This window comes from Anabrus simplex, chromosome X (genome assembly GCF_040414725.1).
Source record: "Anabrus simplex isolate iqAnaSimp1 chromosome X, ASM4041472v1, whole genome shotgun sequence".
Classification (NCBI taxonomy): domain Eukaryota; kingdom Metazoa; phylum Arthropoda; class Insecta; order Orthoptera; family Tettigoniidae; genus Anabrus; species Anabrus simplex.
This window is the reverse complement of record NC_090279.1, coordinates 6,627,016-6,771,194: the sequence shown is the minus strand read 5'-3', so window position 1 is coordinate 6,771,194 and position 144,179 is coordinate 6,627,016.

Here is a 144,179-nt window from a genome sequence, read left to right as displayed (position 1 = left end):
ATTACTCCTTGAGATATTCAGACAAAAAATAAACATGTGAAATGATTGCGCTGCTCAACGTTACGTCATACACTATTGTCAATGAAGGGTTGCCAGAGATGTCTTATTAAAAGTTCAAGATCATAGCTTAGTTACTCCCTTTTTACAACAGACGGCGCTAGTGCTCTACTCGAGTGTTGCATGCATAGATCTCTTTGGAATGGAAGCCATTACGGATATTTTGACATAGGTGGGGTTATATTTCTTGTTACGAGTAATATTGAAATTCCTTCGAACTTCTATGCATTAAATGTTCAGAAAAAAATACCAATCTACGGTCAACACTACGTATACTGTAATTGTGTTTCGTCTTATCTGTTGGTTTGAAGTTGTAGCTAGTTCTGCGTTGGTGATCCTTTCTTCTCCTCAGAGATGCGTAGATATGTCGAGATTTAAGTCGCTCAGCATCCGTGTCCGTGGTGTGAAAATCCTCTTCTGTTCTCTCGTGTCGCGTTGAACTCGTAATATTCCCGGAGGTTTCGGCACCAAGATTTGTGTTATAAATCGTAACTACTGAATTATAAGAGAACTTCACCGTCGTGTTCACAATATCACGGTTATTATTATCAACAACACACATACGTCACGGAGTAAAGAAGGCAACTATACATACACAAAGAATACATAGATATTTCGATGTTGACGTAACCAATGTCAATCCGCGACAGTATTCCTCATATAGCGGTACCAATCACAAGTAACGTAGACTTACGGTGTTCCACACATAAAGGCGCCACCCATACCCAACACAAACCCTTGGTGTTCCTCACGTATGGGTACATACCTCAGCGACCCGTACTATAGCGTGGTGTTCCTCACATAAGGGTACAAATCTCAAGGACCCGTAAAACCTCGCGGTGTTCCTCACATAGTGGCTACTAATCACAGTGACCTGTACTATCCCGCGGTCTTCCTCACATAGTGGATACTAATTACAGTGACCCGTACTATCCCGCGGTGTTCCTCACATAGTGGATACTAATTACAGTGACCCGTACTATCCCGTGATATTCCTCACATAGTAGGTACTAATTGTACCGGAGGTACACCCACGCTGTACGTTTAAATGAAGCGCCTTGGAGAATGCTATCTGTAATATAAAACTTGCAACAACTTGCGCAAGAAGTTTAAACTTTTCTTAACAGATGTCTCTACTATAAACTTAAAGTATGCCCTCTGTTGTGAAGATGAACTATTTAAATTGTAGAGTAACTTGTATGTTAAGTTTTACTAAACTGAAGTGTTTATTCTTTGTCTTCAGCCTGTTAAAGTTTACAGTACTACCATCTCTTCCCGCCAACTGAAGATGTGGGCCAATGAAACATTTTGTACATGTATTTTTCTACTAATCAGAGATTTCCTGGTATTTATTTGATTATGCAATTAGAATTCGGGGTGTGTAGGGCCTTAATCAAGATTTTTCTGGAACTTTCACGTCGGGCATAAATGCTGGTATATTTTCGGACCAGGTTGTCCTATTCAACGCTCCAGTCTAGAGTGTGTGTTGATAAAGGAGGCGAGGGTGCGAGAGGTCCACCAGCAGTTCAAGCTTTACTATGTGATTGTCTTTGAAAGCCAGTTCGAGGGGAAGGTTTCCAATCTTTAGTAATGCAACTTAAATTTTCTAAAATGTAGATTTCAAACTTAAATGTAAATTTCAATCAAACCAAAAGAACTTTGATGAAATCAGGGAACAGAGAGTGAGATACTATCTCGTGTTACCTCTCAACTTGATCTTGAGGTGACTATGATTTTGTAACCTTTAAAATCTATCTTGTAATCTCGGTAACTTAAATATTTTTCTCCATCTCGTCACTTCCGTAGTATAGACTTAGCCTCTGTAACGTACAGCCATAAGCCCAAGTAGGGCATTTAACGTAATGTCTAAGGAGTGCAAGAGTTCGCCTCCTAACCGTTTTGGTTTTTGGGCCAGTAACTTTAAACTTATGTTTTTACCCAAAGGTCTCGTAGTATGGGTACGTGTTACCTTTGCTGAACTTAGTAATTATCATATTAAAGATATTAGACTGTTGAGCTTTTACGACAGTGAATACTGTGGGACTTTTTTACATGTAGGTTGTGCCATTGATAGGCCTGGAAGATGTGAAATTTTGGAAATAGATTCCTAAGGTTAATTTTTTGAGAAACGATGCTCTCCCTTCTGATGTAAAAATTGGGAAATCCGTCGCCTTGACTGTTTGCTGATGTAAAACTTGTAAATAAGGAGCTTCTGGCTCATGATGTACGCAAGCTCTCTATCTATTGTTAATTACTTGGCAAATTATAAAGTTTTAAAAAAGAAATTGAACTACAAAATTTTATGTGGTGTTCCTCACAGAGTGGGTACTAATCTTAGGGACCCCTACTATATCGTGGTGTTCCTCACATAGTGGGTACTAATCTCAGGGACCCCTACTATATCGTAGTGTTCCTCACATAGTGGGTACTAATCTCAGGGACCCCTACTATATCGTGGTGTTCCTCACAGAGTGGGTACCAATCTCAGAGACCCGTACTATCCCGTGGTGTTCCTCACAGAGTGGGTACTAATCTCAGGGACCAGTACTATCCCGTGGTATTCCTCACAGAGTGGGTATAAATCTCAGGGACCCGTACTATCCCGTGGTGTTCCTCACAGAGTGGGTACTAATCTCAGGGACACGTACTACCCCATGGTGTTCCTCCCACAGTGGATACTAATCTCAGGAACCCGTACTATCCCGTGGTGTTCCTCACACAGTGCGTACTAAACTCAGTGACCCGTACTATCCCGTGGTGTTCCTCACACGGTGGGTACAAATCTCAGGGCCTGCACTATGCCGTGGTGTTCCTCACATGGTGAGTACTAATCACAGGGACTCGTACTATCCAGTGGTATTCCTCGGAACGCAAGCCCATGGTATTACTATCATAGCTGTACAAATCTCATGGCCCCGTATTATCCAGTAGTATTCCTCGGAACGCAGACCTATGATGTCCACAACCAGATGCTGAAACACCCGAGCGAGGTTAGCCTCTTTGTTTCTCCCTGGGATCCTCCAAGCGAATCGGGGCAAAGGGTTAGCCTCTGTTATAGTGGTGGGTACTATACATGGGTACTGTAAACACATTGCGATCCTCCAACAGACACACTGTATTCCTCAGTTTGTGGCACTAATCACAAGGATAATGGAACTAAACACATGCAATTTGTTTCTAATTCAGTATCCCTTGGCCTCGTCCCCCAGCCACAGAGGATTGTGTGATTGGTCCGCGAGAGCTATTTTATCTCACTCATGTCGGCCGGCAAATCTGGTAGAGCCCACCTACCCCCCACCTGGGAAGCAGCACCTGGGAGTAACACCTCTCCCCCTGCTACGACAGCGTAGTTGGTTCGTGGTTAATCTGTTGTAATCTGATGTCGTCTATCCCTCCTGGCTTACCGCTCTTCAGCAGTCAATTGCTGCCATGCAGAAGAGCCCCATAAGATGACTAGACTCTAATTCTTCTGACTGTAAAAATTTGAAGTCTGATGGCAAGGTTTACCATTTTCCACGAGCTCGCGGGCAATCTGTTCAGCTGTTACATTCGCATGACCCTCTCTAGCTGTAGGGTCATAACTCAGACGGTTAAGAAACCTCCAGCCTTGCTAGCTACACTTCCTTAGATCAGTCTCCCCAATCGTCCTGTTATTGGATATTGCTTTGAAGATATCTTCACCAGCCTTGATGGCACTGGAGCTCAAAGAATCGTTGTCAAAGAGATTACGATAGTTTCACAATATTTCCCTACTTTCTGTATATTGTGTGCAGCCTCGGGGAATTCAGATACGAGAACAATGCTTCACGATATTTACATAATCATATTATGATTCAGGAAAAAGGCTCTATTTCAGAAAGTTCTTGTCAAGTGAAGCGGTACATTTCTCACAATCAGCTTTCTTAAAATAATACCTTATTCGAATAGGAACTCAGATTTTAACGATTTAAGGATAAGACGTATAGAACTAAGACGAGGCCACAGAACTAGTTGCAAATAGAAGATTGTTGTGGTGTTTAGTAAATTCCCAGTGGGTCGCAGACTGAACGCTGAAAGGAATAACAGTCTGTAATGAAGATATATGAAAAGTAACTCTCTCTGGTCAGATCGTAGCATATATCTGGCATATAGCAGGACGATGCGGGATTGCTTGTCCCACTGATTTCGCTGGTAACTGAGGTATGTGTTTGCTTACGCAAATACTGTAAGTTAATATCTGGATTATATGCATGCCTCCATCTCGCACTGTTGAATGATGCTGGAAGTTTTTTATCATGCAGCAGAATTAGATCACACGTATCTGCCCATTCTACCCCAGCCTCTCCGCTTTTGTCGCTAGTGGGTAGCCCCATGGTGTATTATGATTGTTGAAATCACCAACCACACACATCAGATATAGATGCTGGAAGGCTCCACTAGTCTAAATACAGTACCTGGTGACTAATTAATTGAGATCTACTGTGAGAGTTCCAATGTCATCAGGGGAGAGGGTCTCGATGTTGGATAGCACTGATGATGTTCAACCACTAAAAGGATGCCCTTGATTTTTGGACAGCGAAGATTCTAGTTTCGGTGAATTTCCTGAATGCATATTATTAGCGCGTGGAGAAAATTGCGAGGGTATATATTTTTGTTGTCCTTCAGATTCTTAGAATTAAGCCAATAATAGAAGTAAACAAAATGCAAAATATTATTATGCAAACTTGCGTAAAATAAACCAATAAAACCATACATACAGAAGACGACACTGAGCAGAAAATGGGTGCTGATAAGAGCTTAAGAAGTCTGCGTATTCCAGTAACTTCTACAACGTATTCCGGTGTATTTTGCTATGTGTAGGGCTGATTTGACCGTGTATGATTTTAGGGGAAGTTTATCACAGTTTCAACTATTAATTTTTGTGCTGAAAAGATACGAGGAGAAATCAGTTGTGTATGCAAATTGGAGAGTTTTTGTCAACTTGTAATATGTAAATGTCAATTATTATAATAGTTATTATTTACTTATTTGGCACATGGCTACATCACTAAAGACAATTAATATTTAAATAATTATCTCATACCGATAACAATAACAATTGATTCCATCCGGTTAGTAAGTTGAGGACAGGGGAGAATATGATTTTAAACTATCTCAGCAGTATAACTAAGGTATTTAGCATTAGAGGTTGCCTCAAAACTTTTTCTGGCATGCTAGTTAATCATAAAATTCATACCAAATGATTGGCCTTCACAGACAGTCTAGTTATTTTATCCAACAATAGGAAAGAATGAATTCAGTCCCTGGAAAACATAATCCTATTATGATTCAGGAAAAGGCTCTATATTCAGAAGGTTCCCGTCAAGTGAAGCGGTACATTTCTCACAATCAGCCATCTTAAAAGGATATCGTATTCGAATAGGAATAAGATTGCATCTAAAACGAATTCATATCTCATACAAGATAACCTGATACATGGAAAGATCCCCCTCGATATTTACACAGACAAAATCTTGTAACTCAGTTTGGTAAAATTACTCAGGTAAATAATTTTAAATACATGGGGAAATCATCTAACCATCTGTATTAAATCATGAGGCAAACAGGGAAAGATATCTATATTACAAGTAGGCCATAGAATCACATGGAAAATGTACAACAAAAAGTCTATATCCTGGAATGCTAAATTAAAAATTTATAACACCATAATTAAGCCTGAAGCATTACAAACATCAGAAACTTTCATCAATGGAGAAAGATATCTAAAATTATTCAAAAAGAAGAAAGAGGAGTCCTCAGGGAAGTTTTTGACCCTGTTTGCATAGAAGGAGTGTGGATGAATAGGAGGTCTCCGGAATTATACCAACATACTGAGAAAATATCAGACACAATTGGAAAGAGGCGACTGAAATTTGATGGCCATATTCATAGAATGGACGATGAAAGACTCACTAGAAAGATATTTAATAATGCCTCCTCAATAATAGTCGAGGATAACTGGAAAATCAAAATATAGAAAAGGCCTTTCAAGAAATCAGCATACCAGATGAAATTATATGGGGGCACGCCTATCTCTAGAATGTTGGTGAACAAACATCATTTTGCTAAAAAGCCAAGATGAGAACACCACTGCATGGACTGAAGAACAGATGAAAAACACAGCAAGGAAAGTAACCCCACTCCTGTGCAAAATAAGTAGAGTCATGCTCCTTAGTTAGGCACATTTTGAAATAATAATAATAATAATAATATTAAGCAATGGAATGATTAATAGTTACTATCTGCGTGGTATGCTTTGTTTCGCGAAAGGTCAGTCCGCGATAAATTTGACAGGAGATGATAACACGTGGTTCGGTCTAATGAGGTTTGAGGTCGATGTCTGGAGTCTGGAGTACTGTATTTCCAAGTAAAGTGAGATACTTCGTAACTGTCTATAACTGTCGGTGGTAGATACGTTCCATTTTTCCATGTAGTTATGAAACCATGTGATTCAGTTAGTGAGATATGTTCCTAGTAGATATTCCAGAGGTAACAGTGAAGAATGCGCGAGGGAAAATCGTCAGGACAGAATGTTCTGAAATATGGTAAAGTCCATGGTTTGAACACTGAATTGGATCCTATATCCAGAGAGATCATTTGTTCATCTAATAACACTATGAATACCAGTGACACTCATGTCATATTCTACAGATCCCATTAGACTCGAGTTCATTCGTGATGGCAATGATGTTGACCGATAAATTGTCTGATAATACAAGGATTTGGATGTAGATTTATGCTGTAGTGGCGAGATTTGTTTGCTCACTTGTAAGCCAGTCGAACGCGGCAGGTATAAACCTCTTTGATGAGATAATAGGTGTTCACATTTATATGAGGCGGACCCTGTTTGGAAAAAGGGCGTGCTACCAGATGATTGATGTTAAAATAAAGAGGGAGTTACTTGAATTTCAGTTCTATTGCATAGGAAAATGATAAACTGGATTCTCAGTAAGAGTTCTGAACATTTGACCTTTTATTCCAGTTTTGATGTTACCATAACACAGTCATAGTTCATATTCCCACTGAGCATTTAAATAATTATTTTGGTGTCAGAAGGACGTCCTTAAATATTTAGGGTTTCCACTTCTTCATATGTTCTTAGTGCAGATAAGGGGATACGGAACGGTTAAAATGGTCAAAAACGTCAGTTTTTATTTTATGAATCTCTGTAGTCTGCTCTTTAAAATGATGTATAATACATTATAGTTTAACAATTAAAAGTTGCCACAATTTAAATTTAAACTTGCGCTAACAACGGGAAGATCATGTGTGTGGAAAGCTTTAACTGTAGTTTTCTCAGTTTCCAATTTTTTCAAATGTATGTTCCTTTTTCTACGTGACTATTTATCACAGAGCTGTGTAATTTTCATCATTAATTTGCCCTGATTTATATAAATACTGCTTGAGATTTGGCCGTTTTTAGCAAAAAAATATTATTCTATTTATTGACTGTTTAAGAAAAATATGTATCTGAGTCCCCGTAAGTCCAATTACAAAAAGCTCCGTCAGTATGTCAAATAAGGTTTGAATAAAATGTGACATAAATTTCATTTTCATAACTTTATTAGATCCTGAGAAAAAGGAACATGAATAAAACAAATTTAACATTGGTAAGATAGGCAGCTCCGTATCCCTTTAAGGATTGTCGTTGGTATGTCCTCCTGTGGAAACATAGAATGGAGGTTGAAGTGCACAGAATGGATTCTCGGGATTGCTCGGCCATGCTAGGACTGTAAAGTAACGTAGCTAGCCAACTGCCCTTAGATGAGAGGTGAGTATTCTAGTTTGACACAAAGAGTACAGTATTCCATCAGATGTAGTAGCACTGTGCAATTAATCTATGGGACACCCATGATTTATGGCCACGTTGTTCATAGAGACTTTGAAATACTTTGCATGTTTATATTTTAGCAGGACTATATAAGTGGATATAGTTTACCTCCGTGACCAATAATGTTTAAGGGTCACCCACGAGTTGAGTTTATTTTGGGGTTTGATTGAACATTATAACAAAATTATAGCATGGGTAAAATTGTAGTAGTATAGAATTTCTTTTTACAGGTTTTCATAGATTTATTCAAATCACAGACTTCAACCATTTGTTTTGGTCTTTTATATAACTTCATACATTTAATATAAATAATACTATTTTATGTTGTGTAATATTACACCATTGATTCACCGGCACTTGAAGTACTCGAATTTTTGAGGTTCACTTTGGTCATCAGGCACATTCAATTAACTTCTGTGAAGGGTCACTTTGGTCATCAGCCATATGCAATTAATTTCAATGTGGGGTCAGTTTGGCCATCAAGCACATTTCCTTCACCTTAAACATTTACTTTATTGGATGACAGGTAACTTATCCTATGCTGATGGTCAGTTAGTGGACAGCCTAAATTAGAAATGGTCTGGAGATCACTTTCTGATATTTAGGCCATTGAGAAATCGGAAGAATATTGCACAGGTTTTTTTATGGAGCTGAGCAAATTGAATCTCATGCTGTTATTTTCTATTTATCCACAAAGTAGTTTTCTGTAAATAGCCCTTCAGGTTTTATTTGTGGTGGATTAATTTCATCCTGAAATCACCAAGCTGCATTGTTATATTAATGTCATTGTCTACTGTTTATGGCCATATTTATAAATACACCCGCCATCATATTTCACTATTTTTGATTGAATAAACATAGTCAGATTATGTAAGCTTTTAATTTAAGTAAGTAGGCCTTTCTTGATACCGGATAATCATGTCTGGAAGTGACCAAATTTCATTAACATCTCCTGAGACATAAGAGTTAACGATTCATTCTGAAGACCAGGAACAGGCAAATAACAGTTTGATATGACTCGCTATGTCTCTTCAACACTTGCAACGTTTAGTTGTAAGAGATTTTTAGTGACTTATTTGAGGTTTGATTACAGAAAATTGAGTGGCCATTTCTCTGCCACCCAGTAAATGAAAATGGAGAAACTTTTGCGAGAGTATACAGCAGCTGTCGACATATGAGTCCTTACTTACAGACGCCTCCTGGAAAACTACATGATCTTCATGAACAGGTACGGGCACTGAAGTTGAACTTTCAATTTGCATTCAGAACAGGTTGACAGACACAATATCGTTCAAGTGCCGAGGGGGCAAGTACAGTATTGAGCTAATGGTCTACTCATAATTAAAGTAACGCACCAGTGACGTATGTAAAGGGGAGCAAAGGTGTGCTCAGCCTTCAGCAACAATTCTTTAACTGCATACAATATCTGACATGATTTGGTACTTATTTATTCCCTTGAATTTTTTATTCAACGTTTTAATTTTTTATCCTGCGCCTCTGGTCTTTTACCACTTGCCTTTGTCATATGATTCCTCTCTGTTCACCCGGATTACTCCTTATCCGCGCATTTGGACGGCTCCTCAATGTGTATTACTGAGTATTCTTCCAGTGATATATGAAAACAGAAAAAGTGTTGTCAATTGCTTAGAACAAGCGGGTGTCATATATCTGTGACTGATGAGGAGATAACTCATGAAACATCCTCTGCTCCTTTTGCACAAGGAACAGGGATTGTATTTCCTGAGAATTACATCTCAGAGAAAATGGCAAAATGGGAAGGGCCACTCTCCGGTGTACATCAAAAGTTGTGCTGAAAAGGTGCCGTTCTGGCTGAAGAACTTCTTACTCCTTTGCTGTGTGCGATCACATATGCCTAACTACATTTCCAGAATAGGAGAAAGTCTTGTGGAACTCCGCACACTCGTACAGTGTTAATGGTACGTAAAGCAAAATAACATTATTATTTAATCCCGTGCGGCTTCATTCCGGCGGATCGTGACGCTCGTGCGCCGTGTGCACCGACAGCTTGGTACTCCGTGCGAACGATTTGCCACAGAACACGGAGCAGTGCGCCATTTCTCCAGTGAGGTTGACATGTGCACGCTAAGTTACATGATTCTTTGAATATTTTATCGCATTAATGATCAGCTCTGTGTCTCGACAATCGTGAGCATTCGGATGTGAAATGAAGGATAGACCCTGGCTGAAGATTCGTTACAGACATTTTAACAGTATGGCTACTCGTCACTGTGTTGCGGGAATGCAATTCTCCCGGTGAGCAGCTTATTGTAGCAGCGTGGCTACTAGCCCATGTGACCTGCAAGGTTGCATTTCTGGATGAAGGATATCGAACAGACATTGAAACAGTGAGGCTTATCGTCCATGTGAGATGCTAGGGTGCCTTTTTGGATGAAGGATTTGCCACAGATTTTGCATTAGTATGTCATGTCGCCCGTATGACTCTCAAATGACGTTGAAAGCGATATTTTCTGGTGAACGACTTTCCACAGACATTGCAACAGTACGACTTCTCACAAATGAGATTGCGCTCGTGAAAAGCTAATTGGCCTTTCTGGTTGAAGGATTTGCCACAGAGATGGCATAAATGCTGCTTGTCGCCTGTGTGAGTGCCCATGTGACAAACAAGAATAGCTCTCTGGGTGAATAATTTGCCACAGACATTGCAAAAGTGTTGCATACAGCCTGTCTGAAATCGTAATTGCAATGTTAGGTGAGATTTGCTTCTGAATGACTTTTCACATATCTTGCACAAATACGGCTTCTCTCCTGTGTGTGTTCGCATGTGACATGCAAGATGAGATTTCGTTGTGAGTGACTTTTCACAGATGTTGCATAAAAACGGCTTCTCACCTCTGTGTGTCGCATCCGCAATATTAACTCCGATTTCCTTGAGAACGACTTTCCACAGATATTGCAGAAGTAACAATCCTCGCCTGTATGACTGCTCATATGAGACAAACTAGGTCATATTTCCGCCTGAAGGATTTGACACAAACATTGCATCTAAAACAAGTTGTTCCGCCAAGCCGAGGATGATGATCTGTGTTGCTCACATCGGGTCTCGACCTACAACGACAAAATACAAACCACGTGGCCAATAGTTCAACAGCCAACTCCACTACAACTCTCAAACAAAGGAATTGCTACTGAACATTCCTCTCACTGATATCCCATGAAGGGAGCTCGTTACTCATAAACATCACATTCCTCAGAGAAAACCATATCAGAGGTCAAATTCAGAGTGTAGTCTTAAATTTCAAAAGCTCCCAGACGTTACAAGGATGTGGTATATTTTTTCTCTCGAATCAGGATATCACGCGCAAGAAACTTCCGACGATTTACGAACGTGCGAGCTCATTGACAACATCAATTAGAGAATGCATGAGAAGTGGTCCAGCCTAAAAGCAAGAAATGCAAGCTCTATAATCTACATATTCTCCTACATAAATTACGGCATGGTTTGGAGTTTTCATCTTCTTCAACCACTGTGTGCTTTGTGGCAAGCAAGTAATAATGTTTGTAAATACCCTTGTTGCTGGGGTAGTTTTAGAGAATCAGTATTGTAGATATTAATAAAATTGAGAACATTGTTAGCCGAATCAGCCAGATCTGCTGAACCATGGCTAATCTTTTATGAATGTTACTTTCAGTCATGCAAACATACATATTTCTTTGTACATTGTTGTAATATCGGTGTAGCATTCTATTAAATCACACTGTGGTTATATCTGATTACATAGCTTTGGCGTGCAATCAACAGACCGCACCTACAAATAGAATGGCTTTGGTAGTAGTGTTTTATTACAATGTTCTGATATCCTGAATTTGAACCCAAATGCAAGATATCATGTCATTGAATATTCTAATAGTGTTCCTTTAACACTACAGCTAGAAGGAGCATAAAAAAAATCAAGGCTTGAACGAAAATTCAAGAATATAGGACACTGAATTTCACCGCAATTGATATTGGTGCAATGTGAAAGAAGGAAAGAGATTCCTTTTATTTGAAAAGTTCACAGACAGTGATTATTTTCAGTGGAATGATAACATCGTTGGATAGCATCCAAGCTTGTGCCTGTCTCCTCACCACAGATTGGTTATGTATATTTTACGAAGGAAGAGCAAGAAATACAAATTTCTTGGTGAAAGGTGAGATCAGGAACATGGGAAAAGTCGATCGCGCAGGCGAAAATACATTGTAACATTAAGTGGCACTTTCCAATTCATGCTGTATGCACTGAATTCACATGGCCCAGTCAAATGCAAGGCTTCCTCACAACCAAAGTAGTGGGAGCTTCAACCATGTGGTGTTACAGCACTCTTAGGAGAAAATAAGTGGAGAAATAAAAGTGGGACGTTGATTCGAGGTACGACTGGCTAGACCTCCTTATCATCTAACAAGATATTGATGTTGACACCAAGAGACAACAGGGGGAAGAAAACATGACACTGGATTGTATTGGCATATCACGCCAAGCAATAGGTTCAAATGTCTGCGGCCATTGTTCTTTATGTGATTTTTGTCAGAATTGACTTATCAGGTTCACAATTAGTTTTTCAATAAAATGGTACTTCACTTTGACCTAATAATTATTCTGCACGAACCAGCTACATTCCTAAACACGTGGAGCATCCCAGGTTGCGGATACGGGTTCCCACCGGCCTGCCGGCAGAATTGAGCGAAATATAATAGCTCTCGCGGACCAAACACGCACAAGGTCCTTAATGGCAACTTTGGCGGACATCGAGACGTTTGGCACGAAGCAGTTGGCAGAAAGGTACTCTAGTTTTGTGGAATTTAATGCAGAATAAAGGTAGTGTTTCTTCTCTAGAAGAGTGGCTACAAAAGGCGCCTGTTCCCCATGTCCGGAATAGCGTAACTACCTGCTGTCAAGAGCTCTAAAATGCTTCAAGACAAGCCGGCCGTAAAATAATACTGACACATGATTACAGAAATATGTCTCATGGAATCAGAACCATGGTTAGGGCATACTCTTGAAGGGATGCGCATTGGCAGTGCCCAGTCAGAATGAAAAGTATGCAAGGGTTACCGTCCCACGGGCCGTGACGGCTAAGCAAGCAAGTACCCCATTCCGTATGGCATCACTGAACTATGTCTGGATGAAGTAACATATTACAGTAGCCACAGCACTTGAAAGAAGGCATATAGGCATCTGTGAGGTGCAGGAAAAAGATGGAGTGGTGAAAGTCATGCGAAATCGTGTGCGGATACTAATTGATGTAAAACGGAAGTCGAAGAACAAATAACGGCGTTGGCATAGTTATATCAGCAAAATTTGACGGTTCAGTCGCCGAGATGAAAAAGTATGACAATCGCTTGATGTAACTTGTCTACATTGGGGACAGAAGGAAATCCTAATTTTTCAGTGATACGCTCCAAAACTGGCCAGGGCACGGGAACCAAAGATGCCTTCTGGGCACTGCCTTACAAGAAGACCGCTGACTATCTTATCGTTGCTGGTGATATGACTGGACGTGTCGGACGGAGGAAAGAACACACAGTCCATGGCGCACATAGATATGGACAGAGGAACGACAATGGCGAACAAATTCCCGATTATGCAGAAAATGATCATCGCGTCACGTACTACAGTGGCTCCCATCCAACTCACATTGACTACATCCTTGTGAGACGAAGGAATCTCAGGAATGTTCTAGAGACAACATTTGTTCCTTATGAAACGTATGCGATGCAACCACGACCAGTCACCTGCAAGCTGCGGATAACGTCACTAACAGCCCTATACTTCACTGGAAATGGACGAAACGGGATTAAATGGTTGCGCCTGACGAAGGAGGCCAACGTTGTTGCAAGTTACATTGCCTCAAATCACCACAGATGAAATGAGCCAGAATAAAGTTAAAGACGCCGCACGCTCTATTCCTGGAAAACTAAGCCAGGGCGACGACAACGAAGGATTAACTGTGACGCGTGTCTTCGGAATAACGATGTGCTGTACGGTTGAAGGAACAGCTGTACCACGAGTTTATAGCTCGCTGGAATGCCTACAACGAAGCCGCTAGTAAAGTGAAGGAGATCGTTGCTGTAAAAAAAGCAAACCGGTAAGCAGGTCTACATGTGAAACTTGACACGCACGAAATCGAGCGGAATATTTAACAGCTAGTCAAATCGAGGCATCGCAAAACGGAAGAAGTCCAACGTTCCTACCTCATCAATGAGGAAGCAGACGATTTGCTATTCGACTGGTGGTAAGCGCGAGTACACCCGCGGAACTATTTTGAGGAAATTTCAATACGGGCGTTTCCATATCTACCAATCCCCATCACCTCCGCTCTTAAGGGGGCAATGTAGGAATTTGACGTCACCGAATTTCAGGCCATGCTGAAAGAAACGAAACCAGGGAAAGCCATCTGTCCCGATTATCAACGGCAGAGTTTTGTTTCTCTAAATGGGGGGAAGCAGCAGAGTGGTTAAAGCAAGCTTTTCAACCAGATCATCAAAGAAGGTCCAAAAACCAACAGTCTGGCGACGGAGTAGCCATTCAAAGTAAGGAAAGCACTGCCGATTTTGCTAATAACAAGCCGATCATAATGACCGTACCCTGGGGTAATAACCCTCTAGGACGATGCCTCCATTCCTGATTAAATATCCGACTAACTCAGTATTGGGCAGAGAAGTGGGTTGATTGTCGAGGGTAAGTCTAAGTGTCGAAGTTTATCACTTAACTATAAGTATATAACAGGAATAATGAAGGTTTATTTCGAATAAGAAACAATAATTTGGGGTAAGATGAGTCTGTTTCATGAAATAACCCAGAATCATACTAAAACAAAATATAAATTCAAATAATAAAACGATCAATGAAAATTATCAAAGAAACAAAATTGAAATAAATATGGACAACAATCATAGATCACGCAAAGCAAGTAAATAATAAACTGAAAATGCAAAATCATAACATTTGAAACATTTGTGAGCTTCGAAATATCTTCATATCATTGTCCAATATTCATGTTCGTATTCGTATGGAGTAGCACGATTTTAAGTATCACCATAATACGGATTAAAATTCAGGGAGGTTGCCGCAAAATTTACCATTAAACGAAAATTAAGACGCAATGGGACATGATATGAACTACGAAAAATACTAGTGGCATTTCCCTACGCTATATTTACAATAATCATAACATAATTAAAATATCTCAAATATTTACATTGGATTATGAAGGTGAAAACTTATATACTACTGTTATGAAGAGACTTTTAATTTTTGCAAATGTATTTCATTAATTGAAGTTGGCAATTTCCAAGCAATTTCCAATCATCTGACCGATAGGTCAGATGATTTTGTATTGTTGTAAATGGTTACGCATGCAACAGTCATGTTCGTCATCAAGTTGTGATGTCGCATCATTAAGACATATCAAATGCAATAAAGTATAGAAGGCACCAAGTTCCATTACTTCAAAATCAAAAGCAAACATTGGCGCCCAACACCACGGCTCTAAATAACCTGAGATGTTCAATACAAGCAAGATCATGAAATGTGAAATGCAGAAGTGAAAACAATGCGTCGCAATTGAGGTTAAGCACCGGAGTAAAAATATAATACATCTCGAATTCGTGGAATCATTCACGGATATTGCATTCTCGTTCATAACGAAAATCAGACCGCTGAGGCCAACAACTGCAACGGAGTGCAGCATAAATCAGTAATCAGGCAAGTACGATTCGATGTTACGTACATACAAAGAAGTAAAGACAAGATTTCAAGTTTTACATTCTCCTCGCCGCTCACTGCAAGAATCTCCGTGAGAGCGCGAGTCTCTTTGACATATTCACCATCCTTGCTATACATACGGTACTCTTAGATTCTAGCCTCTTTCTCTTAGCGCACGTTTTCGTAACATAAACATGCACTGATCAACATAATAATAATCATTGAAGTCCATTGATCCTCCTGTTGTCATAAATATAAAAGATCCAATTTCCTTTGTCATATAACCTCAAATCAGCAACACGATTTCCTTGAACTTATACATAACCTTCACGCAATCCATTCGAACTTTCACAGCATAACCTTAATTTCAATATGTCGCAAGTAATGAAATTGAAATAATCGCGTGGCCAAGTAAAGGGCACGTTAACAAGAATAATAAAGTCGATTACAGCTGACACGTCAAAATCAGAGGCGAAGGTTAGAATTAAAATATGTGAAGAGCTATGGAATTCTTTTGTAGAAGTACAAATTAAAATTGAGGAAACAGAGATTACTGATGAAACACCTGCACTACAGTTTCAAGAGGAATGTGAGGGAGAATCTGTTTACTTCAGCGCAGTTACACAACTGCAAACTATAATAGATGAAGCAAAGGATGTTCAAAATAATTTACTAGCTCAAATGAACACAGCAGTAAACAACGCCGTTCATCAACAGGAAGTTCCACAACATCATAACAGAAGAATGCAGAAATTACCAGAAATTAAATTACCGGAATTTAACGGCGAATTCACAAAATGGTTGATTTTTAAGAACAGTTTTGAGTCAACCATTCATAATGATACTCAAGTAACAAATATCAAAAAATATCAGTATCTGATCGGTCTTCTGCAGGGCGAGGCACGCAAAGTCATTCAAGGTTTTACCATTTCAGAAGAAAACTACACAAGTGCGTGGAACTTGCTTGTAGATACATATGATAATCAAATGATGATAATTGAGACACATCTAGATGAACTTTTCAAGTTTCCTACAGTTTTTAAAGAGAACAAATCTGAATCACTCAGGCAATTACAATTTCATATTCAAACTCACATGGCTTCATTAAAGGCAATGAAGCAACCAGTACAATATTGGAATATATTGGTTATTCATCTAGCAAAGAAGCAGCTGGATTTCATTGAGCAAAGAGACTGGCAGGAAAGGGTGAAAGGCAACACTCCAGAGAAGATGCCAACATTGGATGATTTCTTGAAATTTTTAACTGAGCATTCCCAATCATATATGCTGTTAAATCACAACAAAACTAAGGCATTGAACACGAAGGCAAATCCGAAGGACAGACAACCTAGCAAGAAACTTGTTACGACGACGTCTCAGGCAAGCTGTAATCTGTGTGGTGGAAGTTACCCCATTTTTACTTGTGAAGAATTAATTAAACGAGCAGTTGAAGACAGAAGAAAGCTGCTTCGAGAAAAAGGACAGTGTCATAACTGTTTGAAACCAGAACATATTGCAAAAAATTGCAGAGGATCAAAATGCAAGAAATGTGGACTTCCTCACAACACACTTTTACATGCTGAGGAAGATGACAAACGAAAACAAAATGATAAAGAAGATCAAGTGCCCATAAAGCTGTGTGTCGAATCTCAGCATTCACGTGCTTCACTCAGTGTGAGCTTGGCGAAAGGAATAACATCACAAATACTTTTGTCAACAGCTTTAATTGATGTGAAAGATGTTCACGGAAGAAGAATGACACGCTGAGCCTTATTGGATGCGGGATCTCCGTCGCATCTAATAAAGGAAGGTCTGTATAAGAAACTTGGTTTACCGAATGTCAAGACAAACACACAGATCATTGGAGTTGATTGTTCCAAAGTGGAAACAAAAAGGATTACGAGAGTACAACTCGCTTCGAGGAATGACGGATTTGAGGTGGAAGCAGAATTTCTAGTTCTGCCAACTATAACAGGACGATTGCCACAGCTGGAGATCAAGAAGGACAAAATTATTATTCCAAAATACATTCGCTTGGCAGATCCCATATTCAACAAGCCTGGAGACATAGACATGTTACTTGGTGCATGACTTTATTGGAAAATAATCATAGGTCCACCCAAGAATGAAGCTGAAGGACAACCAGCTCTGCAAAACACCCGATTAGGCTGGATTATAGGCGGTGAAGTCTTTGAGAACAAACAAGGATCAGCAACAACATGCATGAAAATTAGCAATCAACAATTATCAGATCAGATGGAAAAATTTTGGAAACAAGAAGCTATTCCAGAGATTCAACATTACACGTCAGAAGAAAGAATATGCGAAAGACAGTTCACGGACACCGTTTTGAGAGATACAACAGGTAGATTCATCGCAAGGCTCCATATTAAGCCAGATGTCATCCTTGGGGAATCAAGAATACACGCACTAAACAGACTAGAATCATTAGTCAAGAGGTTAAGCAGACACCCCGAACTCAAGACAGCTTATGCAGATTTCATGGATGAATATGAAAAACTAGGGCATATGAGCTTGAGTGAAACAAACCAAAATCAAGATGTACCAAATACATACTTCAAACCCCATCAACCAGTGGTACGTCCAGATAGTGACACCACAAATGTCAGAGTGGTATTTGATGCCTCGGCAAAAACATCAGTCGGGACATCACTCAATGACAAGCTCATGACAGGACCTAATTTACAGCGAGATCTTTTTCACATTGTACTTAGATTTCGCAGCCATAAGTATGTCATGACGGCAGATGTGGAAAAGATGTTTCGGCAAATACTCATCCATCCTGAAGATCGAGCATTCCAGCAGATTTTGTGGAAAGAGGAATCTTCAGCCCCTGTGAGGATTTATCAGTTGAATACAGTAACATACGGAACAGCATCAGCACCTTACCATGCCATGAGATGCCTAAATGAATTGGCTACTCTTCATGAACACGAATTTACAGCAGCAGCAAAGGCTATTCACGATGATTTTTATATGGATGACTGCTTAAGTGGAGGAGACATTCTAGAAGGCGTGATCGGGCTACGGCGGCAAATACAAAATATACTCAAGAGTGGTGGAATGCATTTGAGGAAATGGGAGTTCCAACAGCAACGAGATCTTGCAGGATTTGGAGAGCAAAAGCGACGAAGGGACTTTACTGGTTTTAGACAAAGGTGAAGCTAGTAAGACTCTTGGACTCCTCTGGGACTCAGCACAAGATTGCCTTCAGTTTCGAGTTGAGCTGGCAAAGCAGTCACCAAGATCCAAAAGAGAAGTCGCCTCCAAAATCACACAGATTTTCGATCCACTAGGACTCGTGGGTCCAGTACTGATCAAAGGGAAGTTGTTGATGCAACACTTATGGGTAGATGAATTTGAATGGGATCAGCCATTGTCTCGAGAGCACCTTCAGATTTGGAACGAGTATTATACTATGTGCATTTATTTATGAACAACACGGGCGATTAGCCCCAATACATGTTCACAATAGAGCATAATACTAACTAACTACTACTACTACTGTCCGGACATGTCATCACCCTTGGTGAGAGAAAGGCCACCCTCCCGTCGATGACATGGCCGGCCCTCTCCCTGGGGTCTAACTATGGACCCCCATAATCCTCACAGATGACAATGTGATTCCCTCTCACCAATCCAATGCGGCCCATCCACTTAACTGGCGCCGCTCCTTTCTCTTATTCCTCTATTCCCATCTTAACTCTAACCTGCGTTGGCCCCTCCCACCCCTTCTTCATTTGGAATGGGCCCACCCCCACTCCGTCTGTATACATAACTAGGGAGAGAAAACCACATGCCATCCTGCACTCCTTTGGGCGCGGCATGGAGTCCATCGGATGCTCCGGAAACGTGCCTTCAAATATAGGTCACCACGGCAACCATCCTTTTTCCCCATCGCACGTCCATGCTTCCCTCCTAAAAAATACTCAATTCCTAAGCCACCCTACACTATCACGTCAAATAAATAATTAGATGAATAAATAAATAAATAACGACTGTGATGAGAAAAAGGAGACTGACGTTTTATGGACATATCAAAAGAATGAACCCTGAGAGATTGACCAACAGAATACTTCTTCTGCAGGAAAGGTGGAAAAAACAACCGGGATGGCTTACACACGTGCACAATGACTTGGCAGAAATAGGTATCAAGGAGGAGGATATAAAAGAAAGGACATCATTTAGGAAGAAGGTTGCGGGATTGAGGGATGCGTCTGAAGAGCAACATGCGAAGCCACGGAACATCTCGGTGGAAGAACGAGCAAGAAGAAGTCAAAGACTCAAGAATCTTTGGCGAGAGTGTAAAGAGAAGGGTATCAGTCTGCGTGACAGAAGGAAGGTTGTGTAAACGTGGCCCACAGGTGGCTGTATCGATTAATAATAATAATAATAATAAAATACCCCCTATCCACATATAAAATAATAATAGTGATATCAATCATAATAATAATAATAAAATAATGGTAATAATCATAATAATAAAGTAATGATAATAATATTAATAATCAACTGGCCAACGGTAGATTCCCTCTATGAACCGTTTGCCTTACTTAAATAATAAACTTAGAATATCACATATGCGATCCCGGCGCAAGACTACACCTTCTACCAACTGTCCTTGTTTACTCAGCACATTCCAACACCGCCATTGTTTTTCTGCTTGACCTACTCTGCTTTGGTGTGCTCAGGCCAACCATGACTATGTTTACCTTACACCTCACCTGTCGCAACTTATTCTTGCTTAACCATGCTTGGTCCACTTCAGGACCGCAAAACCACAATTTGCTTACTCTCACACATACGCATAGACCCCTATGCACTACTTCTCTAATTACAATCTAATTAACAGACATACTTCTACTCTCTCCACATTTTAACAATGATTACCCCATAATACCTATTCCACTCTCACATATACATATAGGCCCCTATGCACTACTTCTCTGAAATACACTATAATTAAAAGACGTACCTCTACCATCATTTCTCCCTCTCCACATTTTAGCAATAAATACCTCATACACCCCTCCGTCTCCACAATTTCGCCACAAATAGATTTATATATTACAACAATACATATTCAGCACTTACGTCTCCTACAATGTAATCTAAACCAAAACAGACAAAATATCACTACTTCTCAACATTGAATACTCCTCATACCCTACTCAAATGCTACATCAAAAATAACTAAAGTTAACTACCCAGCCAAATTTTCTTACCCTACACAAGTACTCTATATTCCGATGTCCAAACCCTACCAACCATTCTCGCTTCTCACCTCTACTTTCAGTAACCAAACCACCTACTACTGTTTTTTACTTCTAGTAACTACCCCCTCTCATATCCACTTGTACCCCACATTTCTGTCAGATCTCTGTTCCTGTATCTGGCCCTACTCTGGTCGAGACTCCCCAAGTTTAACCTTGCCGTTACCTTTTTACCTTACGCTTCCCTTACTTCACTGCATACACTTCCCTTACTTCCCTCCTCACTGTAAATAGCCACATTCTCACTTCGCCTCTCTACCCGCACTTCTTCACTCCGAACACTGTTATTGGTCACTTTAGCACTTATCCCTGCCTCTCTTCACACGGTACACTGTTACTTCTGGTATTTTGCCTATCATCTCCACTAATCGCCGCACTACACTCTTTTTCTTCGGCCTGCTTTGACTTCATCCCTAAGTCCATCCTCAGCACACTGTTATTTGTATTTCGCCTCACTTGCCTACAGTTTATTGCACTACTCTCCTTTTCCTCATCTTGTTTTAACTTCAATTCTAAATCCATCAATCTATCCACAGACCAGATCCTCTTCAAGCTTCTGTCTGACACCACTACATTTTGACCTTTAATAGTTGCCCTCAGCCCCTGTTTTACAGCCAGTATCTTGTGTTTTCTGAGTATCCTCTCATTTCTGATCGCGTCACTTCCCACGTCTCTCTTTATCCATATTTTCTCCCTCTGGACGTTTCCCGCATTTGTTAACACAACATCCGCCATCAACGTTGAAAACAATTGTAGCTTTATAGGCCTGGTGCCTCTAGTTCTCCCCACTCTCTGCACATCGTCAATATCTACTTCACTAAAATTTATTTTCATTTTCCCCTGTATTAGGTCCACTACTTTATAAGTTGTAAGTACTTTGCCTTCTCTCGACTCCTCAGGCACTCCATAAATAAACAAGCACTTCTTCCTTCTGTATAAAGTATTTGCTTCCACTTCTGCTTTCAGCTTGCAATTCTCCTCTTCAAGTCGTCCTACTTTTCCCCTTAATGCTACCACTTCCTCGGTGTTATTTCTCGCCTGTGCAGCTATGTCGTCCGTTTTTTCTCTTATCCATACTTCCATTTTTTCAATCTTACTGGTTTGTTCTTCAATCATCTCCTTTATTTGCCCGAAAGGGCAAACTTCTGTCAACACCTCTCTTACAGCTCTTTTGATTGCGTCCATAGTTTCCCTATCCTCATTTCTACTAGATGACGGGCCTGGGTTCAACTCGACCCCCCCAATACATAATAAGATTATAATCACTGCTGCCGATAACAATAGTTCTCCTTTCATCTCCATATCCATTTTACACCCACCTGGCTTCTTTTCTTCTTTCTTCATTTTCCTCTGCCATCTTCCTATCGTCACTCTGTACTGCTCTATACCAATCATTGTCGGCCCACTTCTCGGCGACCTTCCAGCACTCCACACTCTCGAACTCCACTCCTCCTCCCGGGACCCACAGCTCACTGCAACCTCCTTCGTCCGTGGCTTAGGCAAGACTGGGACGAGTATTATACGTCATTAGAAAGACTGAACAACATCAGAATTATGAGAAACATAAATCCTGGGAATTGCTCTTGCTCTTTTGATTTCTTTGGATTTAGTGATGCTTCAGAGAAGGCGTTTGGAGCATGCATTTATGCAGTTTGTCAAACGCAAAGTGGTCTCTACATTTCAAATTTACTTTGTGCGAAGACGAAAGTATCTCCTTTAAAAACCATTTCGTTGCCAAGACTCGAATTTGAGGCAGCCCTTCTTCTTGCACAACTTGTCAAAACAACAGTGAGTGCTGAAACATGCTCGTTTAGCATGTTCATAACATGTAGGTTTATCTGTGATTGCTAAGAGCTTGCATTAGCTCTCGTTTGACTTCAGTAAACTGACTATTAACTATTTCCCAAACTGTACCGCAGAGGGCAGCGCCCCTGCTTTGTAAACGGATGGTCCTTCCTGCCGCGAGTCTTTGACTTTTATCTCCTTGACATGATGTCTTTGTTGTTGTTATGACCTGAAGGAAAGAAAGAAAGATGGAGTCGCCTCTACTCGGAGTAGCATTTTTGAATTATCGATGGGTTTTTATCAGGTTTAAACTCTGCCTGTATTCATATTCTGATTTTTAATTGATCAGCTTCAACCTCAGGTAATGTGAGCTGTGTTTTCACTTTTATTTTATGTTTATCTTGTGGCTGTTTCAAGTGCCTTGTAATCGCGACTGACTGATATACGTCTTTGCCCCGCGATATGAATGGGTGTGTGTTTGCGGGCATTATTGTGGTGGTGGTGACGAGGTAACTGGGTCTCTACTAGAATTGTCATTATGTGCACGACATTATACTTCTTTATTGCCACCAAATATTAGTAGGCTCTGGGTGTCGACACGGAGATACGTCGTACCCAGCGCCTGTGTTGGTGGGCTTGTATGTGGGCCGTGGGTCCATGTCGTCCTGCTTATAACATATTTGCAGTGTGCACAATGTCGCGTGTGGGAACTTACTTATGGCCAGGTGAGTCATACTACATGTGTTTACGATCTGTTTTGAAAAGAGGTTATTGACCCTATTGTTGCCCGATATCGACAATGCCTGAATGTTTGTGTGTATGTGTGAGAGCGAGCGAGGGGCTAAAAGGATGTCGTATCGGTCAGTTAATTTATGTTTCCTTTTTATTTATTCCTCGTACTCTTGTTTTTTCACTTCGAGTGCGGCGTTTATTATTTTTGTCTTGGTCTATTTTATGACCGTTTCGCTCGTTCTTATGGCCACCATTTTTTGTTTCATTTTCATTCGGGTGATGCGCACACCCGCTTTATTTTCTTTGCCTTTTGTGTGCTCTTTGGTACAGAGATGCTGCACCCGTGGCCATCTCGATACCTTCATTGCCTTCATGTAACTGTTGTTCGCTCTACTCCGAGAGGCTGCGTGATCTTTTATCCTTGTGATGGTCATTGTTGATGCTGTAATAATGATGGAGGCTTGAGTAATGTTTAGTAAATAAAATGTGAACTACTTCGCGGGAAGAAAGGACCAATATAAGTCCGTGAGGATCTTTTCTGTTAATGACTTTTTTAATATGTTGTGAATATATTAATAATAATAATGTTATTTGTTTTACGTCCCACTAACTACTTTTTAAGGTCTCCGGAGACGCCATGAATTTATTAATCAAGCAGTGAGCACATCGTAAGGTATTGTTTATCCATATGTTTACGGTATGTTGTGCTCGAACGGTTATGATGCTAGCTTCTACTAACCTGAAGGACAAAAGCACGTATGTAAAAATGTTTCATTTTTTCTTGGGTGGCTTCCTTTCTTGCATTTACATTTTTATCTTAATAAAACCTCATTTAATTTTATTTGATTTTAATTGCTGGTAGTTAATTTCTTTTTCCTTGTCATGAATTATTATTATTAATCAACGTCTTCAGTTCGAGGCTGTTATCTGCCTCTCCTGATCGGAGTCCACGTCCTCGAATCTCCCGTCGTGTTTTTACGTATTGGGTTCGGTGCAGTGCTTTGAAAGAAAAAAAATGGTCAGATCAGATTATGGAGTGACAGTACAATTGTTTTGGGATGGATCAACACTGAGCCAAGGCGGCTGAAGACATTTGTGGCAAACAGGATTGCCAAGATTCAAGAAGCCACTGATGCAACCACCTGGAAGCATGTTCCTTCGACTGCAAATCCAGCTGATCTTCTCTCAAGAGGAATTACTTCAGCAGAACATGAAGATAAAAAGCTGTGGTGGAGTGGACCTTCTTGGCTTCGCACACAACGTCAACAACCAGAGCATTCAGAATAATTTGAAACAGAACTACCAGAGCTGAAGGTCACAGCAGTTATGTTGACAGCAACATCAACCAGCATTATACTGAATGAATTCTCGTCATTTCCGAAATTATGCCGTATCGTAGCATATGTCAAAGATTCATTTATAATTGCAAACTCAAACCGCCAGAAAGGAAAAAGGGTTCACTAGAAATACAAGAAACTTGTAAAGCAGAGAAACAGGTAGTCAAATGGACACAATTAGAAGCATTCCCTCAAGTACTAAATTGCTTAATTAATAATAAAGACCTCCCAAAGAAGAGTTCTCTAAAGTCAATCAGTCCGTTTCTGGATAGTGACGGATTGATTAGGGTTGGAGGAAGGCTTCGTTTTTCGGAGCTAACATCAGAACAGAGACATCCTGTGCTTCTACCAGCAAATCATCACATCACCAGAATGATCATGGAAAATGAAAATCATCGTCTGAAGCATTGTCCCCCAGAGCAACTGCTACATGCAACTCGACAACGATATTGGCCTATCAGCGGCAGAAGAGAAGCGAAAAGAATTGTCAAGAGGTGTCTGAAGTGCTTTTGTTACCATCCTACAGTTACAGAGCTACGCATGGCAGATTTACCAAAAGAAAGGGTTACGTTAGTTTGTTCGACCCTTTGTTAGCACAGGAGTGGACTATGCAGGTCCAATATCTGTAAGAGAAGGCCACAGAAGGGGCCGCATTCATACTTACAAGAGTTACGTAGCTGTATTTACATGCTTGAGTACCAAGGCAGTGCATTTGGAGTTGGTGTCGGAGCTAACGACCGAAGCTTTCTTAGCTGCATTGCAACGATTTACGGCGAGAAGAGGTTTGTGCGAGCAGCTTTTCTCTGATAACGGGAAGAATTTCGTTGGAGCAGCCAACGCACTACAAGATATCCAGTCCTTTTTGGAAAAGGGGTCAACGACCATTACCTCCTCACTCGCTCAGCAGCAGATACAGTGGAGTTTCATTCCTCCCCGGTCACCCCACTTTGGGAGATTGTGGGAAGCAGCTGTAAAGATGATGAAAAGACATTTGCTGACTGAAACACAGGGACGCGTGCTAACTTTCGAAGGAACCTACACTGTTCTTTGCGATATAGAGGCTGTATTAAATTCACGTCCCCTTACTCCCTTGCTAAAAGATCCAAATGATTTAAAAGTCTTAACACCAGCACATTTTCTTCTAAGTGACTCGATCGTGCAATCTGTGCAAAGGGGTTTGTTGAGAGAACCCGATAACCGCTTGTCACGTTGGCAGCACTTGCAGGGAAATCGGCAGCGATTGTGGCAGTGATGGCAGCGAGAATACCTGCAGGAATTGCAAAAACGCGTAAAGTGGCATGATACCAATCGACATATTGATGTTGATTCTTTGGTGCTATTACTTGAGGACAACATCCCTCCTCTAGAGTGGCCCAGAGGTAGGATAGTTCAAGTTCACCCTGGACGACATGGTGAGGTGAGGGTTGTCACCGTTTGGACGGCTGGTAGAACTTTCACCCGAAGCATCAAGAAAATATGCCCTCTTTCCATTGAAGGGGATGACAAGGAGAACTGAATTCAAGATTTCCTGTGATATTTCTAACTTTGTGTTATTTTTCATCCAAGATATAATTTGAATATTATTTTCTTTTAATCATAAAAATATGATGTATGGAGTTTTGTATTAACGCATATGTTAAGAATAAGTATTTTTACTATAGGTATAAGATTACAATAGTTAGTTGAAAGAACTCACCTACTTGCGGGGGAATTGAATGATTGATTAGAATCATGGCTACTCTTCAACGGAACCTACGACTGTTTTGTATAATTTGAGAGTTTAATGAGATGTTTTACCCTGAGAACCGAATGTATACCTCCGACCATCGTACTTATACATGCGAGAGACCCCCGCGTACATGATGGTTATCTTAGTTTTGGGTCATTTGCAGCCGAGGCATGATATTATGATCGCCCAACGAGAGTTATATGAGTAGATAGGTGCCGATGACAGGAGAGAAGATGGTAGGAAAGGTGTAATACGTAAGTAAGGATATGACGCTGAAGCGAACTCACGACTATAGCAAAATACTACACTGTAAGTGTTTTTCCAACTCATCTTTAACTTGTTCCAACTGGTGAACTGAATATTTCAAAATGTGAAGTGCGTACCGCGACAGGATGCAACTTTGCATCAACTAAACTCTACGTTTTAGCCCTGCGGTGTTTGAACACTTTTCGAGTCAAAAACTTATATATAAACTACTTTTGTTTACCAGGGACTTGTACCTGCTGTGAATTAATATTAATTCTTATTCTTGGAAATTGTAAATTTAATACTCAATGATTGGTAGCGGCTTTCTAGCCCTAATAAGTACGGGTTAATGCAATGTTTTGGCAGGGTTATTAACCAAGCGAGTTGCTGCAAGGATGTGGAACAAACGTTCGTTTTCCATGTTAATTTTCCTACTTCTGGGTTATATTATTAAATTAATTTGTTTGGTATTTTCGTGATTTTTCGACGTCCTGTTTTTCTTTTGTCTCTTAATATGTGCATGCCTATTGTTGTTTGGTGGCGTATGATTGGCCATTTTCCTTAACTACCTAGCGTATTTCATTCCCATGGGAATATTATGTTGATTGATGGTGATGCTGATTGTTGATGGATGTGGGTGGAAATGAATTGATTTCCCTGTTATGAATTTAGTATTGTGGGTTGTTTAACCTGTTTTCTTTTAATTAATTTTGGCATTTTTCTCTCCCTGCTGGCATATTTTCCTACCCTGTGTCGCGGACCTTATTATTATTATTTTGGGGTAAACTAATTCTTGGAAAATTGATCGTAATATTTCACCCTTCCTTGTGGGAGCTCTTTGGAATATATCCCAAATAACGTTTCAGTATCAAGAAAATCACTATTTAAGTACAACTATATAACCATTCTCTAAAAGAGGGAGTGTTTCACTGACATGGACATGACACATATGAAAAAGATTTCAAAGTTTTTTAAGACTTACTGGAATCAAAAATGATAACCTCCCTAAAACCAGTAGCTAATTATAATGAAACTGAAGCAAATATTTATTTAAATCAAGAGAACTGGTCAAACAGACAAAGGTCTGCCTTCCAAAAATTAAAATTACCAAGTTTCGACAGAGACATAATGTTGTGACTATACTTCAAGGGCAATTTTTAAATAAGATCACTAGAAATTAAGACCTAACTGGAATCAAAAGTTTCAAAATATCACCTTGTCCCTGAAAGTTTAGACAAAGAAAACCCTAGTAAAACATTGCCATGATTGAACCAAATATAACCATACTGTAGAACTTAATTCATAACCACTACCACTGCCCTAAGCTGATTGCATTGGAGTATGCGAAGCACATCCTTGAATGTACAAATAAGCTCTGCCCCACTTGTAGCATTATAATGAAGTTAGACGTTATTATCAGCATCTCGACATGTTCATTAAGGCTCGTCTCTACCCCATTTAATCCTTCTAATCTGAATGGGTTGCATCAACCCAGATTTAATACTCAATTGCTTGTAACTGACAAAATATGAACTGTATATGAGAAAAAACTTGTGTATTTGTTCATCTCCTTTAGTAGGTATTGACATGATTTATAAATATTTTTCAGTTGCTGACTACTCTACCAGTTCAAAAAATTACATATATGATGAATGGATCAAATGGACATATCCATTAATATCAATGCTGCCCTACATGCTGGTCACTACACAAACCATGTTGGACTACCTCCACGACTAGGGAGTGCTGCATTGTTTCTGTGATCAAATATGGCTGGTCACCAGCGGTTAATGAGAAATCTATATGAAATTAGTGAGAGTAAACATGAAGAGGAAGCTGATGATGCATTGGCTGATCCTGAATTTGTGTTTTCCAAAAAACTGATGACGTTCACGTTTCTCTGGAGGGAGAAAAAATGACGAGCTCCAGGTATCTGGTTATAAACTACAAGATGAGATTGACTCTGTACAAAAAGAAGTGTACATATCTCGAAATGAGACGGAATGGAGAAAACAACCATATTGACAATCAGGTGTAAGGTACGTTCCACATTCAGCAGAACCCCTATTTAACGTTTTTACAGGAGCCTGAATTTTTATTGTTAAATGGGGGTTAACATACATTGTGCCATCATACGTTATTTACACAATGACAGCAATAAAAGGAGATATCTACATTATACACTGTACCTTGTTTTTCTTAAAATCTACATAAATTTAAAATTTGAAATAAATTAAAATCAATGTGGAGGGTTGAATGGGGTGGTAAAATGAGAGGGAAATGGATCTGTTTATGGTTAGCCGATTAAACAAAATCTGTTCACTTGAACAGATGTTGTAAAAAATGTTTCCAGCACTTATCACCAAAATATTCTGCTTGTTTTCTAATAAAAAGTTTTTTTGAAAATATAACTCTCCTTTGTCACTGTTCTGAATATTACAAGGTGTTCTCTTTGTTTGCTCCTTCAAACGTGATTGCTATTTGTTTTAAATTTACAAAAATATCTCTTGAATTCAGTTAGTTCAGGATCCCTGAAGCTGATTGCTGTTTTACTATTAATAAAAGAGCTTCCCCATAATCTTGTTGCTAAAATCTACTATGTCCATGGAGGAGCGCAGCTAATGTAGCCTTTGACCCCATTCAACCATCCACATTCATTTTAATTTATTGCAAATTTTAAATTTACGTCGATTTTAAGAAAAACAAGTTACCTGTTTGAGATATTCTTAAAAATATAAATACTTAGTGTTTTCACCTAAGCAATGCAATACAGCTGAAGATGTTCCAAAATGGAATGAAACATGTACTGTGTATGATTAATTGATTTGCTTAATGCAAATATAAGTATCAAATAGGTGGAAATTTTTACTGTTATTCTTTCTTTGTAACATAGGTTTACTGCGCACATTTTATAAAAATAAATTTCAAGCTCCCTGTAGAATAATAACAATTTTACTATAAATATACATGGGAACAGCCATTCTGAAATTTAACAAGATGTAAAAGTACATAACCTAACCTCTGAAATTAGTTATGCACACCACTGTATCTTGAGAAGTATCACATTCTTATTTTATTTCAGAACATAGTAAATTAAGCAATCTTTTACTTCAGCTTTTATGTCTAAGAGTTAACAAGTGCTGTCATTGCACTTATTGCAAAAATATGTTATCCCGATGTTTAATACAGCAGTCTGTGTTGTGAGAAGACCTCAGACTCACTCAAGATCCATTCACTCACGCGTAGCAATGAATCAACACAGAAGACGATTGATCACATTCAATATAAACCCTGGAGTAGAGTGTATGAATATTGGTAATGGATGAAAATTAACATGCCTGAATTTGCCTGTGATAATGTATGAAACGGTAAAAGGATTCTCATTGTATTGTAACTAAAGGATATTGCACAGATTAATACAGGAATTTTCATCGATTATAATAACATTTAATAAATAATATTTTTGGTCCATATTGATGATATTTGATTGAAATAATAACATTAAGTTATTTATTAGACCACCTAATCAATACAAAATCGTCTTGGATGATTTACATAGATTTGTTAGCTAATAGTGGAACATGTTATAACACACGTAACAAGAAGTCTACTGATGCAAATACTTCTAACTCATAATGTTACAAGCTATCTTTGTCACCATCAAATGATTCCACTTTTATATATTTTTTCAACTAGAATATCTACAAACTCACAATTTACAACATTTGAACATCACTTCAAATTTTGAGATGGTCCACAGTGATCCTATTTGAAACTGCTCTTCAACTTCTATTCACCAACTTCATAACCTCAACGTGTTCTACAACTTCACCATATGCATCTGACTTTCGTCTTTTATCTTCAAGATCATGATTAACTCCGGATCTCTCGACTAACTTTGACTTTTATTCTCTCTTCTTTACTTTGATTATATACGATTTTTCGCCATCGTCTAATTATAACCGCCAGACTATCAACTTTACTTTTATGCAATCTTACTACTTGTTGTATAACAATCTGTTGTTTTATCCATTGTACTTATTTTAGCAGCCTTCTAAATTAATTTTGTCAATACTTCCACTAATATATCTCATCACATTGTATTTTCAATCCATCATTGTTATTTTTAATGTTATTTTACTTCAAATCTCTTCAAGATTTTAAAATTCATTTCATTACTACATTTTATTTAGACGCTTACTTTTAATTTAAGGTTAAGACTATGGCTGATGATGCCTTCAGGGAAGGCGAAACATGTACCACTATTAGCTAACAAATCTATGTAAATCATCCAAGACGATTTTGTATTGATTAGGTGGTCTAATAAATAACTTAATGTTATTATTTCAATACAATAACATTGTCATTAAAACGGGGGTTCTGTTCTACTACATCGGCTGCGAACAGATGTCAATCAGAGTCAGACATCTCACTTTAGCTCTAAGTGCCCATGCTCCAAATTCCTCTTCTGCCTTGAATCATTCTTAGCAAGCTTACAACGTCTTTTGCAGTGGTTCTTAATGTCCCATAACCAAAATGAATAGAAATATAGAAAAATTTTAACATTTCCTTAACGCTAAATGCGAGTTTTGTGCTACAGTATTTTGAATTATGTAAAATTGAATATAAAATTGCATTGCTCTTATGGAATAATTTTCAGGGCCTGAAATTTCTTCCATTAAATGCGGGTTTATGCTAAATCGAGGTCACACAAAACTGGCGTTGCACTGTAGTATGAACAATGCTATTGCTTCATTTACATCATGGACCTATAACTATAGGCCTATATGCTCTTAAATATTTTAGTTGTTTATATTAATAATACTTCAGAGAAACGTAAATTTCAATTATGCGTATTCCAAATTGAGTAACATAATGAGAATTGCACCTGGACCCACGAGATATGCTCTTCAGAGGACAGGTGATCTTAGATGTTGGCAATGAAGTTATTCATTATTGGTAAAATGCTGGAAACCACTTTATGGGAAACAGATTTTGAAATGAAGAGGGTTTTGGAAAAAAAAAAAAAAAAAGGGAAAGCTACAAGCCCATTTCTTTGATAGAGTTTGAAGCATTTCTAGATATGTACGATTTACACAATTTGGAAACAATAGCAGTTTCTGTTTTTTGTTAACTGCTAATAATCACAATCAACAATAACATGCTGTTATCTATATTTGCAGGCTTGATTTTGCTGGAGTCTACAAATAAGTGGGCAAATCACTTCGAGAAGTATGGAATGAAGCAGACGGTTACCCTATCCTTCGAGCTATAATATCTCTTCAACGGTCCTAAATGATAACCCAGTTTTGAGCTTCGATAACAAGGAAGAGAGACCAGCTCACACATGTAATGGCAAATTAACAGCAATAAGAGAAGTTCATGACATGTTCGTTTCACAACTAACAAAAGTGTTTGTTTCATATGAAAATCATACTGTGGATGCACAGCTGGCTTCCTTTAGGGAAAATGCCTCTTTAAGCAGTATTTATCTACCAAACCAAGAGGAAAATATGGAACAAAATTATGGCTCCTCTCGGATTTGGACACGGTTTATGAATGTGCCTCTACAGTTGACAACGCTACACCAGTAAACAGAGAGAGAGAAGTGAACAATGGAAGGAATGTGGTATTGAGACTTGTCAAAGATATTGAGGGAACAGGGAGAAATGTCACTACAGACAATTTCATCACCGACTTTACCCTGGCTAGTGAGCTTCTGAAACAGAACCACAATTTCAACAATGACAAATTCCTACTGGAACATTTCTAGAGAATTAACACTTGCTGATCCCATTTTGCATATTCCTCAAACGGACCTATTCCCAAAAACTCAAATTTTCATACACCATTTTATAATGTATCAGCAAACTCCTAAAAACTAACCAGATCTCCAAAACACAAAATTGAGATGAATCTTTGATGGACAGGTTAGTACAATTACTTACGAAAGATAAAAGGTGAACATCAAAGAGACATATGCACGTGCTGGCCAAGAAAGGTCATACTATGGATTGTACACAGGGGTAAGATATACACTGACTGACAGAGCAAATGCAACACCAAGAAGGGGTGGTCAGAACTTTATGCCAATTGCAGGGTAGACTGACGTCACTGAGGTATGCTCATGATGTGAAATGCGCCGCTTTGCTGCGCACGTAGCGAACGATAAATGGGACACGGCGTTGGCAAATGGCCCACTTCGTACCGTGATTTCTCAGCTGACAGTCATTGTAGAACGTGTTGTCGTGTGCCACAGGACACGTGTATAGCTAAGAATGCCAGGCCGCCGTCAACGGAGGCATTTCCAGCAGACAGACGACTTTACGAGGGGTATGGTGATCGTGCTGAGAAGGGCAGGTTGGTCGCTTCGTCAAATCGCAGCCGATACCCATAGGGATGTGTCCACGGTGCAGCGCCTGTGGCGAAGATGGTTGGCGCAGGGACATGTGGCACGTGCGAGGGGTCCAGTTGCAGCCCGAGTGACGTCAGCGGTGGCAGCCCCGCACGCCACGTCAACCGCCATTCTTCAGCATGTGCAAGACACTCTGGCTGTTCCAATATCGACCAGAACAACTTCCCGTCGATTGGCTGAAGGAGGCCTGCACTCCCGGCGTCCGCTCAGAAGACTACCATTGACTCCACAGCATAGACGTGCACGCCTGGCATGGTGCCGGGCTAGAGCGACTTGGATGAGGAACGTCGTGTTCTGCGATGAGTCTCGCTTCGGTTCTGTCAGTGATAGTCACCGCAGACGAGTGTGGCGTCGGCGTGGAGAAAGGTCAAATCCGGCAGTAACTGTGAAGCGCCCTACCGCTAGACAACGCGGCATCATGGTTTGGGGCGCTATTGCGTATGATTCCACGTCACCTCTACTGCGTATTCAAGGCACGTTAAATGCCCACCGCTACGTGCAGCATGTGCTGCGGCCGGTGGCACTCCCGTACCTTCAGGGGCTGCCCAATGCTCTGTTTCAGCAAGATAATGCCCGCCCAATACATGATGACAGACACGTCAGTTAGATACACTGTATAACTCCCTGTGAAGAAATGCTTTAAAACTTGGTTGATCTAAACAAATGGCAATTAAGCATGTCCTGTCCCTGGAAAAAAACGTCTGAAAAATAAGAAGTTTTGCCAGGAATATATTAAATTCATGTTAGAATTCAAATCACTTGATAACATGAGAGGAATGTGAAAACCTGCAGGAAGAAAATCACTATTAAATTCCACATTACCCTGTCATAAATCATTCAAGTAAAACACTTGTTAAAATCAACGCTTCAGTCAAGACTGACAATGGCATTAGTCTCAACTACATACACCATGAAGGGTCATCCACTCAAGAACATCTCTTCTCTATAATCATCTGACTGCGGGCTCAACAAATAGCATTTACGTGTGTATGTCAGATTGTTTAGCAATAAAATGTTGCTCTGTGTAAAATGCAAGGCAGCAAAGCTTTAAAAAAATTGTTTTTTTATAACTCTCCCTTCAAAGTCTGAGATTTGCGGAGCCTTTCTCTTGACAAGACTACTCAAAGAAAACATTAAAGGCTCCCAGTTTGAAGTTGCTAAAGATACAAATGAGTGGCACCATGTGCCTTCCAAAGAAAAACCCGCTGACTTAGTGTCCAGACGACCACAAATGAACACAATTGTCAACAATACAGTTTGTTGGCATAGTTCTGGATGGTTGAATCAAGATCCTTTGAGTAGGAATAAATGAAAACGTGATGTTCGAATTAATCTCCCAGTTCAAAAACTCAAGATTAAAAGTTTCAAGATTAAAAAAGGTACAGAGAGTAGCTGCATATTGTTTTTGATTTATCTCAGATTGTTATAAACAAGAGTGAAATTCAAGTCCACTGTTCATATCAGAGTTGAACGCTCCACTCAAATGTTGCATTAATGTTCTGTAGAAAATATTAAATCATATTTATTATAACCATAATCATAGATAAAAAATCCATCTCCTTGTCGGCAGAAGACTGCACAATACCTTAATTCTAGTGGGGAGGAAATATTAGATCATTCTGTATATATATCATCATCTCACTAATCTAATTATCATTGCGGAACAACTTAGACTACTTCATCATGGCACTCAACCCTTAATCACATCTCTGAGAGGCAAGTTTCGGATCCCTTCAGCAAGGGGGGCGGTAAAGAAGCAACATTTATGCACGTCTCAAGGGTCGTAAGTTGAATGCAGATACTTCTGAACAATTAACGCGAAATACACAAAGTGTGCGTGTACCCATTCCTTAACACTAGAATAGACTATGCTGGCTCAATTCTCATAAATATTGGCGTGAGATGGAACAAGACCAGACTGCCTAGCTACCAAGTCTCTCTACATAGACATGATACCTGATCTCACAACAACTTCATTGCTCGCCTCTCTTTGTTCACTTATTTTCACAGATGTCACCCCCTGAACATTTACAGTGATAATGGCACAAACTTCTTCAGAGCAGCTAAGGAAATCAAGGCCTTTCTGAAAAACAATCCTGAGAAAAACCAGCTCTTCCCTGCAACTGCAGGCATGGGACTGATACAGCATTCCATCCCTCCTGCAGCACTACACTTTGATAGAAAACGAGAAGCAGCTGTCAACAGTCTGATATATCACCTTAGAAGAGTGATGAATTCTTATTTCTTGACCAACAAAGAATGGACCACTCTTACAACACATACTCACATCTCCTCACTAAAGTTAAATGACGACACTTTTGATACTTCTTACCTAACTACATCCAATTTCCTTGTAGGAGAGAAAAATACTACACTCCCTGATCATGATTATACTTCCTCTCTCATTATCCAGATGGCTGTATATTCAGCAGCCAACCCAGAATTCCTGAAAGAGATTGTCAATTAAATATCCCAATAAATAGCCCATAACAACATAGTCACACTGAAAGAAACACATGCTATGCAGTGGACGATGGCAGTGATCCTAATTCATGTAACAAATGTTCAGGTGAGTAATGGGGAACATACAAAGCCTGTCCTTTACCACATATGAAACAGAAAGGCAAGATCACTCTTGAAGGGCTCATTTATTTATTGAAAGTTTAAGTAATATTATAAGTCACCATAGACTAGTATCAACACAGACCACATTAGGAAGGATAAGAATGTTTTCTACTTGTAAGTGAATTCTGACAGTAAGCAAGCAATCACCTGCAACTTGTATCTACAAATAATTGTATTATCTAGAAGTCAATAATTAATATAATCAACAAGATTACAATGGTGTTTCATTTGGAACAACTAGCAAAATACCCAGGAACAGTAACAAAAAAGTGCTCCTTATAGCAACTCCGTGTTTGAAAATATTCACTAAGTCAAAAATATTAGTAGCAATGATACCACCTCCCAAATGATATACAGTAGAGGTCTTTGGATCTACCCCAACTGCTGCGTGATACATAACGCAAGATCTTAAAGAACATGAAGGAAACATGAAAATTAGGTAAGTAAACAGACAATCTCATAAAAAAGTGTATCAATCATATGTACTGAAATGAAGGGTCAACCACTGATATCTGTTCAGCAATTTTCTATTTTCAGTACCTAACAATGGCTTATCAAATTATGTACATTACCTCAAGTGAGTTTTCCTGCATTGGCCCTGGCTCTGTTAACTCTGATTTGGCTTCATTTTTCAGTGCTGATACATTTTCAATATTTTCCTGTGGAAAATAAGATACATAAGTTATGCACGTAACACACATTTACAAATACTGTCACCAACAAATGAGCGTGATAATTTACTACTTACAAGTATTACAGTTACTTTCAAAATTTTACTGCTGTTTAAGAGAGATTTCTACCAGCAGAGGATTTCAAAACCAAAGGCTGCACTGAGAATGGTGTTATCATCCTTGTTCAAACCTAATGTCAGAGAAAGCATGAGACTGAGAACCAAATATAAAGTGAGAAGCATTTTCTAGCCATATCAGAAGATATCCTACTAGAGATGGAATTGGGACCATCTCGCACAAAATTTTGGAAGGAATCTGCCACAGACATAAACACTAAATTATATTAATTGACTTTATGTATCCAATTACGTCTATCAAATCATTGAGGTTGTTTGAATCACATCCAAGTATTAAAACTGTCCTAAATCTTTTGCCATACAGTGAGAAATATTAATACTATGCTCTTAACATACATTTTGTTTAGACAGACAGATCAAAATCCCTTGAAACATTTTAATCACTTTCTATAATCTGGTTTTGCCAAGCTCACAGGGGATAAACACTGCACTGAGACAGTTCTGTTCATCCAAGTGTAAAAATAAAAAACGAACATGAAAGAAGCAGGCTTATCACAGTCATAGACCAGGAAAAGATGTGATGCAGGTCAAACATAAAGCAACTACAAATGAGATGTTTTACTACTACAAGGATGTTATGCAGTGTTCTGTGAAGAACTGTGGGGATGAGAACACCATCAGTGTTGGAGTGTACATCTGCAGTTTCAGAAGCTCTTTCATGATGTACGAAGGTCATCCAATAAATAAGTTTCCCTATTTTTTCTCTGCAAACCACATGTTTTAGAATTAAGTTGGTACTGTAGGAACTTCCACTGGCGTATGGCTGCGGTAAGGTGATCTTCAACCGCACGTGCTTGCTCTGTGTTCACCAGTACGGCGCTACCTGCCATGGACCTACCAAATGAAAGCATGCCCACTTGTGAACTCTGTCCTGTTATTCACTTTTCCACGGCAAAAAATGAACTGGCTACCAATATTCATTGTCATTTGGTGTGAATTTATAGTGAAAAATGCATGCTGGCATTCATGGTTCCTGGAACGACAGCACGATGTACATGATGACAAGCGCAGCGCCAGCCCCAATATAGCCACTGTTGCAGGTCGGAATGTGGTGGACGAAGATTAACGCGTCAGCACTGATGAGATAATGAATCTACTGCCTCCCGGCACGGAAACTGGGCAGTCCTTCATTGTAATGATATTGTTGAATGTCTTGCAGTATTGAAAAGTCTGTGCTCACAAGCAATAACAGAACGAGGTAGCCTGAGCTTTCCTGCAAATGCTTCAAAGAGAGGGAGATCAAATGTCTTCCCGCATTGTTACTGCAGATAAAAGCAGGGCGCATTATTCAACTCTAAAAACAAAACCACAAAGCATGCTATGGAAGAAACTTGGCGAACATGCTCATAAAAAGGGCCAAGACCTCAGACTCTTTTTTACAATTTACTTTACATCGCACCGACACAAATAGGTCTTATGTTGACGAGTGGAGAGGAAGAGCCTAGGAGTGGGAAGGAAGCAGCTGTGGCGTTAATTAAGGTACATCCCCAATACTTACCTGGTATGAAAATAGGAAACCACGGAAATCCATCTTCAGGGCTGCCGACAGTGGGGTTCGAACGCACTATCTCCCAGATGCAAGCTCACAGCTGCGCGGCCTTAACCGCATGGCCAACTTGCCCGGTTAGACCACACCCTCTGTAGGCATAGTTTTGGCTACTGCCTTTTGGGACTGTAATGATGTTGTATTGGTTGACTGACCGCCCCAATGTACTGTCGTCACACATGAGAGGTCCTGCACGGTCCTTACGAAGCTCAGAGTTGAAATCTAACGAAAACGTTCTGGTCTTGTCTCAGAAAATATTGCCCATTCAGCTCAAAGGACGCAGGATTTGCTGCAGAACTTCAAAAGGGACCTTTTTCCCCATCCACCTTACTCTGCGGAACTTGCCCCGAGTGATTTCCATCTCTATCCACAACTCAAGTTGCACCTTGGAGGTAAGCGGTTTGCAACTGATGAAGAGGTGGAAGAGGAAGTGCACCGCTGTCTACAGAGATGGGACCCGACCCGGTATGATGAAGGTATCAAGAAACTGCTGCCAAGATAACAAAATATTTGGACTGAAAAAGTGACTATGTGGAAAAGTAGTGTACGAGTTGTAGAATGAAAATTAAATATTTCTCAAATGTAAATAAAACCAAGCACCATGGGGCAACAGCCCCCATAGTGCCATGGCTTACCAAGTGATCACTGCTCAGCCCAAAGGCCTACAGATTATGAGGTGTCATGTGGTGAGTACGGACAATCCTCTCCGTCGTTATTCTAGACTTCCTAGACCAGGGCCACCATCTCACTGACAGATAGCTCCTCAATTTTAATCACATAGGCTGAGTAGATCTCCAACCAGCCCACAGATGCAGGTAAAAATCCCTGACCTGGCCAGGAATTGAACCCGGGGCGTCTGGGTAAGAGGCAGGCATGCTACCCCGACACTGCAGGGCCAGCACAAGTGTAAATAGCCTGCTTGTATTTTTTGTAAAATAGGGAAACCTATTTATCGGATGGCCCTCGTATACTGCGAGACCATTAAATTTTTCACTTGGATTCATGAAACATTTTGACACTACAGGGGTGCAGGAGGGACTGTGATCAAAAGCTTACATTCTATTACAAGTTAGTTTACTAATAACAGCGAATTAAAGTATAAAATTCCAGAATATACTCACTTATCCCATTTAATACAGAAGAAATCGAACAGTAGCTGAACTAAGGAAGGGAAGATAAAATGACGCACAAAATGGAGAGTTTTTTAAAGATGAAGCCATACTTTCCATTGTAGACTTAGTTAAATGTAACAAAAAACTTTCTAGTTTGTCAAACATACAATTTTAACATAAATTATTACACTATAAACATACCCGTAAAAAATAAACACTCTATTATACAAAGAATGACATGTTTCATTCTACAAGAACATCCTCAGATTCTATGAAATCACACAAAATATGCATATATGTACAGCATTGTTTACGTTGCATAAACTTGTCAGTGATAGAGAGTTCAGTGATAATATGAGCCAGTACTGACAAATAAGAAATTTACAAGTATTAATATATCGAGAAAACTCCTGAACTTATCTAGACTGCCAATGCCAACTTTGTTGTCACCAAATACTATTTCGGGACTGTGGTCATGGAGAGGTAAATGGAAAGTTTTGAGTATAGCACAAACCTTACGGAGAGGGGAAGGGAAGCATGAGAGGGGAGTGCCGAACATTGTGGATCCCTCCTACTGGATGTTAAAATCTAGTACACTGTACCATGGAGAGGAGAGGGGGAAGTAGGATGGAACGAGTGAAGCACTGTGGAATACTCTTTCCACACTGGAGAGGGGAACCTACTTCATGTTATAATGTACTTTTATGTAAGATGGTTGAATGCAACTGAATGATTTTAGATGAATAATATATGGAATTGAAATAGAGAATATCTATAGGATATTATTGTGATAAATGCCAATTTAATGAGTAAGTATGGTCCAGATATTATGTGAGTAGAGCGATGTGCGGGGAATTTTTTAAGTGTGTATGGTCATTTAAGTTGGTTACGTTAGCACTTTTTTTAGATCTCGATTGCTTCCCTCATATTCGAAGATTTGATTTTATTTTCAATGTGTAAAATTTTTAGATCTGTGTTGATGTCTGTGAAATAGTGTGAACTGTCGTACATGTGCTCCCCAAAGGCTGAATGCTGATTATATCTGATCGTTTATTGTGTTCATTGAATCTTGTGTGGAAATTTTGTTTTGTCTGTCCTATATAGGTGGCAATGCAGTTAACTTCTTGGCACTTGAGTTCATAGAATCGTGACTTTGAGAAAGGGTCTTTTTTGTTTAGGTGCACTTGTTGATGTGTCTCTGCAGTGTGTTGTTCATCCTAAAGGTTAATTAAAACCCTGTTTCCTAAAGATATAACCTACTTTTTATGTGTTATTATTAATGTAGTTGAGAACCAAGTGTGGTGGTTTTCCAGGGACTTTTCTTTTGTTTGTTTAATGTTTTATCTACTCTGCCTGGAGGGTGGTTGTCTTCTTTCATGATTTGTTTAACAATTCGTTCCTCTTCATTGAAATCCATTGTGCTCATTGGTATGGAAACAGCTCTGTGTATCATTGTATTCAATCCTGCTATTTTTAGTGTGTATGCATGGTTAGACTCGTCAGTAGCATGCAACACCTGAGTGGGCTTGCTGTACACTTTGTAAGACAGGTTGCCATTATTCCTGCTGATTGTGGTGTTATTTTCTTATTAGATTCTTGCTCCATTGTGAAGCTGGTGGAATTCTGTAAATAATTTAGTGTGTTTAATAACTGGTGTGCATTAGTGAAGTCATTATCATATGCACATGATGTCACCTACATACCTGCTCCAGTATAATATTCCTTTTGAATGCTGATACGTTCAGTAGATGTTTTCAAAGTTATTCAAAAGAATGTTTGCTATTATACCTTATAATGGTGAGCCCATGGCTAACCCTTCTTTGTGGCAATACATCTTGTCAGTGAATGCAAAGATATTTTGGTGTAGCATTGTTCTAATAAGGCTAATTATTTCTTTGGTTTCCTGCAGTAAAGTATTTTCTTTATGAAGATTTCGATAATTTTAATGGATTCATCTATTGTTACGTTGGTGTGCATGTTAGTGATGTCAAAGGGTATCTTTAACCCTTTACCACCCACATTTTTTCTCCGCTTATCCCCAGGTTTCAACCCATTAGTTAGGAAACATTCAAACAGAGCACACCGTTTCAGAAAAGGTTAAATATTATAAAAAATATTGATCACAATGTATTCACATTTTCAATAATATTAGAAAATATGCCATCATTTACAACATTTAACATACCATCATCTCCATTTCTCTATTCATTGAGTCATAAGTTTGTCGGTTCAAACCCCCACCCGTGCTGGAGATACTCAACACTGAGGTAGGCTGTATTTGTCACATTCTCATGTTGTCTAAATCCCCCGAAGCCAATAAAGATGAGATTCTGGAAGTGTAATGGTGACCTTGTATATCAACTTTCATTTCCTCTAGCAAGTGTCTTCCCATTCTGTTTGTATTTTACTGAAATGCGCCTGTTTGATTGCTGCATTGATATATACGCAATCGGTGATGTAACTGAATAGATTGTCCCCACCTAACATATGTAAAAATATAACCTATTTCTCATAATACTCTTTTGAAATTATTGATAGGTTCAACATCATCCGTATAATCATTGAATAATGAAACAAAATGTTTGTGTTATCTGAATTGCAGCGGCGGGTGATTTAAATCGTTTAGCGCGCGGAGGGTCCCCAGGTTCTCGTCCCCCCTCCACTCTTAAATATTATATTAAATATATTTTTTCTTTTTTTATTTCTCTTATATTTTTCTTTCATTTCCTTCTTTCTGTTACCTTTTTCTGAAATACTGCATTCTGAACAACAATACACCTGGAGGTTGGCCTGTGCATTATTATTATTAATAAGTTTTTGCTGGAGAAAAGAAGTTTACCACTTGTGCTGCTTATTATAAATATTTCAATTATGGAGCTATATTTTATTTTTACTAATTCACAAAGCCTTGTAGGATCGGAGTGACTGGCCTTGCCTGTGCTGCTTTTGTTTGTTTCTGCTGAGGAAAAAGGAAGCTAACTCACAAAGGGAGGAAGGAAGTGACCTGAAGGTGAGTGGGATTGGCAATCCTTATCTCAGATTAAGACCTATGACAGAAAGAGACACTAACATCCCCTCGTGCATCAGTCCTCTTTAACACTACTTAAGCCAACTGTAACAGTCAACAGTATCAAGATATGCCACTTATGCAGGAAATACAATATAAATACAATGTAAGAAAGAAAACCATGCACAGGAACCAAAATGATGAAAGGAAACTCATATGCTAAGGAGGGAGTTTGTAGGATTCAAAGGTAAATTGAAATGAAACATGATCTTTTGATTTATGGAGCTATATTCTACCTACTATCCACAGTGTTACAGGTATAAAATTGTGTAGAAATTTGAACAAAAGTTTTAGTGATCATAGTATATCATAATCTCATGACATTACATTCAGCAGTGTTAATCATCAATTAATATTCATCAGCCATAAAACTATTTAATACAACACAAATACAAGATCATTCATTTATGAAAGAAAGACTGGAACTGACAAGGTACAACATAATACTTTTCTCTCTTATTGCAGTTTAACGTTGCACTGACATTGCAAAAGTTTTCAGCAACACCATTTGTATTTTCCCCAAGAACATACTATATGATACATCTTTCAGTCTGTCAAAAGAGGCACCTAGGGCCACACACTGAAAAATATTGAGATTTGTACTTCTTTTTCATCTACTAGAGGATGCCAAATCTCTGGCAGAGTAGTGTTTGAAGAAACCAAGACATGATAGCACATACTCTGTTCCTACATACTGCACCAAAACACAACACATCATTCAATCAGTCATCTGCATTTAGATGGTAAACAATGTCAAGCTACAAAATTGTATGAATCCCTTGTATTCATTAACCTACACTATTTACAATAAAAATGTTCTATTTTATGTGATAGTAGGATATATCAATTTTTTTCTGCTACATGGAAAAGGATGGAATCATGAATATATTTGAGGGTTTAAAAGACAAGAGAGAGCTTACATATTCTGTGATTGCTCCCTCTTACAACATGCAGGAGGTACAAATAATGCTTCCTTTCAGTCCATCCGCAGGAGAGGATTTCTAATAAATTCACAGAAATATGCAGCATCAGGATCTACATACAATAATATGGCAGCTGATCCAGCACAAAACATTCCCATGCCAAGTCACAACATAGCTCCACCTATTAAGAGCTATGTCCAAGGAATTGCTTGCTAATTTAGTACAGTATTATGAACAATATGCTGCTACTTCCACAACATTACGCTGTGCAAGGGACTTTGCTGTTACCTAGACGAAATGCCAGTTGAAGACAGTGGAAACTCACTTCCGACAGTGCCATTTGTACCTACTGTATATCGAATGCAGAAATCTATGTTGGTGGTTGCAGAGTAGGCTGATCTGTGGTCTGACAGCATGCACTCCAACCGGCCAACCAAGCAGAGGAGGGGTGACTATGGTTCCACCGCGTTTCTACACCTCTGCATTACGGACACATAAACGGGCTGTTCCCCTACCACTGGCTGTTCTGAGAATGGTTTTTCCTTTCGCCTGCAGTAAGGCGAATGATGGGACAGTTCCTAGTATGTCATGGCCACCAAACATCTTGCCCTCACCACCAATCTCCTTGCTTAAGATGATGATGCTTGTTGATTAAAAGGGCCTAAAATCTAGTTCATTGTTTTAAGAGAAAGTACAACTAGGCAACCATCCCCTATATATATTAGTAATCGGAGAGAAGAAATGGAAGGGGGCTGACACTAGGAAAAATGATGGTATCAGCTAAGGAGGACCAGGGCCATGGAAGGAAAACAAGACTCCCTAGGCCTCCATACATAATACAATCGGGGGCAGAAAAGAACAGGTCGTGATCGAGGTAGATCAGATAGGATAGATGAAAGTGGGGAGCCTGGCGCAAGTAAGCGGAAGCAGTGCCAAAATTCAATTAAGGGCTCCGTGGTCGCCTACCCAAGCTCCCAAGTGCAGAGCCCACATGGGACCCCTTTTAGTCGTCTCTTACAGCAGGCAGAGGATGCTGTGGCTGTTATTCTACTGGCCCTATCCACAGGGGGACAACTATGATAAGGCTAGTTGCTTTACGTTGCACCGACACAGATAGGTCTAATGGCAATGATGGGACAGGAAAAGCCTAGGAATGGGAAGGAAGCAGCCATGGCCTTAATTAAGGTACAGCCCCAGCATTTGCCTGGTGTGAAAATGGGAAACCACAGAAAACCATTTTCCGGGCTGCCGATAGCGGGGTTCGAACCTATCTTCCGAATACTAGATACTGGCCGCACTTATGTTTCAAATTATCCGAAATTCATTTGCCTTGGTGTGGTATGTTTTCATGTTCTGGCCTCAGGAGATTAGTAAAACAAGAACAGTAAGGATGCTTACATCAAATATCTTGTACTTTTCCTTCAAGCACGCAAACGAAGATAACAGATATGCGCATACAAATCAAAGTAAAGCAAAATGTCACAAACGTCAAAAACGTGGTCGTCCCACGTGGTCCAAGTTGTCAAACTCAAATCAACCAATAGCAATCGGGAGATGTTTCTACCAATAGGAGCTGCCGTATTCGTCACGTGGGCTTAGGGTGAGTGACGTAATGTACAACAGCACGCCCACGCGGGTAGAGGGCAAAAGTATTCAGTCTGAGCCGGGCCCTCGGAAGGGTAGGACCTATGCCGCTGTCAAACCCTTTCACGTGGTAGTTGTGGGGGTAAGGTTCGGCAGTACGGTTCACTGCCGTCTCAATCCTACATATATAGATTGAGACGGCGGTGGTTCGGTTATTGATGTTGGGGAGGAAGGGGCGTTATCGTTGAAGGAGGGATTGGATATGGGTGGGGTATAGTAGCCATTACTGAATGAAAACAGCTCATTTGCGAGCTTTGATCTGAAAATGCAACAACCCGACAACATTATAGAGATCATTTTGCAGTTGATCACAATCTTCAAACTTATTTATTACTCTGTACAGAATAACATCATCTGCGAAAAGCCTTATCTCTGATTCCACTTCTTTACACATATCATTGATATATATAAGAAAATATAAAGGTCCAGTAACACTGCCTTGAGAAATTCCCCTCTTAATTTTTACAGGGCAGGGTAAAGCTTCACCTACTCTAATTCTCTGAGTTCTATTTTCTAAAAACAGAGCCACCCATTCAGTCACTCTTTTATCTAGTCCAATTGCACTCATTTTTGCCAGTAGTCTCCCATGATCTACCCTATCAAATGCCTTAGACAGGTCCATCGCGATACAGACCAATTGACCTCTTGAATCCAGGATATCTGTTATATCTTGCTGGAATCCAACAAGTTGAGCTTCAGTGGAATAAACTTTGCAACAGTATGGCTTCTCTTCTGTGTCCGCATATGAACAGGTAGATCAGACTACCTCTCTTTGTGAATGATTTGCCACAGACATTGCAGCTGTAAGGTTTCTCGCCTGTATCGGTCGACATATGTTCGGTTAGTTTACCTCTCTCTTTATGACTCGCCTGTAAGTCTCCGCATATGTTCGGCAAGTGTGCCTCTCTTTATGAATGATTTGCCACAGACACTGCACATGTATGGCTTCTCGCCTGTATGGGTCCACATATGATCGGTCAGACTGCCTTTACTTGTGAATGATTTGCCACAGACATTGCACCTGTACGGCTACTTGCCTGTATGGGTCCGCATATGTCCGGTTAGGATGCCTTTCTGTACGAATGATTTGCCACAGACATTGCAACTGCATGACTTCTCTCCTGTATGGGTCCGCTTATGACCGGTTAGAATGCCTTTCTGTATGAATGATTTGCCACAGACATTGCAACTGTATCGCTTCTCGCCTGTATGGGTCGGCATATGACCGGTTAGAATGCCTTTGTTTGAATGATTTGCTTCAGACTTTGCAGCTTCATGGCATCTCGCCTGTATGGGTCCGCAAATGATCGGTCAGACTACCTTTCTTTGTGAATGATTTGCCACAGATATTGCAACTGTAAGACTTCTCGCCTGTTCGGGTCGGCATATGTTCGGTTAGTTTCAATCTCTTTATGGATGATTTGCCAGACATTGCAGCCGTATGGCTTCACATATGAGCGGTCAGACTGCTTTTGGTTGTGAATGATTTGCCACAGACATTGCACATGTAAGGCTTCTCACCTGTATGGGTCCGCATATGATCGATCGACTGCCTTTCGTTGTGAATGATTTGCTACAGACATTGCAGCTGTAAGGTTTCTCGCCTGTATGGGTCCGCATATGTTCGGTTAGTTTACCTCTCTCTATGAATGATTTGCCACAGATATTGCAACTGTATGGCTTCTCCCCTGTATGGGTCCGCATATGACGGGTTAGAATGCCTTTGTGTATGAATGATTTGCTACAGACATTGCAGATGTAATTCTTTTCGCCTGTATGGGTCCGCATATGATCGGTCAGATTGCCTTTCTTTGCGAATGATTTGTCACAGATATTGTAACTGTTCGTCTTCTCGCCAGTATGGCTAAGAGTATGATCGGTCAAACTACTTTTCCATGTGAATGATTTGTCACAAACATTGCAGCTGTAAGGCCTCTCGCCTGTATGGGTCCACATATGATCGGTCAGATTGCCTTTCTTTGCGAATGACTTGTCACAGACATTGCATCTGTTTGGCTTCTCGCCAGTATGGCTAAGCATATGATCGGTCAGACTTACTTTCCATGTGAATGATTTGTCACAGACAGTGCAACTGTATGGCTGCTCGCCTGTATGGGACCGCATATGTTCGGTTAGTTTACCTCTCGTTATGAATGATTTGCCACAGACATTGCAACTGTAAGGCTTCTCGCCTGTATGGGTACGCATATGAACGGTCAGACTGCCTTTCTGTATGAATGATTTGCCACAGACATTGCAGCTGTATGGCTTCACGCCTGTATGGGTCCGCATATGACCGGTTAGACTGCTTTTCTGTATGAATGACTTGCTACAGACATTGCACCTGTATGGCTTCTCTCCTGTTTTAGTCAGCTTGTGATAAGATAAACTGCTTTTCTTGACAAATGATTTGAAACATACAGTGCAGAAGGGTGGCTTCTTGCCTGTGTGACTACCCACATGACCTGCTAGTTTTTTCCAGCTGAAGGATTTTCTACAGACGTTGCAACAGTATCGGTTATCGCTTGTGTGAGACCGCATAACATCCGGCCTTTTCCTGAAATTTTTATGAAATACTGAGCATTCGTTTATAATCCCACATTTATGCAATCGCGTGTCCCCTGTCAGCATTTTCCTCTTTGTAAAGCATTTATCAGAAAATTCGCACACTTGGAGCGGGTGGATCCTGAGGTATTTCGACAACTTGCGTCGGCTACATAACACCTTTCTGCAGTGATCGCAATTGAGGGGTCGATTTTCCTTGTGACTCTTCAGATGTCTCAATAGGTCCAACTTCCTAGCCAGGACTTCACTGCACACACTACACCTAAAACTAGATGATCCGCTGTCCGGAGGTTGATGATCTCTATAGCTCACCTCGGGTCTCGATCTAGAGTGACAAATTAAAACCATGTGACCAATAGTTCAACAGCCAAATCCACTACAACTCTCACACAGGGGATTTGCTACTGGGCATACCAATCACTGATATCCAGTGCAGAGAGCTCGTTACTCATAAACATTACATTCCTGAGAGTAAACATCATCTGAGGTTAAATTTCAAAAGCTCTCACTTGTTACGAGAATATGTTGCGTCTTTTCGTAATCACGATATCACGCGCAAGAAACTTGTCACGGTTTAGAAATGTACGAGTTAATTTTGAAGAAAGCATGAAAAGTGGTCCAGCCTAAAATGGTAAATGCTCGTACAAGCTCTTTAATCCAGCACATATAATTCTATCGAAATCCGTAGTCTGTTCTCCTACATAAAGAACGGCATATGCTTTGGAGTTTTGATCTTGTGGAACCACTCTGCGCTATGTCGCAGGCAAGTAATAATTTTTGTAAAGGACCTTGTTCTTGAGGTTGTTTGAGAGAATGTCTGTGTTGTAGATATTAATAAAGTTGAGAACGTTTGTCGACATTCAGCAAGATCTGTTGAAACATGGCTAATATTTTATGAATGTTATTTTGTCACACAAATATACATATTGTATTTGTGCATTGTTATCATATCACTATTCTATTTTATTATGTCACTGTGTCGCTTTTCCGAAATATGTATCTTTGATGTGCAATCAAACATAGCCAATCTATATATAGGACGGTAGGTTTATACTAGGACGTTCATACTTACTACCATGTACTACATCAGTCTACGTCTTAATTCCTGTATTTAACACGGAAGCCACTAATCCTGATGAAATCCTGGAAAAGCTGAAATATAACAAGTATACGACGGCTCTCTCGCTGACATTGATACTGTCTTTTCTCCTCAAGACACTGCTGTTAAAGACATTATGAAGGCAACACAGAATATGGCATTGGTGGTAGCGTTTTATTACAATGTTCTAATATTCTGATTTTGAAACCTAACGCAACCTATCATGCCCCTGATTATTCTTACACATATTACTTTAACAATACGGATAGAAGGAGCATGAAAATCAAGGCTTGAGCCAAAATTCGAGATGACAAGACGTTGAATTGCACCGTAGTGGATATTGCTGCTATGCAAAAGAAGGAATATTATTCTATTTATTTCAAAAGATCACGGGCAACGTGATTTTTTTTAGTGGATTCATAACATAGTTGGATAGTATTTAATTCTGAACCTGTCTCCCCACCACAGAGTAGTTCTACATATTCTACGAAACAAGGGCGGGAAATGCAAATTTCTTGGTTAAAGGCGAGATCCGCTTACAACTGCCACATGGGAAAATCGATCACGCAGGCTAAAATATATCGTAACATGAACTGGTACTTTCCAATTCATGCTGTATGAACTGAATTCACATGGCCCAGTCGAATGCATGACTGGCTCACAAGCAAAGTAATGGGAGGCTCGACCATGCATTGTTACTGCACTCTCTGGAGAAAATAAATGGACAAATGAAAGGGGGGCATTGATTCCAGATATGACAGACTAAATCTCTTGATCATCAAACAAGATATTGATGTTGACACCACTAGACAACAGGGGGCAGAAAATACGACACTGGATAGTATGTCATGCGTTCTGTGGCATATCACACCAACCAAAGGTGCAAAAGCCTGTAACCCTTCTTCTTTACGCGAATACGTGATTCCTGTGACAAGTAATTTATCAGGTTCACAATTCGTTTTCAATAAAATGATGTTTCATTTTGCATTGATAAATATTCTACACGAATCAGCTATATTGCTGTAACACGTGGCGCTTCTCAGGTGACAGATACGGGTTCCCCGCTGGCCTGCCGATGAACATGAGCAAAATATAAAAGCTCTCGCGTACCAAACATGTACAAAGTCTTTAATGGCAACTTTGGCGGAGATGGAGACGTTCACTAGGGACCAGATTGCGGAAGAGGTACACTAAATTTCTGGAAGATAATGCAGAAAAGAGGGTAGCGTTTCTTCTCTAGAGCAGTGGGTGAAAAAGGCATCTGTTCTCCATGTCCGCAGCTGCGTTACTACCTTCCGTCATGAGCCCTTAAATGCTTCAAGACAAGCCGGCCATAAAATATACCGTTACATCATTACAGAAATATGTCTCATGGTATCGGAGCCAAAGTTAGTGCAGCCCCTGGAAGGGACGCGCATTGCCAGTGCCCAATCAGCATGGAAAGTATGCTAGGGTTACCGTCGCATGGGCTGTGACGGCTAACCATGCTAGTACCCCCATTTTGTATCCCATCATTGAATTATGCCTGGGTGAAGCAGTGAATAAGCCACTGTGCTTGAGAGAAGGCTTGTGGGCATCTGAGAGGTGCGGGAAAAAGATGGAATAGAGAAAAATCATGTGAAAAGAGGTGTGGTTACTAACTGGTGTACAACAGAAACCGAAGAACAGCTCATGGTGTTGATATTGTCATATCAGCTAAATTTGACGGTTCAGTCTCCGAGGTGCAAAAGTTTGACAATCGCTTGATGTAACTAGTCCGCATTGGGGAGAGAAGGAAATTCCAATTATTCAGCGCAACGCTCCACAAACTGACGTGCGCATGAAAACCAAAGATGCGTTCTGGGCACTGCCTGACAAGAAGTCCGCTGCCGCTGATCTGAATGGACGTGTCGGACCGAGGAAAGAAGAACAAACAGTCCATGGCGTTCATGGACATGGAGAAAAGAACGACGATGGCCAACAAATTCGCGATTATGCAGAAACTGATCATCGCAAACACACGGTTCAAAAAGAGTGATATTCATCTACTCTGTACTACAGTGGCTCCCATCCAATTCGCATTGACTACATCCTTGTGAGGGGGTGAAATCTCGAAGATGTTCTAGAGATAACAGTTGTCCCTTATTAAATCCTTGCGATGCAACAACGACCAGTCATCTAAGCTGTGGATAAAGTCACAAAGAGCCCAATACTTCACAGGAAATAGACAAATTGGGATCAAATGGTTGCCCCTGAAGAAGGAGACTAACGTCGTTGCAAAAGTTACAGAGTCACAAATCACCATAGTTAAAGTGAGCCGGACTAAACTGAAAGACACCTTTCGCTCTATTCCTGGAACAATTAAGTCAGGGCGACGTCAACGAAATATTAAACATGACATATGGCTAAGGAATGAAGATGTTAAATATGCAGTACGGTTGAAGAAGCAGCTGTACCACGAGTTTCTTGCTCGTCGGAATGCCTACAAGGCAGCCACTCGTAAAATGAAGGAGGTATTTGCCGTAACAAAATCAAACCGGTAGGCAGGTCTTTATGTGAAACATGACATGCGCGAATTCGAGCGGAATTTTTAACGGCTAGTCAATCGAGCCATCACAAAACGTCAGAAGTCCAACGTTTCTACGGCATCAATGAGGAAACAGAAGATTTGCTACTGGACAGGCGGGAAGCGCGAGTACACTGGCGGAACTATTTTGACAACATCTCAATCATGGAATTTCCGTATCTACCAATCCTAATCACCTCCGCTGTTGAAGGTCCAACGTAGGAAAATGACGTCACTAAAGTCCAGACGATGCTGAAGGAAATTAAACCAGGGAAAGCCATCTGTCCCGATTATCTTCCAGCAGAGTTTTGTTTCTCCCAATGGAGGGATGCAGCAGTGTGGCTAAAGCAAGCTTTTCAACCATATCATCAAAGAAGGTCAAAAACAAACAGACTAGCGACGGAGTATCAATTCAAGAAATAAGGGAAGCCCTGCCGATTTTTCTAATTACGGCCCGAACATACTTCTGAGCCTCGCAATGAGAGACTTAGAACAAATCTTCGACAAAAGGATTAGCGATTTAGACAAACATACAACAAGCCAAGCTGGATTTGTGTAAAATTGTGGCGCAATAAGAGAAACCCATGCTGCCGGACTATTACTTGAGAAACACTGTGGAAAGAATAAGAGGCTTCATCACAAATTTCCTGACCCTTAGAAGCCCTTCCATCGGGTGCTTCATGACCTAATCAGTCAGCCCTACAAGTACATGGCATTCCAGAGCACCTTGCTGAGAGGGTATAATTGCTCTACAAGGAACAAATGAGTTGTGTTCAAGCTGCCGCAGGAGCGTCTGATGACTTCCGCATAACTGTAGGAGTCCATCAAGGCCCCGGCTTATCACCACTGCAGCTTATTCTTGTGATGGACATAATTACCACAAACCTGCGCAGTCCAATACCATGGACACTTCTCTAAGCAAATGATATCATTTGGCTGAAGAGAATAAGCTAGACCTGCAGCGTAATACAGAAGACCGGAACAATCGACTAGCGCAATAAGCCCCGCGCCTCAACAAGAACAAGACAGAATACATTGCATTACATCGTCGAGAAGTTTGAACCATGCATGTTGACGTTGAAGATATAGCACGAGTAGAGATATTTAAGTATATTGGCTCCACAATCTATGATTATGGCCGACTTACTGATGAAGACAACTTAAGGATATACAAAGCCTGACTGAAGTGGAGAATGACAACAGGCGCCCTTCCGAACTTTGGACGAAGGGCCATCTCTAAACTAAGTTCTACCGAACTGATATCTGTCCTATCGATATCCATCCTGTCGTTTTCTACGGCAACGACTGCTGACCAGCTCTAGAGGTAGAACGCCAACTAAGCATCATGGATACGAAGTTGCTTACGTGGAAGGCTGGCATAATTAGACTAGATCACATTTCAAATGATGTTATTAGAAAACGTTTTGGCATTGCACCGATCCAGAAGAAAATTGGGGAAAGGCGTGTGCGCTGGTTTGGGCATGTGTTGCGTGTAGGGGACGATACATTGGGAAAATCAGACTATTACACAGAAAGTCGGTGAAAAGAGGCGCTAGGGACGAACCAGACAGCACAGACTGATAAAGTGCACAACGGCCTGAAAGTTGGAAGACTACATGCAGACATGGCCCCAGACAGAGCTAACTGGAGTCAATGAACCACAACACCGGACCCTGCCACCAGATGCAGACTGATGAATATTCTGTTACAAAAATGAAATGCAATGGATATTTTACACATCCTAACATTCAAATTAGTTTATTGTATGTTCAAATTTTCTCCCCTAAAGCCTATGTCCGATATCTATAAAAACTTATTTTCACAAAATAGTGTTTGATTGGCTGAACGCTTCTGGATTTCGTGTTTATGTGACTCCTATAAATGCATTGTGAAGAAAAATTTATAACTCAAATTTTTTTAAAATAATTGGGCATATCTGTGTTAAATTTGAAGGACAGTTTGAATATCCGGTGAAATTCTATGAGTACCTACAAGAGGGGAGTCCGTCAGTGTATTCTAGCCTGAATAGAATTTTGCAATTCATATGTCTGCTTACATACGTCATAGACAGCAGACGATCATATTAATCAGTTTGTTATTTTCACTCCGATCACGCCTATAAATATGAAGACCATGGTGGAGTGGCACAAAGTGGTCAGCTCAGGGCCATGTGACACTCAACGCCCTATGCCTGGAAGGAAGCCACATAACTAAGTGGTTAGTTCAGGACCATGTGTCTCTACACAAACGGAAGTAAGCCTCGTCACTATTTAGCTCAGGGCGATGTGTCTCTCCACAAATGGAAGGTAATCTCATCATTAATTGGTAACCTCAGAAATACGAGTATTTCCACAAGTCAGCAATTAGGAAATTTTATGAATCTTAAAATCTTTTCTTATGTAATTCAATACCCAACTGGCATGGCAAATAGTTTAGACATTTTAAAGGAAGTCATTTAAGTTGCGGCATGATATATGTAGACTGCTGAAATGACAGTGAGGAAACAATAGCGCCTGAGGTGAGATATAAAACAAAGTGGGAAGTAGCAGATAAGATGCGGTCGACTGAATCCTTCAGAAGCATCTAAAATCTATGATGTAAAATGGACTAAGCTACGTAAACAATGGACTGCCCTCTGACATATATGCCAAGAAAAAAGAAGACACATAAAATGCATGTCGCTTTGCTGGTCTCTGCACAAAATATGTTTAGAAAGTAGAAAACTAATTTAGACTCCATCAAAAATAGAAATATGATTTTGTGTGTGAAAAGGATTCATAAGCAACATTTTTACTGGTGGTCATAATACAAGATTGTTCTCTAACGTAGCCTACTGTGTCCTGTTACACATGAATTACAAAGAAACAGAGAGTGTGAGCTGGTACTGGGTAGTTCTGAGGACCGACATGAATATTTCTTGCCACTAGTTGTGAGAGTACAGTAGGAACAAGTCAGTGCACCACATTAGAGCCGAGAAGACTCTAACAACTCACAAAAACAAATAAACCATTCAGAATTCATAGTTTCCATCACAAATCTGGTTTGAAGTCAAACCTTAGGCTATGACTAGCCATCGCATGACCTGCTGATACAAGGGCTTGGTTAAGAGCACCAATCCGAGACTATACAATCATTTCCCACGGATTATCAAAGATCACTTCACACAGTAACCAACAAAGGTGTGACAGCAAAAAATTAATTAGCAATGTCACAACCACAGTTCAAAAACCCTACTGCATTAAATGTTTTAAAACAGGACATACACTTGTGATACTTTGTAAGGTCAGTGACAATAATTACAATTTTGAAAGAATAGTATATCACTACGTTATTTACCTATTATTATTATTATTATTATTATTATTATTATTATTATTATTATTATTATTATTAACATAGGGCAACAAGTTAGATACATATATACAAATATATAGTATTTACAAATATACACAGACAAGAAACATGTTTTATAGCAGAATGTCCAGATGAGTGATCGACTGTATAGCTTCCTCTCTTGGTTCCAAAAAGTCACTCGGGCTACCTGTGTAGGAACGTCGTGTACATTCACTTACAATATGGGGATCATCTGTCGAGATGCACCACAGTCGCACCCTGGTGATGAGACATATTTCCACTTATAAAAGGCATCCCTGCGTCGTCCATGATTTGTTCTCACCCGATTCAGTGGTCCAAACCTTACGAGGAAGATGACGTTCACCAGAAAAGATGTTGTGTAAGGAACTGTCTGTGGCAACTTTCCAGCGACTTCTCCATTCTTCTAATGGGTGAAAATTCCCATCAGCCAATGCGACAGCATCATGCAAAGATGGATGTCGTGACTCCATCCTCGTTACCTTGAGAACAGGAATATCATCCAAAACAGGGAGTTGAGGGTTCATTTCTATCTTCTTGAACTCTCGGATGGGAGTATTTTATCTTTTAAAAACAGGTGGCGTTATACCTGACAGAATTGGGAGCCAATAAAGGGATGTGGACTGGATAGTACCAGATATTAACCGCAAGCTAACATTCAGTTGAGTATCAATTAGTCTTGTATATGGGCTATCCAGCCAAACTGGTGCACAGTACTCACCACACGAGAATACCAGTCCCAAAGCAGATTATAAAGTCTTTGCTGATGAACCCCAACTTGAGCCATACAATTTCTGAAGGATATTACGTGTTTTGAGCATTTTTGACAGATTCACGAGATGTTGTTTGTAAGATAGTGTGCGATCAAGTGTAATCCACAAATATTTGGGATAGCTGCTATGCCGAAGTTCTTGGTGACAAAAACGTATGTGAAGTTTAATACCAGCTTGGCGATTATTCAGGTGAAAACATGACACTTCTGTTTTCTTAGAGTTAGGACACAGTTGCCATTTCTTGAAGTGAAATCAGGTCTCTTTGTAGCACTTCTTTTGTCACACTAAGGTATCGATTTTGAGTGGCTAGTGTTATGATATCAGCATAACAAAATGTTTGCAATGATGTTTCTGGGAGATCTGAGATATAAAAATTGAACAGTAGGGGAGACAGTACCGATCCATGAGGTAATTCATTTTTGAGCTTCCTTTCTCTACTCATACTATTTCCCATACACACTCGAAATTTTCTGTCATTGAACATATTGCTTATAACCTGCATGATGGTCCTACGGGGTGCAATTCGGAGAAGCTTGTAAATTAATCCTTCCCTCCAGACTGCGTCAAATGCTGCTGTAAGATCAATGAATACAGCTGAGGTCTTGAGTTGTTTCTGGAAACCTGCTTCCATGTGGAATGTCAGTGAAAGCACTTGATCGCAGAAGCTGCGATTTGGCCTGAATCCAGCTTGATCAACTGCAATATGCTGAAAAATAGTTGCGCTGTTTCTGTTGTGGAATAGCCTCTCAAAAAGAAGGGCAACTGATCTATAATTGCTTGGGTCATTGGCAGGCTTACCTGGTTTCAAGATGGAAATCACTTTCGTTCGTTTGAATTCTGCTGGGATTTGTCTGTTCTGTAGAAGGTCGGTAAAAAACCGTAACAGCCAACTTCTTGCATTCTTCCCTAAATGAATGCGAAATTCTGGATGAATGTCATCAAAATCAGGAGCTGTACTTGGTTTAACGTCTTCGAGAGCAGCATTGATGTCTTGCACCGTAAGCGGTTGTGAATACCTTGATGTGCGTGGTGTTCTTGATTCCAGAGTTTGGAGCTGGCGCCGTATGTATTTGGTATGTTTCTTATCTAATGGAGTTTGGGAAGTTGTGACGATGTGAGATGCTACTTCATCCGGAATAACTCCAGGCTCTTGCTTCGCCAAAGGTGTCCTTCCTCCAAGTTTTCTGCGGTGCCCCCAAGATCTTCAACTGGAATGAGTTAGGTCGATATTCTCCAGTGTCTCAATCCACCGTTCTCTCCGGGTAGTATCCATGCTGGAAAGAAGTTCATCAGCTATGTCTTCATAACCAGTATGCAGATATTCGTTATAGAGTGCATCAGTCTCTACATTCCAACCAGGGATGTATTCTTTTCTATGGCATACTCTTCTTAGCCGCCATCATAACTGCATCTACGAAACGCTTGTAATTGTGCTTGGGAGCAATCCACCGAACACATTTATCCAGTTCAGTGGTGAATGTTGACCAATTTGCTTTTCTGAAGTTCCTCCGAGCATGTGGTATTGACCGTACAACAGGAATTTTGATGCCAATGTCCACTACAATGGGGCCATGTTGACTGTGGGCAAAATGTCTTAACACTTTACGACTGGTATGTAAGGGCTGTCCTGCCTCATTGCAGCTAACAAATCACAAGTCAGGATTGAAATCCCTATTTCATGCAGCTGACTGGAAAGTACCAAGATCTTTTGGGTCAAAAATCAGATGGAGATTGTTCATTTCTGTCTATTCTACGAGTTTCTTTACACATTCGTTGTCATTCAAGTACTTCCATAGTTCGCTATGGCTGTTGAAGTAGCCTATATAAACTGCAGGGTGTTGAGCAGTCGGGAGTACGGTACCTGACCACTGTGCGATTGGGGGTTTATAAATGTTAAAAATAGTAACATGTGCCACACGCACAGCAACACAATGGATGTCTTCGTCTTCGTTTTGAAAGAGCAGTGAGGCATCTTGGATATTATTACGAACATAAGTAGCTATACCATGTGCACTGTGATATGTTGCACCAAGAGCTGTGAAACCATTAATGAGGCCCTTTTTTCAAAACTCTTCTTCATTGGCTGTATGGGTTTCCTGTATAGCCACAACATCTATATTATTATTCAGGATAACTTTGGATAGGTAGTCACATTTTGCACTGCTGATGCTTTCTACGTTAAGCTCGAAAACATGGATGAAAGGTCCGATGTTTCTTGTCTGGTAGCTCTGAGAAGAGCCATTTCCATGAAATACTTCTGCCATTGCTGGAGGATCTTTAAAAAGATAGGTCCAGCAGCCACAGTTATTGCTCTCTTAGCACCACCCGGGGGTCACGTGTAGGGCACTTTGAGGGTAAACCCACAGACGTGAAGCAATAATGTACCGCCTATTTATCTACTTTTATGAGATAATAAATTCACTTACTTGAAGAATTCTGAATTTTTTTAGGCAACCTGCACAAATTTAAAACTCCACTTGTACCTTTCCATTTTATTAGTTAATACTAATTGTGTAAGTATGTTTGCAATCAACACACTAGAGGCACCTGACTGACAATGAACACTAAAATGAATCAGAAAGTGTGACCACATCACTGGAATGAACATAAATTCAATAGCATATTTTTTTATGCTTACAACAATGCACAAGTTTTATTTGAAAACTATGATACCAAGATGTAGCATAACTGTCCTCAAAGTTTCATTTCTACAACACATTATCTGCTTTGGCGTCCACAAATGGCGGAATCTGACTTAACACACAAGAGGACAGAAATGATCAGAAAAAAGGAATCTAACCAAATAATTTCTAAATGACACTCTTCGAGTCATCACATTATTGAACTCAGCCATCTTTATATTGATTAATGAAACTGATTATGTTAGTTTTAAATATTTATTGTTTACAATGTACATAAAAATTTACAATTTCGAATTTGTAGATTTAATTTTTAATCTACAAATATCGCTTTTTCTGTGTATCACTGTTGGCATGAACGTATAAAAATATTACTCAGAATATCTGAAAGCAATAGCTTCAGATAGCATTGCAGATGATACGAATGTGTTGAACAAATGATGCAGAGAAAGTGAAAGAAAGAACACTTTTTCATGGTTGCTTAAAGGTACTGTAAACAAATACACTTCAAAAATATCTAGCTTTACCAGAGATTCTTTTTGTAGATATATATTGAATAAAACTACGAGTACATGATGGAACATTAAAAATGATCTTAAAGTTCCTGAATATTTTAGATAATTTTAACCAATAGAATTTTCACATATTAGTGTTTAAATGTAACCTTGTAGAGACAGGATTGAACTGATGAAAATGGCCACTTTTGGAAATAAACCAACCACTACTGAACACAACTGTGAATAGGTACAACATATTCCATATTGTATAGGACTTGTAGTATACGTACTTTGTTTCTTCTTTGATGCATGGCAACAGCTGATCATCAGTTTGTTCCTCTATGAATATTTCCTCCTTAGTATCTTCGGAAGGCTGTCAGTAAGAAATAAGAAAAGTAGAACAAAGAAGTAAGGAAATAAAAATATATAGGCCTAAAATAGAAACAGCTGAGAAAATAAATTTCATAGTGGCACAACAAGACTATAATTAATTTATCTCCCATTTAAAAAATATGTAATGGAAAGGAACAATCAAATGACAATCCCATTAAATGCAAGAGAGGTGTCTACCTTGGTGGCAAATGGTACACAAAAATACATTATCATCAAGCACTAAATTTTAAAAGAACAGAGAAGAAGAAAATTTCCTAAAAACAGTATTATACAATTTTTGCTATTTTTTTCTATTAAGCACACAGCTCATCCTTAATAAATGTAAAGAATTTACTAACTCTTACTCATAATATTTTCTGTTTTACAAACATAATCAACACACATACCACTTGTGCAACCACTTCAAATAATACTGTACAAATTCTATTAGGTTAAAATTTACATTGCATTTACTTATTTATTTTATTTTTTACCCTTTTTGGAACCTAACTTGCACAATGACCTGCCGTATTTTAACCTGAGTCCCTTTTGCCACTGCTTTTCAAACAATTGATGAGATATAAGAACATGAAAAGGAACACACTGTTGGACAGCAGTAGACACAGTAGCATAGAAAAGGGGCAACATTGCAAATTTGTAAATTTAAAATCACCTACATATTTGTGAATATTCAGCAGAGCATATGTACACATACGTGTATGTGAACATGTACAATATTAGGAAAATAAATAATAGTAAGCAGTATCTCCAAATCATTGCCCAATACCATTCCTTGCTTCTGTTCCTCTTTCTGTTGATCCCTAATTCCACAATGACTAGCCATTTTCTTCATCCTCTTATATTCATATTCCCCTGTTCCCAACTTCCTACATATGACTTGACTTGTCACCTCTTTGTTCATTTCCATGTTCCTATATACTTTCTTTCCAAAAACACTTCACTGTAATATCAAATAATCCCAAAGTACCACTTTCCCAACAAGTGGACAATGCTTATATCATAAGCATAGAAATATCCATCATCCCCCTCTATACATCATATTAAGACCAAAAGCATTAATCAGTTAATGTCCCAATCAATGAATGAATCAATCAATGAATCAATCAAACCACAGCAATTAGTGCTGTTGGTTGTTTAAATAGAAAAAAGATTGTGGAAATATATGAAACAAATTATTTCAATCACTAAATCATCTTCCTATAAGTGAACATTTGCCAAAATTTGTCCCCTTGAATTCAAACTTATCTTCATGTTGCGACCTTTCCTAGACTTAAAGAACATGATTTAAATGTATTCATCAACTAATGTCATTCCAAGCCATCTCTCCAATGACATCTCAGAATATACTGCTTAATCAAAAACTTGTCTCCTTTCTCCAAGTCTCCCCAGCTGAAATTTTGCAACATCTCTGTAACACAACTCTTTTGTTAGAAATCACCCGCAAGAAATGGAGCTATTTCTGTGGATCATTTCCTGTTCTCTACTCAAGTAATACTGATGATGGTCTCACACTCTCATTGTGGCTTTGCTGGAGATTTATATGCCCTCTCCTTTACAACCCCTAAAAAACCTCATAATAATATTAAGAGATCTGTAAATTTTATTTTCAATATGTTTAAATGATTAAAATAATGAAGCTATATCCTCATTATGAATAGCTAGGTACTTACAGAGATCCCCATGAAGAAATTTCACCCATCAATACAATAATAAAACCGGAGAGGACTCTTTCTATTTGTGAAACAAAGAAACTGACTTTCACCACGTTTACAAATATAGCATTGCCCGATGTCCATCTTACAATATTGTCAAGGTCTTTTTAAGTTACTCATAATCCTGAAACTTATTTATTACAAAGAGCCTCATCACTTATTTCAGTTCATTATTCATATTGTTTATATATATCAGAGAATAAAGATGTCATAATACTACTCTGTGGGACCCAATCCCATAATTGTTACAGGATCATATAAAGCTCCACCTACTCTTATGCTCTGAGTTCTATTTTGTAGAAATACACCAGACGTGGCCAAATTTTAATGGTAAAAGGTATATTTCTACTTTTATATAAACTATCGACCTTTATAGCCTAATCCTTGAACTTGTTTGGAGGCAAAGTTTCCACTTGGGATATCCTGGGCCACACTATTGTATTTTTTCATACAGTGGCTACAGTGAGAACCACAATGTAATTTCATTATTCACATGGTTTTGTGTCATTTTTGAAAGTGAGCATGTTCTGTTGTTTATCTTTATTATCTACATATTGTTGCTGTTTGGAAGTAAATAATGTGACCTATTGTTAAGACTGTGCATTCTGTAAATTACATGTATTATTGATACTATTCAGGAGTTCAGTTGTATTTCTTAAGAGTGGTTCTAGAGAACTGTCAAATTTTGAGGTTATGGGAAGACGAAGAGACCTTTCGCCAAGAAAGGCACTGTCAGAGAGATACATCTTGAGAAACGTCATTCACAACAAGAAATAGATTCTAGATTGCAAATAACACAGCAATCTGTAAGTAGAATTTTAAAATGTGAAGATAACGGGAAGACAAAATGTGATGATGATGATGATAGTTGTTTTAACGGGCCTAACAACGAAGGTCATCGGCCCAAGACAAAATATCAACAACGTGTTGGAAACTGTGGGCAAAAGAAGAAACCAACCCCAAGGAGGAAGCAAAACTGATTAATTTGTCAGTAAACAACCGCAAGGTTACTAGTTCGGATTTACGTAAGAAATTAGAAGAGTATGGGTCATTTGTATTAGCCAGGACTCTGAGGCGAGAGCTGTTTAATGCTGGAATGAAAGCAAGATGACCTCAAGGCAAAGCGAAGTTACTCCTGCTATGGCTGCAAAGAGGTTCCAGTGTGCCAAGACTCTCCAGAATTGGTCATCTGATGAATGGAAACAGGCAAGTCCATGACAATTACTGTAATTCCTAAATTATCATTCATTATTCCATTGTAACCCAATCTAAGTGATGTAACCGTACAGCACAGTAAATGTATGAAATTCTTCTTTTAAACCTTACAGCTTATTGCATTTAATGCTAGGCTTATTTGTTTTATTTATTTCAAGTTCGCTTTAGTGACGAATTGGTATTTCCTGTCGAAGAAGAGACAAGTCAATATGTCAGAAGATAAGGAGAAGCATTCCATCCAGATTGAGTGAGGCATCCAACTTCAGTGATGGTCTGGAGTGTGTTTTCTTGGTATGGCCGTGGACGATTATATATTGTAGAAGGAACTATCAGACGTGAACGGTATAGTATTAAGAACCCGTTTGGTAGCTCAGGTGCAAGAGTAGTTTGGCCAAAGTGAATTTATTTTTATGCAAGATGGGCCTCCTTGCCACAAAGCCTAGAAACAGTCCAGACATGAACCCCATAGAATATCCTTAGCCGATAGCAAAGAAAAGTCCAAAGAAAAATAACGACAAAAATTGGCTTGATTGAGAAGCTCGGTCAGATGTGGTGTGATGATGACGATTTAAAGAGTCAGTGTAAAATACTGTTTGAGGGTATGCCCAGTCTAATCAAGTCACTCATGAAAGCTAAGGGGGTGCATATCAAGTACTAATGTCATGAACTTAAAAATTGGTAACATCTCATGTGTTCAATTCTCAAATTTTTAATGTTTAATAATTTGGCCATATCTTTATAGTCACCTTTTAGCCACTGTTTTATCTATCCCAAACGCACTAATTTTTTGTCAGTAGTTTCCCGAGATCTACCCTAAGAAAATCCTTGGATATGTCAACCGTGATACATTTGACTTCCTGAATCTAATATATCTGCTATATCCTGCTGGTATCCATAAGATGAGCTTCAGTGGAATAATGTTTCCTAAATCTTAACTACCTTCTATCGAGCCAGTTGGTAATTTCTTAAATGTGTATAACATAATCAGAAAGAATGCATTCCAAGAGCTTGCATGCAACACAAGTCAAGACGACTATTGTGTAATTACTAGCTTTAAGTTTAGCACATTTTCTCTATACACAGAGTGCTACTACCCTAAGTATTCATTCATCTGGTATAGCTGTTTCATACATACTCTAATCAATATCTCAAAGAACTGACTGTCGTATATGCCCAGAAATTTTTCCCATCCCAGCAGCATTTCTACTTTTAAATTTTTGTATATTACCTTCAATGTTCCTTGTAGTGGATATTGTAAAGTAATTTCAAAGGATTAGGTGAAATTGTCAACTGCGTCAGGTACTGCAAAAGGACATGATCATACCATTGGTGACATATCCTATGCGTCACGAGTGACGGCTGTGATGACCATCGAATAATGAAGTATACACATTCCCATGTTGTGTAATTGCTACTTCATACCTTTCTTAATCTGTCAACATTCAACACCGTACACAGCAACAACCCATAGTAACACGGCTGAAAGTAATTCCAGTATCAAGGAAGACAATGTACACTGCCGGCTGGTGCTCTCAGTGCTTTTCAATTAGCATTCTGGCAGTGAAAATTGCATGAGTTGTTCCAACACCCTTAGTGAAGATGCATTGTATAGCGATAATGCCGGCGATTTCACCCAGTCAATAATGAAGGCTACTCTAAAAGATCTTCTCATGTACAATTGGGTGCAATTTGGATGGTAATTTGCACATTCTGCTGAATCGTCATTTTGCTCAAAAATAGGCACAAGGATGTTTACAGCCCAAAGACTGGGAACAGAGCCAGAGTTAACTCTGGCACTGAATAAGCTTGTCAGCCAGTTGATAATGAGTTCTTTAAACTGCCTCATCTTCCAGAATTTTGCTGGATGGTCATCCGGTCCTGGCGCTTTTTGGTCCTTCATACTCCTAATGGCACCTTCCACTTCCTTTGATGTGATGCATAAGATGGGACTTACCATCAGGAATAGGGTGATGTAGTAATTCAATGCAGGAAATATCTACAAATGTTGTTGCCAATGATTGAGGATTTCTTGTTTGTCCTCTAATCACTGGTCATCTTTGTCTCTAATGCAGACAGTGCGCTCAATACTTGAGTCAATTTTCGTCAGATGGAAAACAGTTCTCTTCTTCTTCCCTTAAGCTCAGTGGTGTACAGTGTTTATCAGAATTACACCGACAAAAATTCAAGGATGCTCTTCGTATTATGTTAAGAACAATGGTTCAATCAGACTGGCGGGAAAATGAGGTTAAATTGTTACTTCCTGGTGCGCGATTGAAATTGAAGAGCTGCTGCCGCCTTTCAGGGAAGATATGGGTAGGGAGGCGTTGTGGAGTGTATGAGCAGATAGAGATAATGCTTCCTCATACGACTTCAATATTATTGTCTCTAACAGGCAACATCCACAGTCCATTTATCTAATAGCCGTAACTGCACACACAGTTAAAGAACACACACTATTTAAGACACGCATGTTAGTCAAGGAAAGCACCAGATTGTTTCTCCTCTCGTCTCTTTGTCGCAGTAATATTCTATATTAATTAACATGCTCGAAGATTGTGTATTCTTTCCCGCATAATATTGTAAACTCATGAAATACTGAACGAAGGAATGGCGTAGTAGTGAGTGACTATGGACTATGTGGCGAACGGTTTGGAAAGCGGCCTGTATTCTTGTTACAAGATGTCTTCTCTTCTATAGGGTTCAGATAGTAGTCAATTCGTGTAGAACAAACTGTACAGTGCCTACCGGAGTGTGGACGCGACTATGCGAAAAGAACGAGAAACTTGTGCATTCGCATAGAGAATTACCTATTTCTCCAAATTTCACTTCCCCTCCCTTATCTTTTCTGACGCACAGCGGCTGACTCTCTGACATAGCAAATAGAGCAAGTTCATCAATCTGAACTGCATGACCGGAAGTAACAAGGTCACTTTAATTTCCTCAAAAGGAAACATTTCCCCGAGAATCTGACTGCAGCATCATTCTCAACATTACACGAAGAGCATCCCTGATTTCTCTCTCAGTATAGTTCTCAGACACCTTGTACACAGGTCATTACAGTGAGTGCGTCTCGATTCAGCGACAGATTTCTTAGCCACAGGTTCCTCAAAGACAAGTTTTTCCCTGTGTTCTGGAGTCTTTTTTGAAAGCCAATTTATATACAGTATGCCTTCGTCTTATCCTACAACTTTCATTGGAGTGCAATCATCCATAGGAACGTTAGATATTGAATACAAGAGGAACTAGGTTATATCGTACCCAAGTTTACTGTGACGGTTGCAGTGAAGGATCTGTAGAATGTGTCTACATGTTGTCAAATGCATTAAGATCAACAAGAGGAAAATGTATGTTGTTGCTAGGGTCTCCTTCTAGTCTTTAAGCTTCCACCACTTGATGTTCTCGAGGGCATAGAGGTCCTTAAATCCGCTATGCCTACCTTAATGCAGAGGTAGAATACAGTCAGATGATATGACATTCACATCCTTTCTTCGTCGTAGATCACGGTGCTGAACAACGATAAGGTCAATTTGCTTGCTGCAGTCACCACAAGTGAAACTTCAAATATGAGTTCCATCATCATATCAGATACCGAAGGTATTACCACCATGGCAGCTATAAAAATTCAGAGAAGTGGAAACTCATCTTCAGGATACGCTGCAACATGACCTCGTAGCTCCTGACAATGCTCTTCCTTATCCAGGTCATCACAGCCAGATTGTGACATAGAAAACACAAGTTCGAGAGAATGCATCGTCGAATGTAATTCACATAAGGCTGTCGGAATAGCGCTGAACCTCAGCAACTCAATCTTGCATGCTTGCGCACACAATGAAATCAACACCATTCCTGCTGGATGTAACCTGGCAGATAAGTTCACAGACATCTTTGATGTCATGAGATTTCTGGCCTTTCCAAAGCGAGCAACTTAAAATCTAATTACATAGCTACACTTCAATTCTAAACCGGACTTACATTATCCAAATTGCAACAGGTTAACAGGAACAATAGAATGAAAAGATTAAATAATAATAAAGCAAGAATGATATTTACTAATAAAATAACTATTCTACAATAATTCTAAGCCACATTTAGATGTATCCTAACTACAATAGTTTAACTGAAGCAACAAATATTCCTAAAGTATGAATCTATGGAACTTATGAGAATGTAAATATTCATTGACTATGTGCATAAAATTTAGTTTCCTTGATTTATCAAAGAGACAAAAAGGTGAATAGTTTGAATGTAATTATCAGTCAAAGAACAGTGGCCAGTTATAATCATAAATTTAAGCCATATTAATGAAAGTTAATTGAACATAACCTATGGCATATTGTTTATTTGATGGTTTCTACCATTTCTCTTTCACACCGACACAGATAGGTCATATGGCGATGATGAGCTAAAAATGGCTAGGAATGAGAAGGAAGCAATTGTGGCCTTAATTAAGGTACATTCGCACCATTTGTTTGCTGTGAAAATGTGAAACATGCACTTCAGGGCTGTCGACAGTGGCTTCGAGCCCAGCATCTTATAAACTCAGACCTAGAGCTACATGGCCAGTTATTCAGTACAACAAGGAAGCAAATGCTTCAATTCCTTCTCTTCCAATACTTTTTGTGAGAGTATCTTAATATGTAATTTCAAACAATACGTTAAAAAGTAAGTTTTTATTTTAAAAATTCAGCTTTCACAGTTCCCCAGATGTACATGCTCATTTAGACATAAGTTTTCATATACATGTCCAAAATTTTACGATACATGGGGTTACTTTGGAAAAGTAAAGAGTAAAGTAGAATCCCAAAATTCTATGCAGAGCATGCTTTCCTCCCTTGAAGTCAAGACGGGCTGCCTAAGTATGCTCTTCGGATCTAGGATCGAGGTGGCCCTTACTTCTTCGCAGCTTCTATGTATGCCCTTCACCAAGAATCCCTTTAAGAGACTTATCAAGCTTATCGGCATTGTAATTACGATAGACAATGCTTCCAAATTTATGCTTATATTCTTGCAACACATTCCGAAGTAACCCCATGAAAGATCTCCTGCTCAGAAGAACAGCCAAAGACATGATTCTTGAGGTGATCAAGCTAATGCAAGTTGAACCTAACAGAACTTCAGTTAGAGTAGAACAATTCACTTCAACTAACATTTCTTGACAATGAGAACATTCGGTACCACACGATACAACAAGCAACGTCTCTCACTGAGGGACAAAGGAAAAGAGACAACAATCAAGAAAAAGGTTTATCACAATAGTTCTATGAACTTTGACTGTCCTACATCAACACAGATCTATCCATATTAAGAAACAAAGTACAAATTTATGTGAAGATAAACCGACGTCCAGAATTATCGCATGGAATATTTGGAAGCTAATACTCAGAGAAGTGCACGAAAATACTAGTAAATTGCAGGGTATATGCTGTAAACGGGAATCATGCATCAAAGGTATCTGGGCATAGAGAAATACTCACGGTCAATTTATCTCCAAAATGAGGAGACTGGTTTGGATTAAACACATTTCAATGACACATGGGGGAAATATCAATTAAGAAATAGTAAATGTAATGATTATCATTATTTTACTGTAAAACCAATTATAGTATTAACATTAACAGCTAAACGATAGCTGGGCATCTCAGAGAATTAACTGTTAATAATGTAGAATGACACTGCGTAAGCACTGTACAAGTCTACAGATAATTTCACCTTTAAGTTCTACACAACAATCTATACTGAAAATGCGATTTTCACACCACACACAGGATTTCTGCAAACCAATTTTACTAATTCAACAAGGCATCAATAAATCAAAATAATGCACTTGTAATACTTCTGTATAATTAATACAGCAGTATATACTGTGGAAATAAATCTTTCATCTACAACACACTGCACCCGAAACTGGCATAATTGGAGTTAAAATTGAGATTGCCGCAAAAGCTTAATTTAATTCGGTCAATGGGTCATTTATAACGGCTCTGGTGAATGCCAAGATCTGATAACCTTGGAGAAATTCGCCTTTAAGCTCATAGCTGCATGGTCGTGTGGCGACCCGTCCCTATGTTCTTATTGGTCAGGAGGTTAACATGTGACAGATATGAACAGTTAAAATTTTCAAGGCTAACACCGCCCGGCTAGTTTTCAGAATTCTTCACAAGACCAGTTTTGAACCATGATACTATAAGAAGACGTGAAGAAATGTATGATTGGTTTCCTACTAATCAAACCTTCTAGACTGAGGACTGATAAAATCAGTGTGAAACCGACGCTCAACTTACTCAGATTTTACTCTACTGTTTTCATACTGCTCTACTTTAAAGCACAACTTCACTTCGCTTTCCCACTATAATTCGACAAGATATTCAATGCCAAACGTCGTTTATTAGCCGTGATGTCTTACAAAGGGAACACATTATTTCGTCTTATGCGCGACATAACTACTACAATATTAATTCCAGAACACATGTGGTGTGCAAATCATCTGAACCCGAAAGTTACCTGTCGACTGACATTTAAATAGGCATGGTTGGAACACATATTAATGTGCCATTTTAGTTTCAGTATGTGTCGGTATGTGTATATGTGTGTGAGTGGAAGCCTACTGTTACAAGAAGCCTGCAAGACAATGAACAAGGGGAATCATCATGCTGCTTGCAAGAGGAATCTCTACTTTCATCATGGTGCACCTTGCAAGGGATATTACTTCCGGAATGTGCCACTAAAACGGGAGATCCCACAACACCCTACAGGGTGCTAAAGGGACCAATCGTGAGACGTTGCCAGCCAGGACTTAATCAACTTCCATCATAAAAGGTAGAGAACCTTTTTAATATTAATTTCCTTTTCAGAAGGACTTCATTCTTGAAATAATATCTTCTATTATTTTGTGTTGTTACAGATTCTTACCGCTTCTCATCTACTTATTGGTGTTGGTAAATTTTGTGAATGATTGAAATACACTCATGTCCATAAAATCCAGAGCACCTTGAAAGACTAGGAATAGGAAGTTCATATTCACAGGACATATGCATTAGTATGTTCTGAAGAAACGATTAGCATTTGAAACATGCCGATCCTCAGGTTCAAGGTCCACATCGATATCCCTGCGCACAACCACGGACTCGTAAATTGTGCCTGCGGCTCTCGTTGTCAATATAAACCAAAGGTAATGGATCAGCGTGACTTGAGCAGACGTGCCTGATGCCTCGCAGACGTATGCAAGAAAAGTATTGTCAAGTTAGTGAGTTTGAAAGAAGGCGAATTATTGGCATGAGAGAACGTGATACATCTATCTGGTAAACTGCAGCTTGTGTGCGAAGTGTGTCGGCAGTGCAGCGGTTATGTACAGAACGTTCATAGAAGGCCGTAGATCACAACGAGATGGGTCCGGTCACACCAACCAGAGAAGATCGACACCTCATCCGGATGGCATTGCAGAACAGATTTGCGTCTTCCTCGGCTCTGGCGCAACAGTGGAACAGTGGAACACATCGTTCACTACCAGGAGTGACAATCCGTCCCCGTTGATTACGATATGGGTTACCAGCGCGTCTTCCACTTCTCCGCCTAACTTTGACCAATGTGCATAAACATGCTAGACTGCAATGATGTATGAAACGACGTCACTGGGGACAGGAATGGCAGCAGATAGTGTTTTCGGACGAATCCAGGTCCTTTCTGTTTGAAAATGATGGCCGCATTTTGGGTCGCCGCAGACAGGGGGAGAGGCATCACACTGACTGCTTTCACACAAGACATACAGCGCCAACTAAAGGCGTTATGGTGTGGGGTGCTTTTGGGTACAACCACAAATCACAGTTCGTGTGTGTCCAGGTCACTGTTACCAGTTTGACCTACGTGAATGGCATCCTGCGAATTTAGCCACACCCTTTCTGCACAACACCCCAGACGCCTTATTTCAGCAGATCAATGCGCGACCACATGTCGCTGCATGAACACGTGCTTTCTTGTTGTCACAGAATGTCAGACGGTTGCCCTGGCCCACCTGATCATCGGACTTGGCGCTAATTGAAAATGTGTGAGATATGGTGAAAGGACGGGTGTGGAGCTCTGACCCAATGCCAACCACCAAAGATGAACTGTGGAGCCAGGTGAATGCAGCATGGATGACTATAACCCAGGACCACATCTGTGCCTTATACGTGTTGATGCCATCACACATGGAATAAGTTATCAGTGCCCCTGGAGGACTCAGCGCCTACTAGACAACGGGGCACATGCCGAACCTGGGGTACTGAAATGCTAATCGTTTCTGCAGAAAATACTAATGAACATGTCCTGTGAATATGAACTTCCTACCTCTAGTCTTTCTGTTGTTTATGAAGATGAGTGTACTTCTAAGAGTTGAAATGTGTTGATATTGTAATAGTTCTATTATTTGAATTTCATGAACAACGTAGTGCACTAACAATTAAGTGTTAAAAATCACAGACCAATTTGTTTAACTTAGAATCTAAAACACTAACAGGGATGGATACGGTGCATTCCTTTGTGAATTTTTTACATAATATTACACCTCATCTTGCATAATTTCATCAATGAAGTATAAATTGTCACCCAAATGTCACTTATGTACATTAGGAACTAAACTTATGATATAAAGGTAAGTTATGTTAAAAGTAATGAACGTGGATGTAAATGAAGGAGTGTTAATAATAGGCTTTAATAACATACGATGCTCTATTTAAGAAGGCGGTTAGTGCTCAATGGAAATAGCCTAGCCTTCTTAAGTGACAGAATGGAATGATAGCTCATATTTATGAACAGTGAGGAAGTAGCAACCAATATTGCATTATGGAGAGTATATTATTGAACATATGAAGCGAACAGCACAGTTTAAGGTAATAAATCACTCTGTGCTCACTCAACAACACCAAGCTTGTCTAATTAAGGAAACGTATCTAATTAATGCAAATATTAAACCATTATTAGGCTATCTTCTATAATGTGGGAAGATAGATTGACAAATCATCTTAATGTGCTAAAGTGATCATTCTTCTAGTTATTCGATCATGATTCTTATAGCGAGAGAGACATAAGTTCTCGAATGTTCCATAAATGATGAAGAACACACGTAATGTAATAATCATGCCTAACTAAAATGATTAACCTCACATGACCTAACTTTTGGAGGGTGAGGGTATTTGAAAAGTAGGGCTTAGCCAAGAATGCAAACTTAACCGAACATGCGTGGATTCGACTCGAGGCCTAACATCACAGGCCATGGACTCAACCCTAGGCCTAACCTTACAAGGTCATTAGCTTTACAGACTCAAGTTTTATGTCCAAGAGTGCTGGCTTAAGCTATCAAGCACGGATTTGCTGCCCGGCTTAACCTTACAAGGGCGTTACAGACTCCAGTTTGACATTCAACCCCAGGCTTAACGTAACTAGACAAGATGAGACATGGTGCATGGGCTTTAGGAGCTGAGCTTCGTAGTGCATGGCGGCCATTCACATTATTTTAATAAGACAAGACAGATGGTGTAAAGCTTAATACATGTGCTTTATTCATGGGGGCGTAACGCGGAAAGTTGACATCAGGTCATGGAGCTGAGTGACTGCAAAAGGCCAAAAGGGCTACAAACTAAAGGGCAAAAGGGAATGAGGTATGGCCTAGGGCTCAGATCTGAATGTGGAACAAGATGATGGTATGGGACTGTGGAGATGGTGAAAGGTTTAACACATGTGCACTATTCATAGGGACATACCTCTATAAAGCTATTTCAAGGTCCTCAAGCTGAGCGGCTGCAGAGTCACAGATGTTGTTGCGTAATGTACTGCTGGTTTTTAGCGTTTGGAACTCTAAATGTTTATTGTAACAATTCGAGCTCAGAAATTTGAATTTTAGAATTATTCTAGAATTCTTTTTTTTTTGCTAGTTGTTTTACGTCGCACCGACACAAATAGGTCTTATGGCGACGATGGGACAGGAAAGAGCTAGGAGTGGGAAGGAAGCGGCCGTGGCCTTTATTAAGGTACAGCCCCAGCATTTGCCTGGTGTGAAAATGGGAAACCACGGAAAACCATTTTCTAGAATTCTAGAAATATAATACTGTTGATATGACTTAAGAGATTAAAACTTAAGCGTTCAGAACATCAAAAAAATTTTCACTACATGTGACTGGGACTGCTTAGTATCATGCTAAGTAAATGACTGCACGCTGAAAGTTTCTATTTAATTCTAAACACCTAACATTTGAGCTGCGTGAAATTAAAAAATTCCCCACACCGACTGGAAATCTAACTCAGCAATCTTTCCGTTGGACTGCTGTCTACCATAGTAACTAAATTATTGTGTGTTAAGTACAGAAACACCCAACTTTTGAGCTACAAGAAATGAAAATTTCGCCGACCCGACTAGGATTTGAACCCGGGACTCATTTACTTGGGAAACAAACAACCATGCTAACTAAATAACTGTACATTAACAGCTTATGTGTTTCACTGAAGCACCTAGTTTAGCGTTACAAGATTCAAAGGAAAAATCACTAGCAATACTAGGATTTGAACATGGAGCACGCTTGGACCCAAAGCGAAGTGCTATTCAAATATCTAACTCCAAAAATTCAAACTTCTAATTCTGAGCAAAGAAAACAATCGCTGATTTGGGTTCTCAAACCTGGAGCTAACTTCGACTCAGAACTAAAGGTCTTAAGTTCATAAGAAGAAAAAATGTTGAAAGACCTCAACCTGACCCGGAGTCGATGACAAGCTTTTCTTTCATTGAATACTAAGTGTGAAAGATTGGCACAAACTATGTTAACTGAATGTGGAAAGAGAATGCAACAAATTTTGTATTAAGTAAGGTCGTGACACATGTACGTCTCAGCAAAAATGAAATTGATTGTAGGAATATTCTGATTAGACTTGGAAATATTTGCTGTGACATGAAATACAAAGTTCATTGTTTTTGCAATTAGCCTAGCATGCACATCTTAGAAAAAGAACATTGGCGGTACGAGCAAGTTGACCAGACTTGGAAATAACTAAATTGCTAAGACAGGGAATACAAAGTTTATTGTTCGCGCATCGAACTGTGGGCTGCAGATTTGAAACCTGGAGATGTGTAATTTCCTGCTGAAATGTTTACATCACATGGCACCTAACATTAGAGCAGGGAGCAATTAAAAAATCCCCAGGCCACCTGGTAATCAAATTCAGCACACTTTCCCTTGGACTGTTGACTATCATAATAGCTAAAGGATTCAATACACACAACCATCGAGCTAAACTAAATTAAAAATCATCGACCAAACTAGGAATCGAACCAGTGGCTTCTTGACATTGGCAAGAAACAAGAATGCTAACTAAAGGACTGTACATTAAAAGCTTGTTTGTTTAATTGAAACACATCAAATTCGGGTTCCTTTCACGGGGGGGGGGCAATAATAATATTCTCTTTACGTCTTACTAACTACACTCGAAAGTTTGAAAAGTTTGCAATAATAATTTTGAAGAACAAAACTGCTTTCATGCTGAATAGTCAACGTTCACGCACAATAAGAAACATAAGGCCAGCACTTTAACCTCTTGAGCTACTCAGCTCCGCAATGAATTTGCTAAGTGCAGAAATTTCAATCCCCGCTTTAAACAATTTTTCAAGATGCCAATGTGCCAGAATTTAGTCCTGCAAGCTTTCCTTCATGTGCCAGTAAATCTAACGAAACAAGGCGGACGTATTTGAACACTTTCAAATACCATTGGGCTGAGCTAGAATAAAACCTGCCAAGTTGGGGTTAGAAGGCTAGCGCCTTAACCGTTTGAGCTACTCAGCTCGGCTATTCAATTATTAAGTACCATAAAAAACACACTAATAATGATGATAATAATAATAATAATAATTTGGAGAATCCAACCCACAAACAAATGTTACAGTTTTCGTGTTTTTATTGTTGTCGAAAAACATTACAAAATGAGGATCGTGATAAGGTTAACTATGCAGGGAGCCACAGCTGAGTACTCTCTAACACTACTGATGAATGATATAAGGAGAAGAAGAAGAGGAGGAGGAAAGGCCAGGATGAGGAGAAAAAGGTGAATAAGAAGAAATCTGTCGCTCTACAAGCTCGTTTCACAGAGATATTTTTAGCACATACTTTTAAATCGTCCTCGGTTTGATATCCCTCTGACCTCCTTCAGAAGGAATTTCCATTCACGGCTGGCCACAACAGTGAAGGAATTATTGTAGGTAAATGATTTTTGCTTAGGAATAGCGAGCAATGTCGAGCTCAGCGCTCTGGTGTTTTTATCATCGTGTTCAGAAAGGCTATGAAATTGTTCATACAAGTAATATGGGGACTGTGAGGTAAGGATTTGATGCAATGAAGTTAGGGTATGCAGCTTGCATATGTCTTCAAGGCGTAGCCATCCGAGGTCGACATAAGACTGGGTAAAATGATCTGAAAATTTCAGATTAAATATAAATCTTACACAGGCATTCTGTGCACATCGTAGTTTATCCCGAAGCTCGGTTTTCATGCCTTTGTAAACTACGTCACAATAATCGAATATTGGAAGAACGAGGGTTTCAACTAGTTTCTTCCTTAAACTGAATGGGGAAAGTAAATTTGAAATTGTTCAATAGGTGCAGCATCGCGAAAAATCGTCTACTCACAGATATTCTCTGATCCGTCCACGAGAGGTGCTGTTCAATGACCACTCCGAGACTTTTTAGAGCAAAGCTTGCTTTTGAAGTCATGCCTGAGGAGTGGGCATGCAGTAATTAGTGGAAATAAGTCTTGAGTTGGCAACTGCCATGGTTTGGGATCTTTGGGTTTAAAATAAGTCCATGCTGGGAAGATCATTAGCTTATGGCTTCTAGTGTGCCGTATTCATGTGTGACATATGCTACAGCGCAAACAAAACGAACTAGCACGAGGTCCGGAAACATGGCGCCGGAGCAGTTTAGACGAGGACTGGTTTATAAATGTCGAATACGCAATGAAGTGATTGTGAAGAAAGGACTTTACTTTCATCTCTAAGCGGAGAAAACGTGTATATATGTGTAAATATTGTTAGAATTAATTCAAATGTAAAATGTAGAATGTATGAAAACAGGACGAAACCAAAGACTGAACACATAGGGTAATGTTACGGAGTATAAAATATCGATATTTGTTAATAAGAACGGTAGCGACATCTAGGTGTCAGTTGATGTAAGTAAACACCTAAGATAGAGTTCCACATCTAGTATCTAATTTTGTTATTCTATGACTTGTGTAAAACGTTAAAAGTATTCTTGTTCATTGTTAATGTCAATGTAATGGTAGTATGGAAATGATACGTAAAAATTAGAAATTGTATGCAAAAAGAAGTTATTAGGCGATATGTATATGCAGTTAAGCGAATGCACCTGGCCTAAAATAACGGTGATATGCTTATGATTGTATAAAGGCCAAGCCATTACAGAAGGAGCAATACGATATATAATAGAGATTGTCCGTATCGTAAATAACTTCATATAATCAGAAGTGTATGCGTCATTGTGTGTTGTCAAAGAACTAATATTAACCTTTCTCAGGTGTAATCTGCATGAGTCTAAAATGATGTTGTCAGAAATGTATTCAAGAAGTACTAATTCACAGAAGAATATGGAGTGCTAAATCATGTACGAGTAGGTCCAGCTGAGATGATGGAGTGGTTACCGGGATGGATAACCTAAGCCAGTGATTCATATAACCCTGGCCATTCAAGTCAGTAACTGCTTTCCATTATAATGATGTCTTTTTACTGTGTGCACTTTATTTGATGCAACATGCATCTGTATTTTATTTTAGTTACTAGTTTCTTTAATGTAGGTAGTAATGTATATGTAGTACATGTTCTGAAGTAGTTCGCCAAAACGTAATAGTAATTACACCTCGAGCGGCGTGATATTATGTTATTTGGTATATAGGAATTCTCATATGCGTTTGGCGACTCGGCATTCGAAATGATACGATACCGTGCGAGTGAATGAATGGTTATGTTAGTGGATGACTTCGACATCGCTTATACTATGTTGTAGTGCCGTGATTACTGGAAGACACGAGCCTATGTATACATATGTAACAACATTAACAGAGAATCAGCATATTTATCGCGAAGCTAACCTTGGTAATGCAGGTAAGTGACACAAATGTAGTAATGTTGTGAGTAATGACACTAGTGTGAATCAACGTGAGATAATAATAATAATAATGACAATGATGATGGTGTGAGTGTCAAATATATTAAGTACCTGCGATGATGGTGGTCATTGTGTTGATGAATAATTCAAGTGTATTAAGTGCTTGTGGTGGTAATAGTTATTATGATGATGAATAATAAAACATGGGGATGATATCGTGATATGCCACTGATGTGTGGGTTAGCTTACATAAAATTTAGTGGTTGAAATAATGAAAAGTGCTGTGCTGTGTGGATTATTTAATAAGATGGGAGGTGACAATGAAGATTTATCTTGATGTCGCTACATAGAACGTATTATTTAATTGCGTTATGCCAGTGTGAAGTTAGATAAAGCAAAAGGAGGTGTAACACTCGTATATAAGCTAATGCTGAAATTGTAATGCCCTGGTATAAGATGATGTTAAGGTTATAATACTCTTACATGATTGAATGCTGGGATCGTAATGTTGATATGTAAGTGTAGGCTAAGATGGTAAGGCAGATAATTATTAATTGCGATGAGATGTCGGTCACAATTATCCTATCGATTATCGTTACGTTTCGGATGTCATATTCAAAATTTATGTCAATCATTAGGGTTTTTAGTCAGTATGACGGCGACGTGTTTGAGGCGTGCATAAGGCTTACAACGCGTACGGCTTCGAGGATATATGACGTGATATTAATAAGTTAGTTGTTTACTTCATGGACATGGTAGTTCAGTAGATGTAGTAGAGATGTCGTATGTGGTTTTATTAACATTTGAGAGTATATATTCTTGTCCTTATGTATATTATCTTTGATTATTTATTTTATGCATTAGCATTAAGGTAACATGATCCTCGAAGGTATGCGCGAGGATGGACGTGTAATTATTGTCGCGTTGAGGCGAACCTCATCAGGACGTACGAGTTAGTTAAGGTGGTGATGATTATTTATTTTAATTAGGTTAGGCATCACATATAAAAATACATTATTATCAGCTGAATTTGACATGAACGAGATTCTCCTATTGAAAATCAGACATCAAATCAAAACTGAAGGAATAAGAATACCTAAAACTTGTGGAGTAAAAGAAAGAACACGGTCATAATGGTAATATTCCAGGTTTAGGCATGTTATTGAATTAATATAGATTTAGTTTTGGAATTTCAAATAGCTATTATAAAATGAGGAATTATCAATTTGAAATCACTGCATTATGTTGAATCGGGTATAAATTAATTAAATTACGACAGCCGTTTTATGTCATTACCAATTTGTTTTTCGGTAATATTTGAAATCTGGGTTATACTTTGGTTTCGTCTTAACTAGTAGGATCATTTATATTAATAAATATAATCCGATCCAGAATATCTCCATCTTTTCATTATGAAATAGATATACATGGCCTTACTTATGAAATTAATTCAAATTCCAAGATCATATTTGGTATAATCAATTTTAATTCAAGACAAGGTCTCGATTGTTACAAGCATGTCATAAATTATGAAAATAGGTGATGCAAACATAACGGCGATTGGCTTAGAAACTTTAATATAGAAATTTGATAATAAGCCGCCCGATAGGATTCCGAATCCAATTTTCCACCGTTGATGCGATTTCTATTCACCGGAACATATTAGCTAGCTGAGCCACATACAAAGTCCTGTGATCCTATGAAACAGCCCCACAACAATAAAAGAACCCGTCAAGACCCTCGGTGTAGAGTGCTCCCAATGCTAACCTATGGGGCAATGCCACGAGGAGGGCGTACTAGATCCATGCTAATTTCCTCGATTGCTTCCGAAGCGTCTGTTGGTTTTGCATGGATATACAATTGTACGTTGCCAGCAAAAATGTGACATTTACAATGAGTCAGCTGTTTAGCTAAGTCATTGATATAGACAGAAAGTGGCAAGGGAGCTAGGGTTGACCCTTGTGTTACATCTGTTTTATACATATTGCCACTAAGAAAAGGTATCCTGATTGACGACACTTTGGTGACGTTCGCGTAAATAGGCTCCCATCCATTTCAGAGTACTGTAGGAGAACCCTAGGCGATAAGGTTTGGATAGAAGCAACTCATGGTCTACAGAGTCAAATGCTTTGCTGAAGTCCAACAATACTAGAATTGTCAGCTTTTGCTCATCAGTAGCCTCATCATTCACGCTTAATAAGGTAGTACATGTACTGTGATTTCGTCGGAAAGCTGACTAGTGTGGGTCTAGTATGTCGTGGTCTTTGAGATAGTTCGTGATTTGATTAAGCACAATGTGTTCGAGTCCTTTGGCTGTTATAGACAGTATATTAATAGGTCTGTAGTCACTGTTTAGTCTAGGAGATTTTGTTTTTTGTAAAGGATGTACCAGGGTCATTTTACAGACACTTGGAAATACACTGTTTTGAAGGAAGAAGTTGTATATGAATGTCAATACTGGAATAATGGTGTCGATAATTTTCTTTATCATTATAATGCATATGTTGTCCACCCCTGTGGATTTAGTTTTAATTTGCAAGAAAAGCGCTTTCACTTGCAGAGGTGAGACATGACTACAATAAAATTTGTCTCTGCCTATGCGTAGTGGGTTGTAATTTGCACTCAAAAGATTTTCTTTTGCTTCTTCGTTTAACTGAACATGGGAAGACATTAAGTGATTATTGAATTCATCAACAGAAAACTCCAAATCGTCTACCTTTTTCGGTTTATTTAGTCCGAATTGTCGGATTGACTTCCATAAGGTCTTACGTGAGGTTTTATAAGGTCATGGGCGTACGATAGTCGAGCGTTTCTTACTGTATCGGCCGTTTTAATACATAGCCATTTGTAATAAAGTTTTCCTCTGTCGGGTAATGTTTATATTTCCTATGAGCTGCATCCCGCTTGGCCATCATTACTTCTAATATTTTTTATCCACGGAGGAGTCTTTTAAAGATGCGTGCTGTTCATAGAGGGGCGTGTTTGTCAAAAATGTGAAATATCATGTTATTGAAAGGGTTGACCATGTTGTCAATGTTAGTTGTATGAGTTATCTCCTGCCACAGCATCGAAATAGCGTCTTTCAATAATTTTTCGATGTCAATATGGCTATAGTCTCTGTAAGTCACATATTTAGGTTTATGTTTGGGGTATTGCAGTGCGTAAGACATAAAGATAATGTCATGGGCTGACAGTCCGGGAGGAGATATCTGGCCATGATGTAATACTCTGTCAGGGTTGTTCGTTACTATTACGTTCAGTGGTGTGTGTGAAGTTTTAGTGTGGTGAGTGGGAGAAAGTAGGAGGATCGCATTACCGCATGCCAGAAATATGTTCAATAGATGGGTGGTTTTGGAAGGATCTGAATCTAGAAGATTTGTATTGAAGTCTCCCATCATTATAACATGTTTGTACATAGGTTCTGTTAAGATCTGTCTCTAAGTCATTCAAACGGTGAGCTTTAGGTGGCTTGTATACAGCACCTACTAAGCATTTCACAGTAGAGACCTGTATCTCTATGAACATGTACTCAGGTTTTCGCTCATACGGTTGAGGAGACTGACAGATAATTTGAGGTATCAAGCACGAAGAGACAAAGCACAGACCCCACCTCTCCCTTTGCCAAGTCTCTCATTTCTCAGAAGGCAGTAGCCAGGTAATTCCAGATTCTTAGTCTGCTGTTTGACTTTGAACCAACTTTCACTGCATAAGATTATATCAAAGGACAGTAGTATGAAAATCGCTTTTAGTTCATGTATACGAGCTTGAGAAACTAAACTCTTTGCATTAAGGTGACATGTGAAGTGCGCTTTTATGTCTATTTAGGGCTGACTGGAGAATGTGTGTTGCAGCTTCAAGGACTGGGGATTGGGTCAATGGACTAGCAGGTAGACAGGCGGAAGGGATGGATTGGGAAGGGGAAGTGTGTCAAGGGAAAGTATTGCTATGGTCATAGGGAATACGGCTGTGGTATGCATTGCCAATTAGTAAAATAAAATTAACTAGAACACAGCATGCGACTATATCCTATGAATGGTCAGCAATTAGCATATTTTAGATAGTGAAATTGTCCGTAGTAGTAATAATATTAATAATAATAATAATAATAATGTGCAACAGCAGATTAGGCATACAGAATACACAAGTAGGAGCTTATTGTACGTAGTGAAGGTGTGAGATCTATGTGGACGTAATATGGAGGCCTAACTTAAGTTAGAACCAGTTAGGAAAATTAATAAAAAGGGTAAGTAGATGGACAGGTGGTAGGATCAGAAGGGAGATAAGCAAATAGATATTTAGATAGGTAGATAAATAAATACAGTAACTGGATAGATAAGTAGAGAGCTAGGTACATAGATAAAGCTACTTGAAAAAACTAGGTTCTCAGCTGTGACTTATGTTGAAAGATGGGAGTGGACTCTCATTGCCAAGTGATAAGGCAGCACTGCAAGAGAAGCTTATGCCATAGGAAGTTCCATTAACTGGCACACTCTTAATTTCATCCCGTCGGCATTTTTGATTACAATGTCTCCTGAGTAAGTCAAAGTGTTTGTACAACCAAAATGCTGAATTGCCATTTTCAAGATGGACATTCTGATAGCCATTAGATCTTCATGGATTTTCGTGGATGAGCCTTTCAGTTTCCTTTTCCTAGTGAAGATATCCTGACATGAGCGATAGGACAAAAATTTCACTAGGATAGGTCTCATTTTCCCTGGTGATCGAGGTCCTGCTCCGTGACACCTATCAATGCCATTAAGTCTAACATCTACACCTACTGCTTTGCACACGTTCAGCACTGGTTCATCACAGCTTTCGTTCGAACATTCAGGGATGCCAAAAATTCTTACATTACTTCTGCTGTATTGCTCCAATGAATCACACTTGGCATCCCTATCCTTCTTCAGTTTGTGGATTTCTGTCTCCTTCTTATCAAGTTTTTTAGGTAACTCTGAAAGTGTTGTGATATTAAATTTTAAACTTTTTTCAAGTTCTTTTATGACCACTTCTGTTATGCAGGTCAAAATGGCCTGCACAATTTTTTCAAGGAAGCTGTCCGAATTAATGAAGTCGTCCACACACACTTCATGAGGCAGCGTATGTTGGCAGCACTGGTAGTGGCTGGGCTTCCAACTCCATTGTTTCGGTGGGCCATTTTCTTTACAATGAAAATTTGGAACAAAAAGAAGATCAATACCGACAAAACATGTGGGTATATACAAATGTAACATTTCTGCAAGTTTTTATCACTTCCACTGCTGTATAACACCTTCAAATCACTTGATTACTGTGGAGCCTCATTCACTCACGTCCGTCACCAAACATTTCAACAGATAGGTTAGAAACTATACATGGTGCGGCCTGAACGGTGTCCTGATGCATTATATATTTACACAAGGTTTACCTACATCAGTACGTTTAATAATTGTAATAATAATAATAATAATAATAATAATAATAATAATGAGCACTAGAATGAGTATTAAGTTTCAGCGAATTTCACACTTTCCTGCATTCTTGTTGTTGTTGATGCTTGTTGTTTTAAGCGGCCTAACATCGAAGGTCATCGGCCCATTTCCTGCATTCAGTCAGTGTTTTTTGTCAGTATATACATTTTACGAGGTAGTGAATATCGCACATGTCATTTCAAAGTAAACAAACAGTCATCCGTTGGGTTGTGGTATTTTGTCTATACACAAATTTTGTTGTGGAAGCAATGTATTTAAGCGATTAGAAAATTGAGAACGCAATGTAGGCCTTGCCATTCCCCAACAACACAGAATATACAATAGTAAGCAGATCAAAACATTGAAAATTCGATCGATCAGTCGATCAATCATAGTCGCTACTGCTTGCTATAGCCTATCCATATAGCTACTGATGCTATTGGTTACTTCACATTCAAGATCACACTTGTTTTCTTTAATGTTTATTCAGATTTATTTACAATTTATTCCTGGCATAAAAGACATACCCAAGATTAATGTTATAAAAATTGAAACATGTGCTTCTATTAATGGATAAACATGGTATGACCATTTCAACTGGTAGAAGAACGAATTTCGAGACTTTTTTTCTGAATTCCCTGTTATTTCCTGGATTTCCTGCTATTTATTGAATTCCCTGACATTCCCCGGTTTCCCGTATGGGCGAAACTCTGTTAAACCTGTATTTGGATGGTGAGGCCAGTCTTCTTTTTTTTTTTTTGTAGAAGTGAAAAGATGTTCATGAATGTGTGTTAATGTGTATGTCTTTACTAGCTGATGTGATAACCTCCTCCTGTCTTATTAGTCAAATGGGGACGCTCATGCTTGAAGTTGGCTACAGCTTCAATGTTGAAATCTACTATTGAGGGATGTGTGGTAAAGAATCTGTAACGAGAGGAGGGTAGGAAGATATTCAAGATTAGGAAATAAGGGTTAAATTTGACAAAAAACGCTGTGTATACATTTACTTACCCCCTCGACCTTTCTGGTGTTAATTAGTTGCCTTTGCAGCATCAGAACAAATGACACTTGCACATCTTGTATTGTATCTGTGTGGCATTTAGGGAACGGAGTGTGGCGGAGGAGAGGAGATGGGTGGAGCATTGAGCTTATGCAGTGTTGGCTGTAGGCTGAACATTTACACCAATAACGGCAAAACTTCTTCGGAGCAGCTAAAGAAATCAAGGCTTTCTCGCAAAACAACCCTCAGAAAACCAACTCTTCACACAACTGCAGGCATGAGACTGACATGGCATTTCATCCCTCCTGCAGGAACACACTTTGGTGGAATCTGGGAAGCAGCTGTCGAGAGTCTGATATATCACCTCAGACGAGTGATGGATTCTTATCGCTTCACCAACAAAGAATGGACCCCTCTCATAACACATACATCCTTTCACCAAACATCTTTTAGACGTGCCTTAATTGTGTAAATTGGAATTTGTGAATTTAGACATGTCTTAATTGTGCAAATTGTCATTTGAGAAATTACAACAAGTCTCCTCATATTTATAACACACGTTCCTCTATGTAACACTTTGACTAGAGTGATCAGGATCGTGATTTTTATCCCTTAGAAATGAGATCATGGCTGATGATGCCCATGCAATGGGCAAAACATGTCTCCTTAAATTAGTATGACAAGATCAAAATCTTAATATTAAGAACCCAATGTGTACTGAATACATGGATTTCAATAAACTTTTGTAACATTGTTGAATTAATGTACATTTTAATACGGATCAGTCATGAGATTTGTGACATATAATTATCTGAGATTGTTGTAAACAACCCACGGAGTGAAATTAAAGTCCACTGTTTGTATCGGAGATAAACCCTGTATACAAATGTTAGACTAATGTTGTGTAGGAAACTATCAACTCATATAAAGACTATACATCCAATCATACATAAGGAAGGCCATCTTCTTGTTGGTGGAAGACTGCACAATACTCCAATACTAGTGGACTGGAAGAATTAGAAATTCTGCTTCATCTCACAAATATAGTTATGATGGCAGAACACCTTCATCTACTTCATAATGGCACTCAACACACTGAGAGAAAAGTTTAGGATCTCATCAGCAAAGGGGACTGAAAGAAGCCACACTCATACACATCTCAAGTGTTCTAAGTTGAATGCAGATAACTCAGAACAATTAATGCAAAATACACAAAGGGTGCCTCTAACCCTGATATACCCATTTGTTATAACTAGCATAGAGTATGCCTGCCCAATTCTAGTAAAAAATCGTGTGAAATCGAACAAGACCAGACCGCCTATCTACCAAGGCTGTCTAAATAGACATGATACCTGATCTCACCACAACATTTCTCTCCGCACTTTATCGACTTAGTTCTCATAGAGGTCAACTCCTGAATATTTACAGCAATAATGGAACAAACTTCTTTGGAGCAGCTACAGAAATCAAGGTCTTTCTACAAAACAACCCTCAGAAAACCTACTTTTCACACAACTGCAGGCATGGGACTCAAGTTCCATTTCATCCCTTCTGCAGCACCACACTCGTGGAATCTGGGAAGCAGTTGTCAAGAGTCTGATATATCAGCTCAGATGAGTGATGGGTTCTTATCGCTCCACCAACAAAGAAGGGATCATTATTACAACACATACTCACATCCCCTCACCTAAGCTAAATGATGACCCTTTTTGACACTTCCTACCTAACAACATCCCATTTCCTTATAGGAGAGTCAATTACTTCACTCTCTGATCATGATTATACAACCTTGCCCACAAGGCTATACTTTCAGCAGCTAACCCAGAACTCCCAGAAGAGATGTTGAAATGAATATCTCAATAAATGGGCAATGAAATACCCCATAGCAACATAGTCAAACTGAAAGAAGATGACACAAATGCTATGAAGTGGGCGATGACAGTGATCTAATGTGTATCCTGGTAATACCAATATAAATGGTCCATAATTGGACATTTGGACGGACCATTTATATTGGTATTATATACTCATTCGGAACAAATGTTTGAGGTTCCCTATGGGCATCAACAATCAACATATCCTGGTAATGGCGAATTCATTCACGTAACGAAAGTTCAGGTGAGTAACGGTGAACTTACTAGCCCTATTCACAAACACTATCCCTTACGAACTACGAAACATAAAGGCAAGATAACTCTTGAATCGCTTATCTATTCCTTGCATGTTGAAGTAATATTGTTCCGGGATTATCAGTGGAATGCAGAGAGGTGGAAAAAGGTGTCGGCTTTGATTGGGTCTATCTACGATATCAAAGATTAATTTAAACATTAAAATAAAGGTTATATTTCTTTTCAGATCTCAAACTTAACAAAAATTTTCACTAGGTGAAGGAACAAAATGTCAGACACAAAATAGCAAACAAAAATAGAAATGCAAGGGTTGGGAATTACAAGTTTTGAGCTTCCAGCTCCAATTTACAAGTTTACAACTTCACAAATGTTGTGTTTGTTTAGATAACAAGAGATATCTCCCAAGACACAGTTCAAGAGCACCTTACTCAAAAGGTTACACGTACAGCCTTCCGAAGGGCCCCCTCGATATTACACCAATATCACAAAAGAGTTTACATGCTCTTTAAATTCAACCAAGGAGGCTATGCTCAAACCTTACAATTTCTTGCCTCTTCAAGCACAACGTACAATTTACTATTCCTTTACACTGGGGTATCTATTACCCATACTACCGGGCCTTTGTGGAAAAGAGGAACAGGATAAAATACTGGCCCAAACTCAAAATGTATGGAGCCGTACACTTGCGCTCCTTTAAAACCAAGATTTAATACCCTACTTGGGCTTGTGGCCCGATGATGCAGAGGCTAGGGAATCCCACACTACTGAGGTGACTCGAAAAAAGAAGTTAATGAGTGATTTACAGGAGGAAAAAAAGTTACAAAATCGTAGTCACCTCAAGATAAATTGAAGGGGAATTCGAGATGGTAAAGAATTCTCTATTCACAGATTTACAGTTTAAGTCTGTATGAAATTTTACATTAGCAGAATGAAAGTTTACGTTATAGTAAACAGATGATTACATAGTTAAATATAAGAACCTAAACCTCGGGTGAGTTTGCGGAGATAGATACAGAGATAGAAAACTGGTGGCTTTTACCTGGGCTGATGTACTTCCTGCCGAACAATTAGGCACACCGCCTCCTCTATTAACACACACACTCAGATATTTGACGAGTTTAGATGAGGTAACTAGAAAAAGCCGCGGCATTTATACCCGAGGGGAGGGTTCGAGAAGGCATCGGACTAAATCCGACCACACCCTCTCAATTTATTGGATACTCAAGTAGATACAAAAAGCTTATGATTGGCCAAAAAATAAATACAGAAAATTTGTGATTGGCCAGACTCCAAAGCTGGCAGGATGAGAAGGAAGTGTTGCAAACCATGAACTATCAAAATACATGCAAGTCAATTTAGTTGAGAAAACATATAAACACAAGACTTCTTTAAATCATTAATTATTACACCTTGCACCAGAGTGCATGACTTCAGTTTTTTGTACGGACATCTATGGAGAAAAGTTCAAACTTCTTGATGTACACCAAAACAAAACAAAGAAATCCAGTCAGTTTAAGTAACTTTAAAATAAAATATTACTCAGTTATTCAGTAGTGACATCTTCTGATTACTACTTTATGCATTAGCAGTTTCAAGTTTTGTTCAATAGATAGTGTTCCTTAAGGCACTTCTATTAAATGTGCGGGGTTGAGGTGTACTTCCTGGTACAAATATTATAAGTCAAAATGGACAAGTAACACCACAGACCACATTAGGGAGAATAACAATATTTTTCACTTCCCAAGAGATGGCTGCAATGTGTGTGGTATACAAGCGAATGCTGACAGTAAACAAGCACATCAACTACAACTTGTATGAACAAATTACTGCATTATCTAGAAATCAATAATTAATATAATCAATAAGATAACAAAGGTGTTTCATTTGGAAACAACTAGTAAAATATCCTGTAACAGTAACAAAACAATGTGTCTTTTAGCTACTTTGTGTTCAAAACTATTTACAAATTCAAAAGTATTAGTAGGAATGATACCAGATCCCAAATAACATAGAAAAGAGGTCTTTGGAATAATCCTAACTGCTGCACAAATCATAATGCAAGATGGTGGAACAACTTGAAGGAAAAGTGAAAACTAGGTAAGTAAACAGTCAATCTCATAAAAAAAGTATATTTTCTGTAGGACTATCACTCATGTACCCCGAAATGAAGGATCAAACCCTGGTATCTGTTGAGCAATTTTCTACCCAGTTCCATTTCCTGATGATGGCTTATCAAATTACGTACATTACCTCACGAAAGTTTTCCTGCGATGACCCTGGCTCTGCTAACTCTGATTTAACTTCTTCTTTCAGAGCTATCACTTCTGATACGTGTTCAAAATTTTCCTGTGGAAAATAAGTTATATTAGGTATGCTCATAACACACATCTACAAATACTGTCACTAACAAATGAGCATGTTAATTCATTGATTTCCAGTATTACAGTTACATTCAGAATTTCACTGATGTTTAAGGATGATTTCTACCAGCAAAGAACTGTTATAACCAAAGGCTGTACTGGTGTTACTATTCTTGACCACTCCTTATGTCAGAGAAAGGATGAGATGGAGAACAAAATATAAAATGCAAAATATTTTCTAGCCATATCAGAAGATATAATACCAGGGATGGAATTGGGGCCATCTCACACAGAATTTGGAAGGAAGCAGCGATAGGCATAAACACTAAATTGTATGAACTGTTTTCATATGTACAATCATATCAATCAAATCATAAAAGTTGTGTGAACCAATTAGAAGCGTTACAACTGTTCTAAATAATTTTTTGTTCTCAGCATACAGTTTGTTTATAGACAGATTAAAATACCTTGAAATAATGGAATAATATTCTCTACTCTGGTTTTGCTGAGATCACGGGGGCTATATAAACCATTAAGGCAGTTCTGTTTCAAACAGCATATATCAATGCTTCCAAGTTTAAAATGAAAAAAAATAAACATGAATGAAGCAGACTTATCACAGTCATATACCAGCAAAATATGTGATGTAGCCCAAAGGAAAAGCAACTAGAAATGAAATATTTTACTACTATAAGCATGTTATGTAGTGTTCTGTGAGGAGCTGAGGGGATGAGAACACCGTCAGTGGAGAATCAGCAGTGTTGGAGTGTATATCTGCAGTTTCAGAAGATCCCTTATGATCTACGACAAAACATTAAAATTTTTCACTTGGATTCATAAAACCTTGTCAACAGTAAAAGGGGGGAAGGGACTGTGAATAAAAGCTCATGTTTTAATATAAGTTAACCTACTACTAAAAGTGAATTAAAGTATCAAGTTCTACAATATACCAACTTAACGCATTCAATATAGAAGAGAACAGTAGCTGAACTAAGGAATGGATGAAAAGGATGAACAAAAAGGACAGGGAAATAATGAAAAAGAGGAAAGAAAAACTCTGTTTAATGTGCCTTAAGAGCCTTAAGAAATTATTCTCAGAAATCCTGCATTCTAGAGCCCTTAGACATGGTTCTCTATATAACATAGGCTGACCTGCATTTGAGGAATAAAATGAGCTAATCACTACTCAGCCTTTTTGAATGAATTCAATGCCTGAGAAAAATACTTATTTTGAGATAAGTATATTCAGATTTTGAGCTATTTTATCCCTCACATGTCATAGGCAAATCTGCTCTTTCTTCAACACACATAATATCTTCCAGCACATTGTAGATGTGAGGGTAACCCAGAATAATCACACCTGTGTAGACTTTTTGTTTAGCAGACTGGCGTATCGTCTCAAAAACACTAACAAATGATTTGTGATTTAACTTCTTCTACACTAATTATGGTAGGAGTAATCATTTTTAACATGTGGTGCTAATGGTGGTGCAGTACTGTTGGAGAATATTAGTTTTAAAATCAATACAATGGGCCAACTATCCTCTATTATAATCGGAGGGGGAAAATAGAAGAGGTGCATTCCCTACAGGAAAGTTATTTAGATACTGACAGTAAAAAGTACAGACTAATCCAACCACAACCTTCAGTTCCTAAGAGTTGGCAGCTTTGTGTAGCATGTTGTGGTGTATTCCAAGACAAAGAAACAAAACAGAGTCGTACTACGCTTAGATGCCCATGCAGCAAATGGTGACTGCTGGTGTTAATATTGGGGAAGCACATAGTAAATTATACCCCTGTCAAACTTATTGAACTGCTAAGAGTAAAATTCTATAACGTTATCTGGAATGAGACTTACAAGAGATGCATTTGTTGTTCCTTCAAGCCCAGCTGGTTCCTCTTTGATCTTTATTTCCAGGTCCATTTCGTACTGCAACTGAAGTAGAAGGTACTGGGATCGTTGATTACTTCCAATGACCTTACACTGAAACATAAGCAGGAAAAATATATTACCTTGTTGATGTCATTGCTACATATGTTGTTTGTCAACCGACTAAGCAACAAGCTTGTAATTTTACATGACCATTATATTATGATCATAAAGAAGAACTCAAAATTTGATATGCCTGTTGATATTGTGATCATAGCTAAGGACCTCAAGTTTTCTATGACTGATACTTCGATCATAGCTAAAGGTGTCTAGTTTTACGTGACTTCTAAAACAGTGATCACTTAAATAGGATATATAAGTTAACATATCTGTCAATATCAAGATCATAGTCAAAGGACCCCTAGTATTATATGACACCATATATCATAGTTTTACATGGAACTGAAACCGCAACAAGATGACCTTTCTTATTAAAAATCCAATGCGCATCGCTTGTGATCGAAATGCACAAAACTTCTTGAAAATTCAGTGACTATTCCGTTTGCATACCACTCTGATCACCTGGGTCTATATCTTGAAATCTTCCTACAATTTATGAAAACCTATAACTTGTTTTCCGGTCATTGACCAGGTCAGGGATGGAATGAATGAAGAAGATAAAGGCTATTAGTATGATAGGGTCGCCACTCCCAAAGTGATTTATTAATGACTGATAGTTGCTATGAAATGAGAATGGAGTGTGTTGCTGGAATGAAAGATGACAGAGAAAACCGGAGTACCCGGAGAAAAACCTGTCCCGCCTCCGATTTGTCCGGCACAAATCTCACATGGAGTGACCGCGATTTGAACCACGGTATCCAGCGGTGAGAGGCCGACGCGCTGCCGTCTGAGCCACGGAGACTCCCTTCCTACAATTTATATCCTTTGCAATTAGCTTCAAAACTAACTGAACAAGATGACAACTCTTTGAGATTTGTTCTATCAAAATTTTCCTTCTCAGGATCAAATTCTCTCGAAATATTCTCCCCTCATCCAGCTGATTCACTATTTCTTTATTTGAGACATTTTCTATCAATCTGATAATCAAGAACTTCTGATATCATGGCCATGCAAAGGATTCAACTCTGTGTTTTCGGCATCCGTGTTTCACTTCCATATGGTGTCGTACTCCATATTCAGTGTAAACAGAATTTTAAAATTTTTCAATCTGTAAACCTAACGAACGTGATGGAGAACAGATGGGAATTTAGGCTGGATTCAGTGATGATATTTATCAATATTTACAAGGCATGTGTTAGTGTACCATGGCACGTGATCTTGGATGCATTGATAAAAACAGGGCAGGGATAGGAGAACCAATTATAAAAGCCATGAAAGACAAGTGAGTAAGTAGTATGAATACTACGATGGGACAAACTATCTGGTTCAAAGTAGAAACAGGACTTCAAAAAGGATGTGTTTTATCCCCTCCAATCTTCACTACAGTCATGGAAGAAATCCACAAAAGTATACAAACAATGGGAACCAAGAAGGCATCTCTGCCGATGACACAGTAATATGCGGAGAAGATGAAATGGAAGCACAAGAACAAGACACTGTATGGAATTAGGAGATAGAGGAATATGGAATGAAAATAAGTATGGAAAAGTGTATGATAGTAGAGGTAATAGAGAAGGAAGTGGGAATATTGAAATGGAAGACCATTAGAAGTTGTGGAAAAAGCTTCAAGTATTTGGGGAGAATAATTGCAGAAGATGGAAAAATAAATTAAGAAACTGGAAAGAGAATTGAACAAGCCAATGAGTTTTACTAATGTGTGAGATATATAGTCTGTACCTGGGACGTCCGAAAGATATATGAGAAAATTCTGCACCCAATGTATTACAAAGCAATTTTGACATATGCATCAGGCACATGGACAACAATAAAACATGATGAAAGCAGAATGCAAGAGGCCAAGATGAAATTCCTTAAGAGAAATAATAGGGAGGGCAAGAAGGGATAGAGTCAGAAACATAGACATCAGGGAGAGGATTGGATTCCCTGAACTGAAAGGCAAGATAGAGTCCCGTAAGCTAAAATGGTATGGACACATGATGAGAATGGAAGAGGATAGAGTACCAAAGTAAGTATTTACAGAGAAAGTCATAAGAGAAAGACATCGGGGAATGCCCAGAAAAGGGTGAATGGATATGGAAAGGAGAGTACAGAGAAGAATGGAGTAAATGTAGAAAAAATATTCGAGGAAGGAAGGGAGTGGTAGAGAAAAACTGAGGAGATACTTGATTCACATTTCAATGCTAAAGACTGGAAATGGAAAATGAAGAAAATTCTACTGATATGAAGACAAAAATTTATACAATTGTCCTATCAGCTCATTGCATTGAGCAATGCCATCAACAATTACTTAAGTGTCCATGTCATGTCTAATGACACAACCGAGTGGTGTTTACCAGAGCGCCCCTTGTAGGGAGTTCCATGTCAAACAATTGGTTTAAATGTTTAGCAGTTTCAATCAATCAATACTGATCTGCATTTAGGGCAGTCACCCAGGTGGCAGATTCCCTATCTGTTGTTTTACTAATCTTTTCTTAAATGATTTCAAAGAAACTGGAAATATGTTGATCATCTCCCTTGGTAAGTTATTCCAATCCCTAACTCCCCTTCCTATAAATGAATATTTGCCCTAGTCTGTACTCTTGAATTCCAACTTTATCTTCATATTGTGATCTTTCCTACTTTTAAAGATGCCACTCAAACTTATTCGTCTACTAATGTCATTCCATTCCATCTCCCCGCTAACAGCTCCGAACGTACCACTTGTTACAAACCATCACTCTCATTTTGGTTCCATATTGAAAACAGCAAGCACACTTAGTTTACAAAAGGAGTATATTTATTGCCCCGTCAATTCAATACAATTAATACCACGTTATGTGGTTAAATAAACATAGATGTTCAAAATTTTAAGGGGACATGTTCCGCCCTTCCCTTATTTAGCATCATCAGCCTTATTTAATCTTAAACATTATTTAGAGGACAATAATATTTATGTTTTCCAAAATTTGAACTGTGATGTTTTAAGGTTAAAAACACTAAGGAATAGTAGGTACAATGTATAATGTTGAGACATGACATATACAGCACATGTTAAAATCATTGTAAACAATTTTAAAATCTTTGTCCAAAAGCAAATTTGTGTCATACAAAATTCTAAAAACAACTCTTGTCTGGAACTGAAGTGGATCCTCTTCGTAAGAACATTCGAGCATATGTTAGCTTGAGGCAATTGTCAATACAAGTCTTCAATTGAGTAGCTGGTTGAAACGTTGAGGCTGGATTTTGTTTATTTTTGCGAAGAGGAGCTAAAGAATATTGACCAGGAGAAGAGGCGAATGTTTTAAATTATCTTATTAAGTTGACTGATCCATAAATTATCGTAATATATAGTAATATAACCAATGCAAGGAAAGATGTTGTGCTGGTTGAAGCTGCTTTTGAAACAAGTATATCTGGTATTTGACAGGTATGTTTGAATTTCTCGTGAAAGTGTATTCCCTCTAGAAGATGTAGACCATCGTGGAAAAGGATGTGCATATACTGTAATGAAACAAAGAAAAAAGACGTGTAACACGGTGTGTGTTTTACCTTCCCCTCAACATTCCGATCCTCCTCTACCGCATCGATACAACACGAGGAGTAGGAACTCCAGACAGAACAACGCTGCTAATACACAAAGATATACATAGTTACAGCGAATGAGTAAGTACCCGTTTTACATAATACATAACTCTTGGATATTAACATACAATTAAAACACACACCGTCATACACGCCTTTCTTTTTGTTCGTTTCATTACAGTATAACCACATCATTTTCCACGATTCTCTACATCTTCTAGAGGGACTACACTTTCACGAGAATTTCAAACATACCTGTCAAATACCAGATATACTCGTCTCAAAAGCAGCATCAACCAGCATATCAACATATTTTTTGCATTGGTTATATTACGATAATTTATGGATCAACGAACTTAATAAGGTAACTTAAAACATTCGCCTTTCCTCCTGGCCAATATTCTTAGGCTACTGTTCACAAAAGGATACAAAATCAAACCTCAACGTTTCAACCAATCTAGTCTATTGAAGACTTGTATTGACAACTGTCTCAAGCTAACATATGCTCGAATTTTCTTACGAAGAAGATCCACTTCAGTGCCAGACTAGAGTTGTTTTTAGAATTTTATATGAAACCGATTTTCTTTTGGGCAAAGATTTTAAAATTGTTTACAATGATTTTAACATATGTTGTATATGCCATGTCTCAACATCATATATTATAACTACTATTCCTTAGTTTGTTTAACCTTAAGAAAACACAGTTCAATTTTTATAAATCATAAATGTCAATGTCCTCTAAATAATGTTTGTTTTAAGATTAAATAAGGCTGAAGATGCCCAATAAAAGAAGGCGAAACATGTCACCTTAAAATTATGAATTTCTATGTTTATTTAACCACATAACATAGTGTAATGGTTGTAGAGTCCGCCATGCTAACTCGCTACGGCCGGGGAGTCACCCATCGCCCCACCCCCTTTACGCTCGAGCACGCCAATCCGCGAGCAACACTGAAGCGCTGGGCCAGCCCTTCTCACTTCTATCCGTGGTCGCGCCGCAGCGAACTATGGAAACGACTGGAAGATTAATCTGGAGTCTTCTATTTCGCGAGGTTCCTCGATCCATCGAACATCCGGACTATTCCAGAAGGGCTGGCGCAGGTATAAAAAAACAGTTACCTGCCTACAGTCAGTTAGTCAGTGAGAATTGGAGAGTGACAGTTAGTTAGTGAGTGAGTGGGAGCGAGATTGAGTTCGCTGGAGAGCAGTCAGTGATAGCCTGACAGAGTGCAGCCTGATCGAGTATCTGTCTGTCGGAGCCGACGACTCGTTCCTGTCTTCCTGATATCGTGTGTGTGTGTGTCCCTTGAGACTGGCTGCTGGAGGAGAACCTGGAGTGTTCTGGAGCGGCGAAGAAGGGAACACTAGGAGACGACGTGTGAAGACTGCGGAGTTCAACGGGTTGAGTGAACAGCGGATACTATCCCGACCTGCGAGGATGACGACCGTGACAGCGCTAACGAGTGTGACTGAGTGGCTGAGAGAGTGTACTGTAAATAATCGATGACTCTGTGCGTGTGTGTGTGTGTGTCATTGTAGATGGAACCTGAGAGAAACTAAGAGAGAGAGCGCGCGAACCGTAAATGTACTTGTGTAACTTGTAAGCTCGGCTATCGTCTGTGTGTGTGTGTAAATCTGCAATTATAGTGCTTAGTTAATAAATCATAGAAATAGGTTGCTACCAGGTTCTGTACGCATTTATTTACTTAGTTACCCCGCCAAAACGTTACAACTGGCGTCAGAAGCGGAATGGACAAGTGTGATACACTAGTGGATAAACTCTTACGTAAAAACTGGTGTCAGAATCGAGTACCTGGTAGCTTATTTTTTAGCTGGCAGAAATGAATTCCGAACAGCTTCAGATTTTTCTAAGCAAGTTTAGTGAACTTGAAAATAAAATTTTATCTAGTTATGGCGAACTCATTAGTGAACTGAGATCTGAGCGGGGGTCAAACCCGGACCAGCTGAAAACCGATTTGAGTGAACGGAAGAGTGAGGACGAAGTGTGCTCTCTCGAAACCGAGGCCGACGTTGACGATGTGCGGGACGGCAACGAACTGGACGAAAAGGGATCCGAAGAGATGCTCGCGTTTGTGGAGTCCGGAGTTCGAGGCCCAGAGGTGGAAGTGAGTGCCCTGCGTGCGGAAACGATGGCTGTGGAGACGCGAATGAATCCTGCTAGCAGCGACGGCGGCTCCAGCATCGTGAAGTTGGAAAACCTACGGGACGACGGGATTACTTCCAAGAGAACATGCCGGACCCAGTTCAAGACCGGACGTCCAAGAAGAGTGCCGAATATCCGATCGCCGGGCCACGTGTACAACGTAGCCCCCAGCCAAGTTCGACCTACGTGGAGGTTATGGGATTGCTCGACGTACGCTGCGGGGTCCACCAACAGAGAGCCACCTACCGAGTACAGTCGCAGGAGAGGACTCAGCGCACAGATATAACGCCCCGGATAATCGACGCCGAGATCGAGCGAATAGGCGACGTGACTGTGGAAGAGTTATCGCGAGGTGACACCAAGCTCGAGGCGACTGACGCCTGTGAGAAACTACGTGGCGCTGAGGACGATCGGCAAGAAACAGAACTAGGAAGAGCCTCTGATGATGGCCCACGAGACAGCGGCAGCGACTGCAACGGCACGGCTGGAGGGACCCCTACTAGGAGAGGGAGCAGCAATGGAAGACGAACCGATGACCAACGAACGAGGATGCCACCTGAATAGGACACTTGTTCCGGCACGAAGCTGCGTGTCGGTACGAACACCAAATTCCGCACCCCGGAAGAAGAGGAAATCCAGCTGACCTAAATCTGGGACGAGCAAACCAGTCCCCGGCATCGCACTAGAGAACTACGAAGGCGCTCAAGCCCTGAAAATGGACGCGGATGTGGACGAAAAGAAAACCACCAAAGATCCGGCTGCCACGCGAGGACATGCTGATCGTTACCAACGGGAACGAGGACACCGTCGACCGGACCCAGCGGATCCCCCATGGGAAGGTGGTGGCCAACTGAACAAACTGTATTGCAGCGAAACGTGGAGGGGGCAATGTAATGGTTGTAGAGGCCGCAATGCTAACTCGCTACGCCCCGGGGCGTCACCCATCGCCCCTTCCCCTTTACGCTCGATCGCGCCAATCCGCGAGCAACACTCAAGCGCTGGGTCGGCCCTCTCACTTCTATCCGTGGTCGCGCCGCAGCGAACTACGGAAACGACTGGAAGATTAATCTGGAGTCTTCTATTTCGCGAGGTTCCTCGATCCATCGAACATCCGGACTATTCCAGAAGGGCTGGCGCAGGTATAAAAGAGCAGTTACTTGCCTACAGTCAGTTAGTCAGTGAGAGCTAGTCAGTGAGAATTGGAGAGTGACAGTTAGTTAGTGAGTGAGTGGGAGCGAGATTGAGTTCGCCGGAGAGCAGTCAGTGATAGCCTGACAGAGTGCAGCCTGATCGAGTATCTGTCTGTCGGAGCCGATGACTCGTTCCTGTCTTCCTGATATCGTGTGTGTGTGCGTCCCTTGAGACTGGCTGCTGGAGAAGAACCTGGAGTGTTCTGGAGCGGCGAAGAAGGGAACACTAGGAGACGACGTGTGAAGACTGCGGAGTTCAACGGGTTGAGTGAACAGCGGATACTATCCCGACCTGCGAGGCTGACGACCGTGACAGCGCTAATGAGTGTGACAGAGTGGCTGAGAGAGTGTACTGTAAATAATCGATAACTCTGTGCGTGTGTGTGTCATTGTAGATAGAACCTAAGAGAAACTAAGAGAGAGAGCACGCGAACCGTAAGTGTACTTGTGTAACTTGTAAGCTCGGCTATCGTCTGTGTGTGTGTGTAAATCTGTAATTATAGTGCTTAGTTAATAAATCTTAGAAATAGGTTGCTACCAGGTGCTGTATGCATTTATTTACTTAGTTACCCCGCCAACACGTTACAATAGTATTAATTATATTGCATATGTGGGGTAATAAATATACTCCTTTTGTAAACTAAGTGACATACCACTTAGCCGAGCAGCTCGTCTTCTTTCTCCCAATTCTTCCCAGCCCAAACTTTGCAACATTTTTGTAACGCTACTCTTTTGCCGGAAATCAACCAGAACAAATCGATGAGCTGCTTTCCTGTGGATTTTCATTCCACGAATCAGATAATGCTGGTGAGGGTCCCATACACTGGAACCATACTCTAGTTGGGGTCTTACCAGAGAATTATATGCCCTCTTCTGTATATCCTTACTACAACCCCTAAACACCCTCATAACCATGTGCAGAGATCTGTACCCTTTATTTACAATCGCATTTATGTGATTACCCCAATGAAGATCTTTCCCTACATTAACACCTAGATACTTACAATGATCCCTAAAAGGAACTTTCACCCCATCAATGCAGTAATTAAAACTGAGAGGACTTTTCCTATGTGTGAAACTTACAACCTGACTTTTAACCCCGTTTATCAACATACCATTGACTGCTGTCCATTTCACAACATTATCGACGTCACTTTGCAGTTGCTCACAATCTTGTAACTTATTTATTACTCTATACAGAATAACATCATCCACAAAAAGCCTTACGTCTGAATCCACTTGTTTACTCATATCATTTATATACAAGAAAACATTAAGATTCAATAACACCGAATTGAAGAATTCTCCTCTTAATTACTACAGGGTCAGGTAAAGCTTCTCTGATATCTATTTTCTAGAAATATAGCAACCAATTCAGCCATTCTGTTGTATAGTCCAATTGCACTAATTTTTGCCAGTAGTCTCCCATGATCCACCCTATCAAATGCTTTAGACAGGTCAATCACAATACAGTCCATATGACCTTCTGAATCCAAGATATCTGCTATATCTTGCTGGAATCCTACAAGTTGAGCTTCAGTAGAATAATCTTTCCTAAAACCGAACTGCCTTCTATCGAACCAGTTATTAATTTCACAAACATGTCTAATATAAGCAGAAAGAATGTCTTCCCATAGCATACATACAACGCATGTCAAACTTACTGGCCTGTAATTTTCAGCTTTATGTCTATCACCCTTTCCTTTATACACAGGGGCTACTATAGCAACTGTCCATTCATTTGGTATAGCTCCTTCAAGCAAACAATAATCAAATAAGTACTTCAGATATGGTACTATATCCCATCCCATTGTCTTTAGTATATCCCCAGAAATCTTATCAATCCTAGCGGCTTTTCTAGTTTTCAACTTTTGTATCTTATTGTAAATGTCATTGTTATCATATGTAAATTTGAATATTTTTTAGCATTAGTCTCCTCCTCTATCTGGACATTATCCTTGTATCCAACAACTGTTTATTGTTCCCCAGTTGGTACAAAAATTGTCTATGTTGAATACCTCGAGTAGTGCCTCAGGGAATTCATTTCACCCAATAGCAGTGTTTTTTAGTGACTTTGTGATACTTCACTGTAAATGTAAACTTACTGCACTAAACAATGAATACTACAATTTCTCCTACAGGTAATATATAAACTTTGTTACTGTGGCTAATTGAGTCGATTCTTACACATTGCCGGGGAACAGATTTCTATCTAAACACATATCTATTCAGGAAACTATGCTCAATAGTATTTTGTATATTTCAATGTAGGGGACAATACTGAAATGTGCTGTGTTTACTTGTTTTGGCCATCACAGGTTATTCTATTAATATGTTATTAGCTTTACTTTCAAGCGACTACTTTTACAGCTTCCACAGCCGCAATGTATTCCTGAGGATTGTTCTTCCATTCCTGCTAGCAGTTTAATGTGCACTAACAACTCCAAGGGAAAGGGATTAGATTAGGTACGCAGCAGCTTCAATTAAGGTTAATTAATTATAAAATGGGGAACACGGAAACGTTTTCCAGGGCTGCAGATCCTAGGATTCGACACCATGCAAACTCACCGCCACTCGCCCCTGATAATCTTCTACACACCAATAAATCAGAGAGGCAGCCAACTGTTACCTACATCATCACGAATAAAAACCGGATGTAGCTGCTGTGGGATAATGATGTCATACTGAAGAATCTCCATAACAACACTGATATAACAAGATACTGATATCCTAAATGGAAACATTTCAAGATTTGGAACCCTACTGCCATATGTCGCAACCTGTAGTGTAAAGAAAACAATAATTAAAATTACACACTACATACTGAATTTCTTTCTGAAACTACCATCCGCAATCCTCATCTGCGCAGCTCTTCAGAAAAAGATCGTCATTTCACTAAATTGAGATATATTGCTGCTACACACATCTTGCAGGTACTTGCAACGCACAGGCTGGGAGTTTTTTAAAAAGCAAGCTAGATATATGCGTATTCACTTTGAATGCTTAATTAAAAATAAAATTTAAGAAAATTAATAAAATTAAATAGTAAAAATTAAGAGAATGCTGAAACTTCGAAAGATTAATATTAACTTCTAATATTCTCAATTGAGATCTATATATTTAGCAAAAGTATATGACTGAACTTACCGACAATATGTTACTAGTTGTGAACACAGTGTAGAATGATACAAATCACAATTCCTCAAAGAAGAAAATCCGTAAATCACTTAACGGAATAAGCTGTAGAATTGGCTATTACGCGCCTTATATAACAACATATCAGCCACTTCGAAACAAAACCGGATATTTGAATGTTGATAAATCACCTACAACAAATTCTTGAAGAACAAATTTGATTTGCAACAGTCAGTAGATCAGGCTGAATTTAGGAAAGGATGTATTACTAATGACCACTGCAGAGTATGCGACACTTCTTCTGCTTCTGCTACTGCTTGAAATGTGAATGGGCTTGTTATATCACCCAGTTCCAATACTTGTAATAAATCACACTGTAACACTCATATACAGTACCGTATACCAAAATACACAACTGTGGGGAGAGTTGTAGTTTAACATATTCGTAATGTCTACAATTGCAGTATGCGACACTGGGTGCAATGTCCCGCTAAGTCTGGCTCAAGGAGGATATGTAAGAGAGAAAGAACCTCTCCGGGTGAAAAAGGGAATACCAAAGCAGGTCCATAAGTCTTAAGGAGTGTTATGCCATGGAAGGAGGGATCAACTGACTGAATTTTACGATCCAATTCTTCGTACACTAGGGGAAATAAAATCGTCCGGCTTTTATACATATATACATGCATTTTCATTATAGTCCGTTATGCCTTCCAGCGTTCAGTCTGCAAGCCTCTGTGAATTTACTAAACGTCGCGACAATCCTCTATTTGCAACTAGTGCCGTGACCTCATTTATTTCTATACCTCTTATCTTTAAATCGTTAGAAACTGAGTAAAACCACTATCATCTTGGTCTCCCTATACTCCTCTTACCCTCCATAACAGCGACTATTATTCTCCTAGGTAACCTATCCTGCTCCATTCGTCGCACATGTCCCCTCCACCAAAGACGATTTACGCGCACAGTTTCATCCATCGTGTTCATTCCTAAATTAGCCGTTATCTGCTTGTTCCGTGTACTCTCCTGCCATTGTTCCCACCTGTTTGTAAAATCAATAATTCTCGCTACTTTCATGTCTTGTACTTCTAACTTATAAATAAGATATCCCGAGTCCACCCAACTTTCGCTCTCGTGAAGCAAAGATGGTCTGGAAACACACCGATGTAAAGACAGATTCGTCCAGGAGCTAACTTCCTTTTTACAGAACACTGTTGATCGCAACAGCCAGCTCACTGCATTAACTTCACTACACCTTGATTCAATCTCACTTACTATATTACCATCCTGGGGGAACACAAAAAAAACTTAAAATTATCTACCTCTTCCAGCTTTGTATCACCAATCTGACATTCAATTCTGTTGACTTTCTTACCTACTGACATCAATTTAGACGTGGAGAGGCTAATTGTCATACCATACTCATTGCACATATTTTCAAGTTCCAACACTTTAGACTGCAGCCTTTCGGCACAATCTGCCATTAAGACGAAGACGTAAGTAGAGGCCAGGGCTGCTTACTACATTTCCACCTGCCTGAATCTCTCCCTGCCAATTTATACCTCTCAGCAGATGATACACGTAAATTACGAAGAGCTAATGAGAAAGATTACAGCCTTGTCTAACCCCTGTAAGCATCCAGAACAAAGAACTCATTCTACCATCAATTTTCACTGCTGCCCAATTGTTATCATAAATGCCTTTGATTGATTCTAATAATCTACCCTTAATTCCATAGCCCCTCAGTATGGTGAACATCTTTTCCCACATTACCCTCTCATATACTTTCGCTAGATCTACGAAACATAAGCACAACCGTCTATTCATCTCGTAACATTTTTCAATTACCAGGCGCATACCGTACTGAAAGTCGGATCCTGACAGCTCCTCTGTGGTCTGTAACCACACTGGTTTTCATCCAACTTCCTCTCAACAATTGATCACACCCTCCCTTCCAAGATGCCAGTGAAAAACTTTGCCTGGTATAGTAATCAATAAGAGTAGTATAATTGGACAGTTCTGCGGCACCTCCGCCGCCGCACGCCTCCGCCCGCCTCCTCCTCCGCCGCCGCCCGCGGGAAATTTGAATTTTGGCGGGAAATTTGAATTTTGGCGCGAGATTTGAATTTGTAAACAAAGCCACGTGCTTTTTGACAGCTGTCATCGACAACAACGCATCGCTAACCTCACTGCTGCCATCTTGATGGGCCTAAACCTCACTAGTGCCAACTTAACCTAACTAGCGTGAGGTAAACAAAGCCACGTGTTTTTGACAGCCACGTGCTTTTTGACAGACAACAACGCATCGCTAACCTCAGTACTGCCATCTTGACGGGCCTAAACCTCAGTAGTGCCAACTTAACCTCACTAGCATGAGGTAAACAAAGCCACGTGCTTTTTGACAGCCACGTGCTTTTTGACAGATTTGTAAACAAAGCCACGTGCTTTTTGACAGACAACAACGCATCGCTAACCTCAGTACTGCCATCTTGACGGGCCTAAACCTTAGTGGTACCAACTTAACCTAACTAGCATGAGGTAAACAAAGCCACGTGCTTTTTTGACAGCTGTCATCCGCCATCTTTAAACCACAGAGCACTGTGCTGCCCTCTTGCGTCACCTGAAAATAGAAGGGGAACGTCTTTCCCCGGATCAACAGAATTAGAATCGCCGGAAAACATTCGGCTTAAGCCACTGCGACTTCGTTCTCCGACACTCGAATGTGTAGCACGTCAAACTGAAAAGCTGAAACCCTAGTCGCCCAACGGGTGATGCGTCCGGTACAACGGGGCCTAGGAAAAATCCAGCTCAGAGCCTGATCGTCGGTCTCCAATTAAAATTTAACGTGCTCAAGGTAGAGGCGGAATTTTTCGAAGGCAAATCAGACGGCCAGTCTTTTCAACTCATATATAGAGTACTTGGTCTCTTGAGGTGACAATGTTCCAGGCGCGTTGTTAGTTGGGCGCTTTCCGATTTCATATTCCTGAAGAAGAACCGCCGCACTGCAGATAAAGCGGTGTCTGCCTGTAAAGTTAACTTCCTTGAGAAATCTGGCATTGCCGAGACCGGGGCGTTACACAGAGCTGATTTCAGATCCTCAAACGCAGCTTGCTGTGATGTCCCCAATTCAAACTGGGCACCTTTCCTGCGGAGAAAGTTTAGGGGTGCCTTCCTACTAGCAACGATTAGGAATTCACCATGCTGATGAATCTGGCAACACCTTTAGCATTTTTAGGAGGCCCGAATCTACGGATTGCGTGAGTTCTGAAATGATCGACCGAAACTCCAGAAGGTGACACAGTATGGCCCAAGAAGGACATGGATGGTTTAGCAAAAGGTACCTTTGACAACTTGATCGTCAATCCAGCTTTACACAAGTGTTTAGAGCTTTCTCTAGACGAGCGAAGTGTTCTTCAAAGGTCTCGGAGAAAACAACACCATCCAGATAATCGTACAGATAATTAAATTTAATATTGGAGAAGATGCTAACTAGCAGCCTATTAAAAACCGCCACGTCCCCAGGGAGCCTGAAAGGCATCCCCTTGTATTCATACAAGTTCCATTCACTAGCGAAACCAGTCAGATATTTCGATTCTTCCACCAGAGGTATCTGGTTATAGGTTTGGTTAAGATCTAATATGGTGAAGAACATGGCCTTACGTTTGAAAATATAAGAACAGTCACGTCCGTAGGGAGCCAGAAAGGCACCCGGTTTTATTCATGCAGGTTCAATTCACTAGCGATAGCAGTCAGATATTTCGATTCTTCCACCAGAGGTATATGGTTTTAGGCTTGGTTAAGATCTAAGATGGTGAAGAACATAGCCTTACGAAACCAAGAAAGACACGAATGCAAGTCGGGAAGGGGTGCTGATGATAGAATTATCTTACGATTTAATGCCCTCTAATCAAGCCGCCTTGAGGTTTCTGAACCAGAAATATGGGTGAATAATACGCCTACTTGGAGGGTCGAATGATACCATACCTCAGCATTTGGTCAATGATTTCCTTGAGGGACTTTGTTTCAGGTGGAGATAGCCTGTACAGAGGAAATCTTAGACGGACCGAATCCGGAAACTCGATTTTGTATTCAAGTAAGTCAGTCACACCAAGATTTTCCGAAAAACGTCGGAAAATGACTGACATAATTTACGAATGCAATTAGCCTGTTCCTCAGGTAGATGGCTAACGTCTAACGACATCTCACTCCCGGTAGACGAAATAACAGATGATGATACAGAATTACATTTTAAATGAGGTATTAATCCTAAATTTGAATGTGCAGGAGTTACTTTGAAAATCGAGCACGATACCGGAATATGACATAGGCTATGACAGATTTTTACCGACAAATAACATAAAATTAGATGTAAATTTAGAAATACGAAGTTTCACCTGAGTAAATCTTAAAATTTCTAGTGGGCAAGAGTTAGCGAAAACACATCTTACAGCAGGAGAAACTTATTCAGGAAATTTACAACTAAGCTTTAATTTTGAATACCATTCTTCCGAAACAATAGAGTGAACACTTCCGGAATCTAAGAGGGCAGTAACATGTTCATAACTTATTTCAATTTTAAGGAATGTAACAAAATCTGAAGTATCGGAGGCAATCTTGAGGCACTCTTTTGGACCTTCAAAGATGGTCTTAGGCGTTCTTCCCTCTTTAGAAGATATGATTTCCGATTTAAACTGGGCTGGGCCTTGAGGTGCAGATAGTGGCGCGGACTCAGCCGAGCACCCTAGTCATTTTCTATTGCTGTGGTTAGCAAAGGTAAAACCAGAAGTAAGACAAGAAGATATACTATTTGACAAGTTACAGTTCTTAGCCTGGTGTGTGAATGGCCCGCATTTGGAACAACCTTGAGAAGACGATCCTCTTCCGTACTGACTTTTAATGGGACAGCATAGTCCCCATTTCTACCCGGAGACCCTGACATTAATTTATTAACTTTATTAGACAGTTCATAAATATGTTGAGCCAAGGAGTTTGGCATATTTTAGTGCTCATCTCTGATTTTAAGAGGAAATAGATCCCCTACACTATTACAGAAATTAAAGAGTATAGCCTAAACACGTTTAAGCTGGTTTGCTTTCCGGGTTGAACCGTATTGTCGTTTTTTGTACATTACATACAATTTGCTGACGTTTCGAATACATCGCAGTATTCTTTGTCAGGGCGACTGAAATACCCCTACTCGATCCGAGGTAACCAGTCTCCCAGGCAGCAATCCCACTACAAAGGGTGGTTCCTGACCTTGATCTATATATCCTAGCCTTTCTGGCTGACGTAAGCAGTGAAAAAAAAGAGATCTACATCATTCGGAATTCTTTCATCCGCACGAAGAAAATGCTTTCGAGAGCGGATATGAACTCATCATCATCATCAACATCCTAAACCATCTCCAGTTTCCCGGGTGTGGTATATGTACCATGTGCCTTGTACCATTCCTCCTACACCAACTTGTTGCAATCATGACCACTCAGCAATACATCGTTCTTAACTGAATCTATCCATTTCCTTCGTGGCCTTCCCACTGGTCGTCTTCCTTACTTTTCTGTCAAATTCCTTCCTTGCAGTTCTGTTCACTGGCATCCTCTTCATGTGGCCAAACCACTTCAGTCTTGATATCTGAATCTTATTGAGGAGAAAATCATCTATTCCTACTTCTTCTCGGATTTTCTCATTCCTAAACTTGTCTTTCCTGGTTTTATGGATCACAGTGCGTAGAAGTTTCATTTCAGCTGCCTGGAGTTTGTAATTATCTCTATTGGTCAGTGTTGTGGTTTCGAGACTGCATGTAAGAACTGGTGTATAATAGGACTTGTACAACGTCATTTTTGTTTTCATAGGTATTTGCTCATCCCACAGCATGTCTCTTACCTGGTGGAAAACTTGTGTTGCCTTATTGATTCGATTGTTCACCTCATGTTTTGCTAGGTTGTCATTTGATAGAACGCTACCCAAAAAGAGCGGAACTGAACTAAGCTAACTAATTAAGGAATATTACAATGTAATTAACATGCAGATAATTATGATAACCACACCTGATTATTTATTGTTTGTATAAAAGTTCTAGTCTTCTCTCTTTAGCTCTTGTGTACTGCTCTGTTTCTTTCTTATTAAACTCCGGGATGTTTCCCAAGGCTGAACAGAGCCATCTTCTCATAGTGTTTCTCAGAAAAATGTCAACCCCATTTTGAGTTGAAGAACGACGTTAACTTTCAACAGTTGGCATGTGTATGGTGACGGTTTTATTCACAGCATTGACGCATTACCAGAAAGTTATTCCGAATGAAGAAGCCTTAACAACGTTTTAGCACCGGCAGCCACTCGCAGACCTGGTCTTGAATATAGAACTTGCAATTCTGTTTTCAGTTTTTGTTCATTCTACGATTATATGCCGATCCTACCTCGTTCCTACATCTTTGTTTGTTAAAGGGTTCACTTACAGTCTCGTCGTATAATCTCTGTGCATTGCTCTTTGTATCGAGATATCGATTATAGGAAATACCTTAGCATTGTTGATTTTACAGCGGTGTGAAAATTATTAGAAAATTTTGTATAAAATCACTTTTATTCATTGATATTTTTCTTCCAATTGAAATTAATCACATATTTAGTATTTGGTATGCATTCGCTTTGATTATATGCCTGATTCAGTGCGATATGGCATGCTTTCTACATTTTTTTTGCAGGAATCTGTGATTTGCTTATCTTAGTGCCATTTATTAATAAGTGTCTATGATATTTATCTTTGTTGTAATGCTGTTTTTCTTCAGTTTTCATTTCACAATGGCCCAGAGATTCTCAATGGGGTTTACATCTGGACTACTGCAGGCCAAGAAAGTGCTTTTACTTTGTTTCCACTTATAAGCTTCGTCACAGACTTCGCTTTATGGCAAGGAGCAACATCGTGTATGAATACAAAGTCACCATTGGGAATCCACTCTCTCATTTGCGTCAATAATCTTCTTTCAAGTACTGTTTTGTATTGCGGCTGGTTCATCATACCCTCTACAATATACAGACGTCCTATACCATGAACTGACGTAACACTCCAGACCATAACCTGGATGGGATGCTTGACAGTTTGTGCAATTAATTGGGGCAAGAACTCTTCATCAGTGCTTCTCCTCACGTACTCACTACTTTCGCCTGTTATTGCAAACACTGGTTCGTCGGAAAAACATTCCTGGAAAATTAAGAACATATCTAATACCATACACACATCAGTATAATGAAAATTAAATGAATACATTTCTTGCAAGGGGAATTTCATTCATTTGTGTTAAATTTGGATTTCTCTTACTTCAGAATATCGTATCATATTTCAGGTTCATTGACTGGTATTATTATAAGTAACCAATTATAATTTTATAATACCTTGCTCCAGTCATCTCCGAATCGTTCACTCACGTCTTCATCCAGGTGTCAGCGCAAGACACACACAAGCCAGTAACGGAAACATCTGATTCAGTTGTTTCCAAATCACTGTTTAGGTTCACAGCTTCCTGCACTGATGATGTCAGTTTATTCTCACATTACTTCTCTTTGTATGAGTCTACCTTGCAGCTGGGGGTGGCATGTTCATAATTCCACAAAACAAGCTGGTATCTTCCCTTCCAATACCTGAACATCTCATTCCATAGCACAATCTCAGGTTGCTTCATAAGTCCAGTTATTAACTTCAGACGTTCTAGAAGCAATATAAAACTGACAGCTGTCACAATACAAATATAACGTACAGACTACACCAACCCTCTCTTCGTCATCATATAACTTCAAATCTCGCGCACAACAGTTAGCACATGCACAAGCTGAACGAATAACTTCTCGCAGAATCCTCAAATCTATGAACCTAAACCCACTTGAGGATTTATCTTCCGTCTTGTATTCATCGAACGAAATGCCTCAATCAATATTCGTCTCAGCAGCACTGGATATCTTGAACGAAGTACTGCTGATACTGGTATCCTGTTCTGTGCCTTGCCCTGATACATTCGATTTCTTTTTCGTAAACCGAGAAGAACTGTCCTTTTTTTTTACTTTCTTCAAAACTCTACGTTCACCTCAAGGCATACTGTTACTTTGAATAACATACAACTAACAAAATTAGCAATTGGTAAATCGGATATGAAACCACAGCAACACATATAGATAAATACTCTGTCAACAAAGGAACCTGAAGAATTCGGCGGCCATACTTTTCCACAGCTTTATTGATGACAGGTTTCCATGGAAGAAAGACAAACACGTGGAAATTCTCCGTAAGAGTAATGAAAAAACTCGTCCTACAGAGTTGGGCGTGGCAGTATACAAGCAGTTACAGATACTCATTTTTCTCATATTTACAGATGGCATTGACCTGTAATATTTTTTATTAAAATCCTGACATGTTAAGGTATATTATGAGCAAATAAAAATTGGCTATTTTTGCTCATTTTTACGTATGTTCCCCCTTAAAAGGCGTTTTATGGGTATCATAGGTAGTTTAAGACAGTATAGTACATCAGCTGTGTCAAGACACATACAAAATGTAGTTACTAAGGAGATACTCTAATATCAAAATAAAGCTACACTAGAGGGTTCGGTCAAAGTTTTAAGAGTATTATGTCAGCAGATTGGAAACTGGCTGGAAACGATCCATCATCTACGTTCCTATACCAAAAAAGGCGATCTGTTGGACTGCACAAACTACAGTACGCTTGTCCTAATATCACATGCTAGTAAGGTGTTGCTAAAGATCATGCAACGAAGATTAGAACCTTAATTGTCTAAACCTCGAGCTCGTTTTAGGATAGATATCATTAATAATATGCGTTGGATGGTAGAGGGAGCATAGGAGTTGGTCATCAGAAGGCCTTTTATAGTGTAAATCACAGGACCATGAGGGATGTCCTTAGACGGATTGACATCTCTCTGTTTTGGATCCCAACTACCGATTTAAATTCACACTCTTGACTTAGTTATATGGTTCTCCGAGTACTAATATAAATTTTACCTGGACTTTTTCTGACCGTAATTTGGCAGGTGCGATCCTAGCTCAGTCAGGTGGTATTTGAAGGTGTTCAAATACGTCATCCCCAAGCTGGTAGATTTACGAGCAGGTAAATGTGCTCTTGCGGGACTAACTTCCGGCACCTCGGCGTCTTCGAAAACTGTACAAGTAGAGTAGTTAGTGGTACGTAAAGCCAATAACAAAAATATTCAATACTATTGTTGAAATTGTACTTTTTCTGTTCTTCTGGGTTTATTTTATCTTGCTGTATATTATTTACTTCTCATTGGCAACGGTGAGGTTTGGATTCGTGGTTCCTTCTTATAGTTAACCCCAGGAATACTAACGGGGGATACATTGTGCCCACCACCTGCTATTTATTGCTCTGTTTCTTTTGACATTTGATATTAAAAGGCTGTAAAATATATTCATTGTTACCAACTCCGAATGGTGTATTTGGTTTGCTCATTTTTACCGTCTGAAGGCGGCGCAGTCATTCAAACATGAGTGAGCAAGAAGTAACCCCTCCACTTAATCAGTATTGGCAGGATTTATAGCGTTGTTGGCCACTCACAGTAAAACTGAAATAGTTTCTTTCTTGACTGCTACTAGACATTACTAACTGGATAGTTCTGTGTGTACTCCAAGAGCATTGCACCTGATGGATGGATGCTGGAATACTCTCCGAGATAGCTAATTCGTCTGAAGATGACGAAATTGATATTACTGTTAGTGAAAACGAAGAAGGAACTGAGAATATATATATATATATATATATATATATATATATTTTAAAAAAGCGAGCTGGATTACCATCATGAGAGAGATACACAGATAAACCCAGTTTCAAAACTGTTATCCGCCAGACGCGTAGAAATGATTCATCAGACTGAATGTAGAACATTGAACATATTTGCCCTTTAACAATAGCTCAGTCAGCTGTTTATTTATGGGGTTGACAGCTGATAATGTTACCAAGTTAAAATATATTTCTTTAGTTGATTGTAAGGAATGTGAAATAAGTTGGTAAATATCTCCAATAATAAACATCAGAGATTCACAGGAACTTGACATTAAGTGCTCGTCACAAAGCGCACTCCCGCTGGTATACAATGACATTAAAAATAGGGTTGATATTCCTAGGGTTAAAATTGAAAGTCACGCAGATAACAATAGAACAACAGTGGAAGCTATTGGGTTGAGTGAGAAGACGTATGCATAGAGCGGAACTTTCTTTCACACATCACAGGAAAACTAGAATCCAGCTTTGAATTGTTGATGCTAGTAAAATAAATTTTAATTTATCAACTGGGAAAATAAATTGTTAGATGATGCAAATATCTGTGAGTTTTCCGCAAATGTGTAGTAAAGCTGGAAATATGGTCATAATAATTATAACATCAGCTGCGCGGCGGAAATACTTGATGCGAGTCCCTCGACCTCTTGACACGAGTGTAACGTCCAGCCGTCAGAGCAAATGAACACTATGACTATCTCGAGGAAGAACATCTATACTATACACTCTTATGCCTTTCAGCGTTCCGTCTGCAAGACTTGTGAAGTTACTAAACGCCTCAAGAATAATCTATATTCAACTATCCCTGAGACCTCGTTTATTTCCATATTCTTATCTTTAAAACTGATTCTGACCATCGTCTTCTGTGTTTCCCTCTACGTCACTTACCTTCCACAACTACTTCATTATTCTCCTAGACAACCTACCTTCCTCCGCTCGCTTCACATGACCTCTCCACAGAAGCCGGTTCACGTGTACAGCTTCATTTACCGTGTTCATTCCTAACTCAGTCTTAGTACCTTCCTGCCATTGTTCCCACCTCTTTGTACCAGCTATTTCTAACAGCAAACAGACTGGTACACAGATAGCTAACTTCCTTCTTACAGAACACGGTGGCTGCGCGGTTAGAGTCACGCACCTGTCAACACCACTGTCGGCAGCCCTGAAACTGGTTTTCCGTGGTTTCCCATTTTGATACCAGGCAAACGCTGGGGCGCTTCCTTCCCACTGCTGTCCCGTCGTCATAAGACTTATCTGTGTCGTAAAGCAAATTGTAAAATAAATAAAACACACACTGCGAGCTTCACACTTACTGTGCTACCATCCTGGGAGAATACACATCCTAAATAGATGAAGTGATCTACCTGTTCCAGATTTGTATCACCAACTTCAGATTACATTCTGTTAGGTTTCTGGATATTCATTGCATTAGCTTTGCTGTACCAGTCACACTTACTGTGCTACCATCCTGGGAGAATACACATCCTAAATAGCTGAAGTGATCTACCTGTTCCAGATTTGTATCACCAACTTCAGATTACATTCTCTAAGGTTTCTGGATACTCACTGCATCTATTTTCAAATTACTACTAGGCCACCATATCTCAGTGTTAGAGCAACCAACGCGAAGTTTCTAGATCCCGGGCTTCAGCAGAGTCTGCCAAACTGCTTACTGAATCCCTCCCTGTCACTTTTTACTTTCCAGTAGTTTATCCATTAAAAGTAGGAATAACAAACAGCTTTGTCTAATTCCTGTAACTCCTTGAACAAAGAACTCATTTCGCTCTCCGTACCCCAACTGTCATCACAAATGCCTTTGATTGCTCAATTAGAGTATATATATTATTTGCTTTACGCCGCACATAAACTCAGATAAGTCTTATGGCTTCGCTGCAATAGGAGAGGCCTACGAGAAGGAAGGAATCTTCCGTGGCCTTCATTAAGGTACAGCCATCTTTAGGGCTGCCAACAGTGGGGTTCGAACCCACTATCTTCCGGATGGAAGCTCACAGCTGCGCGCCCCTAACCATACAGCCAACTCACCAGACAATTATAGCATAATATATTATGTTATAAGAATAATTTAGTGTGGCTATTTCTAACCTGGTGCAACCCTTGTAAGGCAGACCCTCCGATGAAGGTGGGCGGCATCTGCCATATGTAGACTACTGCATTATATTGTGGTAGAGGATAGTGTTAGGTGTAGTGTGTGAGTTGCAGGGATGTTGGGGAGAGCACAAACACCCAGCCCCGAGTCACTGGAATTAACCAATGAAGGTTAAAATCCCGACCCGGCCGGTAATCGAGCCCGGGACCCTCTGAACCGAAAACCAGTATGCTGACCATTCAGCCAACGAGTCGGATATTATATTATATTATATTATATTATATTATATTATATTATATTATATTATATTATATTATATTATATTATATTATATTATATTATATTATATTATAATAGTGGTTGCAGAGACCATAGGCCTTCGAGTAGGAGCAGATGCATAAAAACAGCGAATTTTTTTTTCACTCGGTGACAAATTCTTTCTTTCTTAATCAGTTTACCCCACAGGGTTGGTTTATTCCTCGGACTCAGCGAAGGATCCCACATCTACCGCTTCAAGAGGAGTGTCCTGGATCGTGAGACTTTGGGTCAAGGATAAACTGGGAAAGAGGACAAGTACCTCGTCCAGGTTGCCTCGCAAAAGTTCAAATAAAGCGTATAGGAATGTTTTGAGATATTAGAGAGCTATCGGCTGTCCTGAAAATACTTTACTGCAGTTTCCTATTTTACTTGCAGGCAAACAGCCGATTCCTTCCAACTCCTCACCCAGTTCCATTTCATCTTCATTTTTCTAGAAAAATGTTCAAATGTTGAGGATTTTTCCTTCATTAAAAATAGTTTACACCTGTTCAAGCAATTTTGCTAATGGGCCTTATTTTTCTAAAATTTAACGATTAAAATCTCTCATACTTTTGTAGTCACATTCGCGCAGATACTTGCGGCTTGTAGTCGCTACGCATTCACGTTTGGAGCTGAAGGTTTCAGCACTGTTTTCTTTTACTAATGCATCTATTTTATTTTATTTTCTCAATAATTATTTTTTTGTTGTGTTCTCTTTTGTTTTAGAGCTATCTGCAATATTTTGAACCATTGTTACTCCTTGTTGCTTGACGTAAGTCTCGTCTTATTCGTTAGAATTTAAATGCAGCACTGCGCTACGTTCATTCGCACTGCAATAACGCACTTTGCTCCACAATCAAGCTAAATTCTCTGATTCATCAGCAACTTTCATCTAATCCTATTGTAGGCATGATAATGTATTGTCCACAGCGTCTACGGACAGTAGTGTAAGAGAAAATGATGGAAAACCGTTCGTTTTTTCCTATAAACACCCAGTCTATTCAAAGATTTTAAAAATGATATGCATATCAAAACCTTCCTCCATCCAGCCGTTTCGCCGTGATGATGGAACAGACAGACAAACAGACAGATAAACGGACATGAAAAATAAAAATCACCGGATCAGTATTGAGTTGACCTAAAACGGATAAATATCTGAAAATTTGGCAAAACAAATGAAATTACAGACAGCGGACCACCTACAACTTTATTTATATAGATAAGCATGGACACGTCCAGAAGTGCAGACCTTTATTTCGAGAGTCGCTGCTTTGAAACTGTACGACATATCTACAAACGGACCTCACCATCAGACGTCTCATTAAGTGTTTACATGGTTGGCCCTACGACATCTTCTCGTATCACCTATATTTATGGGTTAGATTGAGTTAGAGTCATTGAATTGAGTAACATTTTGTACAGTTTTATCACTCATGTGACTGACAGCCAGAATCACAAAATTTGGCTATCATATGGCAACTGGTCATGTCAACATGCGAGCTGAATGTCGTCACTATATTATGTTTCCTATAAGTGTGCGAAGCGAGAACATAATCGTGTAAGAAGTACAAAATTAACTTAAAATCGAGAAATACATCTCTATTTAACGTATAAGGGATAGAAATACGACCAAAGTTGTAGATCTCTCCAGAATGCAAAAGATTGTGCTTTCTGTTTTGTGAGATGACTTACCGCTTAGCCATCAATTATCCCGAAACGAAGGTCTGCACCGTCGTTAAAATTTCATCCCTATTCCGATATTTCCCGGCGCCAAAATTTATACATTTGCTTAGCTTAGAATATTTCCTCAAAGAAAGAGTGTCCAGGCTTCGCGATTAGCATTCGCATATGTATGGAGGAAGAAAATAATACAGTTAAGAAAGTTGAAATTAATAGAAAATAGGTCAATAATTGAGGACAGTCGGATAGGACAATAATATGTAAACACCAAGTGAATGTATTGGAAAATCAGATGCTGCTCAATAAATTATGCTGATATGAGTTAAGGATATAAGAAAGCGGTAACAGATGGGATATTTAGTCGCAGGGATTCTTAGGTAAACACATGAGAAGATGACTAATGGTGTTATTACTTAAGCTATTCGATGACGGTTATAACCTCCAACGATATTCTACCAATATCCCGCAGAATGGCCGATTGACGTCTCTCTTGCTTTCTACCCAAGGGACAACCACGAATTTACAGGAATGATGACGAAAATGGCAATATGCTACTTCCTTGCTGGCAAGCAGTCAGAGAAGTTGCCATGGTAACCTGTAGATTCGTTGTCGGTCTGTCGGTCACTCAATGCAGAGCATGATACCCGCAGAAATTAGTAATTTTCTCCGTCATTTGAAGAGCAAGGTCAATTATGAACATACTATAAGTTGTTTATAATGAAGAGATGTTTCACATACAGACCACGACGTTTACAGAAAGACAGTAGTATAACAGAAAATAGGGGAAAACTGTTTGGGTTTTCCTATAAACACCCAGTCTATTCAAAGAGTTTAAAATGATACGCATATCAAAGCCTTCCGCGGGATGTGTATATACCAAATATGACGTTTGTTTAAGATCTATCCAGGCGTTTCACCGTGATGGTGGTACAAACAGACAGCAAACAGACAAATGGACAAATAGACACGAAAAATAAAAAACACCGATTCGGTATTGAGTTGACATAAAACGGATAAATATCTGAAAAATAGGCAAAACGAACGAAATTTCAGACAGCGGACCCCTACAATTTTATTTATATAAATAACAGATAACATTTATGAAGCTAAATGAGAATATTTGCATGGTAAAATTTGCTATTAATTTGAGGTAATAACGTTTAAATGAGGTACCTCGATTATTTAACTTAAATATACTAAGTCCTTACAACCAATAATTAATTATTAATATATCTTGAAGGAAACTGATTACTGCCAAATGGGTTAGAGCTCAAATTCTGGAATCCCCAAATTACAACTGTTTGATCAATCAATCAATCAATCAATCAATCAATCAATCAATCAATCAATCAATCAATCAATCAATCAATCAATCAACACTGATCTGCATTTAGGGCAGTCGCCCAGGTGGCAGATTCCCTACCTGTTGCTTTTCTAGCCTAATCCTAAATGATTTCAAAGAAATTGGAAATTGGTAAGTTATTCCAATCCCTAACTCCCCTTCCTATAAATGAATATTTGCCCCAGTTTGTCCTCTTGAATTCCAATTGTATCTTCATATTGTCATCTTTCCTACTTTTATAAACGCCACTCAGACTTATTCGTCTACTAACGTCATTCCACGCCATCTCTCCGCTGACAGCTCGGAACATACCACATAGTCGAGCAGCTCCTCTTCTTTCTCTCAATTCTTCTCAACTCAAACTTTGCAGCTTGTTTGTAACGCTACTCTTTTGTCGGAAATCACCCAGAACAAATCGAGCTGCTTTTCTTTGGATTATTTCCAGTTCTTGAATTAGGTAATCCTGGTGAGGGTCCCATATACTGGAATCATACTCTAGTTGGGGTCTTACCAGAGACTTATATGCACTCTCCTTTACATCCATATTACAACCCCTAAACACCCTCATAACCATGTGCAGAGATCTGTACCCTTTATTTACAATCCCATTTATGTGATTACCCCAATGCAGATCTTTCTTTATATTAACACCTAGATACCTACAATGATCCCCAAAAGGAACTTTCACCCCATCAACGCAGTAATTAAAACTGAGGGGACTTTTCCTATTTGTGAAACTCACGACCTGACTTTTAACCCCGTTTATCAACATACCATTGCCTGCTGTCCATCTCACCACATTTTCGAGGTCACGTTGCAGTTGCTCACAATCTTGTAACTTATTTATCACTCTATAGAGAATAACATCATCCGCAAAAAGCCTTACCTCCGATTCCACTCCTTTACTCATATCATTTATATATATAAGAAAACATAGGTCCGATAATACTGCCTTGAGGAATTCCCCTCTTAATTATTACAGGGTCAGATAAAGCTTCACCTACTCTAATTTTCTGAGATCTATTTTCTAGAAATATAGCAACCCATTCAGTCACTCTTTTGTCTAGTCCAATTGCACTCATTTCTGCCAGTAGTCTCCCATGATCTACCCTATCAAATGCTTTAGACAGGTCAATCGCGATACAGTCCATTTGACATCCTGAATCCAAGATATCTGCTATATCTTGCTGGAATCCTACAAGTTGAGCTTCAGTGGAATAACCTTTCCTAAAACCGAACTGCCTTCTATCGAACCAGTTATTAATTTCAAAAACATGTCTAATATAATCAGAAAGAATGCCTTATCAAAGATTACATACAATGCATGTCAAACTGACTGGCCTGTAATTTTCAGCTTTATGTCTATCACCCTTTCCTTTATACACAGGGGCTACAATAGCAACTCTCCATTCATCTGGTATAGCTCCTCCGACCAAACAATAATCAAATAAGTACTTCAGATATGGTACTATATACCAACCCATTGTCTTTAGTAGATCCCCAGAAATCTGATCAATTCCAGCTGCTTTTCTAGTTTTCAACTTTCGTATGTTATTGTAAATATCATTGTTATCATATGTAAATTTTATTACTTCTTTGGCCTTAGTCTCCTCCTCTATCTCGACATTATCCTTGTAACCAACAATCTTTACTTACTGCTGACTGAATACTTCTGCCTTTTGAAGATCCTCACATACACCCTCCCCTTGTTCATTAATAATTCCTGGAATGTCCTTCTTGGAACCTGTTTCTGCCTTAAAGTACCTATACATACCCTTCTATTTTTCACTAAAATTTGTATGACTGCCAATTATACTTGCCATCATGCTATCCTTAGCTGCCTTCTTTGCTAGATTCAATTTTCTAGTACGTTCCTTCCATTTCTCCTTACTTCCACAGCCATTTCTAACTCTATTTTTTTCCAGTCTGCACCTCCTTCTTAGTCTCGTTATTTCTCTATTATAATAAGGTGGGTCTTTGCCATTCCTTACCACCCTAAAAGGTACAAACCTGTTTTCGCATTCCTCAAGTATTTCTTTAAACCCATCCCAGAGTCTGTTTACATTATTATTTACCGGTTGCCACTGATCATAGTTACTTTTTAGAAACTTCCTCATGCCTGCTTTATCAGCCATATGGTACTGCCTAATAGTCCTACTTTTAAGACCTTCCTTTCTATCACATTTATTTTTAACTACCACAAAACAGCTTCATGTTCACTAATACCATCTATTACATCAGTTTCCCTATAGAGCTCATCTAGTTTTATCAGCACCACGTCCAAGATATTTTTCCCTCTGGTTGGTTCCATCACTTTCTGAGTCAGCTGTCCTTCCCATATTAACTTATTTGCCATTTGTTGGTCATGCTTCCTGTCGTTCGCATTTCCTTCCCAATTGACATCTGGCAAATTCAGATCTCCCGCTACAATCACATTTCCTTCCATGTCATTTCCCACACAGCTGACTATCCTATCAAATAATTCCAAATCCGCGTCAGTGCTACCCTTTCCCGATCTGTACACTCCAAATATATCAAGTTGCCTATTATCTTTAGAAATGAGCCTTAAACCTAGAATTTCATGTGTCTCATCTTTCTCTTTTTCGTAGCTTACAAATTCTTCTTTCACCAGATTGAACACTCCCCCTCCCACCATTCCTATCCTATCTCTACGATACACACTCCAGTGCCGTGAGAAAATTTCTCCATCCATTATATCATTTCTCAGCCATGATTCAACTCCTATTACAATATCTGGTAAATATATATCTATTAAATTCCTTAATTCTATTCCTTTCTTTACAATACTTCTACAGTTCAACACTAACAATTTTATGTCATCCCTACTTGATTTCCAGTTCCGTGTTCCCTTACCACCGCTCCCTAGGCCACCCTGTTTACCTGAACGTACCTCCCTATTAACCTTGCAAACAAATTTCCTAACTTATACGTACCACTGCGGTTTAAATGAAGGCCATCTGAGCGCAGATCCCTATCTCCTACCCACCCATTAGGATCTAGAAATTTCACTCCCAGTTTCCCACATACCCACTCCATAGTCTCATTTAAATCCCCAATCACCCTCCAGTCAGTATCCCTCCTACACAGTATTCCACTAATAACTTCTCCGCTTTCTTAAACTTCACCCGTGCTGCATTTACCAGATCCCACACATCTCCAACTATGTTGGTACTTATATCAGCTTGCCTTACGTTGTTGGTGCCAACATGAAACACTAGTAGTATAATACAGGGATTCGGCGGCCGCCTCCTCCTCCGGGCTCCCAGGGGCCCCTCCGCCTCCCGCGGGAAATTTGAATTTTGGCGAGAAATTTGAATTTTGGCGCGAGATTTGAATTTGTAAACGAAGCCACGTGCTTTTTGACAGCTGTCATCGACAACAACGCATCGCTAACCTCACTGCTGCCATCTTGACGGGCCTAAACCTCGGTGGTACCAACTTAACCTAACTAGCGCGAGGTAAACAAATCCAAGTGTTTTTTTGACAGCCACGTGCTTTTTGACAGACAACAACGCATCGCTAACCTCACTGCTGCCATCTTGACGGGCCTAAACCTCAGTAGTACCAACTTAACCTAACTAGCGCGAGGTAAACAAAGCCAAGTGTTTTTTGACAGCCACGTGCTTTTTGACAGACAACAATGCATCGCTAACCTCAGTGCTGCCATCTTGACGGACCTAAACCTTAGTCGTACCAACTTAACCTCATTAATGCGAGGTAAACAAAGCCACTTGTTTTTTGACAGCCACGTGCTTTTTGACAGACAACAACGCATCGCTAACCTCAGTACTGCCATCTTGACGGACCTAAACCTTAGTGGTACCAACTTAACCTCACTAGCGCGAGATAAACAAAGCCACGTGTTTTTTGACAGCCACGTGCTTTTTTGACAGCTGTCATCCGCCTTCTTCAAACTACAGAGCACCGTGCTGCCCTCTTTATCGCAGTAGCTGCAAATTCGTCACCTGTCATCCGCAGTGCTGCCATCTTGGCGGGCCTAAACCTTAGTGTTACCAACTTAACCTCACTAGCGCGAGATAAACAAATCTACGTGCTTTTTTGACAGCTGACATCCGCCATCTTTTATCTACAGAGCACAATGCTGCCCTCTTTGTGATGCAAGATGGCGGATGACAGCTGTCAAAAAAGCACGTGGCTGTCAAAAAACACGTGGCTTTGTTTATCTCGCGCTAGTGAGGTTAAGTTGGTACCACTAAGGTTTAGGTCCGTCAAGATGGCAGTACTGAGGTTAGCGATGCGTTGTTGTCTGTCAAAAAGCACGTGGCTGTCAAAAAACACGTGGCTTTGTTTACCTCGCGTTAGTGAGGTTAAGTTGGTACCACTAAGTTTTAGGTCCGTCAGGATTGCAGCAGTGAGGTTAGCGATGCGTTGTTATCTGTCAAAAAGCAAGTGGCTGTCAAAAAACACGTGGCTTTGTTTAACTCGCGCTAGTTAGGTTAAGTTTGTACCACTGAGGTTTAGGCCCATCAAGATGGCAGCAGTGAGGTTAGCGGTGCGTTGTTGTCGATGACAGCTGTCAAAAAGCACGTGGCTTTGTTTACAAATTCAAATCTCGCGCCAAAATTCAAATTTCCCGCCAAAATTCAATTTTCCCGCGGGAGGCGGAGGGGCCCCTGGGAGCCCGGAGGAGGAGGCGGCCGCCGAATCCTTGTATTATACTACTAACACTACCACTTTCTCCTTCCCCTCCTCCCTCTCTTCTACTTTCTTCAACATCTGCCTCAACCTAATTCCTGGATAAGATTCTACCCTGGTTCCCTTTCCTCCACACACTTTCGCCACGTGTCTAACGATGGAATCCCCCATGACCAGAGCCTCAACCCTACCCACCTCATTTGCTCCACTCCCCTCCTGGTCAACCCTATCTTTCCTGGTAGCTGCAGAAGCTACTTCCTCCTCCCTTTTCTCCTTCCTATGACCCTGTTCCACCTGTCTTTTCCTATCCTCTACTCTACATTTCCCTTTCCTACCTTTTCCCTTCCTCCTACTTCCACGCATCTCAGCAAAAGTTCCCTGTCCCTCATCTTCCCTCTGTTGTTCTACCTGGAGTGACTCGTACTGATTTCGCACAGACACCTGTCCTGAATTCTGATCCTGAATAGAGCCCTTAGCCTTCAATCTCCTTCCCTTTAGAACATTAGATCACCTGTCTTCTACAACTCCCCCTCCCCTTCCCCTCCTTCTTGTACACCTACTGTAACCTGTACATTGTTTGAGGGAGTCCTATATTCCTTCCTGTCTTCTGTGAGAATCCTAATTTTCTCCCTCAAACTTTACAACTCCTCCCTCATACCCCTCAATGCCTCGCCACACCCACAGTTCGTATACTCGCGCTCCTTAGCTATTCTTTACGGAAAAAATGAAATTAAAAATAAAATAATTTAAAAAAATAAATGAACGGAGGGATATATTGTCTGGGATAGTACTCAAAGATCACACAACAATAGGGTAATTAATCTACGACTACACTAAAATACTACTCTATTTTTTATCCTACAATCTGTAACAGGATAAAAACTGCTGTTAATTACTGAATATCGAAAATAAAACACAAGAACTACACAATTCCAAACTGCAATTAAGCATATCCTAATTACAACAACAGAATTTTTAATAAAAGTTTCTACGGATACTTCTACTACACCAGTACTGCACAAATATTTAACAATGATAAAATAAGCACACTAAATTCTAATAGGATATTACTCGTATACTACTGTACAGTACACTACAGTAATTTTTAAACTACTTTCAGACGTATCCTAATTTCGATACCGGTACCGTATGTCACTACTAAGCACAAACAGATATGAACTTTGCAAGAACTACTGTACTCAAAGATTACCAACAAAGCTAAATGCTTAGACAAATTATTATTAGTATTACGGTCTAATAGATACACACAATGTATCTACACTACACTACACTACGTTTGGTTAAATTCTTAAGTATCGAAAGGATTGCCGTACACGAAGTAAAACACGAATATAACTGGCAAGATGCTATCTAATATATTATACCTTATCTTCACCACAATTCTACTGAAATGTGGTTACGTGATTATTACAGCTGGTGGATTACTATTATTTTCCCTACTCCACGTGACTGAGAGTAAAAGTGTCCTTAATTATGCCTACTGAAAAATATGAGGTTGTCTACAATAATTTCTCAAATATTTTTATCAAAACTACTCCTACTACTCCAGGGACTCTAACTGCAATTAGGCCTACTGGGATATATGAAATTTATTATTATTAGCTAACCGCTCATAAATACTGAAAGATCGAGGGAGTGAAGTATAAATTACGGATACTTTAACCTACTCAGAAGTACAAATGATTGGAATACAAGACCAGCTGATTTATATTTATATTTACTTGACTACACTACTCCCTTTGTTCACGACTGTAGTCAACAATGCAATATTTGAATATGAGGAGCGACAATAATCAATAACAATACAACGACTGTTAACTACTACCGTGTAATCTCTTTAACTACTTTTTAAATGGAAGACAGGCGTATCGTCTTTTTAAATGTAGTAAATTATTACCTTCGCGATAGTTCGGACGGATATCTATACGAAATACCGGAGGAATTTCGGCGGAAGTTACGGTACTATTCCTTATGATAGGCTGCCTTTGTAAGTATTATACCAACGAACCTACAGATATTCACAAATATTTTAAAAGTTAATATTATTACCTAAAAGTTAATATTATTACCTAAAGTATTTCCTAAACCTAAATTCGAAACAAGGTACACCTAGCTAGCCTACTTAACCTAGAAAACGTAAATTACTGAAGGCCAACTGAATTACTTGTTATAAAATTTAAATAAATATCACTATTCCCAATTTCTACCAACAAGCACTAAACACCACTATAAAAATAGCACTAAATGAATCACAAATACAAAACATTAAGCTATTTCAATAGATTTTAACTACTTTATCACTACAATAATGCAAGAGCTCACTCAACAGCCAACCGTTCTCAAGCGCATCCAACAATGCGAGGCCAGATCAGGAAATAATTAAATCTCATCTTTTACGATTAACGTATTGAGGTGACAATTAATAAATAGATAAACTAGCATCAAATCAATTACTATTTAGGATACAACCACGAAGTGACAAGCGTGAAGAATGTATGTTATAGTCATGTGGTAATGATCCTTCACTATCAGCACATCAGTTGTCTTTCATTATTTTTTATAAACAAGAGAAAGGGAAAAAAAGTATTCATTATCAAAATAAATGCCATTATAAGGCAACAAACCTGAACAATAGACAAGGCATAATATAACGTACTGTAAACTAGTTTTAACCCTAGAACACTAACCCTTCGTAAATTTTACGACAGTAGGTAGCAGAACGGTATAGTTTAATGCCTTCCGCGCGTGCGTGCGTGCCGCTATTGTGTGTAGCTGAATTTTTCGAGCAGTTATTGACTGTGGCATGTGCGATTGTTGATATCTTTGCTCATTCTTGTAATAATTGGGTGGGTGTCGTCATATTCACGAACGGTTCGTGATAGTGTGAACTTATAAGTATAATGTTTCGTCATGCCTTTTTTACATTTATACTTATTTAATTTATTTTTTTGGTAGTTTTGGTTTCTTTGTGATGTAAATAACCTACATTCATAATTTAAGGGTTTATTTTAATATGTTGTGTTATAAAATTTATTTTTTTATAAAACGTGTTCATTTAATATTTTTGTGCGCCAAGTTTTCTATGTTTAATAAATAATCACATAAAATTGTTTAATATCTACGTATTTTGATTCATGTTAAGTTCACGACACTATAGAAACTCTTAATAACCAAATTCTTGCCAAATATAAGCTGTTCCGTAGAAAATATAACAATTATAATTTGGAGTAGTCAAGGTTTTGTAATAATGTGTGGCGAAATAATAAATGTGAGGCTTCGTTTACATCAGTAGAAAAGAATGTGACGATATATTATTAGGCCCATCCTCGCATATAAGAAACTTCGATAGACCTTGAATAAACTTTATGCAAGAATCAGATTAGAAATTATGTTAACAGAAGAAAAATTTGGTCCGAACGGTTATTAAGGATTCCCAATTTTATAATTATGAGATCGAACTATAGCTATTTTACCTGCTTATAAAATCGATACAGGAAACTTCTATACATAAACTCTTTATTTAAAGCATGCCAATAACAATATTAGATCATTAAGTTTAAGGTTCTGGAATCAGCACTTACTTAGTTAAGCTGATTATACATAATGAAATCAAACTGTTACAAGGGCATAAGAAAACATAATTGCCCAAAGTTAAATCAAAATGGAATAAAACATTTTGAAGCCTAGCGCGGATGAAAAGTGTTTTTCTAGCCTGAAACCAACTGATATATTTAGCCAGGAACATAATCCAATCCTCTGAACAGCGTCTTTCGCCAGGAACACGAATATCCGCCTGCTGTCGACTCCATCTTACTCCAGACTACATGGGTCATTAGTATTTTGTTTGTATCAGATCATTTGCCACATTGTCGCAATTATGAATAGCGGCCACCAACTTTAGTAAATAGTCACGCCAACAGGTAGCGTTCAAATGCACACCAGCTGCACAAATTTCCGGATAGTTCCTAAGGTTATCAAGTTCCGTATTAACGTTACAAACAATACTCCTACAATAATAGAACATTCATTCAGAAAATGTATTTGTGAAGCACGTTCCATATTTTCTGTTTATTTGTGATAACTTTTGATAGCTCTGTTCATAAGACATTCTTTCGAAATATGTGTTTATGAATCAAGTTCTTTTTCTGTGTATTTATGAACATTATGAAAACTAACCAATCTCATTTTCAGTGCCTGTGTCGTTCGTCTGCCCTCTTTGACATCCTGCCAGTTTTTCCTGAGCCCGTCGAGCAGCGCTTTCTTCCACTGCTGTGGTAAAGGGCCTGTCTGTCTTCTGGGTGCTGTCTCCGCCATAAAACCCTGATAGCTTTTCGTCATACTTCTGAAACAACCCGTCATTGATTTCATCCTCGCCGAGCTGAGTGGCTCAGACGGTTGAGGCGCTGGCCTTCTGACACCAACTTGGCTGGTTCGAACTTGGCTCAGTTCGGTGGTATTTTAACGTGCTCAAATACATAAGCACCTTGTCAGTAGATTTAATAGCACGTAAAAGAAATCCTGGGGACTAAATTCCCGGACCTCGGCAAATCCCAAATCCGTAAAAGTAGTTAGTGGGAGGTAAAGCCAATAACATTATTATATCAATTTAGGAAGGCTCGGAACATAATGGGCTGACTCGGTCCATGCAAGGGGTCACACTCTTGATTATGAAACTATAGGTACATATATTAACAAATATTTACAACAGAAATAATTACAATATATACATTTACTAGCGCTTTGCCCGCGACTTCGCTCGCGTCATAGTTGAGTTATGTCCCATTATATTATATTATTTCCCATTTTCTTTTGAAGTCCACTGAACCAACCTTACGCGTTCATCGACTTTCGTACGAAATGTATGACATGAACGTAAAATGATGTGATTTCCCGTCCCGGCTTCGGTCGGAATTGGAAAGTTTCACGCGTGTTCCGAGTTCGCTGTTAAATGAAATTCTCTTGTAATAACAGTAGCTTCTATTATTTTTTACCCCGTCACACGTAATCTAGTGCCATTGCACAACTTAGGTGGTTTGAGGTTACGTAACAACATTACAGGTGCTCCTACTTTCTAACGAAGTTTGTGAGATGGGAATCCTAGAGGATTGAGGTAAGGTAAGGGTTGTTCTGCCCGAAGGCAGGTCCGAACCCCCGCAGAGGTGTCCTGAGCCGGAGTTTACGTGCGGTAGGGTGGCCGGTTCCTTTCCGCTCCTCCATTCCCTTACCCCCACCAACAGCGCGTGGCAACTCATCCACTTCTCGACCACGCCCAATGTTGCTTAACTTCGGAGATCTCACGGGATCCGGTATTTCAACACGGCTACGGCCGTTGGCGGAGGATTAAGAGTATTTAGGAATTCTACTGGATAACTGAGAGCATCGTCCGTTTGTAATACCGTGTCGACCGATTTAGACTCTATTTCTTCTGCATCAAAATATGTAAGCAATGATTCATTTAATCCAGGGACTCTCAAACGCCCAAAATCTCACGCGTGCAAATCGAGGCGAAAGAGCTCCGTGCAGTGTGCATCGGTCCCGCTCGGCTCGGCTCTGGGCTACTCGGCTAAGCTCGGCTCAACTCGGCTCGGATTTGGAGCGCTACGGAGCAAGTGAGAAAGAGGGAGACAGGGGGAACGAGCGAGACAGGCGTGGGGAAAGAGAGAGACAGCGCTATTGCTCCAAATCGGGGAGTGGGGGTCTGCACTCTGGTCATCGAAGCGAAGTCGTCTTTTGCACCGTGCACAGTGCGTACACCAGGCGCATGCACCCTGAGAGGCCCTGATTTAATTCATTAGCCGTCTCATTAAAGTAAACCTGCAAAAATCCAGGATCTTGATGAGCATTTGGCAATAGACTGCCAATGGAATGCTAAACTTGACCTTGTACTTTGAAAGTAGGCATAAAGTCGTGTTGGATGACTTGCTTAGCACCAAAAGATGTCACTTGAAAACAGCTGCTACGTCTTCTAATTCGATCAAAAAAATTACCATGATCTGGATGGGCACCCATTAGTAACTCTACAATGGTTCAGGTGGAGATTAGAGTGGTGGCAGCAGAACCTTGCCAGAATCGCAACACATGCCTGGTGTTTCATCTTTCCACTTGAGAGCATTGCAGAATTGGCATTTATGGATGATTGTACCAATGGTTATCAAGCTGTTATCTTCGTAATTCATTTCAGGATCGTAAGACATCCCGGAACGAAACTTAATTTTACATGGACGCAGTCGTCTTTCTTTTCGGACCCCTGGGTGATGTTGCTTATGTCGCATTTGAATTGTCCTGTGATATTCGCGATTATTTTGCTGGCGTGTAGCTGCCGCTGCTCTATGAAACTCGGGATTATTTTTCTGGTATATCAGTGCCGCTGCTCTGTGAACCTTGGGGTTATTCTTCTGGTACGTGACTGCCGCTGCTCTATGAAACTTGAGATTATTCTTCTGGTACGTGTCCGCTGCTGCTCTATGGACTTCGGGATTTTTATTTTGGTATTTACTTCCAGCAATGGTACCGTACGTGCGGAAGGATTACTTTGTAAAAATGTGGATGCTTCTTTTTTAAATTGTATTTTTCTCGTACCGTTTGAGTATCGAGTACGACGTTTTTCAGAAACTTTTGTAACAACAAATGAAGCACTCGTTTCTTCGCACAGACATTCACATACAGTACGGTACTTCAAAATGTCCGTTAGAGAGATTACCAGTAAATCGCAATCTTTTTACGGGATTAGCTTCATCACTAAATATCCAGTATAACTTTATATCACGATAAACTTCAAAGCGGAATGGAAAAATTTTGCCTCCTGCCGTCAACTCACATGTTCCACCATAAGCTGAATCTTCTGACACGATAAGTCGGCACTATTATGAAGAGGAATAGTTATTACCAAGATGATTTTCGGACAAAATGGAGACAACTTACGAAACAATAGCTTCACGAGCTTCTTTATGCCTCAACTGAGTAGAATATAAAATGTAAGACAGAGATGTAAATAGACATGCACCGCCACCTACAATAGAAACAATGTTATGTGGCAACACTTCACCATTAATGTTTAGATAAGTTACTGCCATTATGCTGTGTGCGTGAAAAAGACGTCATCGCGCTGCAGTCTGTTATCTGTCTCCTTGATATATCACACACCAGTACGTTGTATCTTCTGGTATGAAATGTTTGTACTCTTCTGAGGAGGAGTAGTTATTAGCAAGGATTGCCAAGGTTCAAACCCTTATTGCTCAAGAGTTCTATGGCACTCACTTCATTACTGGTCGACAATATTATGCAAGTTGCCTCCGGTCTCTCCTTCGTCAATATGAGCGACATATCTTCGAACCATAGACAGCTTTGTTAATGACGCATGCTCGTGCCGAACTGGTACTGCTTTCGCCTAGCCTTTTCTACCAGTTGTATGGATGAAACAATTCATTTAAACTGTAAGCGGCTGCATAACTCACTAACAAAATATAAAACCGTAATAAATCTCATTGATAAAACAATATTCCTGAGGCTGCCCACAGGCAGATTCGAACCTGCATTTTTGCAGTCTGTAGTCCGTTGACTTAACCGTTGCGCTATCAGCACAACGTAATAAAACCTCTCACGAATTTACTCACAAACATTCGTATATGTAGGCCTATATACTATGACCATCCAATGACGTGAAATTACGTGTCAGGGAGTCATTGAAGGTCATAAGTATGATACATACATATGGACTGTATGGAGGTAAAATAAACTGTTGATGCACGGCGAATTTATATATTCGTAAGATATGAGCCGACAACTCGCGAATTGATAGTAGATCTTATGGAAGAGGATCGATAGATCAAGCTCAGAACCCCGTGGTAGACATCGTACCGCGTGAAAAACCGCGTAGTCACAAGCGGGTATCAATGAATATTGCAGTAACAGCTGACAAGAAGATAGGCTAGACATTACATCTACTATGACAGACGTTAAGGAGGCCATGGACTGAGCCGGAATTATATGCATTTAATTATCTAACAGGCGTGTGGCGTGACGTATTTCAAGTGGAAAGAACAAACCAACGAGCTAGAAAGAGGACTATAGAGTGGCTAACATGGCTGCTACAGTGCTCTGGGTGGTGCCAAGGCGAAATAGCGACTCCATAGTTTAAGCGCCATTCATATAATTTCTCCGCATACGGTGCGATACTTCTAATAGATTAGATCGAAGAAAATATGCTCTCTACGTGTGTGGCATGCAATTGCATAAATTGTAGAGAAAACACGAAGAATAAATATCATATTTTAGATAAGATTCTTTTTTTACTAAAGTACACAGTTTTGGGCGATTAGCAGAATTACGTTGCCTGTGTAGCACAATCCAGCACGTGTACATTAGGCCTACTTTTATTTTCTTGTATTTGGTATTTGAAGGTGCTCAGATAGGTTACCTTTATGTCAGTAGATTTATCGGCCCGTAAGGGAACTCCACCGGGGCAAATCTCCGGCACTTTAGCTTCTCCGAAAACCGTACTAAGTAGTCGGTAGGACGAAAAACCAATACCACTATTTATTATTACATTATATCCTACAGAGCACATTTCCCCAGCATTTTAAAAATAAATATAAAGTGAACAACGATGTTACAAGACGCCTGCTGTCCAAAGCCACACCTACAATATTTAGAATTTCCTAGTCACCTCATCCCCTTTGCCAACGATACGGAGTAATATGAGGACTTTCAGTCCTACATCACCACTACTGCTGAGCGAGTTGGCTACGTGGTTCGTGGTATATAGCTCTTAGCTTGCATTCGGGATATAGTGAGTTCTAATTCCACTGCCGACAGCACTGATAGCTGGTTTCCCGTGGTTCCCATTTTCACATCAGGCAAATACGGGGGCTGCTGTGCCTTAATGCCACTGACACTTCCTTCGCAGTCCTAGCATTTCCCTATCCCATCGTAGATATAAGGCGTGTCTGAGAGGGTGCTACATAAGGCAAATAAAAAATCGGCGTTACCATAATCTTCTTCCAAAGATAATCGAAGTGAATTATTCAGGAAAGTTAACTTATGTGATTTAAGATCATTATCACAAGGAGAACTGTTCTCTTTTTTAGCAATTATTTCAAATTGTTTATCCTACAAATTCTTGTTCTTATTTTATTGTTATTATTATTATTATTATTATTATTATTATTATTATTATTATTATTATTATTATTATTAAGGGATACTTTATTACACCATTGTTCACTTCAAACCTTGTACCCCACGGCTCTAGAATACTTATTTTTCGTAAATTATTATTAGTTTTACGCCCTACTAACTACTTTTTCGGATAAGCCGAGGTGCCGGAATGTTGTCCCGCAGGAGTTCTGAGGGATTTGAGCACCTAAATACTATCGTACTGAGCCAGGATCTAACCTGTCAAGTTGTTTAGTGTCCGGCTTCTTGGCTGAATGATAAGCATGCTGGCCTTTGGTTCAGAGGGCACCAGATTCGACCGGGTTGAGCATTTTAACCGGGTAGTCGACAGTTAATTCCTCTGGATCCGGGACTGGATAACCTTCTTCATCTACACACAACAGAACATTCTACAAACCACTACAGAAGCACGCAATAGTAAATACATCACTCCACCTAGGGTTGGCGTCGTCAGGAAGGGCATCCGGTCGTAAAATTAGGCTAAATCCATACAAAATGCCAATTCCAGGTAAATGGAAAGATATCAGGATTTATTATTATTATTATTATTATTATTATTATTATTATTATTATTATTATTATTAAAGTTATATGAATTATTTCTCGATATTGTTATATTGCTTTGCACAAGGTTTTCTGTTCTATATTTTCATTCCCTGTAAGTGGGTCTAATATTTTGGCAATGTCTTGTGATTTGTTTTGTAATTCGGACTAGTGGAAATGCGCTAATTTTCTTTCTTTATACAATATGTAAGTACGTAGCCTGTATCTTGTATTTTTTAATGTCCTTTTAAACAGACATTGCGCATCTTTGAGTGCTTCCCTAATAAAGAAAACTGTGAAACGGTATTTATTCCCGCAGCCTCTGTACTTGCTTCATCACAAGCCCACTCGATTTGGTCGCTTACAATATGGCGGACGTGGCTTTCAAGTAGATTCAAATATGGCGGTCCAATAGCCACTCTATAGTCCTCTTTCTAGCTCGTTGGAACAAACAATAGTAGCGTGTGTTCCTTTGTGGATCTCTGTGATAACGTTCCTCAATGTCAAAACCAGATGTAAAGTAGTCAGGATCGTAGTTATGTAGCTTATGGAAAGCAGCCTAGTTTTTTTTATTGAAATAATGAAGTTCGAATTTGTTTTAATGTCAATTCTTGAATAGTACAAAAAGGATCGTGAAGCAATAGAAAGCTCAACCCTTGTATGCGAATTAAAGCTCATAAAATTTAAGAAGTTGAGGCTTAAATAACGTTAACAAACAAAGTATAGCATTGAGCGATATAAAATTTACACAGGCCAGTATTAATCTATGACAGTAGATTAATAAATCTATACGAATTCGTTCTAACTACTCTGTTCAAGTTTCAGGTTGAACTCAAGATGTTGCCTATATTTGTGAATAAGGAAGTCCATATAAAAGAGATGTCCGAGTAAACCAGTAGGATCCTGGTGGATCCGCACTCTGCCGAAATGAATGAGATGGCTGAAGAAATAACCTGACGACCAATACCCAGGGAAAAACGAAGAAGTCAGATGAGTAGTCGAACCTTGCCCTTCTTGTTTACTTGTAGATGCTTATAGTAGAAGTATATTTTTTTAAATGTCACACAGGTGATATAAAATGAAATGACTTGAATATTCTAACGTGCTAACGGTGTTGGTAACGTCATGTAATGCTACTACGTATATAAGAATATCGTTTTCCGTTGGTGAATACTAGGGTTAGGCGATCTTTCCTGCGTTGTTTTACGTATTTGTGGAACAGTTATAAGGCGTGTGTGATCTTGAATGCCACAGGTAATTTTTTATGTGCTGATGTGTGAAATATTTGAAGTGGTGACCTTATGATAATGTATAATTCCGCGGAGTGTTGTGATATGTTTAGTGATCAACTCAGTGATGGTTGTATGATTAATAGCGAAGCTCTTCAAGATATTTAGCTCATTTATGTAGGGAATGATGATTGTTCTCATTATGTGGTGGACATTGTGTAGTGTAAAATATGTAGGGTCATCTAAAGGTATAGTTGACGGTATAAGCAGAGAATGATTTATTGAGTGGTGAATTGCGGTAGTAATTTAATTCTTTGAGATGGCTAATGGTTAGGATAATAGTATTGAGAGGTATTTCCGCCGCGTATATTTAAGTTATTAGATGAGCGTGTTTCGTAGCGTTGTTTGAATGCTTTTCGAAGAGTTTGGATAGGCATGCGAGTTGACATGAGTTTAATTTAGTATCACATGGGTAGCGGAATGTATTTACGAATATATGAGTAGGATCTTCGACAAGCTACTCGAACGATAATTAGATTGTGAGATTATTGTCACCTGTACTGTAGATCAACTTGTGGTATTGCTAGATGTAGTAAGTCAGCGCTGTAGAAGTATTTTCAGCAGGATGGAATGGAGCCGATGTAACGCGGATCGTCTGGCATTTGATAGTTTTCTTATTTATGTCAGTAGATAGTACCTTATTTCAGGTGCAGCCACATGATGCAGTTGGTTGGATGGAGACATGCAGTTAGCTGATTATGGAACACTGATATTATTATGTATTGGATGGATTTTCGGTGTTTATCATGCGCTGTTAGAAAATTCAAGTTATTACTCAGTTAGTTAGGTAATTATAATGAAGTAATAAGAGAAGTAGAGCAGGGAGGACAGGTTCGTCTAGTAATACGTCAGAAATGAACAAACAAGATGATCGATTTGTGACTGAAATTGCTCATTTTCCATTATATCAATTTATATTTATTTAAATGAAACAGTGTTGCGTAATGATGTGATTTTGACTTAATGACTGACAATTATCTTTCAAGATGGACTTGATTCTTTAATACGGTGCGGTATTGATGCACAAAGTTAATATATTTTTACGTTGCGTATTCAGTTGTTCAGTTGTAGCCAGTTAATTTCATTTTATTAAAATTATTATACTTCCAATTTCTCATTGCAAATATTCATTTATGCTTAGTTTTAGTGAACCTATTATCTTGAAACTGATGTCAGATTATTATCGGACTAACTATTGATAGGATGTGACCGCTTCCTTTCCGAAGGGCCATGCCCTGAGTGGAGGATCATGTAAACCCCTGAATACTAGTCGTGCAAATTAAAAATTTATTATCATCTCCGAGTTAGGCGTCCCACGAACGGTCACAATACTGTTATTTGTATTTTCTTTTCTTTAAGGATTTGGTTCATTACCGTCTTAAAATACACGGAAGCGGAGTGAATCGGCACGTACACTTATGTGTTGGAGAAAGTGCCGCTGCCATTTTTAATTGGCAAAAGCCAAAGATTCATGCGCGAAAGGCAAGCATTTCATCTGGAAAATCTTGAAAATACATATATTTCCGTTGACTTTTCAAGAAATGCAAGATTTTTGCTGTACTATTGAGGCGATTTGGAAGACTGCATGAATATATATGTAGAATATTGTTAAAAAACGGATATTTTGAACACAAATGTAAAACCACATATCACCCCTTTTCACCCCTTTGAAATCGAAATTTTGCCGCCTCTGTGGTGTAGTGGTTAGCGTGATTAGCTGCCACCCCCGGAGGTCCGGGTTCGATTCCCGGCTCTGCCACGAAATTTGAAAAGTGGTACGAGGGCTGGAACGGGGTCCACTCAGCCTCGGGAGGTCAACTGAGTAGAGGTGGGTTCGATTCCCATCTCAGCCATCCTGGAAGTGGTTTTCCGTGGTTTCCCACTTCTCCTCCAGGCGAATGCCGGGATGGTACCTCACTTAAGGCCACGGCCGCTTCCTTCCCTCTTCCTTACCTATCCATTCCAATCTTCCCATCCCTCCACAAGGCCCCTGTTCAGCATAGCAGGTGAGGCCGCCTGGGCGAGGTACTGGTCAAACTCCCCAGTTGTATCCCCCGACCAAGAGTCTGAAGCTCCAGGACACTACCCTTGGGGCGGTAGAGGTGGGATCCCTCGCGAAGTCCGAGGGAAAAACCGAACCTGGAGGGTAAACAGATGATGATGATGATGATGATGATGATGATGAAATCGAAATTTTAAAAATTTCTTTTAAAATAGTATTTATGATATATGGAAATAAATATGTGAATGAATATAAGTACCTACAATATTTTTCACAGAAATGGAGAAAATCAACAAAAAAGTAAAATCACCTTTCAACCCTTTTCACCCTTTAAAATAATTTTTAAAAATCCTTTCTTAGTGCGCATCTAAGCTACGGTAGGAACATGTCCTCAAATTTTCATGCAATTATCTCCAGTAGGTTTTGCTGTGCGTTGATTATCAGTCAGTCAGGACATCTTGCTTTAAATATATAGATGCAAGAAATATGCACAGATGATGTCGCTAAACAACTCCTTATCTTCCCTTTTGGGAATCTGTTCTTCAGTATTACTGGAACTGCGGCCTGGAACGTCATGCTGTTTGGCGTAAGTCAGAGGAAAAGTTGTTCCTAGAAACTTTCTCACAATGTGGCAGGTGCTCTGTAGTTCGACGTATGTGTGATGATGCGGCCAGAGAGCTGTGCAACCCTTCTGGAATAACACCGGTACATGATATTACTGTTGGAACTGTCGTGACTGATTCTAGTTTCCACAGGCATTGTATTTCTATTGCCAGTTCTGTGGATTTTAATATCCTTGTGGCTATGTTTTATTTATCGACTAGAACAATATCTGGCCTATTGTTGCAGAGCGTGACATCGGTTATGCCTCCTTGGTACCATAGTAGTTTGTATGAAGAGTTTTCGAGAACGGGTGGAGGTGTATATTTCCAATATGCAGTTGATGACTGAAGAAATCCACATTTTACAGAAAGTTTCTGGTAAAAGATTTTAGCTACCTGATCATGTCGGTGCTTATAATCGGTGTTGGTCAAGGATGGGCAGCCAGAGATGACGTGCTTTATGGTCTCTGTAGTTCTGGAACAGCGGCGGCAGTTGTATGAGACGACTCTTGGATCATTCGTGATGAATCTACGGTGGTTCCGTGTAGCAATTACGTGAATTTGGATGGCCAGAACAAATCCTTCTGTTTCAGGGAAAAGACCAGAGTAGGTCGGCCAAGCGTGCGACGCTGGTTTGTCGACATGAGGCTGATCCAGTTCGTTGGGGTATTTCCCGTGAAGAGGTTTTTCCTTCAAGTGTCCATATTCATCTCCTTTGTAGGTGGGGTAGAAACAGGCATATCCGTCGACGATGGATTGAGAGGTGTATAGTTTATGTCAGCACTGCAAACAGCTTGATGAAGACACGATGTATCAGCTCTCGAGTGGAAATATTCTCTTAGACATGATATCAAATTGCTGTGTAAATTGACAATGGGTAAGAAGCCTTTACCACCTTCTGATCTCGGGAGTGTAAGACGATTGATTGCAGATTTAGGATGGTGCATATGGTACCGGGTGAGTGAAAGTGCTGTTTTCGTCTGTAACTGCTGAAGTTCTGATTGGGTCCATTTTATGACGCCAAAGGAGTATGTGAGCAGTGGTACGGAGTACATTATTATTATTATTATTATTATTATTATTATTATTATTATTATTATTATTATGATTATTATGATTATTATTATTATTATTATTATTATTATTATTATTATTATTATTATTTCATCCTCCGTAATGACCACTTCTCTCAGATTTTCCGTAGTAGCCTGTGTTCTCTGTTAAGTAGTTTTATTATTGCGCTGGTTTCATTAATTTTTGTGAATATTGATAAGATGTTTGCCCTCGCATATTGCCTCCTAAGTAATGGCCCTGGATTATACAACGAGGTGTATCACTACCTATTGTTACGTGCCAGCCCTGTCGTAGTCCCTTTCACTACTTGCTGAAAGGCCTAAGGAGTCAGATGACCGGGGATCTCCCAGCTGGCCAGGACTTTCTGTGAATTGTACTCATTGGTTGGTTTCCCATTGAGTTTCTGCGAGATACGAGAATGTTTTGTCTCTAGCCATATCACGCGAGCTGTAGAAATGAGGCTAGCTGCGAACAGTCAGCGTTGGGTTACATATGGCAGAGGTGTTGGCTGTCCCTGGTGACCCACGGGGAGTTGTGGTCCCTGTGTTAAGTGAGCACCAGAAGTGAAGACGGCTGTGGGCTGCCATCGTCGTTACACTGGAGTCACGACATTTTGGGTATGGGACGGAGTACTGTGTGTGCTTTTCTGTGGACTGCGAACTGTCATAGAGTCAGCGCTGGAGCCCAGCTACCGTGAGTAATTCCTGCTGCTCAGCACTGTTGAATAGTTGCTGTGCAGTTGTTAATTGTATGCGATAGTAGAGGAGCTAAGGCGGTCACAAAGTCACGGACTGTCTGCCCTCGGGTTAGAACCATCATTGTTCCCAACTAGGGGTCAATAACCCCTAGTATAGTAGAGGTACAATGGCGATTTAGCATGAGAGAGCGAGCCTAACATCACAGTAGCCATCATGAGGGGCCTAACTACACTTTAACAGCTAGTTACACTTCCCGATGCCTAAGAGAGCAAGCCTAACCTCATGGAGGGGCCTAACCTTAGTTGTACGGCTAGATGCGCTTTCTGACGAGAACAGTCGTTATCTTGGAGGGGCTTAACCTTACAGGACGTAGTTTTACGGCGAGATGACTTTCCCGACGCTATCTTGAGTGGTAGGACAATGATGATTCTCGCGACGCTATCTTAAGTAGTAGGGCAATGGGGATTCGCATAAGAGAGGCAACGTAACCACATGGAGGAGTCTAACTACGCAGGGCTATAGTTTTACGGCCAGATGCGCTTCCCAACGTGACTTGCACAAGATGGCGGCCATACACAGGTTCTTATAAGACTAAATACTAGAACCTGAGTTAGAGGTTACTGTGCAATATGGCGGCTATACATACGCTCTTACGTGGCCACCCAGGGGTGCTTGCGCAAGATGGCGGCTATACATAGGCTCTTATGAGACGGCCTAGAAGCACTTGCGCAAGATGGCGGCTGCACACGGTTTCCTATAGAGAAAGATGACGGCCATTGGCGTTTGCGCAAGATGGCGACTATACATAGGCTTTTATGGAGAATGATGACGGCCATGGGTGATTGCGCAAGATGGCGACTATATATAGACTCTTATAGAGAGAGATGACGCCATGGGCGGTTGCACAAGATGACGGCTATACATAGGCTCTCATCGAGAAAGATAAAGGCCATGGGCGATTGCGCAAGATGGCGACTATACTTAGGTTCTTATGGAGAAAGATAACGGCCATGGGCGATTGCGTAAGATGGGGACTATACATGGGCTATTATAAAGAAAGATGACGGCCATGGGCGATTGTACAAAATGGCGGCCTTACATGGGCTCTTATAGAAAAAGATGATGCCCATGGGCAGTTGCACAAGATGGTGCTATACATGGGCTATTATAAAGAAAGATGACGGCCATGGGCTATTACACAAAATTGCAGCTATACGTGGGCTCTTATAGAGCAAATGCCGGCCAAAGGTGATTGTATAAGATGGCTGCTATAAACGGGCTCTTATGGAGAAAGATAACAGCTATCGGCGATTGCGCAAGATGGGGCTATACACGGCTTCTTTTGGAGAAAGATGACTACCATGGGCGATTGCACAACATGGCGGCTATACACGGGCTCTTATGGAGAAAGGTGACGACTATGGGTGATGGCACAAGATGGCGGCTATGGACGATTGTACAAGATGACTGCTATACAAAGACTCTTATAGGGAGAGATGACGGCCATTCGCGATTCATGTGGATAAAGATTACGGTTATGGGCGATTGCAAAAGATAGCGGCTATACATAGGCTCTTATAGCCTCCTCCTACTCCGACAGGACACAGCCGCCCTCCTCCTCCTCCTCTTCCTCATCTGTATAGCAAACGGGCAAAAGGGCAGGGGACACAGCTGCTCTCCTCCTTCTCCTCCTCCTTATCCGTATAGCAAGATGACAAAAGGGCACAGGACACAGCCGCCCTCCTCCTCGTTTTCCTCCTCCTCATCCGTAGAGCAAAAGTGGAAAAGGGCAAATAGGCAAAGGGCAACTCCTCCTCCTTACAGCTACTGAGGTTTGCTCAATCCATCTTCCTACGGACAGATGCCTACTTACGTTATTAAACTAATGTAGCGTTATCATCTTGTTCTCGTCGCAAAAGTTTTTACCCTTTTCGATTGACGAGGGAGCGGTTGGAAGATGATGAGGTAAGGAGAACGTAATAGTTTTTTGATTGCAATTGAAATGAAAACCTACAACCTGTTTTCCAGTCATTGACCGGGTCAGGGATGGAATGAAAGAGGCAGACATAGGCTATTAGTACGATGGGGTCGCCACTCCCAAAGTGATTTATTAATGACTGATGGATGCTATGAAATGAGACTGGAGAGTGTTGCTGGAATGAAAGAGGACAGGGAAAACCGGAGTACCCGGAGAAAACCTGTCCCGCCTCCGCTTTGTCCAGCACAAATCTCACATGGAGTGACCGGGATTTGAACCACGGTATCCAACGGTGAGAGGCCGACGCGCTGCCATCTGAGCCATGGAGGCTCCTCGATTGCAATTATCATGCAAAAATATAGAACTGAATGTAGAATAAGCAAATGTTGTATGTTACTATCCGACAAGGCAAAAAAGGTTCAATGGAGTTACAGAATGCAATTAGCAAAACTATAGATCTGACAAGCTAATGCTCTATGTCTTCATCCAGCAAGAGAAAACATGTTGAGTGTTAAACATAAAACACTTATAACGCAAACACAATAGTTACTGTGTTGTATGTGTCTATTCGACAAGATGAGTTTAATCCTGTTACAATTAGCACAGACACTAGAATTGATTGTAGAACAAGCTAATATTGTATGTCTTTATCCGACATAACAAAACATGTTGACAATTAGTGTTGAGAACAGAAAACTTTTAACGCTACTGTGCTGTATGTTTCTATTCGACAAGTTACAATTAGCACACACTAGAATTGATTGTAGAACAAGACGAAACATGTTTAAAATTAGTGTTTAGAACAGAAAAACTTATAACGCAAAATATTATGAGATTTAAAATCTGCGTTATAGGATTAATCTGTGTTGACACAAGCGCACTTCTATGCAGTCAGCCTACACACATAGAATTGCAAATGTTGTATATCTCTATCCGACGTACAGTTGTACATCATCTTAATTACCTCAGATGAAATGATTACTACATAGCAGGGTATACCTATGTTCTAAGGAGATTGATTTTGCGGGATTCGAACGCATGCAACAGAGAAACAAATCTGTATAGCGATTTAGTTATCGTAACAGAATAAAAAATCATTCTACTGTGCAGATAAAATGAATTTAGTACTTACCAGGGGGCACCTTTGTCCTACATCATATTGTGTTAAGGAGAAAATTTATGGATTTAAACCCTGTTGTAACACTATAAAAGATTTTTGGGATTGAAACCTTGTTTAAAAGGGAGAGGAATAGAAGTGTACTTCCTGTTAAATCAAAAATCGCTACTATTATGGAGATAAAATGAGCTGTGAGAGGGATCGGTAATGTATATTGTTAACTTACCTTCATTTTAGGGACGGCTTAGTATTTAGAACAGAAACAATTATAACGCGAAACATTATGAGATTTGAACTCTGCATTATGAGGTAAATCTCTGTACTGATACAAACGCACTTCTATGCAATCAGTACACACACACACACACACACACACACACACACACACACACACACACACACACACACACACACACACACACACACACACACACACACACACACACACACACACACACAAACATGGAATTGCCAATATTGTATATCTCCATCCGACGTACTTCTTCATCACTGCAGATAAAATGATTTTACTACTAAGCAGGGGATACTATGAAAAATCTTTTGCCTAAGGGTATGGATTTTTGCGGGATTCGAACACATGCAACAGAAAAAATCTGTATCGATTTCGAACTCTGATTTAGTGGATTTCAAAACCTCACTCTACGTAGTTAAATTAGTGCACACAGGTAGGACTTTGCTAAGATAGCAGGTGTCATCTTAACGACGTAGGCGCACAAAATTTAAAATCTGCATTCTTTTTGACAAGTTCTAACGACATTGGCGTCGATTTTGAACTTCGGGTGCCGACGGAGCATACCACGTGCCTGTGACATCACGACCACGTGCTCATGTTTGTAAACAAAGCCACGTGCTTGGCCAGGTTCTTTTTTGAAAGCTGACATCTTGGCGGACCCTAACCTCATTTTTAAGGACAATATATTATCGCTAACCTCACTGCTACCATATTCACGGTGCTAAACCTCATTGCCGTTAACTTGTGCACGTGGTGGCCAGGAATTCAAAATCCATGTGCTTTTTTAACAGCTGTCAAGATAACAGCTGCCATCTTTAACCACGTTGGTGCGATATTTTAAACAAAAGAACATCGCTAACCTCACTGCTGCCATCATGTCGGGGCTAAACCTCACTGTTGCCACTTTATGCATGTGGTGGCAGGCAATTTAAAATCCACGTAACCTTAACTCGGTACAATATTCCTCTGTGAGCCACGACATGCAGTCGACGCACACTGCTGTGCCATTAGTAATTTAACGCTTATTTCCAGCCAGCTCGCTCCATTGAAATATTTACTTTGAATGTACTGTGTGTTAAATGCAGATCTGTTCTTTTCCATTTCAGTATGTAAGTATTGTTAATCTCAGGAAAGTGTGTGCTTTTCTACTGTGCGGTGCTAATAATTTACACGTCAACGCCTTCGAAAACAGGATGCTTTTTGTGTAGGCATGTGTAGTTTTACGATGCAGAGTAATAGTAGGCAGTGATTATTGTTTTACCGTTTATTCACACGCTACTGCATGTAGCTATCAGCTTGGAGCTGGCAGGTTTGAAGATGCGTTTCCGTAGTTTCTAATTTTTGCACCAGGTAAATAATGTAAGTTGTATCTTAGCTGTAATCTATTTTAGACTTTTGGGTTGACGATGTGTTAGCCTCCGGATCGTAAGATATTCGGTTCAAACTGTAATGTTAATCGTGGTAGTGGTGATTGTTGTTTTAAGAGAAATGTAACGTTTAATTCTGTATTTTGTAGATCGATTTTAAACATTGTGTGTTCTAAGCATGTGCTGTAAGTGTCGAAACCGTCCTACTGTGTGGCTGGGGGCTCGATTAGTGATTTTAGTGTTTCTTGTTTTATGAGGAAGTACATCTCTCCACTATTTATATCGTTCCGCTCACTTGGAGTTGCCCTTCTGTCAATGATTACAGCGTTATCGTTGCACAATTAATTAATCACGTTTTCGATTCCCGGGATTTCAAGAAGATGGTAAGTATAGCCTGTTGTGATGTTTTTAAATTCTAATATGAATATCGACAGAAGATATAGTTGCAGAAAAACGCATTTTCTGCAACTATTTTATCTGCATAGTGGTAGTGATTATTGATTTATGAGGAAGTACATCAATTCCTCTCTCCCTGGGATCTAAGGTCGAATCCTATAATTAATTTTTCTTTCTCTATGTTATTTGCGATAATCCATGTATTCTTCTTATATTGTAACTAAATCAGACTTCGAAATCCATACATTTTATCTGCAGTGATTAAGAAGAAGTATGTCGGATGGAGATATACAACATTTGCAATTCAATGTAGTGTGTGTGTGTGTGTGTGTGTGTGTGTGTGTACGTGTACGCGTGCGTGCGCGCTGAATAAATGGAAGTGCCATTTCATCAATAGATAGATTAATCTCATAATGCAGAGTTCAAATCTCATAATGTTTCGCGTTATAATTGTTCCTGTTCGAAACACTGAGCCGTCCCTAAAATGAAGGTAAGTTAACAATATACATTACCGATCCCTCTCACAGCTCATTTTATCTCCATAATAGAAGCGATTGTTTATTAAAAGGAAGTACACATCTATTCCTCTCCCTCGTAAACAAAGTTTCATTCCCAAAAATCTTTTATAGTGTTACAACAGGGTTTAAATCCATAAATTATCTCCTTAACACAATATGATGTAGGACAAAGGTACCCCCTGGTAAGTAGTAAAATCATTTTATCTGCACAGTAGTATTATTTCTTATTCTGTTACGGTAACTAAATCGCTATACAGATTTGTTTCTCTGTTGCATGTGTTCGAATCCCGCAAAATCGATTTCCTTAGAACAAAGGTATCCCCTGCTATGTAGGAATCATTTAATCTGCAGTAATTAAGAAGATGTACAACTGTACGTCGGATAGAGAGATACAATATTTGCAATTCAAGTGTGCTCGCTGATTGCATAGAAGTGCGTTTGTATCAACAGTAAGATTAATCCTATAACGTAGATTTTAAATCTCATAATATTTTGCGTTATAAGTTTTTCTGTTCTATACACTAATTGTCAACATGTTTTGTTATGTCGGATAAAGGCATTCAACATTTGTTTCTTCTACAATCAATTCTAGTGTGTGCTAATTGCAATAGGATTAAACTTGTCTTGTCGAATAGACACACACAGCACAGTAATTATTATGTTTGCGTTATAAGTTTTTCTGTTTAATAGTCAACATGTTTTCTCTCGTTGGATGAAGACATACAGCACTAGCTTGTCAATTCTGTATTTCTCCTAATTGCATTCTGTAGCTCTATTGAACCTCTTTTGCCTTGTCGGACAGTAACATACGGCGTTTGCCTATCCTACATTCAATTCTATATTTTTGCATGCTAATTGCAATCGAAAAAATATTACCTTCTCCTTACCGCATCATCCTCAATCGAAAAGGGTAAAAACTTATGCGACGAGAAGAATAGGATAACGCTATATGAGTTTAATAACGTGAGTATGTGACGTTCAATTCTATTTGTGCAGGAAGGCATCTGTCCGTAGGAAGAGAGATTGAGCTAACCTCAGTAAATGTAAGGAGGAAGAGTTGGCCTTTTCCCAGGAACAGTGGCCATTTTGCTAGAAAGAGGAGCCCTTTTGTAAGGAGGAGGAGTACTTTTGCCCTTTTGCCAGAAAAAGGTACCTTTTTCCCCTTTTGTTAGGAGGAGGAAGCCCTTTTAGCCTTTAGCCAAACAGATAATGAAGAGAAACACTTTTGCCCTTTTGCCAGAAAAAGGTGCCTTTTTCCCCTTTTGTTAGGAGGAGGAAGCCCTTTTAGCCTTTAGCCAAACAGATAATGAAGAGAAACACTTTTGCCCTTTTGCCAGGAAGAGGAACCATTTTGCCCTTTTGCCCTACAGATAAAGAAGAGTTGTCCTTTTACCCATTTTCCCTTGTGTAAGGAAGAGGATTTCTATTGCCCTTTTGCAATTTTGCTATACGGATAAGGAGGAGGAGGGCGGCTGCGTCCCGTGCCCTTTTGCCCTTTTGCTATATGGATAAGGAGGAGGAGGAGGGCGGCTGTTTCCCGTGCCCTTTTGCCCTTTTGCTATACGAATAAGGAGGAGGAGGAGGGTGGCTGTGTCCCGTGCCATTTTGCCTTTTGCTATACAGATGAGGAGGAGGAGGGCGGCTGTGTCCCGTCGGAGGAGGAGGATGCTACAAGAGCCCATGTATAGCCGCCATATTGTGCAATCGCCACTGATCTCTATACCTGGATGGCTGGTAGCTTGGGTAGCAGTAAGCCGAATAGAAAATGACAGGCGTGGTAAGATGGCAGCGAGCGCACGGTGCAGTAGACCACGAGGAGCGCGCTTGCTTTGTTTATGCTTAGTTCAGGGACGCCAGGCCTCTTGATTGTAGTTCCACGGGTGTTTTGTGCTGTGTTATTGCAAAGGAAATAGTGGTGTACTTTACGAATTTAGGTTCGTTGCCTTGTAGTATGCCTGTAAATTACAAGATTAAATTTCAATGTGTATGTGTTCATGTGAAATCTGAATGAAGAGTACGGGTTATTAACATGCCGCAGTATTCAGGTTATGGATGTACAAACAGAACCGACCAGCAGAAGGAGAAATCATTTCATCGGTGCGTTTTATCTCCTTCTTCTTTATCTGTTTACCCTCCGGGGTCAGTTTTTCCTCGAACTCCGCGAGGGATCCCACCTCTACCGCCTCAAGGCCAGTGTCCTGGGGCCTCACACTCTGGGACGGGGATACAACCGGGGAGGATGACCAGTAACTCGGCCAGGTGGCCTCACCTGCTATGCTGAACAGGGGCCTTGCGGGGGAATGGGAACATTGGAAGGGATAGACAAGGAAGCTGCCGTGGCCTTCAGTTGGGTACCATCCCGATATTTGCCTGGAAAAGTGCGAAACCACGGAAAACCCCTTCCAGGATGGCTGAGGTGGGAATCGAACCCATCTCTACTCAGTTGACCTCCTGAGGCCGAGTGGACCCCATTCCAGCCCTCGTACCACTTTTCAAATTTCGTGGCAGAGCCGGGAATCGAACCCAGGCCTCCGGGGGTGGCAGCTAATCACGCTAACCACTACACCACGGATGGTGACTTTTATACTATACAGAAACAGAACATAATAATCTTCCTGGGGTAGTGTTTTGAGTTTTAGGTTTATTGTATCTCATTTCGCATATTCTGGGAGCAAAATGGCAATTAATTTTTGTAGGTTTCCTTTCTCGAGACCCAAACTTCTAAGATCATGGATTAGGAGTATCAGGCGGGAGAATTGGGAGCCTTCTAAAACAGCTGTTCTCTGGTCGGATCACTCTGAGGAAGACTGTTTTTGATAGAACTGGACAAACTGTACGCCTTAGAAGTGATGCACAGCCAACTGTTTTCAATTTTCCTGAACATTTACTGCAAGTAAGGATTTACTCATATTTTTATTTATTTGTCATCATTAATCTGACGGTTTAGCTGAAATAATTGACGTGATAACAATCTTAGAGAATGAAATATGGAGGAGTTCTAGGCCTTATTACATCAGTAATAATTATGGGTTTCAGACACTGGAGTAGTGGGAGAAGGGAAATTGTGGTGGGTGTTTTAGGCTATCCCATTATAATGTTTGTGGTATTTGGGGCTCTTTTAAGGGGTGTTACATTTTTATGATGATGGCCATCAATGTTGCTTTGCTAGCTGAATTTTATTAAAGAGGTCTATAATAGTTATAATAGTTATTTAGAGTAACAATTTATGAGCTGGAACGAAGTCATAAAACCATAACCTTAATTTACTCTATTCAATGTCATAGGCTTGCAAGTGGCGAGGGTGTTTTGATCACATTTCCCCACCCTTTCATTGTTACACCCCTAGTTTCACGTCATTTTCAGGCAGTAGTAATTTTTTTCGGCCGTTATTATACACTCATTTTTATTGCTATTCCGGAGATTTTCTGACTTCGGAATGACATGTCAGTGATCCCAATGTCCTTATGCTTTGAGTGAATATGTCTCTATATTTTTACTTATTCCAATGCGCCATTAATTGCGATTTAAAATTGACTATATTATCATTGCTTCCCCATAAGGAGAGCTCTAGGGTGGGTACGCCAACATGGCGAACCGCGCGCTCAACTTGGCGTACTTTCTCCTGCAGCGGAGAGCTGCCATCAGCGATCCATGTATAGAGATCAGTGGCAATCGCCTATGGCCGTCATCTCTCTCAATAAGAGCATATGTATAGCCGCCATCTTGCGCAATCCCGCATGGCCGTCATCTCTCTCAATAAGAGCATATGTATAGCCGCCATCTTGTGCAATCCCGCATGGCCGTCATCTCTCTCTATAAGAGCATATGTATAGCCGCCATATTGTGCAATCGCCTATGGCCGTCATCTTTCTCTATAAGAGCCCATGTAAAGCCGCCACCTTGTGCAATCGCCCATGGCCGTCACCTTTCTCTATAATGGCCCACATATAGCCCCGATCTTTTACAATCGCCTATGGCCGTCATCTTTCTCTATAAGAGCCCATGTAAAGCCGCCATCTTGTGCAATCGCCATGGCCGTCACCTTTCTCTATAATGGCCCACGTATGGACGCGATCTTTTACAATCGCCTATGACCGGCATCTTTCTCTATTAGAGCCCATGTATAACCACCATCTTGCGCAATCGTCCATAGCCGTCATCTTTCTCTGTAAGAGTCTATGTATAGCTGCCATCTTGCGCAAGCGCCCCTGGGGAGTCTTATAATGCCTATGTATAACCGCCATCTTCCACAGTAACCTCTAACCCAGGTTCTAGGAATTAGTCTCATAAGAACCTGTGTATAGCCACCATTTTGTACAATTCACGTCGGGAAGGGCATCTGGCCGTGAAACTATAGTCCTGTGTAGTTAGACTCCTCCATGTAGTTACTTGTGCTCTCTTATGCGATTCTACATT